General features: G+C 37.1%; 1 protein-coding gene across 6 annotated transcripts; it reads right to left on the bottom strand.

The window, feature by feature from the left end:
- Window positions 1-42,204: 42,204 nt before the first annotated feature.
- Window positions 42,205-138,448, bottom strand: GABRG2 (gamma-aminobutyric acid type A receptor subunit gamma2; the record flags this gene model as incomplete). 6 transcript variants are annotated; one of them, XM_084241936.1, is made up of 10 exons in its annotated part: window positions 42,205-42,480; window positions 43,782-43,805; window positions 45,974-46,179; window positions 51,182-51,376; window positions 99,920-100,057; window positions 102,287-102,369; window positions 105,272-105,492; window positions 107,626-107,693; window positions 109,245-109,396; window positions 138,342-138,448. In XM_084241936.1, the coding sequence occupies 10 exons, from the start codon at window positions 138,446-138,448 to the stop codon at window positions 42,205-42,207; spliced, it is 1,470 nt and encodes a 489-aa protein (XP_084098062.1). The 6 variants fall into 6 exon arrangements, with proteins under 6 accessions (XP_084098062.1, XP_084098063.1, XP_084098064.1 ...); XM_084241937.1 differs by having other exon boundaries at window positions 51,182-51,334; XM_084241938.1 differs by having other exon boundaries at window positions 51,182-51,331.
- Window positions 138,449-144,179: the final 5,731 nt, after the last annotated feature.

Below are 144,179 nucleotides of genomic sequence, written 5' to 3'. Positions count from 1 at the left end.
CTGAGAATACTAGACAGGCCCTCATACAACCCGAGAAGTCCTAGTACCTACCTAAGTGATAAAAACCAAAGGATAGCTTTCCTGCTACCTAACAGGTTGGTAGCATAAAAATAAGAAGTTTTTAAAACTCAGAGTTTCAAAAACAAGTCTAATGATGAGAAACAGTGATGACATTGATTAATGCTCTACCCCTACTCATCCAGCTAATTATAGCTTAAGAGATAGAGGTTCAAAGGAAGAAAGTGGACTATGGTGAGGTCTATGGGTGGTTGCTGGTGGGCCTGCTGTGGTAGATCCTATAGATGGGAGACTGTATTTCTGAATCTTAGACAGTGTAGTATCTCCTGATAGGCTGACACATTGTTCAGCTTGAGTAGATACTGACAATGCTTGTTTGTTTATTTTTTAAAAGATGGAGTCTATGAATAAAATACCATAGAATGGGCTAAGTTTGATAATTCTTTTCTGGACTTTTAGGGAACTTGATGGTTAATGTCGTTAAAGATCCATCCATTAGCAATGTCAAGCCATGTAGGAATGGAACATATTTCCACTCTCCTCCCTCCTTATTAATGGCTTACAAGGCATTTTTGTGATTTCTGGTTCTATTCTCAGCTGGATGTAACAGTTTCTTCTTCTCTCCCTTCTCCTTTTCTACATTTACTGAGTCCTGTCGTCACCGTGCTGCATATTAATCTCTTCATTTGCATGACTTCCTTTACTTTCAAAAAACCATGTTGTCTATTGCATCTAAATATGTTATAGGACAATTTATGTTTCGAAAAATAAAGTATTTGTTCATAGTAAACCATGTCCACCAAGATTCCACATCATGCTTTCACACTAGGCTGCCTGTTATCTCCACACAGAGACAGATTTGGCTTCCTTTTCTGTAAATCCCTTTGTTTGAACCCAACCTTCATAATTTTCTGTATCACCAATACTGCAACCAGTCAATACCCACACTTTTGCAGTGCCTTTATATTCCAGTCAGTGTTCTGGGCATTTATTTTTCTTTAACAACTTCAGTCTTCCAGTAATCCTATAGGTAAATCACATCCCTACTTTATATAATAGCAAACTGAGGCCCAAAGTAGTTAACTTCTTTAAGTAGCAAAACCAGAATTTACAATGGCGTCTTACCCCAGAGTTTAAGTTCTTAAATATTACACAATATTATTTCTTTACATGATCAGATTACCACTTTGGTTAAATAGATTCACTGTGCATACATTAATTTTTTTCAAAAAGCTTTATGCACTATCATTAAAATACTAATCATACATTTTCCTAATACTTCTTAAAGCAAAACACTTAACACAATTTTATTTTAATCACACTATTTAAAAATTGGCTCACATTGAACAAATAGAAAAAAATCATACACCTTATTTTGGTGGCACTTGCTTAGAAGAAAATGCTGGCTTCTGAATCACAAAGCCTTTTTTTATTCCAGACCAGGCACCATGAACACATGGGTATGTTATGTCATTCCCTAAAATATCTTTGTAGGTGCCAACTAATCATTCTCAATTCTCATTCCCATGGAACCCAGGGGTGGCAGCATAATTTTTCTTAAATCAAAGCTCTGGGAATTTATTACACATAACTAAGATTGGTATGAAAGAGGAAATATAATGCTATCCACATTTTAGACTCATCTCTGCCACAATTTTACTTAAGGCTAATGTTGATTTAGGTAATGTTAATTTACAATACTGTATATGGTTTAGGGGTACAGGTTCACACCTCTTCAGAAAGATGTAAGCACAGGGCACCTACACTGGAGCACCATAGTCCTCCACCATAATCCGTTGGGTGTCCTCATTTTGCTCTACCCTCCTGTTCTGGTAGAGTCAGTCCTGTAGTCATATATCAAAAATTTGTTATCTGTTCCTTTGGCTTGATTCTCTATAGTCCATGTGATTGAAATGATTTTATATTTGTTTTTTTTTCCTCCTGACTTACTTCACTTAGCATAAACCCCTCCAGTCCCATGTCATTGCAAGTGGCAAAATTTTATCTTTTTTATAGCTGAGTAAGTGTTCCATTGTGTAGTATCACATCTTAATCTATTGTGCACTTAAGTTTCAGACCTTGGCTATTGTAAATAGAGCTGCAGTGAACATAGGAGTGCCCATATACCTTCAAATTGATTGTTTATTTTTATCCCTCCTTCAGTTCAATAGGAATCTGTTGAGACCTTTTCTCCCTATATTTTCAGAAACAATTTCTGTAGATGTGAAACAATTGAATTATACAATATTACAAGGTGACAATCACCATTGACAATTTACATACATACCAAATACTACTGTTAACATTTTGTACATACCAAAGTTTTACCATTTTCCCAAGTGACAATGCTTTCCTTTCAGTTTTACTTTATTAGGTAAAAGCCAAATAGAACAAATTTATGTAATGCCTTCCCAGGAGGAAAAGGAGAAACTTTGTGGAGTGTCTCAGGAGCTCTACTGAGGTTCCACAAAATTTCCTTGCATCAGTCAAATGACAGGCTACCAAATTTGTACTTGAATTTAGATTTCTGGGAAGTTTTGCCATAAATATTAGAAAATTAACAGAAACAACAATATTCAATTTCTATGAAGGCACCGGCTTAGTTCAGTAGCACAATGTTGACAATCAAACCATAACTTTTTGTTTTTTTCATAACTGGAGACTTTTTTTTTTTTCCAACATCTATGGGCACCATGTATACCAATTTGTCGATCACTGGAGGTCAAGACGGTTAGACACAAGGACATACAGACAGACAACATATAGACACAAAGAGCTCTTTAGTTACCATTCATCACACGTGGGATATCCCATACAACTGCAGTTTGTCTGATAGGCCAAAGTAACAATAAAAAAAAACAAGCAGAAAAAAAAAACTTCAAAGTAAAAAAAAAAAACAAAGGTTGATAGGAAATAACAAAATCAAGATTAAAAACCTTTCTATGTAAAAAAAAAATACTGTCAGCATATGCATGATCCTAGATGTTATTTTACATTTCTTAAACTTTGAAAGGAAGAGATTGGTTAGAGCATGTTAGTTTTTTTTTTTCCTCAGGGTTTCTTCAGAAAAAAAAAAAAAAGAGTTTTTGGGTATTCTGCAACAATAACTGGAAAAGAAGTTAGTAACATTTAAGTTTCTTTTTGTTTCTTAAATAAATATCTCAAGTCTTCAATGGGTTCACAAGACCAATGGGACCTTGTCTCTGGGTCAGTTCCTTCTGGCGCTTTCTTAACTCTGGAATGATGTACCCAGGGTTTTATACCTGCAAGTTTTAGAGAAGTATGTGTGCTTAGCAAAACGTCTTATGGACCAGTCCATTTTTCTGACAGCTGGTTTTGGGCATCCCCACTCTGCCAGGTCTTCAGTAAGACCTGATCTCCAGGTTTGAAGGGATGCAATGGTTGATCAGGAGGCATAGAGATTCTCGAGGTTGCAAAGTTATGAATTACTGCCAGAACCTCCTGGATGTGTTTCACATATTGTGTGATCTGGCAATTTTGAGCTATTTCCGGACTGGCTTTCTGAACTGAGGCCTGGAAGGGTCTTCCGAACACAATTTCAAAGGGGCTTAATTGTAGCCCACTTCTAGGTGCCACTCTTATGCGGAGGAAGGCAAGGGATAGTCCCAACGAAGCTGTGTTTCTTGGCACAGTTTTGCCAAGGTTTTTTTTAAGGTGTGGTTCATTTTCTCCGTTTGTCCAGAAGACTGCGGTCTCCATGCAGCATGCAATTTCCAGTTGATTTGTAACGCACTGCTTACTGCATGAGTAACATCAGAGACAAATGCTGGCCCATTATCACTCTGGATAGAATCCGGCAACCCAAAGCGAGGAATTATCTCCTTTAGCAGCTGTTTTGCAACCTCGGAAGCTTTTTCCGTCTTTGTGGGAAATGCTTCCACCCATTCTGAGAACGTATCCACAAAAACCAACAGGTATTTGAAGTTGCCTGTTGTTCTAGGCATTTGTGTAAAGTCCACCTGCCAGTCCTCAAAAGGGCACTTGCCTCGATATTGAACCCCAATGGCTTTAGGGTGGGAGTCAGTCTTGGGGTTATTCCTGGCACATAGTTGACAACCTCGGGTGATCCGTTGTGCTATTCTATGCAAATATGGTCCCTTCAAATATGGGCGCACAGTTTCTAATAAGGCATCTTTCCCATAGTGGGATCCTTCGTGAAGATGTTTTAGCACCGGATAAACCAGGGCCTCCGGGAGGAGTATCATCCCATGGGAATTTACTCTCCAAGGAGAGCTGGGGTCAAACTCAGTAAATCCCCATGCTCTCTCCTCATCCCGCTCGGTGTATTCAGGAGCATACTGAGTCAGGTCCACAAGAGGGATGAGTGAGCCCTGGAGGGCAGAACGGGCAGCGGCCTTAGCCACCGATCAGCTGCCCTGTTGCCCTTTGCCAAGTCAGACCCACCCTTTTGGTGGCCAGGACAGTGCATCACAGCGACAGCTGATGGTAAAGCTACTGCCTTTAACAAGGCCAGGATTTCTAATGGGTGTTTGACATTTTTGTTGCTAGCCATAAGAAGTCCCAGCCAAATTCCCTTTGGTGGTGATGGGATTTGGAGTTCCCAGTGTCTTTGGCTTTGACCTGGGGTGGGGGTGGAGTCCACAAAGCCTATATGGAATTTGCTTTGGGACATCCTTTTCCCTCTAACATAAGGAGAAGTAACTCAGTAATCAAAACCTCCCAAGAAGAGACCAGGACTACATGCCTTCACAAGTGAATTCTATAAAACTTTTAGAGTTAATAATATCATAGCTAGCTTCATATTTAATGGTGATAGCTTTTTCTCTTAGATCAAGAAAAAGACAGGGATATCCACTTTTGCTGCTTCTACTCAACATAAACCTGAAAGTCATAACCAGAGAAATTAACAATTACAAAAAAACAGTAAAATACATTCATATTGGAAAGGAATAAAATACCTATTTGCAGATGATATCACTTATGTTGAAAACCCTAAAGATTTCCATAAAAAAACCCTAGAACAATTAAATGAATTTATCAAATTCAACCCACAAAAATTAGTTGTGCTTCTATATAGTAAGAATGAACAATCTGAAAGAATTCAAAAAACAATTCCATTTATAATAGTATCAAAAATTATAAAATGTGTAGTAGTAAACTTAACTGAAAAAGTAAAAAACATATACTGAAATCTCAAGGTTCCTGAGAGAAATTAGATACTAATAAATGGAAACATATCCTAATTTCATGGATTGGAAGATGCCAGTGCTACTCAAAGTGATATTTATATAATCCCTATCCAAATCCCAATAATGACTGTTGGGCCTCCCTGGTGGCCTAGGGGTTAAGTCTTAGCACTATCACCACTAATGAATTATGTAGTGAGAGAAAAATCTATCCTAAAATCACAGATTGAGTGACATATCTCTCTATATAGTTGTCACTAGGAGCACACGCGCGCGCACGTACACACACACACACACTACTATATATAAAATACTATATATAGTACATATATCAGTCATATATACACACCAAGTTTATGTATATCATGCATACCAAATAAGTATGTGTGTGTATATATATAATGTGAATTCTCCATTTATAAGATTTTTGCAGTGAATAATTTTTATCACAGGCACTCTTTCTAAAACACATACATAATGCCAAATTTAAATTTAAATCGATCATTTTAAATTGAAATTCCATGTTAAACATTCATGGATACTCAAATCTATAACTCTTTCTCCTACCCCTATGTTAATGTTAGTCAAAACTACAATCATCAGTGCTCCCTCTGCCGGAGGTTCACAACGCATTCTCAATAATAGCTTACATTTTCTCTCTATTATAAATTAACTATGATAGAAATTAGAAGCTAGAATTTAATTCTGAGCCATACCATGTGAGATCAGTCTTGCAGAAAATTTTGTGCTACTGATCTGAAATACAAATATAATAAATATTGACCCATATAATCCTAATAATGACCCTTTAAATGACTATTTACTCAGGATTTTTTTTCCTTAATCTTATTTATAAGGACAGTAAATGGTTTTCAGTTTATTTCAGTGCTTTTAATTTGTAGGCTTCTAAGCTCATTTCTTGTGCACTTGTGTTTATTATTGTACACCATATGTGGTAGTTGTCACATGTTGTTGAATGAATACATGAATGGATGGATAGTGCTTGAAAGAGAATTATCTTAAGATTTTTTTTTTTTGGCCATACTCTAACCTTAGTGTAAAAGAGTAATATTAGCCTGTTACAAAGACTGAAATGGTGACATATTCACCACATGCATTTGTCAGGCTTGTAGAGCACTGCTTCGCCAACACACATGTGTAAGCAGATCACTTGGGGTTCCTATTAAAATGTAGATTCTTGGGCCTCCCTGGTGGCACAGGGGGTTGGGACACAGCCTGTGAAGCTGCCTGCAGCCACTGCAGCATGAGTTCGATCCCCAGCAAGGAGCTACCCGCATGGTGCAGCAGACCTCTCCTGACTCACCCGCTGCTCCCCTCAGCAGTGTATTTCAGTCAATCTACCTGTTCTGTTCCCTACTCTGTCTCTGATGAATCCTCTCACCCCCCACACCTCTGGCCTGTACTCCAGTTCCTGTATACATACATAAATCAATCTTTTAAAAAAATAAATAAAATGTAGATTCTCCATCTGTAGAACTGGGGTTGTGCTCACTTCTTTTGGTCCAACAAGTTTCATGGGATTCTCACATTGCTATTGTTAGGCAGCACATGAAGTGAGACTGAACAAGGTTCCTTTTTAAAACCCGTATTGTCCCAGAGCCAAAGTCTCTGACTCAGTAAATCAGCAGAGGCTGGTAATTTGCATTTCTAAGAGGTTTCCAGCTGATGCTAATGCTGAAGCTACTGCCACCCCTTCTCCACCACACATTGAGAACCACTGGTTCCAGGTATAGGAGGAAAAAATGAACACATCCTCCTCTCCCTCCTGTGATGATACACGACCACTTTGAAGGTTCATTGTCTCCTTTGATGGAAATGGAGCACTTCCGATTACTGGTGCTTCCTTTCTCAGCCTCCCAGAAAGAGTCCTAGACTGCCATCCATTTAGAAGATTTCTAAGGAAGCAATATTCTTTCCAATATAGCTACTTTTATCTTGAGGGATGAAGTGAGGAATTAATTTCCTTCTGCCTCACATATTTATATACTATGGAAATTCTCTAGGATTTTAGACTGAACCATCTGTCCCTCTAAAGAGAAAAACAGTCTGATACCTAGACATGTATGTCAGCTCATGACACTTTCCCCTTGCTTTAAATTAAACAAGCAAAACAACAAAGTCAGGAGAAGGATTGTATCTGGCATTTATCCATAATGAGTTATCTACAGCTGAGTTGATGAGGTATTGACTAACCTTTTAGAAAGTTTCATTTATCACTCGCCTGTGAACTGTGAAATCGTTTTCAAAATTTGGGGAATCTGGCTCTGTGGTTTGTTATTTATCACCATGTTATTGGAAAAAAGGAAACTACGCTGTGCCTTTGAGTCCCTAGAAAACCTGTTAAAGAGAAAAGAAGAATCTGATCATTTCTGGAAATGTAATTTGCATAGGCCAAGGAGAAAAATGCAAGTTCAAAACCTAGGAAGCAAAAGTTAAATAATTCATCATTTAACACTTTCATGACTACATTTTGTTTCCATTAATTTTTTTAAAGATTTATTTATTTATTAATATAAGAACTGGGATACAGGCCAGATTTGAGGCAGCAGAGAGGGGAACAGAACAGGCAGACTGATAAAATACACTGCTGAAGGGAGCAGCGGGCGTGACAGGAGAGGTCTGTTGCGCCATATGGGACCCTTGCCGACCAGGATAGAACTGGCGCTGCAGAGGCTGTGGACAGCTTCACAGCGCTGCACTCAACTGCCTGCACCACCAGGGGAGGCCCTGTTTCCATTAAATTTTGAATATTTCTGTATTAAAATGTATCCTTCACCAGTGGTATATCTGTAGACCTAGAGGGGAAATCCTGTAGCTCGTGGAATCTGAAGTCCCAAAGTTAAAAATAAGCCATTGATTAGAATTACTGCTTTGATGACTGAAAATAATTATAATTTCCTAGGTTTTTAATCCATGAATACTTGTTGATGAAACAGTCTATAATAGATTGCATAGAGTTTTCTATACTTATTGCTTGCCTTGGTTTATATTGCTCAGACCAGTACCAGAAAAAGAGCATTTACCAAGCTCCTTTTAGGATTTAGTTTTCTTTTCTAATGCAAAATAACAATTTATTTTAAAACACATCACTCCCATTCATTGATCAGTTATGCTGGATCATACCTTCTGGGTTTCTTTCAGAGTAAGGATGTAGATTCAGGTAGTATTACCAAATGCCAGTTTCAGTTTACTTTAGCCAATAAAAAAAAAACACAGTTTGAAAAGAAGAAAAGTAGTTTAATTTGTCTGCAAATTGAGGAGGGCAGCAGACTCTGGTCTGCAAGACCACTGTCCTTCTGTTTGGCAGAGGGTGGGGATATTTATCCAGAGTTACAAGGGAGTACAAGGCCACAAGGTGTGGGCAGGGATCAGCATGTCTATCTTTGCAACCAGTTGACACCAGATTGCTTTCCCCTTCACCTAGTGGGTAACAGTTCAGAATGTTAGCTTCCTACTGATGCTCTTTTCCCTTGGAATGGAAAAAAAGAAACAAGGTTGTTAAACTTAGAGGGTAAGTAAAGGAGATAGGGATGCTTATCTGGTAGGGATGAAAGAGACTCTCATCACTATACCTGTAGTCTTTCTGATATTGATGTCTTCAGTACAGTGTAGAGTTTTACATATATTAACTGTTAGTACAGAGACAGTAATCAGTAGTGCTAGATTTTATTTAATTTTAATTCAGGTAATATTTGGACACCCCCGGAAGGTATTACAACCATAGTGGATCCACCACCAAATCACCCACTGTCCACTACCATAGTCCTTTGCACTCCCTTCCCTCTTTGTTCTTATCCTGAGCTCCCCTGCCCCACACTCCCTCTGCCCCCGGTGCTTCAATTCTGTATTCCCCATCAAGGGTTAGTTTTTAAACTTGTCTTCCTCTGACTCTTAGTTTAGTTATTTTATATTCCACATATTAGTGACACTATCTGGTGTTTATCTTTCTCCTAACTTATTTCACCTAGCATTATCCCTTCTAGCTCTATCCATGTTGCTGCATGAGTTTATCTTTTTTGATCACTGAGTAATATTCCATTATGTAACTGGCTCTGGCAATTAGTAACTGTATAAGCTTGGGCTAGTCACTTGAATTTTCTTTTTCCATAAAATGGGAACAATAAAAGTTATTTTAAAGTTTAGTTATAAAGATTAAATGTGGTTGTTTTTTAATGCCTATGGTGTGGTGCCTGGCATATTATAAACCCTCAATTATATACAAATTGTAACTGCTGTGATCACTGTTATACTATTTTTCTCCATGGAGACATAAGCAACTCCAGCAGATTAATTCTATAAAGAAAGACACTGTAAAGGAAACATAATAGAATTTAAACCATAGCTTCTACAGCCTACAGCTCTGATTTGAAGAGTAGTAGGGCCTTTCCCTCCCACATGTCACAGTGTAGTGTTATGTGCTCATGCATAAAACTGCATTTCTAAATCCACTTTGAAGTATAAAAAAATAAAAGGAATAAGGTGATTCCTGGCTCTTTCTACAATTTTACTGTGTCACCAGGTGGGAAGTACCAAGGGACATTTAAAATACAGAGTTCAATGTAGAACTTATCTCCATGTATTAATTTTTAATTCCTTTTGAAATGACTGCCTTTTATTTCAACTTTCAGGTCTTACACCATCTTTTATGGAGTTGCAACATCTTTTATGTTGGATCATATTGTATCTCTCTTTTTGGTTGACATAATTAATGGAACATCCTGTCATAATAAAGCATAAAGAAAAATGACATTACGGTGGGTGTTTCAGAAATAAATCATAATGACAGAAGTGAACAACTTGATAGAGTGTTATATCAGTGATGAAGATATTTAAAACTGCCCTAAAAAGATTCTAATGTAAACAGATTCCTCAAGAAATATGTACGCCTGTGGTAATAGATATCTGAAGAAGTGTGAACCTGTACTCCTAAACCATATAGTTTTGTAAACTAACATAAGATCAGTAAAATTGGCACAATTTTAAAAATTAAAATGGAGATGAGCACAAGGATGATGTTTCAAATGGTAAAAAGAACTCAGGTGTACATACTGACAAATACTAAGCTCTCTTTTTTCTAATGAACTTGATTCACCTTAAGATTTTATAAATTCCTTGAGATTATTTTGACTGGAAAATGAAACTTTGAGAAAGATAAAATTAAGGGTTTTGAAAAGAGTTTTCTTATTTTTTTCTCTTTGCTTAGGAAAAAAATATGAGAGTGTTCTATAATTAGTACTATGGGCTATCAAAAACTGCCTGGTAATATAGTAGCTTGGAAATCATGAGAAAATCTATGGGATATGGGCCCCCTGCTAATGTAATTTTGTAATATAATTACTGAGTAAATAAAAACTGTCTTCCCCCAGTGCAAACACAGTTTTATCTACTTAGAATTTACATGAATTACCTGTAGAAATTTTATAAAATTTAAAAAAAGGCTGAAGAAAATATGGGTAGCTGAGAATTGTATGAAAGAGTTTATAATAAACATTTTTAAAATGTGAGTTTATCTTAAGAAATATCATGACCTCCTTTAGAATCAAGTGGCCTTAAGCCTGTGATGTACAAAAGTAGTAATTAAAATATAATCCTAATGGTAAATATTTGCTTTCCATTAGGCTGCAGAAACTTATAATAACGACTATTCTCATGATTAGAAAAAGAAAACTGAAGAAGCTCTAAAACCATCATTTTTATGGCCCCTCAAATAACCAACTTGTACAACAATTAACACTTTGGTAAACCCAATTTCAGAAAAGGATGGATTCTTCTAAAGAGAGATCCACAGAGCTGCACTGGTTTCTGGTAGAGAAGAAAACTTCCAGAGAGAGGGATGAGGAGAAATCAGCTGCACATTCAGGAAACATTGGCTATCTGTGGGCTGTTTTTTTTTTTTAAGATATATTTATGCATACAAGAACTGGGGTGTAGACCAGAGGTACAGGGGATGAGAGGACTCACCAGAGACAGAATGGGGAGCAGAACAGGTGGATCTACTGAAATACATTGCTGAGGGGAGCAGCCGGTGAGACAGAAGAGCTCTGCTGTGTCAGGGATTGAACTCATGCCACAGTGGCTGGCAATCGCTAGATAGTGCTGAGACTTTAACCCCCGCAACACCAGGGAGACCCTCTTATGGGCTATTTTGATAGAGTAGAATTCCAAGGAGCCCCAGCTATAGAGCTACTGTCCCCTTCTACTAACTTTTCCCATAAAAGCCATAGAGGTGTCATCTTGGGTGAAAGGGAGTGCTTTACTGAAGCTCAACAGAGCTGGAGAGCAATTCTCTGAGCTACAGTGGACTATCATGACATTTTAGTAACAGCAACCCAAGTTCAGCGGGAGGGTAGGAAAGCTGTAAATCCATCTGTGTCGCTCCAAATCTTCTCTAAGCTTACTAGTGAAACCCTGAAAAGAAGGAGTAAGTCACAAAAGCTGAGAAAGAAAACTCCTTTTTAAGCAATCCTGATGTTTACCAAGAACACTGCAGTGACACTTTCAGGGACTCATTGTAGAGCAACTGAGGGAGATTGATTCTCAAGTGCAGAGTAATTCCACAGTATTAGCCTAGATGTCAAAGAGAAGCTCTCCAGTGACCTCAGCCAAAGAGCTGGCAGCCATTAGAAACTGGAAAGCCATTTCCCCTGATTTGCTAATTTGTTAGTGCTCTGTCCCAAATTTGGGTGAGGAAAACCTCGTTCCTTCCTCCAATGGATGATGCCAGCACTGAAGCACATAAATACAGCCAAGACCCATATGAAATAAATTTCAACTCAGCTCTGATACTAGAGATTCTACAGAAACAAAGCTGTGCCCTTTTCTAGCTTAAATAATACATTCTTGATATGCTAGGTGTTTTCATGTCTGATGTGCAATAAAAATTAGCAGACATGAAGAAGCAGGAAAACATGAACCATGGCCAACAGAGGAAATAATAAATTCAAGCAGATGCAAAAGGGGCCTTGATTTTAAAATCTTTAGAGAGGGAGTTTTTTTAATTAGGATAAATAGATTTATAGATTTAATGGAAATGATAGGCAATATTTGTTTAAAAATGGCATAGCTCATCAGAGAGATGTAAACTATATAAATGAACCAAATGAAGAGATTAGAAATCAATTAAATTGAACACACTAGACACAATAGATAAATGATCAGTGAATTAGGGGACAGTTTTATAGAAATTATCCAGTTGAAATACAATTAGAAGATCAACAAATGTTTTGTAATGAAATTTCTAGAAAAAAATGACTATTTGAATTTAAAAAATGATTCTCAACCCCTTTTCTCTCTGTGCACAAAATTAATATACATTAGATGATAGACATAAAAATGAAACCAAAAATAAAATCTTTGTATGAAAATCCAAGAGATGATCTTTACAGTGTTGGAGTTAAATATATTTCTTCCATAGGACAAAAAGTGAGAAAATGAGTATGTAAGTCGCATATGAGGAGAAAAATTGAAATAAATGTTTATGGCAAATGATTAATTCATAATATACTAAAAGCTTCCTACAACTAATAAAAAGCCAGTTAAAAATATGCATGAGTCTTGAAGCTCTTAAGAAAAAGATAAATATATGGACACTAAACTTGAGAGAGATGCTGAAAAGCATTATTCATTAAGGGAATAAAATTAAAACTACCAAAAGATAGCATATCACAAGCCTGGAATGGCTAATAAAAATACCGAAATACCAAATTTTGGCAAGAATATAGAACAACTGTTATCCTTGTTCTTACTCAGGGATCAAGTACAAATGGGTTGATGTGTACAGTAAGCAACCAGGACACATTTCTGCTAGTGGTCTAAGATTTGTTTACTAAAATTCATGGCTTCCAGAGCCTCTGAGTTTTTATTTATTTATTTTTAAAGATGTATTTTATTTATGTGTACAAGAACTGGGGTGCAGGCCAGAGGTGCAGGGGGTGAGAGGATTTACCAGCAACAGAGTGGGAAACAGAACAGGCAGATTGACTGAAGTACACTGCTGAGGGGAGCAGCGGGTGAGACAGGAGAGGTCTCCTGTACCATGTGGTTAGCTCCCTGGCTGGGGATTGAACTCATGCTGCAGTGGCTGTCAATTGCTTCATAGTGCTGAGACTTAACCTCTTGTGCCACCAGGGAGGCCCCCCTCTAAATTTTTAATTTAGAGATGGTGGTTTATACTGTTTGTTGTCTTTTACTGTAAGCCCACATTATTTCATGTCCTTGGTCTTCCAGGGTCCAATCTGAAACCCTCTGGAAAGAGAATCTGCTGTGTTCTGCTACATTATGGCCACAGGGTTGGGATTATCTGATATAAACATAATCCCAGGGCCCCTCTCTACATGAGGTAGAAGGCAATTTCAAATGAGTTAGACTAGAAAACCTAAATGTATCTATTGACAAATTTTGTGGCCTCAATAAGTAAATGTCCATAAGATGCAAGCAAAATATCTATCTAACATGTAAGAACAAAGTAGGCTTATTGCTGCTATAGTAATTATTAAAGGTGTAAAAGAACATATAGCTGGGTGCAAACATTTTAGTGAATTCTCACTACTTTTTTTTTTCATTCATCAGACTAGAAGTATAACCAAAGAATATAAAGAAAATGAACCTTGGTTTTCAATTTTGCAGTGTCTTTACATCAACGTGGTCTCTAATTTTATAACACCATGTAAAGCATGGAATATTTCAAAGTAGAATCTAATCATTTATTCTAAATATGCCTTAGTCTTGTCAAATATGTTGTTGTTTAATAGAACAAATAAAGTATAGTATAAAAAGAAAGTGCTTGACTCTCTAGAAGTGTAGTTCTGGTCTGTGTTCTCACTATCAAAAGATAAACTGAGGCACATTAAAAAAATAAGAGCTCATTTGCACATAAATTACTTCAAATGGGACAGTACCTCACTAAATGGCCAGGAGTGCTCTACTCACCTGACAGGAGAGGTTTTAGACAGAAGATCATAGGCAAGGCAAGGACATTACTCCAGAGGGTTACAGCTTAAGCAGTTGCCTGATTAGTGAGTCAAGTTGGCTGTTGATCCCTGAATGGTCTTTGGTTTCATTTTCTTGGATTTGAGAGCATTGACTCTGGCTTAGATTTAGGTTGGCTTGCCTAGGGTGCCAAGACAATAGACTGAACCCAGAATAGTGACTTCCTTATTTAAATACTTTAACACCAGCATGATTTTGACTTCTGTGAAATCATCTCATGATTTACAGCATAGCTTCAAACAGCCTTGTCAGTGCAGTCATGACTATGGAGAAGGTGACATACCCTTCCCTGCATAAAAGGTTTTGACTATCATCAATTTCCTGAGGACTGGGCTTATTCTTGATCCTAACTTTAGCTTATCATTTAGTAAGCGGTCATTAACTATTTGTTGTTCTATAAACTTCAGAACGGGGCCTCCCCGGTGGCGCAGCGGTTGAGCGCTGGGTTGCGAAGCTGCCCGCAGCCTCTGTGGCGCCAGTTCAATCCCCGGCTGCTCCTCGGCCACCGGAGGAGGGTCCCACATGGCGCGCAGACCCCTCCTGCCGCCCTCTGCTCCCCTCAGCAGTGTACTTCGGTCCTTCTGCCTGCTCTGCTCCCAGCTCTGGCTCTGGTGAATTCTCTCACCCTCCCGTGCTTCTGACTGTACCCAGTGCTTGTATAAATAAATAAATAAATCTTTAAAAAAATAAAATAAAATAAAATAAACTTCAGAACATATGTGTTCCTTTGGTACATTTCACCATTTGAGAGATACTTCATAATATAGAAAAATAATTCTGAGAAACTTATAAACTATTTTGTAATTTCTCCATTAGATTGTAGGCATAAATTTATTGAACATTATTTTATTCAATGCATATGGATTAGCAAGTTTGGAAAACAGATTTGAAAATAAATCATCTGACTATATACTGAATTTTCTTTCCTGGTATATATATAAAAGGACATAACATTTGATACAAATAGTTCAGATTTTTCCCCAAGAAGAAAGTCTTCATTGAAATTTATACTAACTTCTTAAGATATCCCATAAAGTTACACTAATTCTAAGGAAACATATGGAAATGAGAATCCTTCATTTGAATACTACGTTATTGATCTCAAGTAGCTTCACCAAAGGACGTAGGCACAGCTTTTAGCAATTTAGAAAAGCCAAATTAAACATTACTGAACTGTAAATTTATTGCTGTGATAAGTATATATTTACTATTTCTGTTATAGATGTTCTGCAATTAGTACAACTGTTACATTAGTCTACAGAGAGCAGGCGAATGTTCTTAGAAAACAGTTTTCACTAAATCAGTCCTCTTTTCAGAAGCATCCACTGACAGATTAATTCTAATAATCTGGTCACAACATATGAAATCATCCTGTGCCTTAAGATCCTTCTTCAGCTACCCTCATTTCTCAACCAATTTGTACCTTTTAATGTTAGTTTTTATTTCCACAATGCCTGTCTACTCCTAACTAATTATCCTGTTACATTGAGATAAATGATCAGATGCACTTATGTAATGAATTTTTGTTATTCTATGGCTTAGAATTATTTCCCCTTCTTGGAAAATCCATGTTTTGATTGCCAGTATAGTGTGGACACTTTCCTATTCTTTATCCACATATTTCTAGTGTATCTGGTAACACTGAATGTGGTGACTGGGGTAAAGAACCTGACAGAAAAAAATACATGGTCTAATACCTGAACGGTAAGAACAGTCAGTTCTGTAAAGATCTGAGGGGGTATTCTATGCAGACAAAAGGCAAGGGCAAAAGCTTTGAGGCAAGAATCAACTTTTCATCTTTGAGCAACTGAAATAAGATGTTGAGTATGAAATATAGTGAATAATAGAGCAGTGGTGGAAGGTGCCATTGAAGAAGCTTGCAGTGTGAGATCCTAATAGATTTTCAGTGTATGGTAAATCTTTGTATGTTATGATATGGATACTGAAAACTACTAGATTTTAACTGAAAACACCTGTGTCATCAGATCTATTTTAAAAAATTATTTTTGTGATTGAAAAGAGATTTTGCTAAGGGATATCACAGCATAAGCCTTGAGTGAACCCCTTCTCAGCATCTTCAGGTGTTAAATGGAGACAACAGATCACAGGGGAGAATAATTATGGGTTTTTGTGTTCAAGCAAGCTTGTGATTAAAAAAATAGATATTAGAAAAGATCTTGGAGTTATGGGAAAAGAATCTACAATGAGGACAGGAATATAGTCTACTCAACAGGAATAAGTTACCCAGAATAGCAGAAGCAAATGGAAAAATATTTTCCACTGTGTCTCCTTGCTGACTCATTGGTTTCTGTCCTTGTGTTTCCATTCTCTGACTTTAAGAGTTGACTTTGGCCATTTTCTGCTGTCATTGTCACCTTTATTATTTATGAAATTATTCATTAAATATGTTGGGAGAGAAGTATACTGAAAATGGGGAGTTGAACATGAAAAAGTGGGCTAAAAATGGAAGTGCAGAGATACTGCTTGAGATAGTCATCTAGCAATTTTGTTAAATCTCCCTACTTCTCCCTTTGTGACTATCATCCATGAACCATCAACAAGTCTAGTATAACAAGGACCAGAATGATACCGCTGAATTGACCCATCTATCCAGCCTGTGTTTGTGAATTGAAAGTGAGATCTTCATGTATACTTTAACATTTTACACAAGAGAGTTATAAAGAATCATTAGGGTATTATTTTTTTTAATTTCATATTAACTTTTTCTAGTGTTGAAGCCATAGTGTAAGAGAATTAAAACATTCCGAGCAGAAAGAAGACACTTTTAATCTCTGTGTCAAAGGATGTGTTTGTCCAAATAATGGCAAATTCTTGACTCTTAATGACCATTAGTACAGTAAATTTCAAATTTTCTGTACCCTCTTTTGTCAAGTACTTTTCAGTCTGCCTACATACATTGAATCTGCATTGTTGCCTAAGCTAGTTGCATCCAAATGTAAAGTCACTCCTTTGACTTCAGAGAATTCAACATTCCTGCAGATAACTTTTAATATTATGTTAATAATTTATTGCACAAATAATAGATAGATTCTCCTTATAAAATTTTAATTTGTTTCTAAAGCTCCAGTCCTTTTCTCTCATTATCTGCAATATTAGATGCCTCTCTTTTCATCCTGAGGTAACTACTTGTCATTCAGTTTGTGAAAATCTTCTAGCATATTTAATTTATATTTACACTCATGCATTATATTCATTTATACAAATAAATTGGTCTAGATATATTTTTCATATGCATTTTGTCAATCCACACATATTATCCTCCAAATTTTAAAAAGTAAAGGCAGTATCTTAAAAATAATTTCATGTTCATTTAGATTTCTTTTTTAGTTGTAGCATAGCATGTTATTACATGGAGTTTTGTTTTTTTTTTAAGTGGGGAAAATCTAAATGTTTATAAGTAGGGGATGGAATAAATATCTTTAGTTTCAGACCAAGTCTGATTCATCCCTCTAAATGGGATTTCTGGAATGTGATTTGTCAAGGAAGAATTATCAGGTTTTATGATTTACTTCCTAGTGAAGATGAATTGAAATCATAGATTGAAATAATTTGAAAAATTATTATGTGTTATACCAAAATGGCTAGTACAAACACAGGTTTGCTTCTTATCCCTTATCAAGTAATTTGTTAGGCTATTGTTGCATTATAAACCAATTCCAAACTCAGTGACATGAACTATATGTATGTTTCTCAAGCATCTGCCTCTTGTCTCAGGTTAGGCAACTCTAGACTGAGCTCAACTGGGGTGACTCTTTTCTATGTGTCTCTCATTGCCCTTGGACTGTGCTGATGGCAGATGTGCAAATAAGTGAGTGCAAGCATGCAGAGTCTCTTAAGTCTCATGTTCAATACATGGATATACTGTCACTTCTGTCTCTTTCTATTGGATAAAAATATCCCACGACAAAAGTGACATTAAGAGTCAGAAATGCGCATCACACCTTGAATGGGTAGAATGCAAAGTGACATACCAGTGTGTGAATACAGGGAGCTTTGCCAGAAGTGCAATTTACTGGATCAGATTGGATTTTCTCTCTTAGTATCTCTGAACTCCAGTCATACCTGAATACCCTGATGGATTTTTTTCATACTTGTGTAGGTTGCTGTATTATACCTAGCATTTTAATGTGTATAAAGAATATTTATATCAACACAGGAAGGTGACCACAAAACAGATGTATATTTACAAAGATTTAAAATGTTATTCATATATATCTGCTGCCATTTTATATAGTAGTTGTGGTATGCTCTGCTTTGAGAAATCCTTAACTACTAGGAAATTTTTTTAAAAGTTGATAATTATAATGTAAGTGCTCTTTTTGTTCCATTTCACCATAACTAATTCTTGGCTATGATTCAGCACCTTCTTGTATTACAGCTTAGAAAATCTTGAAGAAATACTTAATATAGTCATTATACTGTGAGACATGAGCTTTCTCAAAGGCTAAATTACCATTAGTCCATTGTTGAATTCTTTGAGGACACCAGATCTTCTCCTCAAATAAATCTCATTTCTGGAGGGAAAAATCATTCCTCAGCAGTTTCTCAGTGAAAATACAGAGAAAATAAAGCACATGATGATGATTTGGTTCACAATTTACCTCCATGAGTGGCAGTAAGATAGAGAACTTGTTCTAGGTGGCATAATGGTTAGAGTCCCCTTCTCACAACACATTTAATTAAAGATTCCAATTTACCCTTGTGTGAGAGATGAAGCTAGTAGCCTCTTCTTGGATTACTGCCAGGGACAACTTCCCCACTTAGGCCTCTGTATGACCTTCTCCCCCACAGCTATACAGAGCTCAGGAGAGTGGGGTCGAAGGAAGGTACAGGTCTCCCCTGCTACCTGACAGTAGAGCATTCCTCTGAAAACTTTCCTAAGCCAAAATGGCATACAGTGAGGATGCAGTGGCCATTCATTCATATGAAATCATTTATGAGTATCCCCAAACCCCAAAAATAACTTACCAAACCATACCTAAAACTAAAATCACCACTAACATGGAGTAAAAGCAGGATAAATACCTGAGTGATGCTGTTATAGAGCAACCCCGATATTAAACGGGTTCCTGGTTGTGGGTCCTCACCCGCGCACTTTAAAGGGACTTATGAATACTCTACTACAGACACACACAAAAAGGTTAATGAAAAGTTTATTTACAAGAGGAAAGGAAATAAGGAAAATGTACAACTCAGGGAGAAAATAGGGAAATAAAGTCTTTAATGTGTCCTACCCGATCCGACGACCTGGAAACCCAAAGTCACTCTCAGAACTGGCCGGAGGCTGCGAGCTGGCGGGGAGCCAAAATGGGGTCCCCCAAAGCCCACATGTCTGCCTTTTATATCCACCTGGCTGCTTAACCCCATCCTCAGGTCCCAGCCACCTTCCCTTTGGTGGTGATGGGATTTGGAGTTCCCAGTGTCTTTGGCTTTGACCTGGGGTGGGGGGTGGAGTCCACAAAGCCTATATGGAATTTGCTTTGGGACATCCTTTTCCCCCTAACAATATAAATAGTTCCCAGGAAGGAGCAGGGTGGAGCACTCTCACTCCTCAGGGTGCAGCTGCCTCTGAAACAGCTGCTGCAAAACCAGTGCTGAATGTTAGCTACGTTTTTTGCCTTGTGTCCTAAAAGTGAGATCCTCTTTGAATTTCTTTTGGTTAGCATAAAAAGGTTCTAAGCTAGGTCCTTCACTCAAAATAGTGAAGTGGAGTAATACTTTCAAAATGCGGGGGCATACCAGTATGTGCTTAACCAGTGACTGAGTCTGTCTGTATGTGAATTTTTTTCAACTGTAATAGATCCTCAAGGATTTATAACAGTACGGCACATTATACATAACTTTTCTTAATGAAAATAGTATGTATTTTTTTAAAGATGTATTTATGTATACAACAACTGGGGTACAGTCAGAGACGCAAGAGGGTGAGATAATTCACCAGAGACAGAGCGGGGAGCAGAACAGGCAGACAGACCAAAGATACTGCTGAGGGGAGCAGTGGGCAAGGCAGGAGAGGTCTGCCGCACCATGTGGGTTTCTCCCTGGCCGGCCGAAATTGAACCCACACTGCAGAGACTGTGGACAGCTTTACAGAGCAGCGTGCCACCTGCTGAGCCACCGGGTGGCCCGAAAATAGTATGTATTTTTAATACAAGGCCTCTGAGCAAGTAGAAACAGAAAAATCTGAAATGATGGTGGGCATGAAGTATCTTTGTCACCCTCTCTGCATAAATTGAAGTGGTCATTTAATAAGAACTGAACAGAACTCCTACTTCTTTGAAATATCCACTAGTGTTCTGCTCTTTGGTTTTTTTTTTGTTTTTTTTTTTTAAGATTCATTTATTTATTCATACAAGAGCTGGGGCACAGGCCAGAGATGCAGGGGGTGAGAGGTTCCACCAGAGACAGAGTGGGGAACAGATCAGGCAGATTGACTGAAATACACTGCTGAGGGGAGCAGCAGGCAAGACAGGAGAGGTCTGCTGCACCATGTTGGTATCTCCCTGGCTGGCCGGGGATCAAACTCGAGCTGCAGAGGCTTTGGATTGCCTCATAGTGCAGTGCTTAACCCCTTGCACCACCAGGGAGGCCCATGTGTTCTGCTCTTTGGCTTGTTCCCTTGACCTATTGTATAAGGAATAGTTCCTTGAGAGAACAAGAAACTTGTGAAGTTTTGAAAAATACCCATGGTTTTTACATGGGAAAACGACTTTTAAGAGAATATGGTTAACAATCACCTAGCAAATTCTAAGTTGTGTAAGTATCTGTTCATTCATTTTGTTCGGCACATGCTTTGGGAAGCTCCCATCTTCCTAAGTTTTATTTTGAAGAAGCCGCTGGTCATCCTCCTGCTTGTAAGGCGAATGTTCCCTTCAGTCAACAGCAGGGTGTGGTATCATTATTCTGTTCACATCTCCCTGCAGAGGGGAGCCGCTGAGAAAATCAAAAACATGAGACTTCTTAACCTTGAAGATATTTGACAATTAAAACTTATTTTATCCTTTATTTGAATAAGGGCCAAGTCACAAAGGCCAGAATTTAGCATCCAGTGTGTTTTCTGAATACAGTGTGGCTAGGGGAGACTTGACCAGAGGGAGACTTTTGTACATATATTTTCATTATTCTGAGAATTTTTCCTCCCTTAATGTCTCTCCTCTTCTCTACGCTTGCTTACTGAGGAATTTTGAGAGGTGTCCTTCTTGGCCCCATCTGTCCTGGTGGCTGGAGCCCATCCTGGACATCCTGCCATCTTTCTTCTGTCTTATTATCCCAGGGTCCTATCTTTGCTGTCTAGAATATTTAGGTAATGAATGGCAGTTTTCACAGTAATAGAGTTACAGTCGAATGTGTTACCCTGTCTGTTAACTTTGTGCCTCTTTAAGGTCTAAAATAATTACCAATGTGGTCAATTTTAGTCCTAGTTACAAATTACTGGAGGAAATGTTTCTCCCATCCATATGGATGGCATGGTCCTCTACCCTGTTTCTGTATCTATGCTAGTGATAGAGTAGGAAAGTCCAGAAGCTTTACAGAGAAAACTTTCAGTTTTATTGAGGGGAAAACTCAGAGAATCTGGTTTTCAAAGATAGAGCCAATATTATTGCTTTGACTTTATTTTAGAAAAACTATTGTTGTGTAGTCAATTACATGAAAAGAAAGCATGGCATTTTAATGACTCTGAAGTAGTCATCTTAGGGCGTAATATGCATTTTAAAAAATGAGAAAGTCCTGAGCAGCCTGGGTGACTGAGCAGGATTGGAGATGTCCAGTCCTTACACAGTCAGGGTCAATTTGTGTGAGGAGGGAGCCCTGGGCTTACCCACTTCTAAGTCTTCTCGCCCATCCTCCCGAGCACAAACCACTCAGAGGAAGGACTGAAGGCGGGATTAGAATGACTGTGGAAAGAACATTTAAAGCATACCCTTAGACATATTCAAAGGAGAGAGTAGAGAAAAATCTCTGCCTAATTCTTAGCAGGTCTTCAGATACTGCCTTCTAGGGAATTGCTTCTGTGACTACAATTCTACGTTCCCATCTAAACCCTCTCATGCCAGCCTGCATTTTCCTTCATAAAGTTCCCATAACTTGTAGCTATCTATCAATTTGCCTCAATGCACAAGTCTGCCCATCTTGCCCCAATAGACTGTATGCTCCCTAAAAGTGGGAACTGTGTTTTGAAAACTAGATTGGTGCTGGGAAATATTATGTATTGAACATTGATTCAATACATTGGTTCAATAGTTGTTAATGTTAAAAAGGGGCTGAATCACCTTATTTCTGGCCCCAGACCCCTGCTCAGAAAACAGAGATTATTTGGATTATTAGTGGTCCCCTGGCATCCTTGGAATGTGCATTTGCCTCTTAACCACCTAAATCAGGGGATCCCAATTTGGAGCCATGTTCCCCTCCTCCCCAAAGAACATTTAGTGATACCTGGAGGAGGTCTGGGCTGACACAACTCAGGGTGCACAGCTCAGTAGGTGACATTATCTTAAGTGTATGTGCACACTTGCACACAGTGAAAGTACATGGATGTCCAAAATGCAGAATGTATGAAATAATGGTATTTACTCTAAGAGTTGCAGTAAGGGTTATGCAATTATAAGTTAGAGGACTGCATTTGTCTTCCCACCACAGCTGTCCAGGGGTTGAAATGATATGGACACAGCCTCCTAATGAGGGCAGGCTTTAATTATACTTCATGATGAATCATTTATCACTATTTACCAAGTCTAAAGTTAGCATGTAAACTCTAGGCAGACAGTTGTTATATACACACTATACACATGCATATCTATGACAATGTAAGGGTGTCAGTGGCATTGCAACTAACTAGAAAAAAATAATAGTTGTGAGTGATGTCATAGATTAGTTATGGTAGTAGTAATACTAACAGCAGTAATAATAGTAATCATAGCAGTAGCAGTAATAGTAATAGTAGTAGTAGTAGTAGCAGCAGCAGCAGGAGCAGCATAAGTAATAGTAGCTGTAATAGCAGAAGCAGCAGTAATAGTCATAGTGATGCCACTAGTACTAATAGCAGCAGCAACAGCCACTGTAGCAATGGTAAATGTTACTCATAGTCACTGAATTCTTACCACAGTTTGGGTACCAGGGAGCAGCTCTGAGATGGAGATTAGTTTATCAGACCTCAGTGGACATCAGTGCTATGCAAGGGAAGAGGGCATTTTGGGGAGAGAGGAGTTGAGATATGGTACATACTCAGCATGTGCCTCAGCCAACCCCAGAAGGCCTCTCAGAACTGGAATGGCACATCAGGGACCCCTGAGTTAGGAGAAGGAATTGAGTCTGTGTATCCCATGTCAAAGGCTTGACCTAGACTGAAGCAGTCAGCTTCCACAGAGGCAACCTCCTAAAAGGCCTGAAAGCCCTGTCCAGAGTTTCTTCTTGAAGATGCTCCTCAGAGAATTCATCGCAGTGTACCAGGACGTAACACCCTGTGTGCATTTTCTTGTTAAAATTTTCTGAGGAAAGGCCTCCCTGGTGGCCGCAGTGGGTTGAGCGCTGTGCTGTGAAGCTGTCCGCAGCCTCTGCAGTGAAGGTTCGATTCCCGGCCGGCCAGGGAGAAACCCACATGCATGGCAGACCTCTCCTGCCTCGCCTGCTGCTCCCCTAAGCAGTGTCTTTGGTCTGTCTGCCTGTTCTGCTCCCCGCTTTGTCTCTGGTGAATTTTCTCACCCTCCCAAGCCTCTGACTGTACCCCAGTTCTTATATAAATAAATCTTCAAAATTTTTTTTTTCAGGATACCAAGAGGTTGTTATTACCCCAACTTTACAAATTCCTGAATTCATTAGGACCTAGAGAGGTAGCATCATATATCCAGGAAAAATATAACATGCTCAGTTTTTACATATAAATATATGTTCAATATAAATTTATAAGTTCATTTTAATATATATTCAATGTATATATGTGTGCATATGTTTTCCTTTACTCACATAACCCCAGTGTAGTTGTTGCTTATGCCCCCTTCACTCTCAAAAGTGTCTATTTAGGAAATAAAATAAACGTCCCCCTTGGTAGGGGCAGTGCACAGATACTGGGTAGCAAGGGCCAGTAGGGGCCAAGTTCAGGGGAGAACTCAGCTCAAGGAGCATAGATACAAAAAGAACAGATCAGAGCTTCTCAGTGTCACATCCCTAGATCAGCATCATGAGCATGGCCTGGAAACAATGTCTTAGAAATGCAAATTACTGGGCTGCACCCAACCCAGTCCCCCACCCCCACGCTACTGAATAGGTTAATAGGCAGCCTGGTGTCAGGCCCTTTTCTCCCCTGCTGTGTTTTCAGGAATCTTTTAGGTTATCCTAATGCTGTTCAGACTTTGAGAACCACTGGGGTAAATTTATTGACTGATAGGCACAGTCATTTAGAACTGATACAGTTTTGATTTGCAATGCCTTGGGCTATGCAATGGTTTGGGACCCACTTCCAGTGAATAAAGGAGAAATTTGAGGAAGAAAAACTGGTTTTCAGGCTTAGAGTTTTCCACAGTGCTATGACTCATCAAGTCTAAAACTTCAGTTTCTTCTTGTTTCAAACAGGAGCTTTGTACTCAACTTTGAGAGTCAGCTGTGGGACCTCCGAGGCCCTCACTTGGAGGTGAGCTCCATCAGGCACCTGCTGTGGGATGACAATTGCTTTAAATCTCAACAGCCCATATTCATATTCTCTCCCTCTTCCTCCCCCTCTATCTCTCTTATTAACCCTATTCTAAAATATCCTTAAGGGGGCAATTCTATCACTATGAGCACAAACCAAACATCTGCATATCCCCATATATATGCAGTGCGGAGATTAATATTTCCTGTACCTCTCCCACAGGTTTTTCATGAAAATGAAATAAAATTGCATATGCAAAGTTATTTTTAAGTGGTAAAGTGCTCTTGGAAGCATAAGATGAAAATAGAACTAATGTATTTCTTAGCTAGAATATTTTTTAGAAAGAAAAACATTTTTTAGAAAGCATTTTTGCCTGATCCATCTATGTATGTTTTTTTAAAGAAGGCTTATTAAAATAATTCTCTGTTATGGATGCTTTCATATATATTATACAGTGAGAGAGAGGAAGAGAGACTAACAGAATAACATAATGCATGAAAAGGGACATTTTTTCTTGTTGAATAATTCTAGTTTCTCCTTTGGCCATAAAAGTGGGTTCTGGAGATGTAATATATATTTAACCTGCAAAGATGTCTCTGGTTTCTGTTTCTTTCTGGGCACAACATTGGTGTCTTCTGGGATATTCAGAAAACACTAGTTGGGAAAGGCGAGGAACAGCAACAAATAAAGGACACTAAAGCAATCTCATCATATTTTTGGATTGCATGAGTGTTAGTGAAATCATGCAAGAAAATGAAAACAGATTTCTGTGGACTCTTAAATTCATCCCAGTCCTGCCTGGATTGCTAAAGGTGCACTTAGCCTTGGGCTTGGAGACACATACTTCAGCAACATGAACTGAGTCAGAATACGATTGACCCTGGGCTGTGTAAGGAAGGATTAAAGGGCAGTTCATTACTGCCAGGGTCAAAGCTGTGACCCTGAGTGCCCATCTTCTCAGAACTGGGCCCATAGGTGGTGATTTTAAAAAATATGTCAGCTAATTCTTTGATACTCCTTCCTTTATTTGGTACTTAGTGTTTTGCTTCTAACAAATAGTGGGACCTCCCTGGTGGCACAAGGGGTTAAGCACCACACTATGAAGCAATAGCACCCTCTGCAGCATGAGTTCTATCCCCGGTCAGCCAGGGAGAAACCCACATGGCGCAGCAGACCTCTCCTGACTTGTCCGCTGTTTCCCTCAGCAATGTACTTTGGTCAGTCTGCCTGTTCTGTTCCCCACTCTGTCTCTGGTGAATACTCTCACCCCTTGCACTTTTGGCCTGTACCCCAGCTCTTGTATGCATCAATAAATAAATCTAAAACAAACAAACAAATAGACTATAGTGGAATGCATGGTGTTTTTTTTTTTAAGATTTACTTATTTATGCATACAATAACTTGGGTACAGGGCAGAGGTGCAGGGGTGCAGGGGGTTAGAGGATTCACCAGAGACAGAGTGGGGAACAGAACAGACTGACTGAAATACACTGCTGAGGGGAGCAGCGGGTGGATAGGAGATGTCTGCTGCGCCATGTGGGTCAGTTCCCTGGCTGGGATCGAACTCATGCTGCAGTGTCTGAGGATAGCTTCATAGTGCTGAGACAACCCCTTGTGCCACCAGGAAGGCCCAGCATGCATGGTGTTTGAGTCTGAGATAAGTCGTCAAAGCATGGGGACTTCTGCCCTCTCTCTCCATCATTTTGCAGGAGCACACTGCTGCATGCTGTAAACAGCCCTGTAGCAGGGCCCACGTGACAGGCAGCCAGTGAGAAAATGAGACCTACCAACAGCCATTTGAGCAATGAAATGTTAAACATTTACTGCTGCAAGCTACTAAGATTAGGGGAAATTTGTTACACAGCAATAGAGAGATAATGTATTTTGCAGCAACTCAGTTAAGTGTCTAAGTCTTTTCCTTTTGATTGATCCCCAGATGATTGGGAAGATACTCCATGAAGGTAATAGAAATCTCACTTTCCAACTCAAGAACTTTTTTGATAAAATATTTTTACTGAAAGATTTGAATCTTCAAAACTGGCTCTTTATTAGCTGAGATGTTTTAAGATTTTATGCTGTAGAGCACTTTTCCTTTCATAGCAAAATTGAGAGAAAAGGATAGAGGTTTTCTAGATGTCCCGGGCCCCACATATGTGCAGCCCCCTAACTATCAGCACCCCTCACCAGAGTGGTAAATATTTGCTTCAATGGATGATCCTGCTTTGACACGTTATTAATGCAGACAAAGTCCATAGTTCACATAGGGTTTGCTTGGTCTTGTACGTTCTATGAGTGTATACAAATGTGTAATGACATGACTCCCACATCATCGTATCATAGTGAATAGTTATACTACCCTAGAAGTCCTTGGTTCTCCCCCTATTCATCCATCTCCCAACTGCCCCCCACAAACCCTTGTAACTATTGATCTTTTTACTGTTTTCCTAAGTTTTGCCTTTTCCAGGATGTCCTATAGTCAACATCATTCGGTATGTAGCCTTTTCAGATTGGCTTATTTCAGCGAGTACTATAATAAGCCTTTAAGTTTCCTCCATGTGTTTTCATGGCTTCATCATTTGGTTGTAGTGCTGACTGGTAATTCCATTATTAGCACGCACCACCGTTTACTTATCCACCCACTGAAGAATACCTTGGTTGCTTCCAAGTTATGACAATTGCAAATAAAAGCTGCTGTAAACATCCATGTGCCGTTTTTTTTTATGTGGGTGTTTGCTTTCAATTCCTTTGGGTAAATTTCACCAGCATGATTACAACATCACATGACAAGAATGCGTTTAATTTTGTAAGAAACCAACACAGTGTCTTTCAAAGTGGTTATACTGTGTTGAATTCCCACTAGGCATGAATAAGGGTTCCTGTTGCTCCAACATCTTTGCCAGACTTCAGTTGCCCTTTGAGCCTGGCTATGCCATGTAATTTTGAAAACTGCAGTGCTTTTTTTACCCATAGCTGACCATGACTAGCTCTAGTCAGATGCAAAACAAAAGGAGAAAGACCCTTGGAATCAACAAAATATGTGCTTCTGGAAAAGTGTGCTGCTTTTTGTTTCCAAAGTGTTATCTGCAGATAGTACAAAGCAGAGAAACTTGAATTTCCTGTTTTCTTAACCACAAAAAAAAAAAAAAAAAAAAGCTGTTTCACAATCTTCTCCACTTTGTTTGTTCAGTCATTCATCCACACCAGGGGAAATGCTGTCAGAACTTTTTGCTTTATTTAAGCAAGGCCCTGACACTGGCAGCTTTATTCTAATCATGATCACATTTGATTCGACAGTTTCAGGATAGCTTGTGTGTCCATTGTACATACTCAGTTAGATAATAATTTATCACCAAACATTTCTCCTTTGGCAACTCTGATAGATTCTCACCTTCTTTTAGCCCAATTTCTGGGGAGCAAAAAATCTATATTAAAAAATCACAGTTCTCTGGCTTGCTGTGGATAGTGTAAGAGAACATTATGGGAACAAAAACAATTTGTTTGTTAGGAGGGTGGCAGCCAATGAAAGTAGAATAAAATGATGTAACAGGCATGGAAAATTTAATCCTAAAATTTTTTTGTTTTCTCTTTGAATCCTGCTCTCCCAAAGGAATAGATTATATTCATCTAGTCAGTTTTGTTGAAGTTTAAAAACACTTTAAAATGCAATTTTAAATGTAATATCAATTATGATATATAAACTGAATTTTCTTACCACATCTAGCATACTAATCGCAGGACTAATTATAAGTGCAGAGGACAGCACTGAATAATGTGCTTAATTTTTGGTGCATGAAAAAATTATGATAGTAACAGAATTTCTCACATCTTGGGCATATATTATGGCTCAAGCATTAAGCATTCTATATGCTTTGTATACATTATTTCATACAGCCCTTACACCCACCGTGTGAAGTATATTATCTCTATTTGTGGTAGATAATGAGTCTCAGAGCAGTTACTTATTTCATTTATGGTCATTGCAAAGAAAACATTTCAAGGAGATGATCATCTGTGAATTTCCTATGGAGACCATTAGGTATTGTTGTAACTGTTTTTGGAGGTGTGGGGGCGTGGGTATATAATGGCCCAAGGAATGATCAAGGGAAATGATACAAAAGGACTTTAATCGGTGGCCTTTCACAAAGGCTCAATCTGTTGAAATTTTTCCATAGAGCAGGAGAGAAACAATGGTGGTTTCCTGGCTGTGGTTAACATCCACTCTGTACAGGAGTTGTAAACAAGAGTCCTCTGGTAAAAATGTCCCTGGAATCTCATGTTCTCCAACATCTATGTGGATCAGATATCCCAACAAAATAACTTGAATCCTTTGAACATAATCACCTTTGAACTGAAGTCACGGCAGTAATCTGGACCTTGTTAAAATCTTGCTATAATCTATCTAAACCTATCTAATCCTTCATGTCTATCCCTATTTTTCCTTCTCTAACCTGTTCTTTAGTGCCAACTAGGTCATAGAATCCCAGTGCTTCTTTACTAATTGAATCTAGTTCTAGTTCATAAGAATTACTTAGGAATTTGTTGAAGACATAATCTTCAATATTCAAAAATTCTGATCCCGTGGCCTCTCTGGTGGCTAAGGGGTTAAGACACAGCACTATGAAGCTATCCACGGCCACTGCAGCACGAGTTTGATCCCTGGCCAGGAAGGTGATCCATACAGTGCAGCAGACCTCTCCTGACTCGCCCGCTGCTCCCCTCAGCAGTGTATTTTTGTCAATCCGCCTGTTCTGCTCCCCACTCTGGTGAATCCTCTTACCCCCCCACACACACCTCTGGCCTGTACCCCAGTTCTTGTATGCATAAATACATTAATCTTAAAAAAAATTCTGATCCTATAGATATGGATTGGAGCCTGGGAATCTGCATAATTAATACTCTGTGATTTTTCTCTATAACCATCAGTTTACTACCTTCACTCACCTTCCTAGACTTTACCATCCATGTTATATCTCCTGACAAACCACTTACACATCTTATCACACCTGTACCAAAGTTTTGCTCCTTTAGTCATGTGATTAAAGTTGTATTTCCTTCACCTGTGCCCAGGGCCCTCTTGTATTCAGACTTCTTAAGAGTCTTGATCATTAGCAATACCATTTATTTTCTTTATCTTCACTCTTTTCTGTGATACTCCCCAAGAGTATTTAAAGCGATGAATTTTGCGTCCATCTTAGAAAGATAAAAATTTCCCATCTCCTCTTTAGATCCCCTTGAGCTATTTTCTTATCTCTCTCTGCTTCACAACTGTCTTAAAGGAATTGTCTACAATTGCTGTCTCCATTTTTTCAGCTCCCATTTGTGCTTCAGACAACTAGAGTCTGACTTCTGCCACCTCCACTCAGCTGAAATTGTAGATAAAATCACCATTGACTTCTTTGCTGTTAAATTCAGTACAAACTTCTCAATCCTAGTTTTAGTTACCTTGTGTAGAATTTGTCCTGTTGATCTCTCCTTATGTTGCTCTCTGATTTAGAGAGTGGTCACACCTTCTGCTATGTCATCCTGGGCCTCGTTACTAGAATTTTCTTTTGTTTTCTTTCCAGATACATCCTCTTTCCTTTTTCATTCTAAACACTTCCCCTCAATAATCCTATCCATTCTGTCATCTTTAGGTATGGTCCTGATGTCTTAATAATCTATGTTATATTTCTCATCTCTCTCTCTCTTTTTGGCTCCAATCTAAAGTATCCAAGTATTTACTCATATCAACCTGGTTGGTAACTCTGCTATAAAATATAAGGATCATAATAATTGAGATATAACTGTGGATTGGGCTCTCTGCTAAACCCACTTCATGTCTTATCTCACTTTACGAAGTGGGTTCACTTCATTTGTTGTCTTCATTTAAGATGAGTAAACTGAGAGATATTTAATAAATTAGTCAACTCACACACTAGAATCCAGATGTATTAATTCCAATCCCTCTCTGTTTACCTTTTCTTAATATTGATTCTAATGATAAATATACAAAGATTTTTCCACAAAAGCTTGAATCCAAGATTTCCAACCTGAAATCTTCCATTTAATTTACTATTGTAATGATTTTCCAATTCTCCATCAGTTTACACAGGTGAGAACCTGAAAGTTTTGTCTAAGAGAGAAAATTTAAGAAATCACAATGTTTAGACTTCTGTTTCCTTAACAACTTAGAAATATAGCCCTTTTTACCTATAACCAGTATTCAGAAACCCTCGACACTCACCTGAATCAATGCAGCAGTTTCTTTATCTGCTTCAGGTCATGGCCCCTCCAATCTATTTTTCTTGGTCTGAGTGATATTCTGAAGTCAAATCATGTCATTTCCTGTCTTACTTAGAACTTGTCAATGTCATTTCACTGCCCTCAGGATAAAGTCCAAACTCCTTACCAGGGCATACAAGGTCATTCATGACCTAGCATCTTCTTGAGTCTATGTTTTCCTCTATCCCAAATGCTCACTTCATTCTATTTTCAACCATTGGACACTATTTGTAGATTCTTGAGCAGGTTGTACTTAGTTTTAATTCCCAAGTTTTTTTTCTCCTGCCTAAAATATTTTATACTCCTTTCTCAATTCTGTGGATTAGCTGTACCTCATCCTTCACCATTCAACTTAGATGGCACTTGTTACTGTAAGCCGTTGCCCTCCCACCAAGGCACCCCATGTGCTTCCAGAGCACTCTGACATTTCCCTCATCATAGAGTTTATCACACTGCACTGCTGTTACCATTTTCTTGCTGACTCGGTTACTACATCATATGTCCCTTCAAGGGCAGGAATCATGACCTTACTGTGGTTGTTTTGTTTTTTTTGTTTGTTTGTTTGTTTTGTTTTTTTTTCCATAGAAGAAGACCCTGAGGGGAGGAGTCAAGTACAAAAAATTTGGAAATGATCTCAGGGCACCTTTGAGGAAGTGTAAGGAAGTGAGGAGGCAGGGGAGGGAAAGTAGGCAGTGAAGCAGTCAAGAGCATTACCACTCCAGGTAACTGGAGCGTCATATGCTGAGGTACTGTGGCAGCCTGTGTGAAATCTGCGTCTCAGCGTTAACTCACATGAGGAGTCAGAATATTCACACATAACCTCTGTGGTTCGCAAGGTTATAGTTTTTTCACTGGGTGACACATTAGTCCCAGGCAAATTAGAGTAGTTACTAATAGTCCTATCAGTTATCAGCTAAAGGAAGCTAAGAGGAGGTAGGTGACTGGAGAAGAGAGTGTTATTCCCATGATACTTTTAACCTCCTGTGTAGACAGTAAAATTAACTCCAGTGATCCAAAAGTCCCAGGCAGAGAAATGTACATGCTGGTGTCTGTCAAAGTCTGATTAGTGTGCATTGGATATAGGTCTCTGCAATTTTTGCTATAGTGTTGGGCTAACTTTAATGCCTCGCAGTATTGGGTACACACTAGGTATTCAGAAATACTTAATACTAAATACTTTTTTAAAGGGAGAAGTAAATTTCTGTGACTTGTTTATTCTATCCTTAGCATATGGCATCATTTCTAGCCCTAAATGAAAGCTTGACAAATGTTTAGAATGAACAAATAATTGAATCAAGCAATCACTGAATGAAGTAGAAATTCTTCATGGTCCTAGAAAGCTGTGAAATTCTATAATATATAGAAAAAACTCAATATGAACTTTCTACAATGTCCTCTTCAAATATGTCCCTTTATTATTTCTGTGTGGGTGCTGTGGAGAGCAAAACACACTATTTAATCATCCTTAACCATCCACCTCAGGGAGGAGGAATGTGACAATGTTCTTTCATCAGCTCACAGCAGTGTGGCTGTGACTAATTGGAGGAGGCTACCATGACCCAGATTTGGGATCCTGTCTCTTCAGAAACATCAAAAAACCATGCTGTGGGTTGGTGAAATGCAGATGACTATGACCACCTGAGCTCCACTAGGGATGGGGATGGAAAGAGAATTCCACCCTCCACAGCTGCTACTTTGGTGCTTCCCTTGAGCACTTTCTGTGTTTTTCAAGAAGAAAAGGAACTGAAGGTGGAGGTGTGAGTGTGGGAGCGTTGAGTCTTCAAATAACTTCCTGAAATGCCACTGAAACAGGAAGGGAGTCCAGCAAAAGACAAAGGGAATGTACCGAAACATCAAGAAAAGGAAATTTATTCTACTTCTGGATTTTGGAACATTTGACATTTAAAATAATTTTGAGGAAGGGGTGAATGGTAAATGTAGCACTGTTGCCTACTTCCTCTAAGAAAACTTTTTTTCTTACATTGACCACTTCACTTACAATGTATTTAAAAACTAGATTTTTATCCTAGCAATTTTCTGAGTTTAATAGCATGGCCCTTTCATGGTTGTGGAATTAATTCATGTGTACAATTTAGGATTTTAGAAAATGGGATCTTTGAAAGAAGCAATAGTTATCTCCAGTACTCCCAGCAGCATGAATATTATTAGTATTTTTCCTTTTATCTGTCTGCCTACCTGTGTACTTGCTATCTATCACCATATTCTTCCTTCCTTCCTCCACCCCACCCCCCTTCTTTAGAGCTATCTAATCTATCTACCAAATATAAAAATTTTCTTTGTGATTTTCTGACCTAAATTATATGAGGTGGCATATCAAACTTTACTTTGGGGGGGACCAGGATTGGAATACCAGAGAAGTTTGAGGTCATGGTTTGCTTTACACGTGAGTCATTTTTTGGAGCTCATAATCTAATGGAGGCCAGAACCCTGGGTGATTCCAACTGGACAACTCTTTTTGGAACCTGTTTTTCAAAGGGGCTGAGATGTAGCACAGCAGGCTGCTCATATCAGTCTGGACAGATCCACAGGGACTGCAACTTGTGAGTAGAGAAAACTCATTTCAGGTCAAACGTCATAAAGACAATCAATTTTATGCACTTGGAAAATATTTACAGCAGCCATCAGGGTAAATAGCATTAAGGATTTGCTCATTAGGTTAGGGTCATGGTTCTCTTAAACTAAGAAAAGAAGGGCAGCATATGGGTATGGATATACACATAGGTATATTTTCTATAATGTTTGGGTCATTTTGTAACTATATCTTGCAGAACACTTTCCAACTACTAAAATAATATTTTAATTTTTTCTACTTTCAACTGTATAGTTAAACTTTGTGAACAATTTAAGAAATGCATTTTGTACAGTAAAGTAATATAAAACTAAAAATTAACATAACCATGACTCTGCTCATACTCGAGAAACTTTACCCATGCTTTTCTTTCTTTTCCAGTGCTTGGCATATGGTAAGTGCTCAACACCCTTGTTAAATTAAATCATATCTCATTATCTCAGAAAGGTATTGAGTATATTTGAACAAAGAAAAGAATGCAAAAAGGGTAAAAGGGGAGACACAAATCAGTAGAGTCTTGAAAGAGGAGAGAAGGTATAATCAAGTATCAAGTAGAATTGCTCTGTTCAACAGGGTTCACATCTGGGCCTGAAAAGAACTTAATTCCTCCTAGGACTTTCCAGGGGGCAAGTAAGCTCTTCAGTGAGGAGATCACAGTCTGTGGGCCTGGGCTCAGAGTGTCTTCTGTGCTAGTCTGGTCTCCAAATGGTTCAACTGTAGTAACTTTAGGTGAAATTGTGCCAATTAAGTTTTAATTGTCCCTATAGTCTTTATCTTTATTGATATAGGACTGTGGCTTTGCTGTTTTTGACCTTGAACCCAGCATAAAATTGTACCCTTGGGTTTCCACTGACTCAGAAATCCTGTCTCTTTTTATACCCACTAATAACATATGAGACATATGGGTCCAGAAGACGCACTCTGTTAGAGCAGCTCAAGGCTACTTTGGCCTGCAAATCGCTGATTGACTGGGCACCCTGGTTATGGGGCTCAGCAGAGGGCCATGGCTATTAACCCACATTAACCCACAGAAAGTAGCTTACTGAAGGCATGTGCTTGACTGTTATGAGGCCAACTGGAAAGTTGTTTGTGTTGAGGAGCATGCACAGTTTAAAATAGATAGGTCTCTCGTATTCCAATGTGATTCCTTTGAAAGTGTATATTAATAGAATGGGAATCCAAATGAAAAAAAAATTAAAAATCCACCTTTATCATCAGAGAGTTATGATGAGTAAGGTGCACATAATTATTTCATGTACTTCCTGTGCTAATTGATGGAGAAAGTTGCTGGATAATTTCCTTCCATTTGTGTTGATCCAATTCTCCACCCTTCTTCACCATACAGTATGTCCAGAGGAGCCTCTGACCACTCTGTGTGGATTTCCTTGATCTCTTACTGTTTTGGCCAGTGGGATAATTAGGTTGGGGCAACAGAATTCTAGGTACTTATCCCCACCCTTCCTGTCTGCCTGGACACTGTTTGGCAGTTTCTGGACGTATATCTGAACCCACAATTCCTTTTGAGGGGTCTTCTGTAGAATTTTCTGGATTCCATTTATGCTCCTTCCTCTTGTACTTTCAGCACTAATGAAATGGAGCAAACTTGGGGACAGTAGATGACCTTGTTGGTGGGTCCTCGCCTGTGCATTTAAGAATGTGAGCCACAAAAGCAGACACACAGGAACAAATAGTAACAGAATTTTTACATAGTGAGTGAGAAATGATGGAGGAGGAGGAGAAGGAAGGAGAGGAAGAGGATATGGAAATGAATTTAAGGCTAGCATGTGGCAGATGCTATCTGTCCTACCCTAAATAGCATCTGCTGAGCAGACACTGAGATCTAAACCAAAGTTGCATGTGGTAAGCTGGTAGCATTTCCAAGGACACCCTCCTTGCCAGCAATCTAACTTCAGAAGCCCCAGCCCTACCTCTATTCCCATCAGACTCCACTCAGGATGTTAGGGGCTGAAGTTCAGAAAAAATCCACCTTCTACCATCAAGTTAGCTATGAGAGCCACCCATTGGCTCAGAGGTTGCTCTTCCTTGTTCCTCTTTTTTTTTTTTTTTTAAGATTTATTTATTTAATACATACAAGAACTTGGATACAGGCCAGAGGTGTGGGGGGTGAGAGGATTCACCAGAGACAGAGTGGGGAACAGAACAGTCAGACTGACTGAAATACACTGCTGAGGGGAGAAAGTGGGCAAGACAGGAGAGGTCTTCTGCGCCATGTGGGTTGCTCACTGGCCTTGTGCTGCAGAGACTGCGAACAGCTTCATAGGTTGCGTCTTAACCCCTTGCACCACCGGGAAGTCCTCTTCCTTGTTCCTCTTATGCTAGCATCCATGTTCTAATGGCTGGAACCTGTGAATTGGATATCTTACATGGTAAAGTAACTTTGCAGCTGTGATAATGTTAAGGAGTTGGAGACGAGCAGATGATTTTGGATTACTTGGGTCCTTATAACTGGGAGGCAGGAAGTGAGAACCAGAGACAATGACTTGATAAAGGAAACAGGTTGGATTGTGGCTGCTGGCTTTAAAAATAGAAGAGGGCCAACAGTCAGGGAATGCAGGAAGCTTCTCAGACCTAGAGAAAGTGCACAAATACTTCCATAGAGCCTCCAGAAGGAACTTAGGGACTTTTACTTTAGGTAGTAATTTTTCCATCTTGCTATTATGATCTGTCACTGTTTGTGTTAGTTTGCTACACTGGCCACAGGAAACTATTGATAATTCAGATGATCATGACTTTACTCTTGTTATTCCCATGGTAATACACATTCTTTTTATTGTTGGACCTTAACCTTACTTACATCTTTGTAAATAACACCTTCATTATTTTTTCTTCATTTATCCCTTTGAGTGTATTATCTGTTTGTTTTGCCAGGACTGGAATTTCTTAAATGCTATTATCTTTTTATTTAGCAAAGTCAATTTTAGGGATTTATTCTAGTAAATAGTGGGAGATACTTGTAAAGCCTTATATATATAGATATATAGATATAGATGTTAACTGTATTATCTATAACAACAAATAGTGCACAATTTCAGAATAGGGACTTACTAAAGAAATTACAGTGAGAGCTGTATGATAGAATAGAATGCCAGAAAATGTCAGTGTCACACATGCACTGGCATAGCTACATGAAAATATGAGACTACAAAGCATCTCTGCATCTGTAAGCACAACTGTAGCTACCAACTTATCTAAATATCCATTGAGTCTATCATCCATCAGCTTATAGAGAGGAAAAAAGGAGAAAAAATTATGCATTTAGTGGTTAACTCTTGCAAGTGGATGAGGGATAATATATATTCTTTGTGCTTTTTCTTAGTTTTCAAATTTTCTACAGGGTTTTTGTTAGTTGTCAGAAAGAACATTTTACAGCAGTAATGGGACCTCCTCACATATGGTAGACAGCTTGTATTACAGAGAAAAATCTTTTCTGTTTTCACCCACAGTTGGAATCATGATTTCATCGACCTAAGGCTAGTTTTATGAAACTCCATTATAGAAATTTGTATTATTATCTGACTCTGCTATCATATTAAGGGCACTTTGGAGCAGAGAAAGCCCTCAAATTGATTTCTTGTTCTCACACTGCACTATATGTAGCTTGCAATATATATTTACTATAGGCTTTATGTGGAATTAAATTTTTAGATGCTGAATCAAAACATCTATGATGAAGGTCTTATTCTAGACTCACAGAAAACACAAGTAATAGAAAAAACTAGAAAGACAGGCAGAGAAAGTAAGTTAAATGTCTTTCTCAGGGAGATAGACAGTAAATAAACAACCTTATTTAGGATGCAAATGGATAGTGAATTACTTATATCATATTTTTTCATGGAATTGTTCATTTAAAATTTGTTTACTAAGAGGATTGGATGAAATTAAGTACTTAGCTGAGGTAATATTAGAATTAAGCTGCTCAAAATTCAGGTCAAGTACTGGAAGAATAGCATATTGCACTTTAGTCAAACTGGAAAGAGATCATGAAGTAGGTAGAATCTTTAATTAGCAAAATGTTGAACAGAGCAAGAACTCTGGGACTCTGGTATTCCTTTAAAGAATCTCAAAGAGGAAATAGGACAAATGCATCAGAAGAGTTGGGTGGAGATACAGCATACTTAGCAGAGCCTGAACATTAAATGGCTATCAGTGTTGACCATGACAGACAGCAGAGAAGCCATAGAGCTAAGGTATGTCCGAGCAAATGGGCCACATGCCCTCATTGCATAGGAGACGTAGAATCTCAGCAAGATAGTAAGATTCCTTAGGTGTGGCTTAAAGTCTCTATCCCGACCCCAGGATTTTGTTTTTTTTTTTCTATTGTAATGGAATGAATTCTCAGACATGGTAACTATTCTTAAGCAGGCTAGGTCATGAGATTTGTAAGCCATCTCTTTCTGACCCTGAATATCTGAGCTGAGGAAAATTGCTACCATCCAACGGTATTAACTCATTCCTTGTAACAGCTGAGTTACAAACCATTGTTATCCTCATTTTTCAGATGAGGAAACTAAAGCGGAGGAGTTGGATCATAGGTCTTGACATGGCCAGGAATTAAACCTTGGTAATCTGCAGCAGAACCCATGTTTTTTTCATTTTGTTATACAAACTATAATTAGGGAAAACTCTTTTTGATTATCCCAAGAATGTCAAAAAAATTTAAAGTTTAAAAGAAAAAAATAGACTTGGCTATTGGTCTATCATTTCTAACCTCAGAATGAGTGATGATAGCACACTCCCACTACTTTCCTGACATGGTAGAGATACTGAGGCAAGAGGCTAGGGAACTTTTGGATTCTCAGATGCCCTAATCCCTAAAGGACAAAGGTCAATTTTGGGTCTGGGATTTTCTTTAAATTATTGGAGTTCCCTTTATTTCAAACAGAATTCTGAAAGCAGTGGGTTGTAACATTGAGTACTGATTGGTCATCTTATTTAAAAGAGAATGCTAATGAAGGAAAAATCCAACTTATCTCTGTTGCTAGGTATGCTAAAATTTCTCTCATTGGAATTAAAGGAATGGGAGCAAGGTCAAGATCAAAGAAAGAAGGCAGTCTCAAGTTTGGCCGAGCCTAATGCATTAACAGAAAGATATAGTATTCCAGAATTTCACTTTCAGATCCTGAAACTATGAGCCATAGCAGGAAAAGTAACGCTTCGATGGCTATCCCAAAGTTTGCCATTAACTGGCTATGTGACCTTTGGCAGTTGAACACTTGTTAAAAAATAGAGCTGAGTGATTGGTTTAGGTCACTCTCCCTTTCTCCTACACATTTGACAAAAATTAATAGTGACAAAGCATAGAGATAGCAATTTTTGACATGATCCCCAAAGACTGCATCATTTGGTTAATTTAATTTGACCTTCGTCACAGACAAAATTCATTGCTACTACTCAGAATAATATCGAGATTTTTAGAGATGGAGCCCATGCAATGAATACGCTCTCGACTAAAGGGCATTGAGTTAGACAGCAGACAAGACCAAAGTGAAACTATTTTTTTAACATGTCTGGAAGGTGAGAAATAGCTGTTTAAATTGGATGCATGAAGCCATGAGGGGCCCCGAGAATGACAGGGACAGGAAGGTTAGGGCAGCTGTTTGTGAAGGATTATGCTCCCTAATTCTTTTGAGAATTTCAAGGGACTTCAAGAACATATAACACAGTGCCTGGGGCATGACTCCTGTGTTTTTAAGTGTTGGGGGAACAAAGTAAGGTCCTTGGGCCTCAAAAATAACTAATGTGTGATTTTTTTTTCCCCCCAACAGACTATTTTCAACCTACAAAGGAGTTTGCAGGGCAGATACTCTGAAACAGAGAACATGATGCAGAGTCACATTAAGGTCTGTATGACTCCTGCTTGATTATTTTAGAGCTGATTACATGGGGGGAGGACGCAGAGCAGAGCACTGTAGGCCTTGGAGGAGACAGAAGTACCTTTGACTCTCTGTGGAAGATTCCGGCATGAGGCGGCATTATTGTGCCTAATTTATAGCTGATAAAATGGAGGCTTACCAAGGCCGAGTTGAGAATTGTCAAAAACAGGTAAAATGGGATGCCAATTATGTCTGACACCAGGGTCCATATGGTTAACCACACCACACCTTTTTGAGGCACAGAAGGCTTAAGCTTTACTTACTTTGTGACATTTCTGCCTTCTGTCTCCACACCACACCCCAAATGTATCTCTTAACTCTTTTGAACAGAGGAGTATCACCACATCAGTCCTGTCACAGACTCACAAATAAAGCTGACAAAAAGGAAGGTTATATTAAGGCATGAGTCAGGAAAGAGGGGTCACGATCATTAAAACAAACAAGTTCAACCAGACAGCTGACATGCCACCATGGATTAGAATGCAGCATTTTTATTGTAAAAGTCCACGTGTTAGGCAGTTCCCTTTGTGAAAAGGTTTCAAACACACAAACAGGGAGCAGCTGATAATTAAGAATCAGATTATATATAATATATATATATATATTCATTTGCCAATACTATGCACACATTGGAAAGCTAGCTTTTTGGGGTGTCCCCATTAAGGATTACATTTCAAGTTGACAATAGTAACATGTTTCTTACCAGTGAAAATTTGCCATCAACTCTCCCAAAGAGTCAACATTTATTATATTAACATTTCAAAACAAGAAAATAATTCTATTTACATGTGTTTGAGGTTATATACTAGAGCACTGATATATTAAAGGTTTGTAAAATTGGCAGCTAAATGTGTTTTCAAGATTTACCCAGATGACTTGATGATGACTTTACATGTTTTTCTATAAACAAAGCGATTCTCTCTTCTTTACTACTTTTTTTTTTTTTCAGGTTATCTATAAAGTTACACGAACTATGACTGAATTCTAACTGGAGCAATGATTGCCATACAGAAGTATAGACAAGTGATGATATTTCAGAAAAATAAGGATTCAGGATGAGTACATGAAGATGGAGCTCAACTCATCATATTTGAAGTCTGGGATGACCACTTTATGTGATTACAGTAAAGGTGAACGAGGCCACAGTCATAGGCTCAACTTCCTTGTAAGTCATTGATTTTTTTCCTTCGGTGCATTTTTTCCCCCACAGAACATAGAATACTACATTTTGAATGCCAGTCAGGTATGAATCCTACTTTAAGTCTGTCATATGTCCTCAATCAGAATCGTGTATGGTTCAGGGCTCACTCAGTCCCAAACCTGGAAAAATAATGCACAAACTCTGTGCCTTGGCAGACCATTTCTGTATACAAATGTAGGACATGACTATTGTTTTAAAAGGAGGAGAGACTATGGCTCAGACAAGTTTTTGATAATGAACATAAATATCCAAAGTTCTTTGGATCCTTTTTTTTTTTCCTGCAAGATCAAATATTACTTAACAATGCTTATGGGAAAAGATGACTGACTGGTTTCAGACCAGTGCAGAAACAGTCATCAGAAAAATATGAAGCCATTTTACTTCAAACCCTATTTATTGAGCACCAGCTATGTGCTAGGCACTATCTAAGGTGCTGAGGACCCATCGAGGAAAAAACAATTGCTCTGCCCACAAGGCACTCACAAGCACTAAAAGCAGATCTTGTGATGGAGAGAAAGTTCTGTTATGCTCTATCCTAAAAGGAAGAAAAAACAGCAGCAAGCACATATAGTAACTTTATATTCAATGAAACTGGGCATATTTAGAGGTGGCAAATGTCAATTATTCAGTCTATAGTGTTTGAATATGTCATACAAAGGAAAAATGCTGTTTTAATCATCATGCATGAGGAAGAAAATAGAGGAACTTCCTCTCTCCAGTTCCAAACCCAGATCCTTATAATCGCAGTCATGATTCTTTTGTAGTCCAAAGACACAGAATAACAGACAATACTTTATGATGTTAATGCCAATCCATTTATTTTGGCTCTAAGGAGATGCATGCATTAAACTTGAAGCATTCTACGTTACGGAATATTTACATCATTGTACATGTGGTGTGGAGGAAATTTTCTTGGGTTATATATAGGTGTAGTCAATTTCTAGACTAGCCTCTTATAGTGAAAGTGAGCTGTGATTTTTCTCAAATGAGGGAGATAGCCTATTGGGAGCAAAGTTACCACAATCTGACTCCAAATGAACATAAGATATAGTTTCATATCTTTTGCATCTAATTGTATTTTGAATTGAGTAAGGACGCCACCACTATAAACAGTCGTGGCTGTTTTCAGCTACAGCAATTGAGATAATATCTTGTTTAGTTTCAATGTTCTTGCTCTAATTTAGCTTCACCTTGCAGGTTTGAAACACAGCAAACATTACAGTTCAAATTATACTTCCCACCGGAGAGTCGGGCACAAACAGTAAGACATTATTACATTTTACCATGTTAGAACATAGAAACAGATTCTGATCATTAGAAACTACAAAGAGGATGAATTCAGTGGACTTAGAAAGGACATCACTCTCTATAAGATTTAGCGAATAAGACCCCCATATATTGATGAAACCCATACCTTTTCACAGGTAAAGGTAGGAAACCCAGTAAACCAGATTGAACAAGCAGAAGGCAGTGGGGAAGAAGATCCGTGCATATGAGTCCATTTTGGCAATGCGGATATGTATCCTCCCATGTCTCCAGGCTCCTGTTCTGCAATCTTCAAAACAGCAGAAGAAACTGGCACAGTCCTTGCCGTCAAGACACTCGTACCCGTATTCTTCATCTCGCTCTTGAAGGTGTGTGGCATTGTTCATTTGAATGGTGGCTGATCTTGGGCGGATATCAATGGTTGGGGCCTGAGACACAGGTAAGGAAGGAGAGACCCCAGTTAGTCACACATGATCAGCCCTAAACTGTTTCTCCACAATGTCTCCAATGTGAATGATGACTCTGAAAATGGTACTCAGGAAGTTGCTATGACATCATGATCTACAATGGTAAAATTGAACTTAGAAGGATAGCATTTGCAGTGTTCAAATTTTGAGCTTAAGCAGTGCAGCTGAAAATAATACCATCAAGCTAATAGCTATAGCAAGAAGATTGAACACCAAAAGAACTCAAAGTTTAAAGATTTAAATCAAACAGCTACATGGAATATTATTCTAGTAAATATTAGATGTGAAGTTGGTTACATGAAGGCATTTAATGGTGCTGCATGTGAGTGGAACAGAACTGAAAATGGATTAATTTCAAAATCAAAATTTGTGTCATGCTTACCTATAGGCAAATACCCATTACACTGAGCAAAGGTATTAAATGCTAGTAATAGAAAATGTTAAAATAACATAAAAATATAGAAGTTTTCTGAGTTTATACCGCAGTGGCATAACTTGTTTTAAAGGAATGTAGTTCTTCATCTAACATTCATTATCTGGTAGTTTCAGAATGTGAGCAATGTTGTAGTTACCTATATGTGAGTGGAAATGCAAAGAAGGATGGCATTACCTGTCCACCTCTTCTTAACTCTTGAGATGAAATGCTAATTAACTGAAGGCTAATCTCATTTGCACCAATTATTTAATTTTAATTTGAATATACTAATATTAAGATAATGTAACTACAAATCCTAGTGTATGTGAATCAGGATTTAGGAACAGAAATTTCATTTCAGTGTTGCATGCTGGAGTGAAATGGCCCTGGATTAGCCTGGAAGGAACTGACAGAGGTCTGACTAATGGAAAGTATTAAATTTATTTTTCAAAAAATAACCATGGTTTGAATTAACATTTACAGAGTTAAGTTTTAGCTTTAAAATGGAATATATGGCAAATAGGTGCTGCCACTGAAAATGGATATTGTTTTCATCTAAGAAAAGGGTAAGTTTGACTTCTAATGCAGAAAAAAGGTTGTGTTAGCTACTGACAATTCATGGAGCATATAGCTTTTTAACTTCATGTAAGGTCAAAACTTGTGTAAGTTAGTGTATGTTTTTTGAATCAACTCTAGAAATCTATAGAACTTTCTCCATCTTAAATGTGTTATCTAGTAGAATGCTTAATGTCTGTTCATAAAAAAAAAATAATAAAATACCATGTAAGCGTTAATAGTTAATTTTAGCAATTGCATGCAGTGAATTTCCATTCCAAAAACATTATACCTTGAAGGAAAACATCCGAAGAAGCTTTGGGTTTGTAGACAGAAAAGAGAATCGCATTTTTTTTAATCAAAAGAAGGGGAAAAAAGAAAGGAAAAAAAAAGAGACAAAATAAGATAAATTAAAAATACATTTTGAAAAATAGTAAGTGAAATGAACTGAAATTATAAACACAGAAGGAAAATTCTTGTAATAAAGTATATGCCTGAAGTTGAAAAATGGAATTCGGTGATTGCAAGTAAAATCCTCAATAAATTAATCCGCATTTATCTAATGGCCACAACCAATGCTGCTCAGTTGTGAAGAAGCCTCCCGTGCCTAGTTTCCTGTCTAGAAATGCTGTTTTTATTTTCTAATTACCAAGGAAACCTTAATAGGTGAGTCTTGACATGAGCAACCAAAGGGCATATTAAATGAGAAAATGACATTTCAAGTTCCAGCCTTCTGTCTTGGGTGCTAGCTGAGTTCTCATAAATCACCTAATTGGCTTAGAGGGGGAAATAAATGCCATTCTCAGGTAACTTCTTTTCTTCAGTTTCTTTAACCCCTGTCCCTCTGCCTTTTCCTACCATCTTCATGACCCAGGCTCAAAAAACCTAATACTTCAGTTTCTAGAACAGAATCCACTCTGCAATGACACAACTGTTAGGGCGGAAAGGCTTCTGTCAAAGGACTCTTAACACCTGTCTGAAAGCCAGTCCTCACATCCCTGTTACTGCCAGCAGGTCATAACATTAGTGTCAATAGAGCCATCTTTTGGGGGGAGAAAATGAAATGGAAAGTAAAAGAAGGGGAGAAAACAGCAAGACAACAGGGAAAATAAAACAAGGATAGAGACAAGGGAAAGGCAGACAAGCCAGGGAAGAAAAGGTCTGCATGAAGCCAGTGAATATTTGGGACAGGAAAGAGAAACACTCTTATATTAACCATCACAAATAATGATGTTTTTTTTCCCTTAGGGGAAATCGTGAACAGTAGTGGGCAATCCCCCACTACCACAAATTATGCAGTCAAGTTTCCTATATGCGGGGAAATTTTGTAGAGGTGAGCCCCACCCTGGTCAGTAGATGTTCTTTTTTACCTATTATAAAGTCCTGCATTCAAACACATGCCACTTGTAGCATTTCCCCTGAGTTCCTGGTGATATATCAGGATATAATCTAGAAGGAGCTAGATTCCCTCATTATAACTCAACACCCCAACCCCCACCCTGAAGTCCACAGGTCAGGTAGCTAGCCACTCTTCTGACTCTCATGGCCCTTAGAGCAGAAGACCAGGAAAATGGTATAAATTCAGCAGGGTGCGGTAAACTCCATTGTCACAGTCATGGAAAGGAATGGATTTAACTTTCATAATGCTTCCTGTGATCTGGACACTGTGTTTAAGCTGGTTAAATGAGCAGCTACATGTTCTCAACATCCATAATTTAAAAATATATATATATTTTTAGAGATTTACATTTGTGCCTCTTCATCTCTAAAGTTTGGTGGCAGGGTAGAGTCCTCCTACCTGATTCCAAATCACTGAAGCAATGCAGGCTGGTAACTGTATAAATCATTATCAGCCATCACCATCAAGTATTAAAGCCAAAGGTGCTTTGTAATACAGTTTACCTCCATTAACATACTAATTTCTCATACCAGTCCCTTAAAATATGTAATACTTATTTTATATGTGAAAAAATGAAGACAAAAGAAGGCTAATTAACTTGGCCAAACAATAGATGAGCCATTTCAGGTATATTTTGAGTATAAAACCAATAAAAGTCCTCTGCTCACAACGCAGCTATGAAGTTAACTATGAAGTTAACTATAAAAGTGTGGTGAACCTCATGGCATCCCAGAGAAAAGCCTTGGATGAAAAGTTTAATTTGAAACACACTACCTAATTTAAAGATATTAAAGGGGGCAGAAATATGAGCAGTGATGGAACCTAAAATAATAGCACCTAGAATGAATGCATTTCTAAGCCATGGTTACCCTCCCCATAAAATGGAGAGCAAGAATCTGATCAGGTCTCTCCCAAGTACCTAGCAAACACAATGAATCTATCAGGGCCTGGTCAAACTCACAAATTCTGCTGTCATCTTGGAGCCCAAAGTATTTAGCTGCAGAGAGGCTACGCAGGACCAAACAAACAAAACCAGGTGGCCTTTCTGCAACATTTCAAAACTCCCAACAAGAAATGATACATACAGGGTTTTTCTTCTTTTTGTCTTTGTCCTTGCTGGGTTTCCGGTTGCTGACAAAGTAATGCAGGGTGCCATACTCCACCAGAGCAGAGAAGACAAAGATGAAGCAAACCGATACAAAGAGATCCATCGCTGTGACATAGGACACCTTGGGGAGCGACTTCCGGGCGATGGTGCTAAGGGTGGTCATTGTCAGCACGGTGGTGATACCTGGGGAGAGGCAATATACAACAGGCCATGTGACTACATCACTGGGAGGTAACTGAATAACTACCTAAACTAGACTTGCCTTTGTGACTTTTGATAAGCAACCTTAGTACCAAGAGGGGAGGCGAAAGATGAGTCCACAAACATTCCCTCCTACCATGCATCTGCTATAGTGACAAGCCTGGGAGACATGTTGAGAAATAGACTGGACAGAGGCCCTGCCCTTATGAACCTCTGATGATACAGAATACTATGACTCAAGGATATAGAGATATGTGTAATTACAAGTCATGGTGAGAAAGAAATTAGTGCAGTGGAATGTTGAGGAAAGACCTCTTTGAGGAGATGTTTAAGTGTTTAAAATTAAAGGAAAGCAAATTTTTTTTTTCACTATTTGCAGATTAAGTAAATTAAGGGAGGGTTTTGAGCAAGGCAAGCCTGGTCTGTTTTTGAACTTTTCAAATGCCTGAAATCTGGGGAGGGGAGGGTTATGATGGATACAATAGAAGTAAATCTTGCAAAGAAGGAAAAAGCTTTTTTTTTTTTTTTTTTCCTTTTTCAGTGTGCACAGAGAAGCCATTGAGAGGCACAAGAAGAGGCAAGAGAGGCATGTGTGAGTGACAAGTTTGATCAATGAATTCTTTAAAAGCTATTATAGGGTGGAAATAAGTATCTCAAAAGTAATATCGTTACTAATATTTATTGAGAACTGCCATGGGAAGCACCCTGTAGGCGCTTCATGTGCATTCTCTATGAATTTTTATAGCAGTTGTTTCATTTTGGTTTCATACTTGAGGAAAAGAACTGGTTCTATGTCCAGCCATGAGTAAGAGCAGAATCTTACTCATGAGCAGTCATACCACCCCCCGCTTCTCTGGCCTGTACCCCAGTTCTTGTATAAATAAATCTTTTTTTTTTAAAAAAAGATTTATTTATTTATGCATACAAGAGCTGGGTATAGACCAGATGCATGGGAGGGTGAACGGATTCACCAGAGACAGAGCGGGCAGCAGAACAGGCAGATTGACGAAACACACTGCTGAGGGGAGCAGCGGGCGAGACAGGAGAGGTCTGCCGCGCCATGTGGGACCCTCGCTGGCGGGCCGGAATCAAACCAGCGCTGCAGAGGCAGCGCTGCAGATAGCTTCACAGCGCTGTGCTCAACCACCTGCGCCACCAAGGGAGGCCCAAATAAATCTATAAAAAAATAAATAAAATCTGTATTTTTTCTAACCAAGGAAACAGGGATCCAGTACTTGAATAGCTTCTAGCTCCAGCTCTGAGAAGCACCTTAGCAGTCTAGGTCTCAGTCTCCCCCCTCTGCTGGACTAGCTCTTTGAAGGCCTACACATTTCTTACTCTTTGATTCTAATTTCCTATCATGACTGGAAGCAACTGTCCACATTCCACTATTGTTACTGATGATGGACTAGACTCCCTTACACTCTGTGACAGTGTAGGGCATATATCCCAATGGCCATTGTAACCGCACAGCTTAGTGTAGAGCTGTGACTTAGTAATAAAATTTGTTGAAAGATTAAGTGAAACAATTCATTGATGAATAGTATGAATGTAAATATATATCTAACATATATAAAGGTCAAAGAAATTCAACCTACATTTGAAAACAGGCACCCATATTGAGAAGCTAATTCCATATAGCAGAAGCTAATATTTATGGAGTTCTTTCTTTGGCCAGGTTCTGTGCTGAATATATATATTCACTTCATAATGAGTTAAGCACTTTTTTTTTTTGCAGGTGAAAAACTGAACACAGAGGAATAAGAAATGTACCCAAGCTACAAGCCTAGGAAGTCTGACTTCAAAAGCTATGTGTGCTCTGAACCATGTTGTTGTTTCCTCTCCAAAAGAGGTGTATAATATGGGTTATTGAGGGGTACACCCTATTGTCATGGTAGAATGTTCTAGAAATGATCAAGTTTCTCATTAATAAATGGGGGAGGTTTACAGCTGAGAACCCCATAGGTTTTTCACTAAGGTTAAATAATACTCATATAGTGTCCATTTCTAGTAGTCTCACTGATAATAGAGAAGATAGATCTGGTTCTCAAACTTATAAAGCTTCATATAGGTTGTCTACATACTAATTAATGTATGTAATTCTTGATTGTCCTTAATTATAGCCCATACTTTTGTGTAGGAATTTAAAATCCAAGTTGGTATCTTGGGCTTTACTGAACATTCAGGCCTCAAGCCACACTTAACCTATGAAAAGTGAAAATGTCAATATTTATATAGTAGATGCCATAAGTTCACTTATGAACATCTGGCATGTCTGACATGTAAGATAAACACTACACCTAGTGAATTAGAAAGTTATTTTTTTTAGGCTACCTGGTAGTTCCCAGTCATGTACAAACAGAATCTAAGAATTGTTTCAGTAATAGCTTCATGTTTCTTACTGGAGCCACAGGTAAGAACAATGCAGACTGGACTAGTAGTTTTAACTGATCTACCAACCAACAAGATAGATTGATGTGATTTTTAAGTCCAGTTTTTAGTAAGCAAAGAAAAGTCTGTTACCTGGGATAGATGAAAAATACCCAATCCATTTATGCATTCCTGTAGTAAGCTCCGCGGGCACGTTACCACGCCTCACAGTGCTTGGATGAAAAATGCCAATTGGCATTTTCATTGTTTTACCCACTGTCATTATATTATGATTAACCAATATCACCTGATAATAGAGAAAATAGATCTGTATGCAAGTAGCATGAGTTTCTAGGTGACTGTTCCCCATGATCTTGGGCATCTGAGCTCGGGAAACAGTCTCTGAGTTGTGTGGGTCTGTGTGTCTCACTCATCAAAGCACTTGGCTGTAACTGTTCTGTGGCAATGAACTTAAAAGTCCACAGGTATTTAAGGTCATCTGGTTTAACTTATGCTTTCATCACTGGAAAAGGTCACAGGACTCAAGGCAGTTTAGAGAAACTGGCTCAGCTCATTTCCCTACATTTGCCACAACTGGCCTTCCACAAGGTCTCATTGCCAGCAAATCTAGGTGTTATGAGCTTAGCTGCAGCTGCACTACCAACTGGCTGTGTGACCTTGTGTAGGTCATTTAACCTTGCAGGTCCTCTGCTTTGTGGCTCTAAATAATATGATGAAAATGTGTATTAGCATCACAACTTTTACATGCATTTGTTGTGAAGGGGAGAAGACTTGGGGACTGTATTGAACATGCCTCACATAAACAGTCAACAAATAAAAGCCCCTACCTGCTCTTTGCTCAGGCACTTCCTCCGTTCTCACCCATCACTCACTTCCCTCGACCCCTGCTCCCACACCTGTCTCCTGCCAGTGGATACTCATTTACTGAGTGGTTGAAATGAGCTACCGATAGCCAGAGGAGGGGATCTGGCCAGCAGGAGTCTAGACTTCAGAAAGGAGAGGTGGATTTGAAACCTTTTCCTTAAAGTATTTCTGGGATGGGTAGTTTAAAATGCATCCAAGCGTTTGTTCCATCCATTGTAAGGACACACATCAACTGGATGATCACTGAGGTAGCAGCCCTGTGGCAGGAAGGGTGCTGGCAATGAGAGAGACATTTTCATCCCAATGTGAGGCAGGGATATGGTGCAGTCTGCTCCCAGTGCTGAGGAAGAGTCCTCAAGTAATATGCTCAATGCTCAACATATTTTGGGTTTGTTTCAGCATGTGGTGACAGCATAGTGTAAACAGGACTTGTAACATGAAGTACTGCATGTAACAGGAAAAAAAAAAACTTTGAAACAGATGGGAGACTGAAATAGGTTTAGAAGAGGACAAATATGCAAATGATGCTTTTTCATCCAATAATTGCTTTAACCCTCAGTTTTCATGGCCTCATATAGATCATTTTCACAGAAAACGACAGTAGTTGCTAACATTTCTGAGGTCTTATGGGGTTCTGTATTGTTTAAAATGCCTTATTTGATCTAATAAAACCCCGTAAGTTGGGCAAAGAAAATGACATTTTTTTTACATGTAAGGGAACTGATTTTTAGAGCTAAAGGGCATTTCCAAAGTATTCTATACATGTGGGTGATGTCCAGATTGGCTGGACTTCAGAATCTTAAAATTCTTAACTACTACTGCATGACACTTCTTCACTAGTTGAAGAGTGAGCACAAGATGTGGTTCAAGTTCTTATAATATGGTTTTATATTCCCCTTTTCAATAGCTTTTTTCTTAGATTCTTAGAAAAATTTTTCAGGGACCTGGGCTGCCATGTCCATATGAGTCTGTGGCTTTGTTACAATGTATGTGAGCCTTCTTCATGTGAGGAAAAAATTATAAAAATCAAAATTATGTATTACCATCTATAACAGATTATGCAAACTGGAAATAATCCTAAAACTAGGGAGAGGGGCTTCCAATATTTCATAGGTAATTGTGTTTTTCCAAGGAGATTGCTTACAGAGGCTCTTCCATGGCCCTTAGCGTGTGTGTATGTCTCCAGATGTCACCATGATAACTATGCCTGCTGGAATTAAACAGCAGCAAGTGCTGAGCTGGGAAATGTGTGACAGTTGACTCTAAGAGGCAACCTGATTTTTAGGTTGGCCATATCTGTGGGCTTAATACTTTCACCTCTCTGAGTTCAAGCTACCAATGTCAGATTACTGAACATAAGCTTGGCAAAGGATAAAGAGTCAGCTCTCGTAAGTGGGTGGGAGTGGTTCCAGCATCTTCTGCCCAGGGATCAAAACAAAAATCTGTTGAAATTAGAAATTGGTTTCCCCCCCTAATTAATGTAACTATATTAAGAAAAGTTACTAAAGAAAGTTGAGTGAAGTAACTAAACAGAACTAGAAAACTTCAAACTATTTTTACTTTTGAGTAAAAAGTACCAACCTAATTTACTTTTGATTTTCTTTAAAATGAAACCAGTGGCATTTCTATGTAATTGCTGACTGGACTTAAAAGCAAATCAATTTAGAAAAGGAATGCAGATTACTTGTATTGGGTACTTGGGTAATTCAGTAAAAGGAATATGTCTTACCTAAAGAAGTTCTGGCTGGAACAGCATCCTTATTGATCCAGAAAGACACCCAGGATAGGACAACAATGAGCGTACAGGGGATGTAGGTCTGGATGGTAAAGTATCCCATTCTTCTGCTCAGGTCAAAGTAGACAGACATAACCACATAATCTCCTGGAAGAGAACAGATGACAGCAGGGCTCCCCTTATCAAAAACTGCAACGCTTTTGAAAGTAAGCATATATTCAAGTCAGGTTCACACATTAAAACAGAGTTCTAAACCACCCCACACCTGTGAGAATGACCTATATCAGTAAGACCAGAAAAAGCAAATGTTGGTGAGGGACTGGAGAAAAAGAAACACTTGTGCACTGTTGCTGAGTGTGTAGACTAGTCTAGCCTCTTTAAAAAAGAGTATGCAGATAAAAATATTGAAAGTAGATCTACTATATGATCCAGTAATTTCACGCTTTGGTATGTATCCAAAGAATGAAAAAACTCTAAAGGGACAAAAGTTCTCTATGTTAATTGCAATACTATTTAAAATCCCAAGTTATGGGAACAACCTAAGTGTCTGAAAACAAATGAATGGAGATATAATAGATATGTACAATGGAGTATTATGCTGCTGTAAAAAATGATAAACCATTGGCATTGTAACAAAGGAATAAACAAAAGCAAAGTAAAACAAACCTTTGTAATCTGACAGCAGAAGTGAGGCTTCCAGAGAGGGCAGGTGAATAGGGGGTGGGATGGCAGCAAAGCGATAAGGACTATAGTAGACTACAGCGGAAGATAATTGGTGCTTTGGTGGTGGGTGTGGAGTGATAACATCCATTTTTAGGGGTAAACCTACACCCTTAAAACATAGAATTTTGTACTCAATGTTACCTCATAAATAATATAAAAATAATAAGTAAAATTCCATGTCCTTCATTATATATGATTTCAACTGAACTTTAGCACCTTTTAATAACTGAAATTAGAAAATATACTTTGGAGACATATGCTAGTTATTATATATGTTATCTTTATACTCTTAGAGAACATCACTTTCAAAGATTGTGTCTGCTCTCACAATGTTAGTTGAACACGAGACCACTTTTCAAATGTTGCTGCTTTTTTTTCTTTACTAAATTATAATTTGTTCTAAAAGGCATGGATAATGAAATCCAAATCATGTGTTTTAATTTAATCATTTAGCTTCCTGCCTGTTTCACTATTTACTTGGCTGATTTAGATCTGATTTGAAAATAATGTACTTTAGAAGCTGCATGCAGAGAAGAATGACTGAACCGGGTGAATTGTATATTACTGCTCAGTCCAGTTCCTTTCTGCCTCAGGCTTCCCTCCGTATCCTCTCAAGCTGCTGAGACAGAAAATCCTTCGTGGTCTACTCCTGGAGGGATTAATGATGCCCCCGTAGCCCTGTAGTATTTCCTAACTGGGGTTATGAATACCTACTAGCACTGTCTTTTAGTTGCTTTGTCTAAGTCAAGACTGGGTAAGGCAGTGACTGTGACCCACACACTAAATGGGGAATTAGGCTTCCATGGCAATATATGCTCCTGCCCTGAGATCAATAAGTAGCAATTATGGAGCAATTATCCCTGAAAACTTAAAGTAGGAATTTCTTAATGATAAGAACTAGATTTTGGCTAGCTGCCTAAGATTATGCTCATTCTGGACATAAGCTATTTAAAATCACAGCATTTCATAAATTAGTTTGGTCTTTGCTTGTTATGATTTAGATGTAATAGATACAGGCTATAAAGAATAAAGGCATTTAATTTGCAATGATCTCTTTTAATTTCTATATTTTCCTTTCTTGTTTCTTTGATCAGAATGCCAGAGGCAAATGAAAGTTTTCTGCATATTTTAAATGAAACTTTAGATTTATTTAAAATATTTTAATTTGTAGGCAATTTTACTAAAGCTCTTAACTCCTTATGATGTAAGTGAATGAGAAGCTATGCTTTGGATTAATGATCTGACTCTTGTAAAGGTGAACTTTAACTTTGCCTCAAGTAACAAGGTAATTATCTCAACTCAATTTTCCACTTCCCTTTAGGTCAGAATCTAAACTTGCACAGCCTATTTATCTATCAATTTCTATTTTAAGGTAATAGCTTCTGAGCATCTTTCATCTTTGCCAGCAAATCCAAAGCTTTTCTTCCACTAGATTATAATTCAAACCTTGGAAAGGGTCATTTAAAAGCAAAGCTGCTTCATAGTGACAGCCTGATGCCTGTCTTATCTCTAAAGCCACATCACTGTTTGTATTTTTTAAAAACTCCTGGGCCGAGGAGCCTATAAAATCAAAACCCCTTAAAGTGCCGCGTCAGTGGTTCCTCGTGCCCAAAGGGTTTAAATGCCAACCACATCAAAGATGTTTTCCAGCCACTTCATATCTATTCTGTTGATTTATCCTAACATATGATTTTTAAAGTCATAGTATCGTATAAATTAGGTTGGTCCTTGTTTTTGTCCTCATTTAGGATACTTTATATACAAGCTAAAATTGAAGTAAAATAAGTGATTTGAATAATACCCATTAATGTCGATATATTTCTTGTGAATTTATGTCACATTTTAGGCAGAGCCACAAATGTGAATGGATAGTGAAGTCCAATTTTTTTTTTTTTTTAGCTTGTGGTGTTAACCTTGTTAAAGCTTTAAAACTGAGACTCTTTTAGGGTATTCACACTCTTATTTCAAACATGGAACATGGAAACTCAAAAACTTAGGGAAGACTGCCTTCCCTTCTGCTAAATAGCTAAAATAAAAATATTTTCTGGTTACCAGTCACAAGGGCCTATTATGTACAGATACTAGACTGAATAGTTTGTATATATTTTTAAACCTCCTAGACACTCTGTCGGGATGGTGAGTAAACAGGCTTTTCTTTATTCCTCTTCTGATTCTTACTCCAGTGAAATATAGTTGAATGGAGCAGACATTTTTCTAACAGGTTAACTCTGAAGGCATAATTTGTGTTAATACTCTTTACATTCCTTCCTCTAGACTCTTTTTCATATTTAATCACTATTGTGCAGAAAGCACTGTATTAAAGTGGAAATTAAGAACTATGGAATCTCACATAAATTAAAGGGATTGAACGAGAACAATTTTTTTTCTCTGGCTACAACTCACAGAAAGAGGTGCTGGGACATTGCATTAGCTCTCTCTTCATAATGCCTCATTAAACACTTGAAATGAGGCATGATTTTCTGAGGGGGATTTTGACCACAGGCAGGCAAGCTATTTGTTGGTTGCAGTTTAATTTGGGGAAATTGTTTTCTGAAATTAGATCTGTTCCTCACTAACATGCCAAATAAATTTAAGATGGACTGAAAATCCAAATTAAAGCATGAGTATAAATATTACACAAGGAGAAAATAGAGGAGAATGTAATCTTGGAAAGGAAGTATCAAGTAAAACTTAGAACTTTCATATTATAAAGAATGCTTCAGATGATTTTTAAAGGCAAGCTATCACACTTGAGTAAGATTTCCAAAATAAGAACTCAAAGGCTGAAAAAGGAAATCTGAATTTTTAACTAGGCTACACAATCTGAGCAAATCATGGACACTAAATATCTGAAAAGATTCTCAAGTTTAGTGGTGATCAGTGAAATACAAAGGAAAGTCATAGTATTTTATATTTATCCTAAAAGATTAGGGGGAAAATAAACTGATAGATGGTTTCCAGAACTAACAAGACATGACAAAGAGCAGCGCTGCACTCCCCTGGAGGCAATATAAACTGATGTCAACTTTTCAGAAGGTAATATGCAAGTACATGAAACGCATACTGTACTCTCTGGTTTCTAGGATTAATACGAGTTTTAAACATTGCTTTTCAATTGGCACCAAGTTTTTCTGAGGTTTGCTGTGTGCACAAAAGAATGAGGACACTACCCAGACCATGGGTAGAGACCAGTCCCTAAGTTTAGGAGTCCAGAGCATGGTGAAGGAGAAAAGATGCTTAAATATAATCAGTCACTAACTGCTCTGAGTTCCATCCCCAGCCTTTCTGGACCCATCACTGCCCAATATTCTCAGTGGTGCTTTTAAGGAGTGGCTCTCCTTAGCCATGATGGATTTACTCCAGCACCTAGGCCCTTCGAGGTCAGGAAAGGGAAAACACACACCTACTCTGCAGAACTGAGACAGAAGGGTCCTGGGGTAAGGACAGGATAGGTCTCAACACATTTTTGCTATTACCACGGGTTGGTATACAAAAGATTAAAAACTTGTTGACTCTTGGATTTGCTGTAGAAACTTGCTTTCATAAATGTTCTTGACTTTTTTTTTTTTTTTTTGCGATTTTTGAGCAATCCACAACTTACCAAGTTGGCCGCTATGTGAAAAGGGAGTTATAGACCCAGAAGAGAGTGACAGACTTTGAGACCAGACTGGTTCACACTGGAGCTGCAAGCACAGACCTTGAGACCAGACTGGTTCACAATGGAGCTGCAAGCACAGGGCCCCCATGAGACGCTCACCTTGGACATGGCCACGAGCCCCGCATGACCCCCGCGCTGCAGCTCATCAGTGCTCACAACTAGCAACAACTGGACGTTAGCCAAGTCCACTCCTTGTTTTCTCAGCCAATAAAGTTTAATTCCCTTTTTCTCAAACTCCAGTCCTAAAATCACATCTATCCCCAGCCCCCAAGCTTCCCAAGAGTCTCTCTCTCATGTCCTGAGAGATCTCTAGAGTTCTCTTTCCTTTCTATTTTGCTAATCAATAAATACAGATGCATGCCTGCCTGCCTCTCCACTGTCTGTGCAGACCTCTTTTCAATCTTGACCAGAGTCTCAAGAGCAGGACCCCTAGGTTTATCCCTCCAACACCCAGTAGGTGGAGCAGTGAACAACAGCTGGTTCACCCCATTTATGTGCCTGTGTAGTTAGGGGTGGGATTGGGACTGGACCCTCTCCCTTGTTCAGTGACAGTTGTGCCATCAAGAAGTCAGACTAGGAGAGACCTGTAAACAGTATCAAAACTCAGTAGCATTAGAGCTCTGGGAAACATTGGCCTGCGGATTTATTTTCCACACCTGATTAGATGATGTTTCTGGCAAGCATATTTCTAAAAGTTCTCATCTAATGATACCAGTCTTCACAATCCTTAAAGAGATCCATGCTCCTTCAAAGTAAGTGCAAACTCCTTAGCACCTGCCCCCACCCGCACCCTTCCCACCCCCCCCACACACACACACACACACTCCATTTGGTGACCAGACCTTTGCTAATGCTGTGGTCATAAGTCAAAGTTAAAATTGAATGAAAAATTTAAATCCCTTTACTCAGTGGGTCAAGCCACATTTTAAGTGCTCAAGAGCTATATGTAGCTGGTGGTCACTGTTAAGGTAGAGATTATAGAGAAGTCACTTCCTCAGGGAAAGCTTAATCCAACAATGTTGGATTAAATGCTTTCTACTCATGCCTTTCCCTTCCATTGTTTCAGTATAGGAGCCATACTGCTTCAAATGGATTCTTGTCCATTTACCCTGACCCATCCTCACCAGTCCAGCCACATCTTGCACCATTTTATGATCTCAATTCTACATCCACCCAGCCTGATTTGCTTTCTGCACTCCCAAGGGGTTCTGCTCATTCTTTTGTCCCCATTTGCCATATGTTGTCCCAACTTCTGGCCTATTCTCTGCTTTTCTCACACACACACATCACACTTCCAATCCCTTCCAGAATCACCTGCTGATACCAGAACACATTAAAATTCTTCAGTTTGTCATGTAAGACTTCTCTGTCCTCACCTTAAATAGAACTCCTCCACATTCCAACTACGGTTCTTGCAGTCCCTGAGATGCCTCCTGCTACCCACTTGCCTTTGGATTTTCCCCACGCTGATTCCTTTGGCTCAAAGCCTAATGTCCCCATCGTCAGAGAAGCTCTTATTAGATCAAATGTCTTTATGGTAGCATATGGCTACCACTATAGATCTCTCCACAGTGGAAAGGATATGATGGATGTGGATATTGGATTACATTTTCCACTATATATAATTAGCACATGAGTTCAATGAGATAGCTATACCTATTTTACTCATTTTATACTCGGCATATACTATAGTGCTTGGCTATCAGAATTCCACAATTATTTGTTAAATGGATAAATGCTGTAGCTGATAAAGCCATGAAGAAAATCCCAGGTGAACCATACACTCACAGCATTAAGAACAGAGAGCAGAGATCAAGATGGGCTTTTAAAATAGTAAATTTTACTTTAGAAATTATTGCTTCTGGGAATATTTTTGCTGGGTACCTAGCTGAACTTAACCCCCTGAGATGTGGATATAAGGTCACAGTAAACTATTAGAAATCTGAACTGCTTGCCAAAAAGAAAAAAAAAAAATGTGAGGGGTGAATATGGGGAAATATAGAATACTGGGGAGAGGGGGGTGGGATGGTATATTTGACCACTGGATTAGAATCCCCTGTTCACCTTAAACAGGAACTGATTATGATAACTGAAAATAACAACAAAAGTTCTAATTACAAAGTGATGTTAAAATGACATTACCAACCACCGAGTTTTTTTTTTTTTTTTTTTTAAGATTTATTTATTTTATACAAGAACTGAGGTACAGGCCAGAGTCATGGGATGGTGAAAGGATTCACCAGAGACAGAGCAGGGAGTAGAACAGGTAAACAGACGGAAAACAATGCTGAGGGAAGCAGTGGGCGAGACAGGAGAGGTCTGCTGCGCCATGTGGGTATCTCCCTGGCTGGCTGGGAATTGAACCCACGCTGATGAGTCTGCGGACAGCATCACAGCGCTGCACTCAAACTGCTGAGCCACCAGGGAGGCCCCAACCACCGAGTTTTAAAAATAATTAAAAAAAGAGGGCCTCCCCTGGTGGCATAGGCAGTTGAGTGCAGCACTTTGAAGCTGTCTGCAGCCTCTGCAGTGCTGGTTCAATCCCAGCCAGCCGGCGAGGGTCCCACATGGCACGGCAGACTTCTCTTGTCACAGCTGCTGCTCCCCTCAGCAATGTATTTCATCAGTCTGCCTGTTCTGTTTGTTCTGTTCCCTGCTCTGTCTCTGGTGAATCCTCTCATCCTCCTGTGAATCTGGCCTATACCCCATTTCTTGTATAAATAATTTTTTTTAAATAAATTTTATTTTTACATTCCCCATACAATTGCAACCCCCTTATTTTGACCCCAATCACTCCCCTCCCAGCACCCCGCCCCCCATAGAGTGTCTCTGGTTCATATTTTTTTGTTGATTTTGATTTTCACTTTCTTATAGTTATTCATTTTCCTGGTCCCTTATTTAAGTTTTCTAGATTCCTGCTATAAGTGAGACCATCCGGTATTTTTTTTTTTTTTCTTTCTGGCTTATTTTGCTGAGCACGATCCCTTCCAGCGCCATCCATGTTGCTGCAAATTGCAAGTGTTTATCTTTTTTGAATGCTGAGTAATATTCCATGATGCATATGTACCACATCTTCTTGATCCAGTCATCTATTTTTGGGCATTTGGGTTGTTTCCAAAGCTTAGCTATTGTAAACAGTGCTGCTATAAACATAGGGGTGCAGGTGCTCTTTGGAATTGATGTTTCTGTGTCCTTTGGGTAAATACCTAGGAGTGGAATTGCTGGATCATATGGAAGCTCTATGTTTAGTAGGTCCAGAAATCTCCACACAGCTCTCCATAGTGGTTGGACCAGTTTGCACTCCCACCAACAGTGCAGGAGAGTTCCTTTTTCTCCACATCCTCACCAACATTTGTTGTTGCTAGTTTTTTTAATATGTGCCATTCTCACTTGGGAATAAATCTAACAAAAGAGGTAAAGGAGCAATACAAAGAAAACTATAAAACACTGTTAAAAGAAATAGAAGAAGACACAAAGAAATGGAAAGACATCCCCTGCTCATGGATTGGAAGAATAAACATTATTAAAATGGCCGTCCTACCAAAAGCAATATACAGATTCAATGCTATTCCAATCAAAATTTCAATGTCATTCTTCAAAGAAATAGAACAATTATTGGTGAAATTCATATGGAATCACCAAAAACCCCGAACAGCCAAAGCTCTCCTGAAAAAAAAAAAGAAGGGAATGGAGGCATCACACTCCCAGACTTCAAACTATACTACAAAGCCATAATCATCAAAACTGCATGGTATTGGAACAAAACAGACACACAGACCAATGGAATCGAATAGAAAATCAGAAATAAACCCACATATTTATGGTCAACTAACCTTTGACAAAGGAGCAAAGAATATGCATTGTATAAATAAATCTTAAAAAGAAAAAGGAAAAAAAAGAAAGAAAAGAAAAGGAGGAAGGACAATCAGCTCCATCAGAGTTATCACATTATGCTTATTAAAAAATCGATTAGTGATTTGAGCCTCTTGGCCAGATCCAATTAGTGAGAGAAGAGAACAAAGGGGCTTGGCCACTAAACAGAACTCACTGTCTTCCAAGTTAACTCTCATAGGTGTGTTTTTCATTTCAAAAACTCACCACTTCTATTTCATCTGTTGTTTGTTTATGCTCATAGGTTGAAGGTGAAAGAACAAAGAAGTGGGTGGGGAAAATAAAATGCAATGTGTAATTTGTCCTTTCATTTTTTTTCCAGGTCAAAGCTAGCTTTTAAAGATGCCCTCTAATTTCTCCACTGAGAAGAAAGCACAGAATTGTGGAGAGGGGCTGCTGCAAGTTACGGATACAATTCCCTAGGCGCAGAACTTGAAGTCAGATTTCTTTTAAGGGTGACTTGTTGAGGGTTAGTTGTCAGGAAAGCAGGGGTGTGGGGTGGAAATACTAACCATGGGTTTGTGCAAGGAGAGGCTCCAGGAGGTCCAGGAATAAACTACAACCCCATCGGTGCCACCATGAAGCAAGAGCAGCAGACTTGGGCACTCTGCATGCTGAAAGGGGGATGGTCTTGATTTCCCAGCTGCAAGGCTCTGTTTTGGTCAAAGGCTGTTCTCCAAAGAAGGAAGTAGTGGTGGGCTGTTAACACCTGGCAAGGGGAGTCATTGCCCCAGCTCAGAGAAGGTGATGGGAAGGTGAGTCATGGACAAATGAATAATGTCCATTACGAGGACTTCAATGTCAGACTGGCTCGGTTCAACAATCCTGGCACTGCCTCTAACTGGTTATGTGATTTGGAGCAAGTTTCTTCACACTGGCTCTCAACTTCCTAGTCTGTAAAGTTGGAATAAAAACAGAACTCACCTCATTGGGTTATTGTGAAGCTAAAGAGAATTGTGCTTGGTATAACCCCTGGCACAATGTTAAAAGTCCATGAATGTCTGTTATCATTACAGAGGAGCCTAGTCTATGTCATGTATTTAACACTATTCCAGCGCAGGTAAGCACAGAGGAGACATTACTAAGTGTTCAAAAGAGAACTAAATAAAGTGAAGAAAGATCTTAAAATTTATCCATATCAACCAGTTCTGTTCTCAAAAGCAAGCAATTGAGACCCATGGAAGAAGCTGGGTATTTTATCCTGGGACACAGAGTGACCTAGTTACACAGCTAAGACTCTTGCCTCCCAAACCAGTACTCTCTCTGTAGCAAACAGACTATTTACTTTGAGCCAGTAGTTAGGACCACGGGGTTAAAGTAAAAAAAAAAAAAAAAAAACCACAAAGTGTAATAATTAATGAATGCATTTAGTATAGAAAACTGGTTGGGACAACTGGGAGCTCCAAACACAAAGCGAACAATTCCTTTCATTTGCTCTTGAACCTTATATGGTAGATGGATTATCTTTGGAGACTCATTTGTCTAGAATTGCTGCCTGTCTGACTCTACAACCATACTAGAATTTTCCTCTTGGAGATGGCCTTAGATGAAAGGGCACTCAATATTCTCAAAACCTTCAGAAATTAGTGGTTTTCTCCAGGTTTACATAGTGAACCCAGGTATTTGCTAATATCCCAGTTCTCTGTGCTCCTTTACTAGAAAATTATTTTTATTAGTTTAATAGCTTCTCTTCTTCACCTAAAAATGCTACCACAGATTCTTAGCCGAAAGAAGTCTTTCTTAATTATTCTGCGCCCGTCATCAAATTCCAACAATGAAGCAAATAAGTTTACCTTGGGATTTACAGAAATAAAGCAGCTCTGATCCAGAAATCAAAAGCTGGAGATAGAAAGGAATGAACTTGCCATTTTGATCCATCTAAAGGGAATGCAATTTCCCAACATAATTAAATCTAACTCCTACAAACATCTGACTAGACACTAACACATGTTTTACATAAGTGCAGAATGGTTTATGGAAGCAGGGAATGTAGAGAATCAGTCCCAGGATTCAACTATCAGTGATGACATTAACAAGGTGCAGAGACTTGGACAAGTTGCTAGAATTCTCCCTGCAAAATAGGGATAATTATACTTACTGCTAAGGCTGTTGTGAAAATCACATTTGCTGATGATAGGAGAAGTATCTTGTGGTCTTTTAGACACAATGTATAGGTGAGCTGGTACTTGCAGCTTCCTAAGGACACTTGTTTCATGAAATAGTTTCTATAACATTGGTTGGTGAGCTTACTGAATGAACTTTTCCCTTAACTTCTGTTAAAATGCTACCTGTAACCTTGAGGAATAATAAGGCATCCACTCTTGTTCTTGTTTCTATGAACAGTAACATGATTAACACCGTTATTTTAAAATAGCTCACAGATTTGTGTCACTAAAATTATATGTTATCTACTAACATGGACTCTAAAGTGCAGGCTCATTATATGTCAGCATGGTTTGACACAGGTGACAGAAGTAAATGTCAGAAGAGAGATGCTTTTGAAGAGCACATATGATGGTATAGCTGTGTCTGTTCCTGTCAAGTTCGATAAGGAAGCAAGTCTGACTTAATAGAGGTATCAGTGGAAACTGTGAGAAAGACAGTTGTCATTTGCCTCCTGTCAACCATAGGCAAGTCCTGGCTGAGGAAGAACTTCATGCTCCTTGTAATTAGAGGCTGGAACTGATGTGTCACAGTTGTAATTTCAGGGCCACAGAAAATGGGTCAATATGTTAGACACTGCCATTCTGGCCTACACATGATGAGGCTGCACATACAAAGGAGAAGAGCAGAGATCTTATTTGTGACCTGCAGAAAGAAGAAAGATTTCCTAATAGAAAAAGGCTCGAGGCACAAGTCTGCATTTGCAGGTCTGTTCAGCAAGGGCAACCACCTCTCCCTCTTCCCTCATTTTTTCCCCAACCTATTAAATTTCCACCCTTTCAGAAGTACTGGGGAGAAAAGTTTCTGCTCTAACCTCACTTTATTTGTTCAACCTGATTGGTGAATTTGGGACATTTGTTTCCTTACTGGATGGGCCTAATCATTTATTGCATCTGTTCTTCATTTGATAAATTCTCCTGAGTCAAGACATTCACTAATTTTTTGGAGATTAACCTAGAGTTACATCACATCTCCCAAGTTTTCAAGCAGCTATTCTAAGCCTCTATGATGGTCTTAAACACTCACCTCTCCTTTGAATTGCTTAAAATCAAAGCTTAGATTTTGATGAGGAATGGTAAGAATCCCAACTGTGACTACAAACTTATATTCCAGACCAGTGCCACCAGCAACAGACATGACATTTGAACTCTCACTTTGGAATTTATGAATGTAGCTCACAAACAGTTCCAAAATCAGGAGAGACATGAGGCAAACTCAGGCAATAAGGGAAATGTTAATAACGATCAGACCTCAAAACCAGAAACCTCTCCTAGAGAAATTGGCATGTTAGTAGAAATACATTAGTGTCCTGTTGTTTTCACTCTTTTGATGGGCCTGGCATGACATTGCATTGGAAGCCAGGCCTGATTAATCTCACGCGGGCACTGACATTTTCTTAAAGAAAGGACTCCACAGAGTTTGAGAAACCCAATGTTATCAGAATACCAAGCATTCTTAAAATGGTCTTGAAAGCACCTCAAAAAATGACACTCAAGTTCATGCAGCTGCAGCAATGCTGCAAAAGGTCAAATCACAAAATGTTCCCCACATGTCAAATCACCCCTGGGAATACATTGCAAAATTAGAGGTTTACAGACTTCACCTCACTTGCTGTTTGCTCTATGCCCAAGTACTCAATTTTAAAATGTTTTATGTTGAGCCCTCTCTCCTATAACCCCAAAACTCTCACCCAGGAAGGTTTGCATTTTGTGATATGCAAAGTTTTTAAAGCTGTCTATTGATAATCATTTATTAAAAAAAATGAGCTACAAAAAATTCTCTACATTATAACAGAAACAATATAGCATTAGTTCTTCAAAGCTCAGCTTCTCTAAATAGGGAAATTTTATGCTTTGATGGGAAAAGCACTGGACTATGGGTCAGCAGACCTGGGTCTAATCCATATGACCTTGGATGAACCCCTTCTCCTTTCTGGTTCTCTTTTTGTCTCCTTTGTAAAACATGCTAATTTAATAAAATACTGGATCTTGTGGAAACCCTATGTAAAATGTTAAATATTATTTTAACATTAAGAATTATCAGCGATCCTCTTTAAATCTGTATATTTGAAGCATAGGTCCAAAGTTCACTAATGGGAGTTCTAAAGTTTACAAATATAAAGACATGAGGCATTTGGAAAATACTGAAAACAGGTTATGTCTTAGTTTGACATTCATTCATTGTATAGCCATGAACAGGTTACTTAACCTCTTTGGTCTCCATTTCCCCACATGGAGAAGTGGAAATAATCTTCATCCCTACCTCACAGAGTTGTGATGAGGGCTAAGTGAAATGATTCTCCCATAGAGTGTTTAGAACACAGACTCAGGCATACCAAGTGCTAAATAAATGTTCCTGAATGTCATTACCATCTTGCACCTTTCCTAGTATTTTCACATAACTCAGAGCTTCTTATGGCCTTGAGAATCTAACTATATATCAGAGCTGTTCACTTTGATTTGCATTTACATTATATATCAAGTTTCTCCACCCATCAGGAAGTCAGAAGCTCTGTCCCATTCTTTCTTCCTCTGATTTTAAACCTCAAGATTCTAGTGCATGGATGCTGCTTCTCTTATATTGTAATGGCCACTGGGGGTCAAAGACAAGAGAGCAGAACCATCCATCCTCTCCTTGACTTGTCAAGACTGTTAGAAACATGAGGACTTTAGAAGGTCACTATACAGGCAGGACACAAGACACCTCCCAACTAGAGGGCAGCTGGCCTTGGGATGTGTGTGCACCCTTTGCAGACCCAGTAGTCACTGCAGTGTTGGAAAGATAACATCTGTCCTGCCTCAACTCTATTGCTAGGCACAGATACCTTCTTTCATCCATCCCAAAATCCTTGATGTGACTTAATTGTGTAATAAAGGGAAATAAAATGAAGTGTTAGGACAGAAATGTAACCCATATATGCTTTCAGATTATATTTGGGCTTCAGTACTTAAGTAATCTTTAATTTTAATGTATATGTCAAAGAATAGATTCTAGCATCCATTGTTGGCCACACTGGGGAAGGGGAAAGTGTTTCTTTCATGTTATAAAGGACAATCTAGATCAGGGGGTTGAGACCCAGCATTCTCTGTACATAGGGAAGATGAGAACTGTATTTTTGAGCAAAATGGGTTTCTGAGCACAACTGTGCTGGGCAAAGAGTCATGTGAACCAAGGTATGTTGGCATCTGCCTCATCTAGGGCTTTGGCTATTGCAGGATTGCTATAGGAGATTATCAAAGGCCCACCAACTCCTCTTATTTTTTTTTTTAATTGGCACTTGCTTTATTTTCACAGATGGTGTTCTGTGTCTAATCAGCATCAAGAACAATGGTGCAAAGTTCTGTTCAACAAAACAGAAGCTGTCACTGGCCTGACTACATAGGGACTTTTCAGGGCTTTCTCTGCTGAATTAAAATTTTGATTTCATCCTGCAGTGTCAGAGCTGAAGGGGAATTTAGAAATCTAGCTGTTTTCTTCATTTTACAAATGACTAAATGGAGCTTGGAGGACGGGCTTGCCCAAGGTCATTGCTCACAGCACAAACCTTCCCTGGAAGCCAGTTATCTCAGTTATCTCAGTTTACCCCTGAGTGCTTTTTTATTTCCATTAATACCACCATTTAGATAACTAAAGTATGAGTTGTACATTTGAACTATGCTTTATGCATTAAATTTTAAACTAGATTTTCTCCCTTCTTTCACATATGTGAGTTCCTTTCTGTGACGTAACAACTACTTTTGTGATTCACCAAAAAAAAAAAAAAAAAGAAGAAGAAGAAATAGTAACAATCCTTAAGTTGAAGATGTCTGTCATAAGTCATTACTAATAGAAAAAATTCTGTAAATTCTAACATACCTCGAAGAGTTAGTTCAGTCTGATTTGTAGGCTTGGTTGTATGTGACCCCTTCTTTTTTCCTCTCTATTCCACAGATAAATGAATATTTCTTAATTCTATTTATTTTACATTTAAAAGGACATTATTTATTAGGAAAAGAAGGAAAAAGAGGGGCACCTGCATAGTCACAGTGGGTAGGAGAGCTGCCTAGTTCTCCATTTTAAAGAGCTCTGCTATTTGCTAACACACCACTATGTGTGCAGCATTGAGGCAAAAGCTTCTCTATCGATGATCAGGAGAGATTTCTCTAGGAGGATGTGATGTGGACATTAGCGAATGTGCATCCTACTTGGGAGCTGATAATGAACAAAGGAATATCACTTTCTTCCTTTCCATAGCCTGCCCTGCAGAGGGGGGAGAAATCTTACTCTTTCTTCTCAAGCAGCTTCTATAGGATGTGCACACTGTACAGTTTATTAGCAGTAACATACAGCATCTTCACTTTAACCAATTCCTCAATGACATATTGGATTTTGTAGCATGGCAGTAACAATGGGAAATGTTTGTGAAAACTATTTCGCTTGCCCTAGGGCATTACAGAATTGAAAAGAACTGTGTTAAGTTGCTTTAAGTTCAACATTAGTATCTTTAATCTTTTCAGCAGTGGGGAAGATACTCTTGGTGATGTTGTAAGACTTGTATTCTAAAGAAAGTGGACTCCTCTCTCATCTGCCATATGTATGTCAGGTTTTTTTTTTTTTAATATTTATTTATCACTGGGTATAGTCAGAAGCACGGGAGGGTGAGAGAATTCTCCAGAGCCAGAGCGGGGAACAGAACAGGCAGACTGACGAAATACACTGCTGAGCGGAGCAGCGGGCACGGCAGAAGAGGTCTGCCACACCTTGTGGGACCCTCACCAGTGGCTGGGGATCAAACCAGTGCTGCAGATGCTGTGGGCAGCTTCACAGCCCAGCGCTCAACCACTGAGCCACCAGGGGAGGCCCTGTATGTCAGTTTTTGTAGACTCTAATCTCAATTTCTAGTCTACCCCAATGTCAAATGCACCAACTTTACATGTAGCTCATCTTTCATAAAGAAAGATAAATCATAGGACATAAAAATTCCCATAAAATTCATTACTTTTCTTATAGTTTGGCCATTGTTATTAAGAAAAGACACTGATAGATAACACATGGACTATGAACAGACTTGTTTTGTCCCTGGTTCTAAAATCATTTGTTTAAATCACTGTCACTTTGGAGTAAGTCAATATAAATTAACAGGAAAAGAGAAAGTATGCAGTTTAGATTACTTAGAATTAGAAGGAATCTCAAGGATCAACTAATCCAGCTGTAATTAAAGCTCAGAAAGCTAAAAACATACACCCAGAGCGACACAATTGGAACAGCACCAGGATATGGAATTCCAGTGGTTTGATTCTTAATTTGAAGTTTTTTTTTTTTTTTTTCATAGCTACTTTCCTCTCAAACTACTGTGTAGATTTTTGGACCATAAAATGAAATAACTATAAATAGTTATTTATAGTTATATAAATATGCAATGTTAGATATCAACTTGCTCACTTCTTCCATCTTAGAAATGAGGAAATGGAGGCCCTAAGAGTGGTCCCTCAGTCCCCAACCTCCCTCCTAGAGGACAGGAAGCTATGGCTGCTCCTCTGCTGTCAGTTACTAGGTGTGGTGTGGCAGATGTGGTGGAGGGAGGAACAGGGACAGAGGATCTTGGCATTGGGTAAAATTGATTATGTGCCTGCTGACAGCTGAGCTTAGAGAACAGCATTTTGTAAGTACTGATGTTTCCTTTCTATAATATCTTGAGAAGGAAAGCCAGGGACATTTGTAGCATTGTATCTTGAAGAGCTGTGGCATGCTGTTATGTAATACAAACCTAGACAAGGGAAGGAATATGAGCAAATAGTTTCAGCACATGCAGTCAACTGCCCTCTCGGGAGAGACCAAACGGGTCTCTCTGTCTCTGAGAGTACTGCTGAACGGAGACTGAATGATCCACACAAGAATCTGAGCTGAAATCAATATACCTCCTCATAGTAGCTCAGCCGGTAAGAGAAACTCAGGAGTGCAAAGCAGAAGAGAACTTATTTGGGCAAGTCGCCCACATCTAATGCCCAGGAAAGGAAGAGCATTCAGGAAATTGGACAGCACTGACATGAAAACAGGCTTTTTGCCTTTTTCTGGCTAAACTCTGAAGATCTAAGCAAAAGCACATACCTGATATTCTATCTCATGGTTTCCATTTCTAATTCATTCCCTCTTGATATTAACTAACTCTTTTGACCAAAGGTCTCCTTTCTACCCTCTTCCTCACTGAATACCATGCCTCTGACAGACCATTGTATGCCTAAACAACACTCTGTACTCTTGACGTGGTTATGCCGTAGAAATGTACATCTGGGTCTGCACACTGATGCTAGTGTGCCCTGGCTGTAAAACAACAAGCCCAGTACTTGGACCCCTGGACTGTTTCTCCATATGGACACTCAGCTCTCTTATGTAACACCCTCTCCCTTCTGGCTGATCTGGTAGAAATAAGACATGACAAATTAGCTATCTAATGACTGTCCTTTCGAGAAGCATTGCATTTTATGGGAGAATAAATGCCCACACAATGCTTTAACTCAGTGGAGAGGATTTTTAATATTGGGGTTTCTGGTATTATGGAACACAGGAATCTAGAATCATATCCACAGTCACTTCAGCCTCACATACTGGTAATCCCTTAATGCCAGAACTCAATATTGCTCATAACTGGAGATGTCCCCTTCCAATGGATGGGGTACATGATAAATAAGGATATTCCCAATGCAATAATCTCATGAAAATCTTAGGTTTAGTGGTAAACCCTAAAGCAGAAAAGTATATAGGTGACTATTATATAGCCTACACTGGAACATACCAGATATAAACAGAATAATATTCATTGTTTTTCAAGCACAGTTTTAATTTTGGAGGAAAATCCATTTACCCCAAATATCTCAAGTGACTTCAAAAAGGCAATAGTGAATAGATGCTTTTTGTGCCCAAAGATGACATTGATATTCAAAACACATAGATTTTTCAGGGTGTGGAGATTTGATAACTTTGCTAAAAGCAATCCTTAACATGAATCAAGGAGCTGCAGACCATTCTGGTCACTTAAGCTCCATTTCTTATTTGTCTGTAAGATATTTTTCTTAAGAGTGACATTCTTGAGTCCTAATTATGGTAGCTTGGCAGAAGTAATAATGCCTAGAAATTACCTCTGGAATTAATTACTGGGTTTTAAATAGCACCTAATATTTACCGATCACCTGCTAAGAAGACCAGTGGAAGGAACTAAAGATACAAGGGTAAATAAGAAATTGCTAGCTTGCAAGGTGTCACTCAAGACTAATGAGAGACTTCAGAGAAATAGGTAACTCACAGGTGCTAGAAGCACCATGAAGGGGGAGAAAAAAGAAGAGAGTACAGTAGTCTGAGGTTGTTCATCTCAACTGAATAATGAACAAATAGGAGTTGTGAAGTGAAAGCAACAAGAAGAATATTCTATGCAAAGGGAACGGCGAGTGAAAATTCCTTGAAGCAAGTGGAAAAACCACAAACTATTCTTGTGGTCACAATGTATAGTGTTAGGAGTGGGTGAAGGAAAAGTTGGAAAACGCAAGCTTGGGGAAGAAAGCTCATGTGTGCCATGTGATAGGAACTGGAAATTAGGTCTGAGATCAACATGAAGTCTACCCTAGTCCTTCTACCAACAGCCTAAGGGGCTGAATAGAGAATCCTCCTGCTATGATAGCACCTACCTGTACCAAAGTTTTAACCTTATCAAAAGGGGTCAGGTGGAGTCTCCCACTTGGTATAATCCCATCTCCCCTATGCTAATCTAAGACAATAATTTCCTAGGCTCTGTCCGTCATCAGGGAATAACTTGTCTGGAGACTGAATCACACACTGGGAAGAACATCTGGTTCTCCAGAATGCCTTCTTCATACACCGGGGGTGAAAAATGGAGTCACAGAGGCCACACCCACACAGTTATCTTGACTCTGCTGCCCAATATAATAAACCCAAATCTTTTCCTTCTAACAACTTGAAGATTGCAACAACTAGCTTAATATCACACTCTCTGACATGAATCCTTTAACATTTTCAAAGATTACTTTATAATCTTCACAAAATTCTGTCCCGTAGGTTTGTTGCATTCCTCTCATCTGATAATACAATAAGGTGAACGGCAACACTATAACACTATTTCACTCATCTTCTTGTGTGACATATTCAACACTTTTTTCATTTACTATCACTTTTCCATCATCTCTATTTTATTAATCTCACTATGGTAACCATCATCTGTTATTTGCTTCTACATAAATTCTTAGGTACTCTTATCCAAAATCTTTTGACCTACCAGGAATAGACAATCCATCATTTCTATAACATGTGTCACATCTCCTTTAGTATCCCCTCCCCTTTCTTATTCCGTGTAGTCTTTGGATGATCATTACAACCAGTACTCGCAACTGTATTGTCATGTCTCATAATCATCTGAAAAAAATATCACCTTGGTTTAATTTAAATTTCCTTGGACTCCATGCCTCTTCCCTGAAATGAATTTCTTGCTGATCCTTAGATAATCCAGGTAGCTTCTTGCCAAAGTTAAGATGTTGTGGTAATTAACAGTATCTAGAAATCTGGGAATACTGACTCTCAAAAATAGCATACAGGAACCCAAACAAACCTTCCATGTCAGGCCGTAAAGTGTAGCTGCAACATATATTTGTACTGAGTCCTTTTCAGTACCCCGCCACCTGCAATCATGGTAGGGAATAGCTTAATTACTAGGACCCAGAAGCCCATTGATTATTTTAAACCTTCATAACAAAATTTAACATGAATCATAAAAGCAGACAGTAATGACAAAGAGAGAACCCAAGGAGACAAAGATGGCATTAAATGTCCAGATGGTTAAGAAGAAACTCTAGCACCAAATATATTGGACCCAAAGATTCAACTGGAAGCAAATAAATATATATTCTAAGAATGAAGGGGGGAAAATATAGGCAATAGATCCCTCATGTTTTTTCTCTACTAGAAAGTGAAAGCCTTTTCATCTCAGGATATAACACATTTATCCCAAGGTCTTATCTTTTCAGATTTAATTATCTGAAATACTGAGTAAGATGAGGCATAGCCAAACCTGAGCTGATAAAACTGGTCCTCTTTGCTGTTTTTCATATACATGTGTCCCTCCATTCCAAAAGGAACAGAAAACAGCATATTTTATTCATTTCAAGACTTTTCTTAGGTTTAACAAATGTCCTTTTTACATTATGTAGAAGATATCTAGAGCTCTTTTGCAGAGGAGTATTTCAGTTGTATTTAATTGCTACTGAGAATATTTAAGGGGATCTAGGAATGAACAACTGGATCTCTAGCATTGTGTGCAGCTAGAAAATGAAGGAAAATAGCCAACTTTGTTAATTTTTGGAAAAGGTTTTCAAGTTGAGCTATGGGAGAGGGATAGTGTTCTTCACTAAGTCCCCTTCCCTGTGAAGGAGAATGTTTAGAGCAGCGCTATTGATCTCTGCATCCTTCAGTCCATCCAGGGGAATCTGTGTTGCTTAGTGAGCTTTAAAACGAGAAACTGGATCTTCATTGCCCAATTCATTCCTGTTTCTCTTCTTTGTTGGGAGACAGTACCCTAAAAGGCACACCTGTTCTACTCAACTATTCCAGAAATGGGTAATCTTTATTCTCCTGAGTGGTTAATTCTAGCTCTGGGGTTTAGTATGATCTCATTCTTGCACAGGTGTGAGATTTTTCCATGTCTGCTTTGTCAGCAATGAAGAAGATGCTTTGACAACTTTCTACTTACTCATTTGTTTGATTTTATAATTGTTTTAGAACACAAGAGGCAAAAATGTGGTTTTGCTAACTAAACCCTGCAACCTTCAGTATCACAATCACTTGAGTAAGCTTTGTCCTTCCTACATCTAAGCCTTAATTATGCTACTATCCTTGCTTAAGGACTAACAATATAACTTCTAGAAAATAATATGGGAACACTTCTGCATGATATTGAGGTAGGCAGAGATTTCTTAAGGCACACAAAGCATTACTGATAAAATTAAAAACCTGTATTGCTTTAACATTAAGAATGTCTGTTCATTAAAGGGTATCTTTAAAAAATGAAATAGCAATTCCAAAGAATGGGAGAATGGAGCGTGGGAGGACAGATCTATCTGTATCTCCGTATGTATAGATAAATGTCATTTATCATGACATATCATATATGATAGAGATACATATATACAGATAGATCTCTACCTATATGTCTAGTTATCTAGTCAAAAAACTTCTATCCAGAATATGTAAAGAATTCCAACAAACCACTAAGATAAAAATGATGAACAAAGTCTTGAGTACACACTTCACAAGGAGAAATAAGCAAATGACAATAAGCATATGAAAAGATGCTTCAGTAGTCATCAGGGAAATGTAAATTAAAACTACCATGAGATTCTACCATTTGTGCATCAGAAGGGCTAAACATTAAAAGATGAATTTCGAAAGACATGGAAATCACAAGTGTAGGCCAGAAGGTAGGGTATCTATGGAAATTCACTCATGAATATATATATCCAAGAGAAATGCGTAAATGCACCAAAAGCAATGGGCCTGAATGCTTATAGCTACTTTATGGTAGTCTAAGACTAAAACAAACAAGATGTTCATCACTCACAGAATAAATGGAATGTATATTCATGAAATTTTGTATATTAATGAACTACTGCTGCTCACAACAGGGAAGAAGGTACCAAATTGAAGATATCAGATTGAAAAAGATGCATACTATACAATACCATTCATGTAAATTTCAAAAACTGATAGAAGTTAACCAGAAACATTTTAAAAACAGAATAATGAGGGAATAGAGGTAACTGATTATTAATTAAGAAGGTTTATTGGGCAGCTGTGGTGTTAATATTTTCTATTTTTTCTGGGAGGTGGCAACATGGGGGTGCTTTTGTTGTATGAAATTCATTAAACTGAAAACTTTTTTTTTGTACTTTTCTCAATGAATTCTACTCTTCAATAGCAATGTTAATTGTTTTTAGAAAGCAAAATTTTGCTGCAGCTAGAAAAGTCATATTTAATTTTTAACCCACAGATGTTTAGAAAGATCTATTGTTATTGAGTTTCTCTGCTTTGTGTTCCTAGGTCAAAACATGACATGTTGTCAACTGAGGTCATTTCCATTTCATGGAGTGTGATTGCCCCTATAATAAATGGTTAATATTCTTTTGCAGAATCATGGAGGGTGGGACGGGTTTGTATTGCCACTAATGGAAAAGAGGCTTAAAGTATACAATGATGAATTGTGGATGCAGAAGAATATACTCAAACTATTTAAAAAGCCTCTGCATTTATAAAACGTTTATCAAGAGATATGATTCTCAGTGACTAGAAAACAGGATACACCAGTAAAGGTATATTTTTAATCCTGTTCTGCCATCATTTATGCCAGTATTTGGAAGTCTGTCCAACCTCATTAGGACTTGACTTCCCTGTCTTCACTGAAATGGTTGGAGGTCAAATCTAAAATTTCAAAATATATATTGCACTATGTTTATGGAAGGATGTTAGGCCAAAGCCACAAATGAGCAAGTTTACAATTGGATTCTTTTTTTTTTTTTTTTGATAGTTCGTCCTTTTATTTATTTTTTTTTCTTTTTTTTTTAATAAATTTTATTGTTATATTCCCCATACAATTGCAGCCCCCCCATTCTGACCCCAATCCCTCCCCTCCAGCCCCCGCCCCTAAAAGTGTCTCTGGTTCATAGTTTTTTGTTGATTTTGATTTTCACTTTCTTATATTCATTTTCCTGGTCCCTTATTTAAGTTTTCTAGATTCCTGCTATGAGTGAGACCATCCGGTATTTTTCTTTTTCTTTTTGGCTTATTTCACTGAGCATGATCCCTTCCAGTGCCATCCATGTTGCTGCAAATTGCATGTGTTTATCTTTTTTGAATGCTGAGTAATATTCCATGGTATATATGTACCACATCTTCTTGATCCAGTCATCTATTTTTGGGCATTTGGGTTGTTTCCAAAGCTTAGCTATTGTAAACAGTGCTGCTATAAACATAGGGGTGCAGGTGTTCTTTGGAATTGATGTTTCTGTGTCCTTTGGGTAAATACCTAGGAGTGGAATTGCTGGATCATATGGAAGCTCTATGTTTAGTAGGTCCAGAAATCTCCACACAGCTTTCCACAGTGGTTGGACCAGTTTGCACTCCCACCAACAGTGCAGAAGAGTTCCTTTTTCTCCACACCCTCGCCAACATTTGTTGTTGCTAGTTTTTTTAATATGTGCCATTCTCACTGGTGTAAGATGGTATCTCATGGTAGTTTTGATTTGCATTTCCCTGATGACAAGTGATGTTGAACATTTTTTCATATGCCTGTTGGCCATTTGCATTTCCTCTTCAGAGAAGTTTCTTTTTAGCTCTTCTGCCCATTTTTTGACTGGATTATTTTCTTTGTTGTTGTTGAGTCTCATCAGCTCTTTGCAGATTTTTGTGATCAGTCCTTTATCATTAGTGTTGGGTGCAAAAATGTTCTCCCAGTCGGTGGGGTTTCTCTTTGTTTTTGTTATTGTCTCTTTTGCTGTGCAAAAGCTCTTTAATTTGATGTAGTCCCAGCTGTTTATCTTTGCCTTCACTATCACTGCTTTGGGTGATGTGTCTGTAAAGATGTCTTTGATGTGCAAATCACGTAGTGTTTTGCCTTTATTTCCTTCTATATATTTTATGGTTTCAGGTCTTATGTCTAGTTCTTTAATCCATTTTGAGTTGATTTTTGTGTATGGTGTGAGGTAGTGGTCAAGCTTCATTCTTTTGCATGTAGCGACCCAGTTTTCCCAGCACCATTTATTGAACAAACTTTCTTTGCTCCAATGCATATTCTTTGCTCCATTGTCAAAGATTAGTTGACCATAAATCTGTGGGTTTATTTCTGGATTTTCTATTCGATTCCATTGGTCTGTATGTCTGTTCTTGTTCCAATACCATGCAGTTTTGATGATTATGGCTTTGTAGTATAGTTTGAAGTCTGGGAGTGTGATGCCTCCATTCCCTTCTTTTTTTTTTCATACAATTGGATTCTTATTGCACTCCTGTTTGACACTTCTTACTTTATGCTTATATTTTGCCATTTGTTTCTGATCCCAAGAGCGTATATAACTAGCCAGCTGGAGAAGTAGTTTTATACCTTAATCCACAGTCATCCATCCTTCCCCGCTCCCACTGTCACTGACACCCACAGAGGTTATCATCAGTTGTTAACAAACACTTCCATTTCCATGGGCCTAATGACATCCACTTTTGCCATGTATGATGTTCATGTGTGTCTTGATTTTCCTATCTGCAGATATTTTCCTAAGAACATGGCCTGAAGATAGACTTTTGTTACCTAAAATATAAGATGCTACGCACTTATTTCCCCTGTATTCATTTAATTCAAAAACCTTTGAGGTACACATTGTTTTCTCCATTTTATAGATTACTGATGTTGGTTTGAAACAAACAGCAAGAGTGACTCACTAAACTGGTTGATGGCAGGTTTGGGTTGACACCCCCAACTGAGCCTATATTTCACCTGTGCTTGTTGGAAGTTAATGATTTCAAGATAACAAATTTATCGTCTACTTAGATGCTTCCCTTTCAAATGTTTGAAGCTCTTGAAAATGGTCTGAACATAGATTTAGGTGGTTTGAACCTCCTAAATCACAACTCACCTCTAATAACTTTGTAGGAAGAAAGAAACCACATCTTTTGTTACATTCCTACCACTTCTGAAAAGAGAACAAGTAGTTTCCTTAGTATTCCTTGCTCTTGCTGCATTAATTTTCTGAAGCACTGTGAAGCAGTCCCATTTTCTAGGAGCTGATCCAAGACTATACCACAGAAGGCCCAGGTGGCAACCAATGGCAATAAGAAAGGTACCACTGAGTATGCCAGGAGGCCAGAAAGCATATCAAATACAATAGAAGAGACTTTAAATGATACCCTTGGAAGTAGGAATAGAGAATGCATTACACAACGTAATATGGGAAAAAATGTGCTGCGATGAGACTGAATTGCTTATGCAAGAAGAAATAAAGAGGCCAGCTTATCCTTGGCATCTGAGGCAGCACTTCTCAATCCTGATTATGCTTAAGAATCCCCTTGGGATCCTGTTTAAAATGCTGATTCTGAGGCCTCACCTCTGGAGAGTCTGCAGAAAGGGGTGGGTCTAGAAATGTTCATTTTGAATAAGTAGCAGGAGCGATGAGGAGTATTCATTTGCAGTGTGAGAAATCATACTCTGAGGAGAAGCAAAGGGGAAGGAAACAATTACCAAATATTTGGAATGAAGCAACAGCTGAGGGGTTCCAACTGTACCTCTCTATCTAAAGCCTTTCACACTCTTAAAGGGAACAGGAGTCAGTGGTCTCTGTAAGTCATTTTAATGACTGACATCAGTGAACAGCAAAATCATTTGGATCAATTCCAGCGATTTAAAGACACAAAATACTTTATCACACACCTCTGTTGGAGAGATGTGTTTCTGAAGCCATGAAAAAATATTCTACAAAAGTAACTCTATGCATAAGAAATGAATTATGGAATGATTCACAGGGCCTGGGGAAGTGGCAGTAATCAAATGTGTTTATATTTCTGCAGGAAAATGTATGCATATTCTTACTAAATGAGATAAAGTCTGTAGCAAGCGTTGTGTCATTTCGGGTAAGCTCTTTCTGCCAAATGAGTTGAAATCAAGTCATGTTATTCTTATGACAATGAAATAAAAACTTCAGTTTTCAAATTGATATTATGATTTGAGATTTAATATTTGGATTAAGACAAGATGGTCCTGTAATAGCTATAATTTATTAAATACTTAATATTTGTCTGACATTGTATTCAATGTTTGACATGTGATTTTTTTGTTGTTGCTGTTTTCACAGAATTCCTATGGAAAATGTGTTACTATTCTCATTTCAAAGGTAAGGAAACTTGAAGTGATTTTCTTGAAGACAGGCTAGTGAGAGTCAGGATGAGACCATGGTTGGTCTGACACAAAGGGTTGGTCTTTACCCTGTGCTACATCGCCGAGCACAAAAGCCTCTCGTTCACAACCAAAGAAAAATGTGCATCAGTGGCAAAATACAAATATAAATCTCTTTTCATTAAAGTGTAAAATAGTTTCCTAATTGTCTGTTATGTACTCATATAGTTTGTAGCACAGTTCACAGTTACTCAATTCTTCTTTCCATAATGGTAAAGAGCCACTCATTCATCCACTTTCAAGTCAGTCATCAGACTTTAACCTATTCTGATGGATAAATTTCTCATAATAAAGATGTTTCCTAGCTTTTTTTTTGTTAATTATACTTGTCAGCCATTTACATGTCTGTATTACTTCAGGATTATGTTTTTATTCCTCCACATCTGCTCATGCATCACTTACTCTAACTCCTCATTCCTTCCTCACTCCCCATATTTCTTCTGGTAACCAGTAAATTTTTCACTAAGTCTAAAATTTGTTTGCTGTATTTTTCCAGTATATGTTTCACTGTCATTCACATTCCCCAGGTAAGTGATATAATCCGATATCTGTCCTTCATTTTCTGACAAATTTCATAAGTGCTTACAGGGTTAACGTTATAATAGAACCTTATGCTTACTAGGATAAAAGACCTGCATTCAAATATTTAACTTCCTGAAAAAAGTAATTATAATAAAGTAAAAATAAAAATCAATAGGCAACTATAAACCAGAGATATTCTGCTGTGGGGGAGGAGGGAGTTGAATCAAAACAGCAGTGGGAAGAGCACAAGGGACTATGGTGATGGTACATGGGTGAATTGGTGGTGGGAATTCCATGGAGACTATACCCGAGATGATAAAGCATGAGTTGTATAAAATTGTATAAAAATGAAGAATGATGTAAAAAATATAAAATAATTAAAACCTAAAAAAAATTTAACTTCCTCAATTTTGACACAACTTTCTTTTAACTCTAAATAGCTCAGAATTACTTCAAAGTGCATAAATATATATTTAGTCAGATTTAAAAATAAGCATATAGATATATAGATATATATCAGTGTCTCTGTGTGTATGTGTGTGTTCTGTGTGTACCTTATAAAGTCAGCAATATATTTCAAATTCAAGGCTACTGAAATAAGAGGAGAAATATGGTAAACTCATCACATTTAATTTAACAGATTCTATTAAGCTTCTTTATATAATTTAAAGATAAGAACATTTTTAAACCTGACTTTTGCCTTCTGTAATGCTAAGACATTGCAGTTAGTGAGAGCATTCATTTATCCATGCATGCATGCATAATTTCTGTAAAGACCCTTTGACTTCTAGCTTTTCCACATTTAACTGACATAGAAATTAAAATGCCAAACTAAGATCTTTCAACAGAAATAGGAATGAATTTCCTTGATGTCATACACTCAATTTCTGTTGAAGGTCAACAACTGTGGAAAGTACAAGCCCAGAATTTTGAATTATTTTCTGATATATGCCTACAAATCTTAAATTGCATTAAGACATAATCCTTTGATCTCAAGAGGACACATTAATGTTCATTCTGCTTTGTCCACATCTCCATCAAACCTAATTACTCCCTATTTTAAAGATTCTATTCAAATATTTCTATCTCCATGATTCTTCCCCCTATCATCTTTCAATCCTACAAAAAATAACTATACAGCATCTACTATGCAGTAGGTCCTGTTATAGCTGTTTCCAAGATAACAATAAAGTTGGGCTATTGTGGCATTTTATCTCTTTTTAGTCTTCTAAAGGAGAAACCCTCTCAAATACAAATAGCTTGTATAGGTAATTAATATGAAGTGATCTTTAATCAGATGTCAATAAATATGAAGAACATCGTGTTTTAAAATGGGTTTTAAACTGACATTTTTTTTAAAAAAAAATGTACACTTATCCACCACTTAAAAGATAGACTCAAGTCTCTTTCTTTGAACAGGAATTTGCAAATTGGTTATCAAAATGTTACCTTCCATAGATGAGACATAACTAAGTTCATTCATTTTTAAAAATATGAAGTATAAAATTCATTTTAATATTCATTTTTATTCATTTATTTTATTTTAATATTCACAATTAGCTTATCCCGAAATATATGACCTCATATAATATCTATATATGACATTAAAGTAGTAGTTTATTTATAAACAGCTCTGGGCAGAAATACAACTGACTCTAGGTAAAGACTAAATCAACAGAATTATGTGGACATGTAATAGAGTAACACATAAATCTCAACTATTCAAATTGTCATAGACATCGGTTAATGTTTGCAACATAGGTAATGGGAAGGGTAGCTATATAGACTTAGTAGTTTAAACATGTAGTTTGAAGTGAATTAAATATGGGGAGTAAAGAGTGTGTCTACGTTTGATAAATGGTTGAATAAAATAAGTAGGCTTTAAGCTTCTTGAAAGCGAGATCTATGCCTTATATAACTTGAAGCCTAATATTTCTTGGTACAGTGTTCTATTTATAATATGTGCTTAGCAAATATGAAATGAATAATGATGAAAATAACCTGCTGAAGATTATCTTGGTTAATGAAATAAATATTGGATTTCACTATCATGTTTTAAAGGAAATTTTTAATCCAGATTGGCTAGTGCTATATAAATGAGTTACAAAGTACTTTGCTTCATAAAGCCATTTTCATACCCTTTAATCTAATTTAATCATTATAAAGATCCCATGTGGTTGATTACACAGAATATTACAATCCCTATGTAAAGGCATGGGAACAATGGCTTAGACAGGCTAGAAATTTGCTCAAGATCTTACGGCTTGCTCAAGTTGTCTGACTCCTCATTCTAAATTCTCCCAAGTTCTACCTCTTAAATTAGAAAGATGCGTTATTCAGGTCAAACAATGCTGGTGTGCTGAAGGCAACTTCCTAATTTTTTCAGTGTACAGAGAACCCCAGCAAGTGTAATTTCATGATTGTAATTCCAGTCACGAAATTGCAACACTAGTGCAAAGGATCTCAAAGAGTGTTTGATATTCATCTAGACTATAATCTTTTATTTTTTCCTGTGCCAAAGAAACACGCCCTGAGAGGGTAGACTGAAAAGTTGGAAACAACATCAAATGAATATCATATCCATAGATATAAACAGATCAGATTTGCTTGCAAAATTCATGCCTGGTACTTCCATGGCCCGAAAGACACAAGAGAAGGCAAGAAAAACCATTCAGCATATACTCAGCATTCGGCTATTCCAACTATGGAAATACCACATTGGCTCATGTTTTAGCAAAGGTTCTCCAAGCAAATTCCAGTTACCAGAGTGTGGGACAGGCAGTTGGTCTCTGCAGACAGCCCTGCCCACCATCCTCTGTAAAGGAGGCACCACAGGCATGGGGGCAAGCATCCCACACCAGAGAGAAGTGGGTGGAGGTAGGCAACATGCTAAAATAAGCAGTCACAATTATGAACTATAATAGTTCTTAAACTGATAATGACTCTACTGACATTCAAATTTTATTCCAAATATACACTAAGGTATGTTAAGTATTTGAGATATTTTTAGGATAATGGTTTCTTCATTCAGACACAAAAGTAAGGATGGCAAGTTATTGAAGCACATGTGCATTCAGGTACTCTGGTATAGTAAAAGGTAGAAAACTGTGTATGTGATGCTTTTTAGGTGCATCACACTGAGACTGGTGGGAATATGGTGGAAAACATAGTTAGCTCCAGCTCATTATCATTCCACGCGCGGGAATATTCAAGGGTGAGAACCAGATCTACTTTATCATCTTGTACCCTACTAGAGATGCCTGCAATGTAGGAGGTGCTGAACAAATACTAGAACTGAGCTGAACTGATCCTAAAGAGATGAGCTAAGCAGAACATTTGACTTCTTGGTAGGACTTATCAGTGTTGTTGCACAGATGTATTCATAAAGGCTTTGTAGTCTGACCTGATTCTGAGTCCCAGATCTTTTACCCACAAGCCATGTGGCCTTGGCAAGTTACTTAGCCTTGGTAAGTCTCCAATTTTTCTTTTTTTTTCATTTGCAAAATGGCTTTGGTAATACCCAGTGCATATTTTTTTTTAAGTTATTTAAAAAACTTTTCTCAAAAAGGTACATTTTTTTTATAAAGTACTGAAAAGTCCTGAATCAGTTCAAAGAAAACAGTGAAAAATTTTACTTTTCAGCCCACATGTTTTGACTTGATTTACCCACTATTTGCATATTTCCTAAAACATGTTCAACTTTTTAGTATTCCTGGAGTTGGTGATATTCAACAGTAAATAAGTATTTAAGAAATAAGGATGCTGGGCCTCCCCTGGTGGCGCAGCGGTTGAGCGCTGGCTTGCAAAGCTGCCTGTAGCCTCTGCAGCGCCAGTTCAATCCCCGGCCGCCGGCGAGGGTCCCATATGGCACGCAGACCTCTTCTGCCATGCCTGCTGCTTCCCTCAACAGTGTATTTCGTTAGTCTGCCTGTTCTGCTCCCCACTCTGGCTCTGGTGAATTCTCTCACCCTCCCGCACTTCTGACTGTACCCAGTGCTTGCAGTCACACTATTAAAAAAAAAAAAGAAATAAGGAAGTTGATGAATCAAGTGCTGGTCAGGTGACTTTTAAAATTTTTCTTTCCATCTTTACACATAGTTAAGGGACACTATGAAGAAAACCCAGAAGTACTGAACCTGCTTTTAGCAAAATTGAGTAACATGTTGACAAGTGTCTCCCAGCCCTGCTGTTCTCAATTTGCAGTGGTTGGAAAGTAAACTTTATGACTGTAGATATATTTTTCCCCTCCTCTTCATTCCTCATCCCTCTGTCTACTATCTCACCACAGGCAACCTGAGAAGAACGTCTACAGAGGAGGATGTTTCCCAACCTGTGTGATAATACAAGTATCAACAAATCCATGAAGACTGAAATCATACAAAGTATCTTCTTTGACTATAAAGGTATCCAACTAGATACAGCTACAAAAAGAAAGTATGGGAATCTTCTAATACATGGAGACTGAACACATTGAAAGACCACTGGATTAATGAAAAAATAAAGAAAAAAAATCTCAAGATAAAAGATAATGACACAACCTTCCAGTATGTATGGATCACAGCAAAACAATACTAAGAGGGAAGTATATAGCAGCACAGGCCCACATCAAAAAAAAAGAAAGAAAGAAAAAAGAAAAAGAAAGAGCCCAAAGAAATAACCTAATCTTTCATCTTGAGGAACTAAAGAACAAAAAACCCCAAAAGTCAGTAGAGGGAAGGAGGAATAAAAATTGAAGCAGAAATAAATGAAATACAAATAAAAAAAAACACAGTGAAACCAAAAGCTGATCCTTTGAAAAAATAAAATAGACAAACCTTTAGCTAGGCTCACAAAGAAAAAGAGGGAGAAAAATCTAAAGATAATAAAAAATAAGATAAATTACAACCAATACTACAGAAATGCAAAGGATAATAAGGGATTACTATGAACATTTATATGCAAACAAGTTCAACAACCTAGATGAGATCCACAGATTCTTATACAATTATCCAGCAGAATAGGGAAGAAGCAGAAAACCTAAACAAACATCGCAAGAAGGAAATTCAAACAATCATCAAAACTTCTCCGAAAAACAAAAGCTCAGAAACAAATGGTTTCATAAGCAAGTTCTACCAAACTTTCAGAGATGAACTAATATGTATCCTGCTCAGACTCTTTCAAAAAACTGAAAAGGAATACTTCCAAACAGATTTTATAAGATCAATATCACTCTTAACACAAAAACCAAAGACAGTACACAAGAAAGAAAACTACAGACAAAACTTCCTAATGAACACACATGCTAAAATCCTCAAAATCTTAGCAAACTGAATCCAACAATGCATTAAAAGGATTACACATCATGATCAAGTGGGATTTATACGTGGGACACAAGGATAGTTCAACATCCAAAAAATACTCAACATAATTCGCCACATCAACAAAAGAAAAAAAAAAGACATAAGATTATATTAATAGATACCAATAAAACCTTTATAAAATTCAACATTCATTTGCGATGAAAATCCCCAAAAATCTGGGGATAAATGGAATAATATTAACATAATGACAGCCACATATGACAAACCTATAGCTAACAACATTCTCAATGGTCAAAAACTGAAAACCCTTTCACTAAAATCCGGGACATGTAACGACATCCACTCTCGCCAATACTGTTCAAGATAATATTAGAATATACTAAGTGAAATAAGCCAGAAGGAGAAAGATAAATATTGGATGGTATCACTTACATGTGGAATACAGAAAATTCAAACAAAGTCAGACAAAAACAAACATGAAAACCCACCATAGATCTTTGGCTTTCAGAGAGGTAGTGTGAAAACAGGAGTGGGGGTTGGGAACAGGGGAGGGGGTATAGGGGGTGGGGGGTGGAGAAGACAACAGACTATGGGGGAGGACTAAGGAACCTTTGGTGGTGGGAGTGCTCTGGTGACTACACCTGAGGGGGTAAATCCTATACTGTGAAAACAGCAGCAAGGATAGAAAATAATGGTACTTCAACAACAATATATTTTTTTTAATGTATCTACTTTAACATTTATTATGGGGATTGAAAATAAGGTTTATAAACATAGCCAGTCTGTTGCACATAATATGTTTCTAATAAAACAAACATGCTATCTGTTACTTATTTCAACACTGGGAAACTCTCAGTTATGGAAAGAAACAGCAGTTATCTTGAGAGAAATGTTCAATGAGGTTCTCCATTTTGAAGAAGAAATATTTGCTTCTCTCAGATCCAGACAACAGAGACTGAAACACAGAGTTCTGTCATTTTCCCTGCATCCCCACTTAGGGAAAGAGACTGTGTTGAATGTTTTGAGATAAAAGGGTAATTCTTTTAAAATCGGTTTCTAAATCCCCATGTGAATTCTAATTTCAAAATATTTTCCATTCTGCATTCTTCATCTCAATGTTTAACTTTCATGTACCAAAAATGTTAAAGGCTGCTTAGTTTTTTGACAAATCTCCAAGTACTTCTAAATGTCAAATGCTAATGTCCCTTATTAGCTTTAGGTGAAAAAAATATATCAGTCCTAAGATCATCAAATTCCAGTGTCTCCCCATAACTCCTCCCTCCTGAATCACAAAATGTCAGAATTTTGCCTTGTGTATTGTATTAATAATACCCTTGATTGTTATTAGCAGGTCACCATACTTAAGTTCTGATGAAAAAATCTGATCACAGGAACCCAACAGTGTGATGCAGGAACCTGAGTCACTCTCACAGCCCTGTTCCTTCTAGAGCCAGGATAAATGACCTATCTTTCTCATGCCTCAGTTTCCTTGCTAGCCCAAAGATACATATATATTTCTAAGAACACTTCATAGAGGAAAGGGTTAAAATTACATGCAAGAAAGCATTTAGGCTTTATTTGAGACTACTGTTTGACCAACTCCTTTCTTGCACAGGAATAAGGGAGACACCCAGAACTTCTTTCCATGCAAAAAATTAAAGCAATCAAGACAAACTTATCTTTTCATTATTTTGTGGACATTATTAAATCATGTTCAATTATGTCCTCCTATGGACAAGAGGATGATTTTAGTTTATGATTTCTTAGAAGCTACAACCATCTAATATCTGTAAAATTGAGGTTAGCATGGGACCAGTATTTATGAACTTGATTTTTAATTAATAAACCTGTCCCAGCAGGGCAACATAGGTAATCTTGCCCATGTTTATGAAACATGACAGTTCCCATCACCTTACAATAATTTTCATTTCAATAGCATATCTCTTCATGTTCCCACTGAAGCCAATTTTACACAAAAAAGGAAATCTTGGCTATGGGTCATGTGAAATAGACAGGATCCAAAATGGTTTTCAATAGGTTAATTCTCAGAGTGAGACTTTCGTTATGGCTGAGGTCTCTTTTCTTTGAGAGTAACTCATTCCTTTTGCTTGTTGGAGTAGGGGTGGAGTGGAAGACGTTCTCTAGCTCTGAACTTTAGTAGAACTAAAACATACATCATCAGCACAGAACATCATTCTTTCCCTAGGAATTTTTGACTCTATATGAATATGGGACCTTTGTCAACATCATTCTGTTGGATTCCACAGAACTGTCAATGTGCTTCTAGAATGACTTCAGGAGGAATCATGACTGGATCAATTGACCTGCATTTATGTGGCTAGAGAGGTGAATAGTATACGGGATTACAACACTGACAGTTCGAGGTTAGGATTGTACAATTCCTTTCATGGTAGTCCTTTGTAGGAGAGAATCATGCACCCCACCCTTGGACAGCAGGTAAACAGAATATGAGCCAAATGACTTGTGCCTTTCAAAACTGATAGTTTAAGATTCATTTTTTTCCCTATCATTTTCTTCTCTGGCCACCACAGTGCCTTGCCACAGAAGGGGAACATATCACAGGAGGAACAGCAATACACACAACATGGTTTTCTTTTTAAAATTTTAAACCACCAAGGCTTGAGGGCTATTTGCTACTCTACACAGTCTAGCATAAACTCACCAAGATAATCTAATTCTGCCTTGGTCGTATGCTACCAGTTTTAAATAAACAGAAAATATAGTGATGCCACATTGAATTAAAAAAAAAATTCAACTACATGACAGAAAAAGAAATAAGGCCAAGGGAAGTCTTTTTACATACACAAATTTGGAAACAGCCCTGGTGTCTCAGTCATGATGACTGAAAAATCAGCCTGTTGGGAGATATCAGTGTCTGTTTAGTAAATTGTCCATGACCTTGAATATGGCCCTTACTCTGTCGATTCTTTCCCATATAAATAATGGGATATTCTCATGTGGAAAGGGAGTTCTCTGAATTATACAGATTTTGTGAAAAGTGAATAAGATGATGCCCATAAAGGGCTTACCAACATGAGCTCATCTTGCTGCCGTTATTACTGTAGCGGTAGTAGTCTCAGCACCATTTCAATAGACTGCTGTTCCCCAGCACACTAAACTTTCAGCCTAATTTATATAATTATTGATTAAATTAAAAGTAAAATAAGTCTTACTAGGCATACCTGATTATGAGCATTCTTTCTGCTTGAGGACAAATGTCTGTTGTTTCTCCTCTCTAAAAGCTTTGTCTCAGCCATTGTCCTAGCTTCATCCTCTTCAAATTTCTCATTCACAGAAGATTCAAATAACACCTACCCTCACTCCTCACACCCACAGTGGACCATGCCAAAACCATGTTTTCAGACCTTAACTAACATGTCAACCATTTCCCTGGAACTCTTGTCCCTATATTTGCCACCAAATTTCTCTATACATGACAGATAAAATAGATGTGTCAATATCTGAAATGTAGAGAATAATAAAACATGAGGAAACTGATGTTAGGAGCTCATGGAGACATAAACACCCACCAAAAACTTGCATTATAACAGAGCTGCTAAATAGCAGATATATAGTATGGGATTTTAGGGGTGGAAAGATTTTCAAATTTAATCTAGCCTAATTTTATATTTGGAGGTAAATAAATTGAAAGCCAAAAGATAATTGACTTGCTCACGGTCATTGAATTACATGGAAGCACACTCACAGCTCTGAAAAGGACCAGTATTTTGGTCTCTCTCTGGCTGTCTCATTTCATCATAGAAAATCAACAACAGGATTTTACTGCAGAACAAAAAGTTTAGATCTTCCAAACAGACAAAGTGTTAATTGGTTATGCAAGACTGTTAATTAGTAATGTGCAAGAAAGCTTTAGAAGCTTAGATGTGGGGTGAGAAGAAAGAAAAATATAGTGAAGGCTAGAGGCACAGATGTTGATATATAGAACTTTCTGTTTATTTAAAATTCATGGAAGCGGATAGTAGAGATAAGCTGAATGAAATTAAAATTGCATAGGCTAGATATTTATGATAAACCCAGTTGTAGAATGTGAAAAGCAAGTGAGAACTAGGTTGGTTCAGTTCTGGCACTTCTCTGTAACTCAATATGTATTCTCAGGCAAACCTTGTTTTAATAATTTTCATTTCTTAGAGTGTTGTTTTGTGACAGAAATTTTCTTTGCCTAAGAAAAGTCAAAGAATGTTCCTCATTTCCACAGATATATATGTATTCTCACCTGGAGATTACCTTTCATGTTCCCCAATTTTTGATATAAATATAGATGCACATAGTATTTCAAAATAAGGAAAGAGCAATTCAAGAAGAAAGATGTGCAACCTGAAAATACAACTAAGAGTGGTAGGGATGTTGGTAAACTAGGTCTCACTTACTGGGATGAGCAATAATTCAGTTCATTCAAATGCTAACAGATATTTAGGATGTACTTAAGATTTTAAATGAAATTCCTCAATTGTTCAATGTTGACTAAGACAAATAAAGTTGAATTTTTTTCCCCTGCAATGACCCATGCTCCAGGCTAGAGTAAGACAATTGGTTAACAACTTATAACAACCGACTTTACCTCTTCAGATTAATTTCCATGTAAGTGAAATTACGATTGGGCTTCATTTCCAAGATTTAGCCCCACAACTTTATTTTTCTCTTAATCAAATTTCATTTCCAGTCAGTGATACTGGTAACAAGAGACTATTACCTAAGGACATGTAATCATTATGCAGTTCTAGTTCAGTCTATGATTGACTGAACTCTTTAACAAGGAGCTATTTCATAGCCCATGAACTACTCATCCTATGTATTGCATGGCTCTTCACCATTCAGCAGTGAATAATAGAAGTCATGATAGAAAACAAGGTGCATGTTGCTGAAAGTCAGATGAGATTAAGTAGGTCAGAAAATGTGTTTGGAAACTATTCCTATAAACTCAGTGATCTAAATGGAAACTTCCATCCTTAAAGTGTCTGGGCAATATCACTAACTTATTGTACTCCAGCATTCATAAATAAAGGTAGCACCATACAGAACTGTTAAAGAAGCACTTATAGGAAAAACAATTAGGTTTGTGGTAGAAGAAGGAGAAGAACTATATTTAAGTAAAGCCTTTTTTTTAGTATCTCTTGTCATTTTTCTGAGAGATGATGTACAAAAAAAGATAGGTAATTTGGGGGTGTGTAAATTGAAGACCAATGTGAAACACGAGACATGGATGATGCAGAATATAGGTTAACTGTAAAGCACTGCCAGTTTCTTCAATATCAGTAACACCCACATGTAAAAGTAAATTCTCTCTCTCTGTGTATACACATATGTGTATATATTGAACAAACACATTATTTTTGTTATATTTGTCAATTCTCTTTTCTGGATGATTTTCTGATTTATCTCTGTCATTCTAGATGAAAATAATTAAACTGTTCTTGATTTTCTAAATGAGATAGATTAGAGAAGTGGCAGGTGAGAAATGCAAACAATGGCTGGTCAGTCCCATTTTACATAATGCAACACATTCTTTCTGACCTATTATGCACTACAACATAACCCTCGTAACAACTTATTTTTACAGAAAAGAAAATTAAGAAAAAAACCAATTTTTTCCTTATAGTGATTTGCTGACATATTCAACATGCATATGTGCAAGAGAATAACATTGTTTTCTAAAAAACATGAAAAAAGGTGAAGAAATTACATCAGAGGGAAAAGAACCTCCAGTATCTTTGTACAGGCTGATCAGTCTCCATTATTCACTTCCATCTTTATACTCTGTAAAAATTATCGAATGTTTCACATTTTGTGGCTTAGCAGCTGGATAGGAGAGCTCTATTAGCTATATCAGTCACAGTGATGAAAGCATCCTCTGAATGTATCAAAACAGGATTAGAGAAATTGTTACGGAGCAGCCCCAATATAAAACGGGTTGCCTGGCTGTGGGTCCTCACCCGTGCACTTAAAAGGGGCTTATTAATACTCCACTACAGGCACACACAAAAGGTTAATAAAAGGTTTATTTACAAGGGAAAGGGAATTGAGGAAATGTACAACTCAGGGAGAAAATAGGGAAATAAAGTTTTCAATGCGTCCTACCTGATCTGCCGACCTGGAAACCCAAAACGCACTCTCAGAGCTGGCCGAGCTGTGAGCTGGCGGGGAGCCAAAAAGGGAATTCCCCAAAGCCCAAGTATCTGGTTTTATACCAAACCTGGCTGCTTAACCCCACCCTCAGGTCCCAGCAACCCTCCCTTTGGTGGTGATGGGATTTGTAGTTCCCAGTGTCTTTTGTCTTTGGTCTGGAGTGGGGGTGGAGTCCACAAAGCCTGTATGGAATTAGCTTTAGGACATCCTTTTCCCCCTAACAAAATGACAAAAACTTGAGGAAAAGTTAATGTCTTGACTGGGTTGTTTTTGACAGACTATCAAAATAATACATGAATCCTCAAAATTACTGTAAATAGTAGTCATCAAAACCTTCTATTATAATTTCTTTCCAATGAGATTGTTCTACAAGGAACAAATTTATACAAATACAATGAATACAAAAGATTCTTAGTTAAGGCCAGATCTGGATGTCAACCCTACATAGACTTAGCCAGTGAATAATATCTCAAAAGCATTAAATATGTTTCTAAGAGATGAAAACATTAGCATTACTAAGTTAAATTTCTCCCTTGATATTACTACTATATGTAAATATAATTGCTATTTACAGTTAACATGTTTTGATACATGTATGTAGTTATCAAATTAAGTGCTATTACCTCATCCTATCTCTCCAATAGGTAAATAGCAGAGCAACCTTGGAATTTAAAATTCCAGTGTGGTTTTCTTAAATGTAACACATGAATATTCTAATATTGCAACTGAAAAATTTTGGTTCAAATCATGTTATTTGAAATTATTCTTTCCAGATGCAGTGCTATAAAATGCTCATATATGTGATGTTAGCCAAAAATTTCATTTATTAAAATATATACTATCATAATGTATAGTATAGCATGTATACTATATGTACTTTTTAAATAACATGCCACTAAAGAACAAAACACATGGAGTAGGAGTGTAGTTTTCCAAATGAAAACTAAAGTGTCAATGTGTTTGTGTTTTCATTTAACTTGTTTTGAAAACTTGATCAGCTAGAAACATTCTAGAAAAAGATTAATTTATAAAGAAAGTCATTCCTACATTAAGGCATCCACAGGGTAACCTTGATTACACAAATTTCTAATGATAAGGATTTCATATTAAAAAATCTAGTCAAATTTAATCCATAGATAAGGAACTTTCCTCCCAATGAGGGCAAGTGATTCCACATGGCCATTAAAACCACTTCAATAAGAAAATTGCCATTAACTTGTCTCTTTCTTTTTTTCCCTTTCTTTTGTACCCTTTCTTTTGTCCCAAATAGTTATCTCACTGATAAGCCAAGTTTTGCATATCTTGCTGTCTGCCAAAGACATGTAAATATGCAAATTAAGACACATCCTGGAGGCATGAGATATATTTTTCCTCTTTGAGAATTATTTAACAGTACATATATACTGGTATATACAGAGAATGCTGGACCTGAGCTTGGTGTATCAAATTACAAAAAACGGCACAAACCTGAAGTAGGTACAACTTATCCAGAAGATATCAGAGAAAATAACAGAAAAAATGGTGGCCTAGGTTTGAAGATATGGGTATATTCCACATACTTTATAAATCTAGTCATAAATACAGACTTCATGATAAATAGTGGCATACAGATTTATTAATTTAAATGTTAATCCATTGTTGTGATAGAAATCAGTAAAATATAATCAGCACATGAGTCTTTAATGGGGATTAAAGACAAAAAAGGATGTAAATAATAGTTAATATATGCGGGCATACCAAAAAGTTTTGAAGCTGTTCCATGAAATACTGATGTTTGTATTGCTACAGATAATACAGAAACTAGTGGCATTCTAATATAGCAAGAATATGTTATATCTAAGAATCATAATAATGGCATCTGGATCCCCAAATTGAAGGTTTCCCTATAAAATTCATTTTCCCACATTTCAGGATAAGAACCCGGAGGAATAAAGTTCCGCTAGATACCAAAAATCATGGAGAGGTTTAGTGAACTGGCAATGACAACATGACCAGAAAGGACAATATCTTCTTATTAGAGTAAGCATTGAGTAATGGAAAAATGTATAACAGATTTCTGCATTGCTTACTAAGTTGAGGAAACATGTACAAATCTGTTAACATAATTGTCACAAGCAATTTGTTTTACAATTACCTACTAATCAACAACTCTTAAGCAAACCACTGTGCTTTCAATCATCAAAGATAATTAAAAGAGGTTTCATTTTGAAGTGTGTGATTTATTGGAGTGATGGGGAAGGATAAGGGGAATAAAGTAAGTGTCCACGCAATATAAGGCAGAAATTACATTTTCATAAGGTGAATGAAAATGCTCTGATGGGAATTAAGGGAATATTATGGGTGATGAAAAGATGGGTGATGATGATGATGCTTTCCTGAGTCCTGGATCTATTTTGCCAGGCAAATGTTTAAGTATTCTAATGGACTATCTTTACATAATCATCAGGGCAACCCTGTAATATTGGTGACACTGAATTTAGATTTATTAAATAATTTATACAAGCCAGTAATCAAACCTAAGCTGCCTGACTCCAAGAGTGTGCACTCTTAAAAATTACTCCAAGTTGCTTTGTGTTAAGGTTAAGAAACACCTTACTGAGGAGTAGGGATGAACTGAGAAGTCATTCAAGTGAAAAAGGAGCCTGAGGTTCAACTCCTGTTAACACTGGTTAGTAGTAAACAGGAAAAGGTTAACAGATTAGTTCTGTCACAATCTGGGAAAATTTAGAAAACAAAGCTGGAAAGTTCCTGAGAAGGGGCGGGAGGCTCATGTATTAAGAACAAAAGCTTGTGTTTAATTGTGCATACTGAATCCTTGAGACACCACGAAAGCTGTGCTTAAGGAAGACTCCTTGGGTCACAGTGATATTAAAAACTGTAGTGATTAAGAGCTTGAGTCTGAGAGTAAATTACTTGAATTTATGTCCCAGCTCCTGTAACCGATTGCTACAAGTAGAATCTCCTCGGTTTCCTCATCTGTAGTGACATCCACATCTGTAGTAATACTCTCAGTGCTGATGACAGTAAATGTGGCCATGGTTAAATGAGAATGAAAGTATGTTGCTTATATAAAAGGTTTGCTCTGGTGCAAGCAGTTAAAGCTCGGTAAATGCTAGCTTTTATGGCTAATGTGGGAAAGATAGATTGTGGACGGGAGATGGACAGCAGGAATGTAACTTAATGGGCCTTCAACACCGTCCAGATGAGAACAGACAAAATCGTGAACTAGGACAGTGGTAATGACAGCTGAAAAGAGGACAGTTACACAAGATATTTCAGAGGCGTAAGTGCCTTGGTGATTCATAGATGTGGGAGGCAGAAACATGGCTGAGTGTTCGCGCCTGGCTCTCTGGGACATTGAGGGTGCTATTACCGAGCAATCAGAAAGAGATGATGGTTGGAGGGGAAATCATGGATCCAGATTTGTTTTGATGTACTATGAACTAAAGGTGTTCTTCAAGTCTTATGATTCTACCAACAAAGAATTATCTTTTCCAAGAATGATACAGATAGAACTGGTGGTGAAGGAGATAGCCAGCTGTTGGATGCAAGGGTTAACAAAGACTATTAGATTACATCAGGAGAAAAATACTTTCTGAGAAATGCTCCTTCTATCCTTCTGTTTATCTCAAGAAAATATTTTACTTTGGTGCTAGTTGTGCTTCTCTCCATTACAATATACTCAGTCTGGGGAACACAAATATATGCACTGAATTCAAGAACCTGTTTGTTTTTCGTATTTTTATATTACCTTCTATTTATGGCAAATGCTCCTGGTATTTGAATTATGCTCATAAAATGAACATGCCTTTAAAAAGCATTTTAGGAAAAACAGTGAATCAATGAAGAAAAAAATGTTAACGAACCAGTCACACATTCGCCACTTAACAGTCATAATAGGTGGGTTTGAATGATTAAAGGATAGAGGGTTCTGCACTAAGCTAGGTCAAATTCAAGGCATGATTCTCACTGAGTTTTGACAGAAGCTTCTTAAACAAAGATACATTTTTTTTTTTAAGTTTAGGGAAAACCCACATTGTAATAATGTCTAAGATTCAAAAGGACTATAAAATTCATCTTGTGATAATTTTCCAACAAACATTAATAAAACTGCCTTGTTAGAATATATATTAACTACTTAGGGAGGTAAGAATGGAATCAGAAATCAAACAAAAGATCAAGCAGAAACTTCCAATTATTACAAAATTTAATGTCACAGAATCTGGCTGCCCTGAGCATTGTGTTTGTTTCAATTCTGCCCTTTCTCCGTATAGAGACCACTGGAAAGGTACTGCACACAAAATATAAACCAGCAAGATCAGGAAGGAGAAAAGAAGACCCATGTGGGTGCAAAAGACCAATTAAAATTTACAAAAGAGTTGATGAAATCAATTAAATGATGCTATTCAATTTATCAATGCCATTTTTTAAAAAAGATTTATTTATTTATGCATACAAGAGCTGGGGTAAAGGCCAGAGGTGTGGCGGGGGTGAGAGGATTCACCAGAGACAGAGTAGGGAAGAGAACAGGCAAATTGACTGAAATACACTGCTGAGGGGAGCATCGGATGAGTCAGGAGAGGTCTGCTGTACCATGTGGGTAGCTCCCTGTTGCTCTGCAGTGGCTGCGGGCAGCCTCATAGGCTGCGTCTTAATCCCTTGTACCACCAGGGAGGCCCTCAGTGCATTTTACTGTGATTTGCACAGGAAGACTAATAGGCTGGTGGGACCTTGGAAGTTTTCCTTATAAGCTTTAAGTAAGCAAATCATTTCCTTCTAGAAATATCTCCTAATAGACAGTAAATGCTCTTGCTTACTCTCAATAGGAGGCAAATGAAAGGTGATGGTATTAATACCTATGATATAAAACCAGTCCACCCCTCACAAACATTTCAATGCCACTCTGGGCTCAAAATGACTAAACAAAAGATGTGCTAGTCATGAATTTGTGGGTTCTGTTTTAAGGTGCTGGATAATTATAGAAATATGATTATACAACAGAACTTAATGCCCATTTTTTTCTCTAAAAACATACAGGATTGGAAGTTATTTTTACACATGTTCTTCCTTCCACAGATGGAAGACTTCAATTTTGAGATATTTCTTAGCCCCTTTTTGAGTCCATATGAAGACTTTTCTAGTACTTGATAGTCAGGATTTCCAATGAATAAGGGAACAGAAGGCCTCCTCTCAAAAATATACTCCATCATTTTCTTTGATATTCCTTCAGATTTTTTTTTCTGTAAAGTAAGAGTCTATAGGAGAATGCTGTGAACACTTATGACAATATTAGGGCCAGATAACTTGGAATTTAGAGGATGGTGTTTATTAATGAGAATCTTAAATTTCCATATTTGTTTATGTCTTTAATTTTTCTCTTTACACAATAAACAAAGGTCTTATTTCAAATTAATCAACACAAAATTATGTCCTATGAATGGGGCAAAAACAAAACAATAAAAACATGTATGTGTGAGTAAATCAAAACAAAGCAGTTCAATTTACACAAAGATATATCAAAAGACATGTTGTAGTAGATGGCAAGCTGGGAATACAATATTTATTGCTGAAATTGTGATGTTATTTAAATTCAGATAAAAAGGAGTATCTGGGAAAACAGACATGATGACATCAGAAGAAGTTGCCAGCTTCACTCCCAAGAGGATAATCTGAAAATTCTCCAGAAGATATCTAAAACCAAGGAGCAGTATGACTTGGGGGTAAAACTGGAACATCTTCTGGACATCAGAAACCAGCACAAATTATACCAGAAAGGACACTAAAGATATTCTACTTCCTTTAACAAAAGAAGGGTGGAGAGAGATGCCTGGATCTGCCATGCAAATCTCTTGAAGATTTGCTCCCCTTTGACATGGGGACAAGATTTCTGAGTAGTGTGAGGACACCCTTAACTAAGGAGAGATACAAAGACCTGGGATATGCTCAGGAGGCTGGGAACCCAGTGAAAACAACAGGGCCAGTGTGCTAGATTGCTTCTCTACCTCCAACCCTTGGGACTGATTTGATTTGTGAAGCAGGCTGACAGCATGCAGACAATAGAAACTAGGGTCAGGAACCCCATTGAGGAGATTGCTGTTGCCACAAACAATAGCCAGCCCACACCCCCACTATCTCTCACCAGTGTTTGGATCCCCAGGCCTCTCCCCATCCTGACTCAGCAGCTGTTGATTAGACCTCCCCAAAATACAATGCACAGAAGCCAGGAAAGGCCAAATATATAAATTCATATAAAGCTGGTAAAAGCTAAAACAAAAACCAAAAAAAAAAAAAAAATCGACTCTGAAAGAAAAGTAGTTCTACAAACCTTTTACTAAGGACAATTTTTTAAAAATATCAAACTCTAAGAAGCAAAGTGGACAGATGAAAATACAAGACATATAACCCTTTAATCCCCACAGTAATATGTCAATACAAGGAGAGAACAACTTTCCAAAATCCAACCACAAAGGAATGGAAGATCTTTTCCTTCTATCAAATACAGAGTTCAAATTTGCCATGATAAAGAAATTCAAAGAAATGAAAGAAAACACAGAAAGGCTGATTAAAGATAGACAAGAAAACACAATCAAAGGAATGCTACAAGAAATAAAATCAGTGAACAGAAGATAAATAATCAGGATGTAAATAGATCAATAGAGGAGATATAAAGTTCTGGAGAAGGTTATGAGAGAACAGACCAAATGGAAGACTGAACCATTGTCCTCAAAGATGGTGTTGCACAAAAATCCAGATGGAAGAAAAAAGTATAAAAAAAAAAAAAAGATGAAGAGCTACTTCGAGAATTAGCTGACTCTATAAGGAAAGATAAGAATAATGGTTATTTCAGAAGTGGAAGAGGGGAGAAGATAATAGAGAATTTATTTAAAGAAATAATAGAGGAAAACTTCCCCAACCTGGAGGAGGAAGGAGATATACAAGTCCATGAAGATAAAAAAAATACCTGTTTATCTAAATATAATGAGAGTTACACCAAGATGCAGTCATAAAACTTCCAATCATACAAACAAAGATAGAAATATTGAAATTGACTTGGGGGTGGTGTTAGAAAACATGAAAAGGTACCCTATCAGACATATCCAACTTCTCTGAGGAAGCTGGGCAAGTAAGGAAAAAATGGAATGACATATATTCAAAATACTTACAGATAAAAACTACCAGTCAAAATAGTATATCCTGCATGACTTTTCTTCAGATATAAGATAGAAATAAAGACATTCTCAAACAGAAGCTGAGTTTCTAAATACTAGAGTGACCAGTGACCATAAGAATTGTTAAAAGGGACAGTCTTACCTAAATCAAAGAGATTCTAAAAAAGAAACCCCAAAACTGAACAAGTTAGTAGGTAAAACCAAAAAATAAAAAGACAAAATGGAGGTAGCAGACCCTTATATATTAGTTATCACACTAAACATAAATGAACGGAACTTACCAATCAAAAGGCACAGAGTGGCTGGTTGGATCAGAAAACACAAAACAGCTTCTGCTGACTCCAGAAAATGCAACTGAACTCATAAGAAAATAGAGACTCAAAGTAAAGGCATGGAAAACAATCCTACAAGCAAATGGGACTCAATGAATGGTAGGGACACCCATACTTTTATCAGATAAAATCATAAAACACACAGGGAAAAAACAGATAAAAACTTTGCAACATTGCTTTCACTGGTATCTTTGTGGATTCATCTTGAACAGCAAGAGAAACAAGAGATTTAAATAATTGGAAGTACATTAAGCTTACAAGTTCCGCAAAGAAAAAAAGAAATGATCACTAAAACAAAAAGATATCCTGCTGAATGACAGAACATATTTGCACTCCACATACCTCACAAGGGCCTAATAAAGAACTCAGATCAACAAAAAGAAAATAACCCAACCAAAAAAGTGCACAAAAGTGTTAAATAGACACATCTCCAAAGAAAATAAACAAATGACCAATAAGCACATTAAAAAATGCTCATCATCCCATCAGGGAAATGCAAATCAAATTACAATGAGATACCACCTCACACTTGAGTGAATGACTCATATCAAAAAGAGTAGAAGCAACAAGTACTGGCAGAGGTGTGAAGAAAAAGGAACCACAGTAGATTGTATGTCGAGTCTCTATGGAAAACAGTATGGAGGTTTCTCAAAATATTACAAACAAATCAACTATATGATTCAGCAATTCCACTTTAGTTATGCACCCAAAGAATGCAAAACCATTCATTTGAATGGGTAAATGCACTTGTATGTTTACTGTAGCACTATTTACAATAGCCAGTCATAGAAACTACCTATTCTAACAGGACAGAATATATACACAATGGACTACTACTCAGCTATAAAAAGGTAAAATCTTGGCATTTGTGACAGTATGGATGAAACTGGAAAAGAAAATGGTAAGCACTATATATGTGGGAAGGAGAAATACAAATACCGATTTTTTCAGATATATGTGGATTATAGAGAAAACAATTATAGGGCAAAAACCAAACCAACAACAACTCCTAGAAATCTGACAGTAGAACTGAGGCCTGTAGGAGATGAGGGGGCAGGTGGAGATCAAAGTGTGGGGGCAATCCCATGGACTACAGTAGTGCACTATGGGTGTCTTGGTGTCAGGTATAGTATGGTAACATACTTTGAAGGCATATGATCCAATACTTCTGACTCATATAATGTTATAAACTAAAGTGACAGCAATATAAAATAATAGCAAATAAAAAATATGTTAATTAGCAGACTAAAAAAAGGTACAAATCTTATATAATTCAACTTGGATTGAGTTTATTTCAATGAGAAAATGAAAAACTCCTGTCAGGAGTCCCGTATTCAAAGGGATGGCTTTCCAAATACCACACCTAGCAAGTGAGATTCTTGGCAAGTCAGAAACCACAGATATGGCTACACGAGTGTGTACTGGCTGAAGTGGAATTGCATCCTAAAAAATCTTTTGTTTCTACATCTAAAGATATGTGAAAAAATGAACATTCACCAAGGATATACAGATGGTTGGCAGGCACATGAAAAGATGGGCATCATCCCTTGTTACTAAGGAAACACATGTTAAGACAATGAGTTATCACCTCATACCTGTGAGAATAACCAGATAAGAAACAACCTGTATTGGAAAGGATGTGCAGAAAGGGAACCCTTGTACATTGCTGATGGGAATGGAAATTGTTGCTATCTTTATGGAAAGCAGTTTGGAGACTCCTCAAAAAATTTAAAAAATTAAAAATAAAATTCCATACAATCCACTTATCTCTTCTGGATATTTAAAGACTATGAAAACACCACCATGTTCATAAAGTATTATTCACAACAGCTTGGAAACAATGTAAATGCCCATTGACAGATGACTAGATGCAGGTGCGGCATATGTACACAGTGGACTATTATTCAACTACAAAAAAAGATGAAATTCTGCCCTTTGCAACATCAATGGACCCAGAGTGGTTTATGCTATGGGAAATAAGTCAGGTGGGAAAAGACAAACTCCATATAATTTCACTTGTATGTAGAAGATAAAGAAAAAACAAATACAAAGCTTAGTCTATAAAAACAAAACAGTGATTGTCAGGAGGAAAGCAGAAAGCAGGTGGGTGGACTGGGTACAAGGGGTCAAAGGATGGAAACTAGACTTGCATGGTGAACAGCATCATGTAGTATATACAGACATTAACTTATGAAGCTGAACACCTAAAATGTGTATAATTAAATGGCCTATATAAATATATGATTATATCCCAATGTTATATCAATAAAATGTTTTTTAAAAGAATGAAAATAAAACAAAAAGAAGTTGCTGGAGTAATGCGCATAGAGAACATACTCAACATTACAAAGGACTTATAAGCTATACCTGAGACAGATCTAGTATGAAAATATTTGACTCGGTCCATATAGGATTTTGAAGCCATTTTATTAACACCATTAAAAATAAGATTTTAGAGCCTCCCCGGTGGTGCAGCGGTTGAGCACTGGGTTGTGGAGCTGCCCGCAGCATCTGCAGTGCCAATTTGATCCCTGGCCACGGGGTGAGGGTCCCAAATGGCATACAGACCTCTCCAGCAGCCCGCTGCGCCCCTCAGCAGTGTACTTCATCAGTCTACCTGCTCTGCTCTCTCCTCTAACTCTGGTGAATCTCTCACCCTCCCTCCCGTGCTTCTGACTGTACCCAGTGCTTGTATAAATTAATAAATAAATCTGAAAAAAAAAGTCTTAAAAAAAATAAAAATAAGATTTTATATAAAAATATAGATTTTTAGTTTCTACTGACAAATCTAAGGTTCTGACCACATTCTGCCCTATGCACACTCGAAAATTATAAATATTAATAGGAGTTGCCATTTATTAGTATTTACTAAATGTTGGGTATCATTCTATGCATTTTATTTTATATAAAGATTATGACTAGGATGCAAATCTTTTTATTCATAATATTGGGTATCTGGGGGAACCAATTCAAGAGAAATTCAGTAATTTATTCAGTATCTTGAACTTGTAACTGAGAGTTAGGATTTAGTTTTTTGTTTTTTTTATGATTGTTATTTATTTATGCATACAGGAATTGGGGTGTAAGCCAGAGGTTCACAGAGTGAGAGGATTCACCAGAGACAGAGTGGGAAGTAGAACAGATGTATCTACTAAAATACACTGTTGAGGGGAGCAGCGGGAGAGACAGGAGAGTTCTGCCTCACCATGTGGGTTAGCTCCCTGGCCAGGGATTGAACTCATGCCACAGTGGCTGGCGACCGATTGATAGCACTGAGACTTTAACCCCTATGACACCAGCAAGACCATAGAGTTAGGATTTGAACTTGTCTGGTAATAATGGTAAGTCCCTTATCCATTGATGTTGCCAGTTCAAAATATTACTGAAGAGAGAATTTACCCATATCCACTATGGTCACTTTTCTGTACTTATAGGAAGTTCATTCTCTATGATTGCTTTAAATGTTGCTATTTCAACATAATGTGAAACAGATTTCTAAAAAAAATCAATGTACCTGCACCTAATAAATATCTTCTTTCTAAATAATTGCTACTCATTTGTGCTCACAGTATTTAAATAATTTACCAATCCAATTTGAGTCCAATTTATTTCAAAGTGATAGTATCCATTTAAATGTATCTCATACCAATTACAATTTTCTCTAGTAAATTAGAACATTTCCTTTAATATTCTGAATATCACTTGTAGACTTGTATTATGAAGCCAAGAAACCTCCTTTCTATCATTCATTATATATATGTATAAATACACACACGCAGACTAAAGATTTGCATTTTAACTCTGCAAATGTTACTCAGAAAATTTTTCAAGCGTGTCTTACCTGAAGTTGTCTTCACTACTTCAGTGGTATTTCTCAGTCCAACAAATGAAAATTGATAAAGCCTCCAAGATCTTGTGTCTCCCACCTCAACAGAACTTCGCTTCCACTGATAGACAATTTCTTCACGTGGATAGCCATCTGCCATGATATAAGAAAGCTCTCATTTAAAATTTTATACATCAACATATGTAGCAACCACATTCCATGAACATGACACTGAGGAAAGCATAGAGAGTGAGAGAGTTATGACTTATTTAGATGAGGATCCTGGTCTAAAGATCACTACAGTAGGGGAAGTAAACAGAGTGACATCATACCCTAATGGGAAGTTAGATTTCAAAAATAATAGATCAAAACTACCCTTGAATCTCACTTAGATTGCAGTGAAGATATATATGTGTGTGTGTGTGTGTGTGTGTGTGTGTATACTATATGAATACTTTATATTGTTTAGGATAAGATATGAAAAGTGACTAGTATGTAACAAATAGAACAAACACAAGATATCCCTGCTTGGTGAAGGGAAGTCAACTGGGTAAGATTTTATGAGTCATGCAGAATTATAAGACAATGAGAGAAGAGTAGATTCCAATCCCTTTGTAGGGCATGCACTTGGAGTGGAAGATGATGGGATAAAACAACTGAAATGATTTATATTATTCTCTCTCAATATGTTAAGATTTCATTTCTAAGATACACAGAATTCTACAATTACCATAAGTAGAAATGCCAAGGGAAGATAACAATGAACATTTTATATGTTATAGGGGAGTCAGTTATGTTTAGTCAAGAGAATAAACAAAGTTTATGAGAGAGGTATTACTATATTTATAATGTGGTTATTGGTATGACTCCTAGCCACAATACCTTGTGCATATTTAGTTTTTTTCCTAATTTTTTCTCTAATGGGGATGCTAATAATACTTATTTCCTAGAATTGGTGGTCAATATATATTTGTTGAATGGATAAACATTATTATTAAATAAAGTGTACAATAAACACTTTCAAGTAATATAGATGGAGATAGATAAAAGAACTGAAAATCACCTCAAATGTGTGTCTACTAATCATTCTGTGTAAAGATAATTCTTAATTATGGAGGCTGAATGTCTTCTTGGAATAAAATTCCCTTCCTTTCCTTCTTAGCTTTCTTTTTGATGTAAATCTTTGCCTATTATGTGCTTATTAGTTAAGAATAAAGAATAAAGTCAGATCCTCAGATTGCTAAGGAGCAAGAGTGGGAGGGCAGGGCATGGTAAAAACAAAAGGAAATAATGACTATTAGGAAGCATTCTATGGAGAAAGACTGAATTCCTTGATAGCAAGAAAGAATGATAAACTGTGTTTGTGAACAGAAGGCAGTGGTCAATCAGCCACCCAATGCCACAGAAATCACTAGTTGTTGACTCTTAGCTGACTGGAGAGAAGTCCCAGGGTAAAATGGAAAGAAAAGAATATAAACTTCAAATTCATAATCAATCTGTCTTTGTGCCTATTGTGTACAGTTGGCAAACAAACTCTAAGCAGGTGGTGAGCAACCTAATAGAGAGGGTGAACAAAGAGTGAGATAAACATTTTGGTTCAGATAGGAAGTATCTGTGAAGGCTACTAAAGCTTAAGTTGTATTAGAATCAAGGATATTCTTGCTATGGTCTATTACCTGATATTAATAACGATATTAATAACTATGAATAAGAATAAAGTGTTTTATTGAATCTTTTTGTTTGTGAGATAGCATCTAGCATTTTACATATATTTTATCAACTAAACAATACTGCTGTGGACAAGTCATACAATCCCTTCTGGGCACCTGAGAATGGGGATTCATTGAGATCTAGTAATTCGCGCAAGTCTATTGTGATGAAGATGGGATTTCAACTGGCCCCCCAGACACAAAAAATCAGTCTTTTACTTATTGGCAGTAAACGTGTTCTGAATATTACTAGATTCCAGGTGGAAAAGATCATTTTCAATTTTGCTATCTTTAAAGGGTATGCCAAAATAGGAATAGGCAAGTGAAACTGTTGGATCTCTGTGCATCCTGACATGTTAAAAGAGAATACAATTGGCAAATATGCTCAGATGCTGGGCCTCTGGTAGGCAATGGGGAACTCTAATCTGCCCCTGTTTCATCTTTCAGTTTAATCCAGGTATGGCTCTATAGTGCTTCTCTACAAAAGGCTCCAGGCAAGCACTGCAGGTTTATTAGAAGCTTATCCCATAAATAAGCCTATAGCTGGGGTTAGGGTGAAAAAACTGTCAAAATCTTTACTCAACAATATTGCTTAAAGCAAGTTTGCTTTCTCTGTGAGTTTCACAATTAATTTGCATCAGAAAGACCACTGGTGAGGAGTATTACTACTTACAACTGGAGAACTCCAAGGGGCAGGAGTGTTCATCCATTGGGAAATTGTGCAACTGTAACTGGCACTCGGCATCAATTGTCAACCTGAATAGAAACATATTTTAGATGTAGGTTCAAAAACTGTATATTAGCACAATGTCTAGTGACCCTAGATTTTTACCCCTAGAGAGTTTTGCTTTTGTTCTTATTGATTACACAGCATGATCATCAATGAAGAAATTAATCATATCAAGAAGAAAATTATTTAAGGAGATGCTATCCATTCATTTTCAGACCAAACAGTAGCATCTCATTGACCTCAACTGCATTTGTTCAAGATCTGTGATCACATCATTTAATTCTTTTTTGGCAAATCATTTATACACATGAGGTTGCTTGATGAATCTATTTAACTTGTTTCACAGAACAAACTGTTTTAAGAACGTAAGTTCACTTACCATTTGCATATAAATGAGAGCTGATAATTCTATCTTATCTGCTAATTAAAGCAGAGGCTTCTGTTTTTAAGTACTTGTTAGCTGTTAGCTTTAAATTATTATATGTGAGTTTAAAAATACCTATACTTCCCAATTGGGAACACCATGCATTCTTAAAGTGGAACACTATGAAGCTATTAAATAGTATATTACAGGGGAGGAGAATAATAGCAAACAACAAATGTTAACTACACATACAGAGACATACTGGGAACATGTTTACCAATGAGTGTTAATTACTTTGTATCTGGGGTGCAGATTAAACACAGAAATTTTCTAGGTCTCAGTATGCATAGGGACTCTAGGAGGGAGAAAGTTTAAGGGAGTTCCAGATATTTTGACCACCTTTGGAGAAGTATGATTATATTCTAAAATTGTAATGTTGATGGGTTGATTTTTTAAATTTTGTATTTGTTAGCTATAGTTCTCACAACATAAAGATAGCATTCTTGAAGTAATAAAACTGTTGTTTTATGGGCCTTTATTTATTAAAACCAATTTTATAGTTTAGCATAATTTTTCACTAGGGAGTTTTTATTTTTCTATGGTAGAACAGAGCAATCACTAATTTAAAAATATAACTCACAATAACTGAGCCCTTATCTATGAAGCACTAAGTGATTTTTTTTCCTCTAATTTAGTAAGGGTTACTATGGTTTTAGTGTACTGGTGCTTGTCCAAAGTCACAAAGTTTTGGCAAAGTGAGATTTGAGATTTGGCAAAGTGAGATTTGACAAGTTCATATGTCTCCAAAGCTGTGATTTTTATTATTGCCATAAAAATTGTATATGCTTCCAAATAAATGACTAGTCTTATAAGTGAAATTATGTTACATTTGATATTTTACTAGTATTATTTCTCAAAATTAAACTGGAATTAACAGAATTGGAAGATTATAAATATGTATCAGCACTCACATTCATAACACTACACAAAGAATAACATCTTTCTCTGTACACATTGGCAACTCTTTCTGACCTTGATTGAATTTCACTGAGTGACATTTTTGAGGTAATTTACATGATTAAATATTTTAGAGATATCGCATATTAATATTAGTCCCAAAGTGAATGTAATGTTATCACAAAGACAAAGGGAGGGACTTGAAGTAGTGAAATAGTCAGTAATACTACTTTAAATGTCAGACAGAGTTCTGATTTATGAGACAAACTTTGGTTTCTAATAGATTCTAATTCCAGTAATTATCTTACCTCTACCCTAATGAAACCCATGATCACAGCAAAATCCATGCAATAAACTTCTTTTGTAATTATGTCCATTTTCTCTAGTAACTAATAATAACTGATGAAGATTTTTGCTGTCATTATTAAAATTACATTGTGTATGTTTTAAATGATGTAATTTATGTAACTATGTTTATTTTGTAATTATATTTTTTGCAATTCTTACCTATTATGTTTATTATGCAAGGCATAAAGTGTATGCCACAAAAGCATTTAATATAAATCATTTTGAAGCTAGAAGTTCCAGGATACTAAGAATTATTATTCTTATCTTTTACTGAAAATATATAAAAATAATTTTAACATCTCCTCTTTTACTATACAGCAGACTCTGTGTAAAGAGATTTATATATTACCCCACATGCTACTTATGAAAACTCTGTATGATAGGAATTATTATCTCTCAGAGAAATTAAAAAAATGTAAGGTAAGAGTTGCTGGGTCTTAACACTGGAAGGTGTTTGAGAGGGGACATTTGTGGGAGTCTTGATGCCTACTTTCTTACTTCCCATCAATTGCTGCTTAATTAATTATAGTCAAAATGAAACCCAATAAAAACATGACACTCACTATACAATGAAGTTTTGTTATAAATCTTGCAGCACCAATACTTCTGCTACCAAAAACCTGCTTGTAAATCCTGTCCTTAGGAATTCTGGGAAGTTTCCCTTCTCTGTAGAGATAGTAAGATAAAGAGTTAAGAATCAAAGCAGATTTGTCTGATTCTTAAGTCTATGTGCTAACCAGCGAGAAACTTCAGTTTAGTGGAGAGCGATGGGCTGTGGGAGTTGAAATTCATTCTAGTTACTTGTCATTGTGCAGCTATAGAGAAAGTATGTCCACAGACTTCACCATCAAAAACTCTCCTGTAACAATGGTTTCCTCGGAAATAGAGATATTTCCAAGCATACCAGCTGGTGGTCCTAAGGCTAGGGGACTGTGTGTTTTAATTTCCATATTTTAAAGTAGTAAGACACAGACGCAAAAGCCAAGATGCAAAGGTCAGATGACCTTACCCAAGAAGGGAACTTTCATGTTCTTGTGAAAAACAAGTTCTCATATCAGTTATAGAAAACCAGTTCATTATGAGTAAACCTCTGAAAAGCTCACTGATAACAGAAAAGAAAATTCATTTCAGAGTCACACTATTTTGATCCAACATGCTGACGCTGGTATTGGCTGGAGATTTTTTGCTTTCAATTTCATGAAAGTGTGTCTGACTTTATTTCCAGCAATCATGCTTTCCTTTTCCAAAATAATGAATACCTTAAGGTGTACAGCACACGACCATCATTCCAGATTCGCAGCATCCTATTGGGGGTGGTTATCCAGTGGGCATCAGCCTTCTTGGAATTCCTGAAGAAAGTGTCTGGAATCCAGATTTTCCCCACCATGTTGCTGTTCAATCTGAGGACTTTAATGGTGCTATTAAATTTCAGACGTCTGTCATACCATGTTTGGGCAAAAAAAATATCAATCGTATATTCCTGTTGTGAAGTAAAAATGAAATTGAGTATTTTTAATACAGTGGGACTAGGATGCAGAGCACTTGGTTATATATACTGTTTTTGTTCTCATTGTCAATACAAAACCAAGTAACTTTGACTCTGAAATCCACAAATGAAAAAGCTCTAAGAGTCTTTAAACCAGCATTTAAAGACTGGGGCAGTCTGAAGACTAGTACTACTAAAATTGAAAGTTATTTGTTGACATAAGCTACATAACATCCATAGTTATTTATAATTTACATCAGAATACATTAAAGATTCTGAAAACTTTGGTTGTAAACAAGAAACATGTTAGAATTATTTCCTGGTCGAACAGACAAACTTATTTTCATTGAGAGCATGCAGGCAAGGGTATGCTTTTTTAATCATCCTAATTGAGGACAAAGTTTCTCATCTCTGACTCAACAGAAAGTTTATTGCTAGCTTGGTAAAGAATGATTTAAAGTTCTAGTATTTCCACATTATGGCATGGTATAGTATGATATGGTATGGCATAATGCAGTGTATTCTGTACTGGACACCAATGGAATTTTTTGTTTGAGATTTTAATAGAAAATATTATACAAGAACAAAATTATGTTTATTATTCCACTTAATGCATTATTTTATCTAGAAAACTTCTGTTTTGAGGTAAACTATACCCTCCCTAAACTACTAATATTCTAAAAAAATGTAAAAATAGTGCAGCATTATATTTTATTTTGTAGCAATCAATGCTTTCCAAGTAATGATCATTGGATTTTAAAAGTACAACTGCTTTTTTACATATTACACAGTTATACATTACACACACACACTAATTTGAAAGTACTTTGTTTATTGCAGCACTATTTGCAATAACCAAACTATGGAAACAACCTAAATGTCCACAAACCAATGAGTAGATCAAGAAGATGTGGTGTAGAGATATATATGTCTCTATATATGGTTATATATAGTTATATGTCTATATGCATGTTATATATATATAGTTATATATAGTTATATGTCTATATACAGTTATAATTATATATATATGTATATATATAGAGAGAGACATATATAGATATACATATATCAATGGAATACTGCTGGGCAATCAACAGAAATAAACCCTTACCATTTGTGGGAGCTGGTAGGAATTATGCTAAGTAAAATAAGCCAGAAGGCAATAAATACTAGATAGTGTCACCTATGTGAGGAATACAGAGAAACCAAACAAAGGTTCAGACAAACTTTAAAACCAACTCTTGAGGGCCTCCCTGGTGGCACAAGAGGTTAAGATGCAACCTATGAAGCTCTCTGCTAAGCAGCATGAGTTCGATCCCTGGCAGCCTGGGAGCTACCCACATGGCACAGCAGACCTCTCCTGACTCACCCGCTGCTCCCCTCAGCAGTGTACTTCATTTGGTAAATCTGTCTGTTCTGTTCCCCACTCTGTCTCTGGTGAATCCTCTCATCCTCTGCACCTCTGGCCTGTATGCATAAATGCTATTGACATCCCAGCTCTTGTATGCATAAATAAATCAATCTTAAAAAAAAAAAAAAACACTTTTGAAAGCTGACCATAGAACTGAGGGATCCAGAGGTTAAATGGAAAGGGAAGAGGAAAGGTGAGTACCTTTCCTCAAGACTGAGCTTTCAGTCTTGGGATGGGGAAGGGAGCACAAGAAAGGTGATGGGGAAGGGAGCACAATGGACTATGGTGGAGGACTATGGGGCTTTGTTGGTGGGTGCACTATAGTTACTATATCTGAGGGAAGAAACCCTCTACTTCCGAAACACTAACAAGAATATAAGCCAATGGTATGGTCTCACTCATAGCAGGAATCTAGAAAACTTAAATAAGGGACCAGGAAAATGAATAACTATAAGAAAGTGAAAATCAAAGTCAACAAAAAACTATGAACCAGAGACAATTTTTGGGGGGTGGAGGGTGGGAGGGGAGGGATTGGGGTCAAAATGGGGGGGTTGCAATTGTATGGCGAATATAAAAATAAAATCTATTATTTAAAAAAAATAAACCAATGGTACATGAAAAAAAATTCTTAATCCCTTATAATTTTTTTTTGCTATGACACCACATTTCTCCTCTAATATGTTAATAAAACAGAAAAACTATCAGAAACTTACCATATTGATAGCGTTCACTGGACCAATGCTATTGACATACATATCTGTGTGAATTAAGGTCGGTTTCACTGTAAAGAGAACCATAGAGTAATGTGCATATGGAAAAACAGACAATTTTAATGTTTTAGTCTTTTGTTATTCTAGAAATTATTTTGCTGCATTAGAAGTGATTTATGCACAACTAATTTGGTGCCAGTGACTAATTCCCCACATTTGAATTACATTTTCAAAGGAATATCTCCTTTAATATATAGAAATACAGTAACAAAGCACAGTTGATATTAAAAAGAGATTGCTGTCTTAAGACGATATAAAAATGGATGACTCAATATAAAAACATTGCTTAACTTTATATTTCTCATAGGTATCTTGAATTTTGCCATTTTCCTCCAAGCTCTGGAAACTATTGGGGCATTATAATCTGAATTGATTCATAAATAAAATAAACACTCACTGGTGATCCAGAAGTAAAAAAAATGCATTAGAAACATTAAGTATGCATAAAGGCCAGTGCACACTATGAAAAATTTCGGAAATATTGCTCTTTTGGTTCCTTTTATGACTACTTTATCCTTATGTACTCCTAGTGAACAAAAATCAATCTTACTTAATGACTTAATTGATTTCGTGTCTCATCACATAATATAAGGAAACCATATGGAAACTCAATATACACCTATTTATCAAAGAGGACTGATATTACAATCTGTAGTATTACATCTATGGCCAGATGCATGTGATTCATTTTCATCAAAAGTTTAATGAACAAGGATTCATTGCTTCTCATCCTTTTGGCTAAAATCAAGTGTAATGAGCAAGGATTCATATCATCATTCTGGGCTGCAATTCAACAAGACCATTTGTCTCATCTTTACCCATTTCACTTAAAAGTGCGGTATCCTACTTCTCTATGGTAGACTGACTTCTCTATTCCATGAATCTGCATCATTGCCTTGACCGCAATGAGGCAATTTCCCTGCCTTTGGATTTTGGACTTGACCATTTGACTTGCTTTGGTTAATAACATATGCTTTGGTTAATAACAAGTGAGTCCGTTAGTTCTAATCCCAGGCGTGATGCTTATGAAAATCTTTCTTTTCCTGCTTTTTGCTGTTATTGTGAGAAGGATCCTTCTAGTTCATATGATGGTCCCTTCTGTAGGATGAGAATCCAGCTTTCCAAAAGAAAGCAGCTTCAGGCTGGCTTATTTTAGATCACCCCAAGCAAAATGCTAATAAAAGTTTATTTTGTATCCCAACGAGATTTTGTAGTGGTTGTTATAGCAATAGGTACCAGTATTTATTCTCCTTGCCATTATTTGTTTGTTTTTGCTGTTACTTCATTAAGAAGTTGTCACTTTCCTTCTACAGTCTTGTCTGGCACATCTAGGAAAATACGCATTCCTAGCTCTCCCGTCTCATTTGAAAAATCATTTTTCTTCTTTTGCATTTATCAAATGCTAAGCCTCAATGCTACTTATACATTCTTCATCAATTTTTCCAAAATATAATAAAAGTAACATTTGAATCTTTCTATTTATTAAAGTGATATTTTCTTCTAATGTGGCAGTTATTCTATATGTTCCTATCTCTACCATACCACAAAAGGTTTTAACATACCTCCTATATCAGGTCGAAGTTTGTTGTCATATCCTTCTAGAAGGTTGTTTAAGATGACTGTGACATCACCCTCAGGAACTTTTGGAGTCAAGACCCATGTCTTGTTAGAAGCATAATCTTCATAGTCATCATCAGATTTTTGGCTAGTGAGGCTAGGAAATTTTTTAAAAATGGTTAAGAAACATCTAAACTACTACATCCCAGTTGATTTTTACCCATAGATGCAAAAGGGTTTGCAAAAGAGTTTGACTGTAGCAATGGGTTACAGTAAAAGTTACCCTTCGAGGTTAGGTTAGCTCATAAATACACACACACACACACACACCAAATATATGTATGTGTGTGTGTGTGTGTGTGTGTGTGTGTATATATATATATATAAATAAAACTACACAGATGCAAATTAAAACTTATTAAAGTATACGCTCCAATTTTCCATAACGGTCTACTCTTCCATCTATAAATACATTATTTTTTACCACTTATTTATGTTTTTCCCATAGCTGATGTTCTTCCTACCCACTTGCCTGACCTTATGAAGAACTTAATTAAAAAAACCTATGTTTGTAAAAGTAAAGCTTCAATGATCATAACATAGTCTAAGCATTCAGGCATAATGTCTTCTTCCTTTGAGAAGTTAACTTGTTCCAACCTATTAATGAAAGTAAGAGACTGATAATTAGATTCACTCCCACAAACCACCAGACAAGCCTCTCCCCTCTCAATTGAACTACTAAGGAAAGCTCAGTCTTGCTGCCTTTTCTTCCCCCAGGGTGTGTGTATGTGTATTTTTTCCTCTCACTTGCACTAAGGCAAGGGCGGTTCATTTATCTTTGATTGTTAAGAACCTGGTACTATGCAGAAAAATGTAGTTGCAGACTTTAAACTACTCTATTACAGCAACAATTCCTAAGCTAGAAACTCATACGGATGGTTATGTGCTACAGTCATAAAAATTAAATTACCTATTTTGAGTGATCAAAAGGTCACATATTATCTTGTTATTCAGTTTTCTATGCCCCAACCTGCCAAAAGACCTCCACAATTTGGTGAGAAACTAAGGCTGACTTTGGAAGGATAATAGAATTCCTATAGTTTTCCTCTCTCTGTATTAATTACCAATCCCCTTCCCATCACGTTTGAAGTGGTTATATTTTCCAGATCTAGGGGCAATTAAAAATCTTGCAAAAGTTGCAATTTTCATTTTTATTAGCACTAGGTGAATAATGGCTACTTCTGTGGTTAATGGTTAAACAAAAAAATACAAAGTTAAAATAAACAAAGTTAAAATAAGAAGTTTCCCATCCCTTGCCTACTTTCAGTTTATTTTCATAAATATGTGGAATAGACTGGATATTATCAGACATCAAATCAATGCCACATTACTCTGAGTATATGTTCTAAGAATGCATCACCTTTCTTCAATCATACTTAGTCATCAAGATACACACACGTACACATACACCCACACACATTCATAAATGTATGTGTGTGTTTTATAGTTCACTTGGATATTAATTATTTATGGTAGAATAAAGCTGATTAAATGATTAATCTCATTTAAGAATCAGGATGGGAAATAAGTTTTAGAAAGTAATCACCGGGCCTCCCCAGTGGTGCAGCTGTTGAGTGCTGGGTTGTGAAGCTGCAGGCAGCCTCTGCAGCATCGGTTCGATCTCTGGCCACTGGGTGAGGGCACCCACATGGTGCGCAGACCTCTCCTGCTGGCTGCTGCTCCCCTCAGCAGAGTACTTCGTCAGTCTGCCTGCTCTGCTCTGCTCCCCGCTCTGGTGAATTCTCTCACCCTCCCACGCTTCTGACTGTACCCAGTGCTTGTATAAATAAAAAAACAAACAAAAAAAAAAACAAAAAAAAAGTAATCACCACCAGCGTGATCAACTTAGTATGCAAGTAATCTCTTTTGCAAGCTTTAGAAATAGGAAACATTAAATCTGAGCCATATATCTGCATAAAAGCTAACCTAGCTATATATTGCATCTTGCAGCTACCATGGGAATAAAAAAAATAATAATCTAAATTTTCACAGGGGCTCCACTGAGGGTATGATGGACTGGAGAAAACTATAACCAGCAATCAAAAAGAAGGGCCTTGTAAGCAGAGGCCAAGTCTCTGCTAGGAAAATCCCTCTTGGGCCTCTATTCACCATTTCTACTGAGTATTGTACACTCCACCTAATACATCTCTAACTTATGACCCAAGTCTTCCTAGTTTAAGAAGAAAAAAAAAAAAGCTGATAGATTTTCAACTCTCTCCAATAGTTTGTGGAGAAAATAGAGTGGTTGGCCCACTGAATGCCATCATAATAGAATTTTTCATAATGAAATTTTACTATTTAATGTATTCATGCAAAAGTACCTTTTCAAAAAAATCACTTCCTCTTTAGATAAATTCATCTTACTACACTTTCTTCAAAGGAAGGGAGATAATGTGGTCAATCATTTGATTTATGACACCTCATCCTAACTAGCACAAGATCCAAGCACAATGCTGCTGTATTACTGCATTATTGTTATTTCACAGAATAGGAAGATATAGTGAAAATATAAGGGATTCTTGTTTAGAAGGAACACAACTTTCAAGAATTCCACAAATTATTCCTTTAGCGTAATCACTTATTGGATGTCGAGACAATAATCAAATAGATTGTTTCACATTAAAGTGCCAGTGACAGATTTTTTTTTTTCTTACTTCAGGGTATCTAGTTAGCCACAGAAAGGTAAAATAGAGCATAGAAATTAAGAGCATATCCTTGGGAGTTAGAAAGAACCAAGTCTCCTTTACTCCTTTATGGATTTATGCCTTGCCTCTGTCACTATTTTATGACCTTGAGCAAATTATTTAATCTTACTCAGTTTCAAAGTGTGCATTTTTAAAATGGAGTTAACGCTAGTATTCATATCACATCTTTATATAAGGTTAAGAGGATGGCTTATTAAGCACTTAGCACATACCTGACACATGACTGAGAATAGTACCATTGTAATCATTGTTGCAAAGTGACCACTGCTGCATATATAAGAACAGCTCCAACCATGTAACTCAAATCCAGGTCTACAAATGCTGTTTCCATGCTTTTCTCTAATATGAGCTGAGAAGTACTAAAAACAGATGTTTTCCAGGAAGAAAAATAATGAGCCCCTACATTATAAATAAATGAAGTTTTTATTTGTTAGAGCTTTCCCAGCTGAGGTCTAAATTAATGGGGCTGATGCAGAATCTGGGATTGTTTCCAGATATGTCTTTAAAAGAGAAAAAAAAGAAATTCTCTCATTCAACACCGGCTGTTTGTTTAGAATTGTTTGGGGCTAAGTACGTCATCATTTCTAGATGAGCTATCTAGGATCTTGAAAATTGACCATTACTTAAGGCATTGCATGAAATTGTGCACACACGAATGCCTGGGCAGAAATTGATATGGATTCAAGGAAATTGACCCTACAGTTGAGTGAGCTGAGAGCTAACTTGAACTTCTAGTTTAATGCATCTATGTGAGTGTAACAGTCTTCTGAAGTGATCACTCCTTCTTAGACCCTCAGTCATACTGGTAAAACCACTGGTGCTTACTCTTAGGCATGTCTGTGCTTGTTCACACACATGGTGGGGTGAACTTATAAAAAAAATATTCCTGAAGTCCTGCCTTAGCTCTTCTAAATCCAAATATCCATGCTGTAAATTAGATCATTGATTTATATTTCCATCTTTATAGTTTATCTGCATGATTTGCATTTTTGCATGATTGTAAACATGTAACAAGTTTATGTTTTTATGCAGAAACAAAAATCAACTATCATGGGAAAAAACAAAATAAATAATGAATAGATGAGAGTGCCTTCAATTACATATAAGAGTCTACTTATTTAAATTTTGGTACATATTCTAGATGTTTGTCACTGAAAACTACTCATGTAGTTTATGAAATTTTAATTTTTAAAACAAGTATTTCATATTCCCATACATTCAATAAAACTCTAAATTTGTGTGTGTGTGTGTGTGTGTGTGTGTGTGTGTGTGTGTGATATTGTCATTGTTCTCTCCCATGGTTGTATAAGAGCAAGCATTTGGAGAATTGTTTTCATTCAGGTATCTTTAAATTCATTGTTGTTTGTCACCACAGACAGTCTATATGTATACACACACATGTATGTTTATATACATTTATATACACATACACACATTTATATGTATTTATACATATATATTTATATACATGCATATATACAGTTTTTCTCTCAAAGGGAAGTACTTGAATTAAAAATAAACAAAATCTCATTTATTTTTATGCATAGAATGTTTTAAAATGATTTTTGTTTTGCTCTTTTGTTTCATTTTATTTTATTTATAGTATTTTAAGGATTTGTTTTTGAGTTTTTCAATCTTTTTATCTTAATGTTTTATTTTAGCTCATTTTCTTTTTTTTTTAAGATTTATTTAATTAATTTATTTATACAAAGCACTGGGTACATTCAGAAGCGCAGGAGGGTGAAAGAATTCACCAGAGCCGGGAGAAGAGCAGGCAGAGTGACAGAAGTACAGTGCTGAGGGTAGCAGCGGGCAGCAAGAGAGGTCTGCGCGCCATGTGGGACCCTCACCAGTGGCAGGGGATTGAACCGGCACTGCAGAAGCTGTGGGCAGCTTCGCAGCCCAGCGCTCAAAAGGTGAGCCACCCGGGGAGGCCCTGTTTCACTCTTTTGTAACATTAGTTTCATTAATATTTTCTTGATAGAAAGTTTGGTTTATGTTAACTTTATAGGTATAATAAGATAAATGCAGATTACTTTACTTGCTAAAATAAATCTCTCAAAAAAACATGCCAGCAAAACTGAAACTTGAACCTTTTTTATTAAAAACTCCCATGCACTGATTTTTTTTACTCTGTTGATATTATTTCTAATGTGAACTTCTACTGGTTATATTTCATAAATCTCTATTCCTTCTTTTTATTACACTCACAGGGACACACTACTATTCCAAATTCTCATAATGCTGTTGAATCCAGGAGGAATTCCATACTCCCAAATGAACAGTAACAGAATAATTTGTTTTCCTTCCATTATCATGTTATCTGAGAATTTGCTGAGTTCTAAAAATCTGGCCATACTCCAGTACATTTGCATGGATTCTTCTCTCTGCTTAAAATTTCAACTTCCCTCCACTTCCCAAATAGTTGGCATGTCTTATTTCTTCTTCCCTTTCAGTTTCAACACAAACATCACTTTCTCATAAAACATCTGACTGTTTTATCATCTTTGTCACTTTATCCATGCTTCACATGTTCTAGTCAGCCCCTGGATTACTTTCATATTGTATTTTTCACTTTGATTATCTGTCTCTATACTCTATAAATTCCACCAATGCATTAAGATGTATTTAAAATTTGTAAAAGTATCAGGTTTTTTCACTAACAAATTTTCCTAAAAATACAATTGCTATGGTCAGCATTATAGTATGACTTTAAGAACTTCATGCATGACTTTAAGAACTTCATACATCCGCTTTTAAAACCCTTAAGACATTGATATCCCAATAATTATCCCCAGTTTACAGATAAATAAAAACCACAATATTTACCAACAATCAATTCAGTTTGCTGAGGTCAAAATGTTTAACCAGTATGTTTTGCAAGACTTTGAGAAAAGAATTAGGGCCAAAGAATCTGCTATTGTACATTTGCCCCATGACAAGATCGTCTAAAATAAATGGCTGCTCAAACTCATTTTCCCTTAGGACAATAAATTAGTTTAAGCCTAAGTCCAATAAAAATATGGCACCTTCAGCACAAAGTTAATAACATTCAGATTTCATAAGCTTGCCATTGCAGATACTGATGATTTGATCTTTCCACACCAAGGAAGAAAAGCAGAGCTTGCAATTTAACTTAATGGATATGATAAGCTGCCCCACTTAAACTCTTTTTTGGCTTTGAAAGCAAAGCATGCTGCAGGGCAAGGCAGATATATGCTAGTTAATTTCAAAGGATGTCCTCCAGCCAGTGCAGAAGGTGGACAATGGTGCTATGATAGAAGGTGCTAAACGCTATGATAGAAGAGATGTCCTGGGGGCACAGGGAACTCAGAAGTGATCATGGAAGTAGAGGACACCTCTCCACACTGTCTGCACAGACTGGGAGCTCTTGAGTGACATAGTATTATTTAGTAAACTGGAGCTTTGGGGTGCCAGTTGCTCTTTCCTATATGGTACTTAGTGATCTGTGGGATTTTACACTTCTCAGGGAAGACATGTAAAAGACCTGTGCAAAAGTTGCTGGAAAAATGTCTATACTTGAGCGCATCTGTGAGAATTGGGGCATGGAATTAAATCTCTATGTATTATCACCTCTTCAGCTTGATTTGGTTCAAGTTTTTGCTATTAAACCAACAGCTATCTGTAAGTATGTTTATTTGAATCAATTATCAGATATTATATATATATATATATATTCCAATGTGTGAAATACAAACTGTTTATTAGCAGTCACTAATAACCCATATCAAATAAATATTTGTGGGCTTTCATTAGCTAAAATGAATTTTATTGCAAGTATCAGGACATTAAATTGGGAGGCAATGGCACAAATAATTATAAAGCCTAATGTAGGATGAGTTTCATGGTTATCTTGATTCAGCTTCTCAACTTTGTATTTAAAAACTTAGATCCTTTCTATTGCTTCTGTCCTTCAGTCATCCATGCTGGGAGCTTCAACCCAAAGTCAACTATGTGGTCATCACATACTGGCAACAACTCCTCACCTCTATCCTTCCTTCCTTACATCCAAAAAACAAACAAACTTTAAAAAAAAAAATCTCCCCTGATATATAGTCAGAGGCAGCTGTGTGAAAGGTGAGAGAGGTTGGGCACATGAAAGAGCTTGTGCAAAGGCTCTCTGGTTAGAAGAACCTAACTATTCAAGGAACTTTAGTGAGTGAAAGGCTATGACCCATGAGGTGACTGGGAAGCAGGGACCAGCTTATTTAAGGCCTTGTAGGTTTCATGTTTTATCCTAAATGCAGTGGGGAATCCATTGAAGGGCTTTAAGCATGATCATAGTCAGTGATGACAACAAACTTTCTGTGATTAAGCCCAGGCAAGAGATGATGGGGTGTATGATAGCCAAGGAGATGGACAGAAGTGGAATTTGAAATAAACTTTGGAGACAGAATAGACAGTATTTGGCAATAAGGAAATGAAGGTGAAGATAGGACTTTCATGTGCCTGTCTTAAAAATTTGGAGAGGCAAGTAAAAGTTACCAAAATAGAGAACACAGATAAGGAAGAAAGATCAAAGTTTCCACTTTTGCTATGCTGGATTTATGGTGCTTGTGAAACACCCACAACTCAATAAATATTTAAAGTACCAAAGCAAACAAACAAACAAAACAGAGACAAGCTTTTCTAGTTCTCCCCCAAATAGGGAAATACCTACACTGTTCTGAAAGTCCCCAGAAAGTTTCATTCTGTACATCACTAACACATATGACTTCATACATCTGAAACTCATACAGTAGACCCCCAGGTTTGATACTAATCCATTCTACAGAAACAATCCCACAGTGAAAATACTGCAATGTGTACAAAATAATAAATTGATATTGTGTAATTTGTTCTAAGACAGCATAATTTGAGATTTTGGCAAATAAAAATTTATATAGAAATCTTATTTTATACAATAAAACAAAATTAATGAATTCTGTTTTCATTGACATTAAAAAGCTGGACTTAAGTAACCTATACTGGAAAAAGGTTATTTCGAAATTTCTTGGAGCTTGATAATGGAGTAGATGGTAAAAAACAAATCCTTGTGACAATTCACTAACTTAAGAGCATCATTGTATTTCTTTATAATTTCTTGTTTCAATTTAATTGAAATTCTTTTTAATGTTTCTTATGATCCACTGTTCCAGTTTAGCGCAATATTTTTTTACACAATGCAAAAATCTTTTATAAAAGGATAAAGGACTCAAAAACATTTCTATATTATAAAAACAAAAACACAAACACTGTGTACCCATTTGACAAAAGATTTTCAAACCAATACGCTACGATTCCTTTGTATGCTAACAGTTATTCAAATGCACCAGCCATAATTGCTCCACCCACCTGGTCTAGTTGGCTGCAATTGCAATGTGTATATTAAATCATAAAATTTTTATTTTCATAGGAAGGACTCATTGTACAGAGAATTATCCTACAGAGGAATGATCATAAAGTACGAGTCTGTGGTATCCGTGGCATGAAAATAGGACTGAACTGATAATCTTAGGCTAATTATATATCATATAACTAAAATCAAAGCTAGAATCAGCTTCCCAAAAAGCATATGGGCTTCACTGATACCAAATGAAAATTGGACTATTTAAAGGTGAGGAGGGAAAAGATGCAGAAGCAACTATGGCCCTCATTGGGTCGTTGAGGCTCAAACAGGAAAAGCCATCAATGTCAGATTACATAATAGAATCATTAACGATGCCCATATTTTCAGAATGATCCCCCTTGTTTTATCCCTTTTACAAAAAAAGTGGGAGAATGTAGAGAAGCCAGAAAGCCTACACAGCTGGAGGGAAAACAGTTCAGCTCTATTTGCTAACATGTGTACCTATGTTCCTATAATCCACAAAGTTCATCGCTAGATTTGGTCCACAAGGAAATTACATGTACATGTCTACTCATAGACAAGTACCAGAATGGCCATGGCTGCATTGCTAGTAATGAAATGAACATAACTCTAATCAACAACAGGATAAATACAATATGATATACTCACATAATGAGTTAGCCACGTTCTCCAGTTTGCGAATCTACTCTCTAAGGAGAGTAATGCAAACTTGGCACTTAGGGCAGACAACAATATGTAATTACAGTTTGATAATATTGGGTTGGTTTTCTTGTATTTATTTTACAGTTGTTTTCTTTTATGAAAAGTGAAACTGATTTTTCAGTTTATTACTTTATATTTAATAAAAGTAACTCTAATAGAAAGATACTGTCCTGATGAAAAATTTTAAGTGAAAACAAGATCAGGTGTCCCTGACATGTGGCAAAACAATGCCTTACAGAATTTTATTTCTCATTATTTCAGTTAATCAGCATATAACTGAGATTCCTTTGTGCAAGGCATACTCAAAGATGGAAAGAAGTGAAAAGTACAATGCTGCTATCAAAACACGTTTAGTCTACATGAGGAGACAAATACCTGAACTAGCAAAATGCAACACTGAAATGACAATGCAACACAACAATAAAAACATTGCCACATGGCAGAACATGATTAATCTCTGTCTACTAGCACTTCTAACTTGATATTTTCTGACAATGTATAACAGTATTCACTTCCTGGTCTCAGTTTTTGTGATAAGGAGGATGTTTTTAAAGCATGGGACGTTTGGGGGAACTGATAAAACTCTTGATCCTTCTTCTAGAAAAATAGAAGATTAAACATTTAAACATGTAAAACAGTTCACCCATTCATAAGGAGGCCTTTCTTAGGTGGACAGGAGAAACTGTGTACTTTTTCATGGTCTATGACTGAAGGATTAACCTGTCCTGGATTAGGATACTTAAAGGTCATGGTTTTTGAAAATGTAGACTGACTGCAAAGCATGTAATATCTACATATATTTGGATGCACATTCACGTATATCAAATTCAAATACATTCAAAATGTATTGAAAATTCATCTCTCTCTAGTCTGTTCTAGTCTGTGATAGCAGGAAATAAAACACTCCACTTGTGTCTTAAGCATCTGTTTGGAAATATGGAACTAATTTTTTCAGGTGGCTGAATTTTCATTTTCACGTAGGAATTTTATGACCTTGTACATACATCTAAGTGACCAAGGCTCTGGGGATTTTTTTTTTCTTTTCTTTTTTCTTTTCTTTTTTGGTTTCTACGCTTGTGCTGTAGCCTTTAAGTTAAAGTTACACAAATTCCTTATCTGTCCTTGTGGTTATGGCCACTTCTAGAAGTCTTTAGTTTTCATTACTTGGCTTTTCTTGGATAAAACATTTTCTCAGTGCTAAGGAAGGTTTTATTGATCATTTTAAAAATTAAGTCATCCTCCAGTTTTGCAATAGTATTTTTCTTTCTCCTCATTTCCCCCACTATATAATTAGTCATTTTTTCCTAAATAATGTAAATTTTGAAGGTGCTCAGACAACCCCAAGATTCTTTTTTTTTATTATTATTTTTTTTAATAGAGGCATGTTTTATTTATTTATTTGTTTTATTTATACATGCACTGGGTACAGTCAGAAGCGCGGGAGGGTGAGAGAATTCACCAGAGCCAGAGCAGGGAGCAGAGCAGGCAGAAGGACCGAAGTACACTGCTGAGGGGAGCAGCGGGCGGCAGGAGAGGTCTGCGAGCCATGTGGGACCCTCCTCCGGTGGCCGGGGAGCAGCCAGGGATTGAACCGGTGCCGCAGAGGCCGCAGGCAGCTTCGCAACCCAGCGCTCAACCGCTGCGCCACCGGGGAGGCCCCCAAGATTCTTAAAACTGGTCTCAAGACACCTCACTCTGAGGTAAGCCTGAGCTAAGACAAATGAAATCCCTTGAGGGTGAGAAGAAGATTCTGTCCTTGCCTGAGTCCTTAGCCTTTCCCTAACAGAGGAAGAATTCTTCACACTCCTAAGCTTCTTCCATTTCCCTAATTGGAGAAGCAATCACTGCTTCCCCTTCTCCACCTAGAAGAATGTAGTTGGGTGGGAAGAGTTGGTAATCAAGTTATAGGTTTATCAATGAACATGTGCTTGCTAAGAACACCCCCTTTTCTCTCAGCTAGGATGAAGTCACCAGTTATTGTTCATCACGTTAAGTCTCTTCCTCTGTCTCCTTGATACCCAAGACCCCTAAAGGCAGGCTAAATTATCCCTGGTTTCTTCCATTAATCTTTAGAATTTACAATCACATAAGTGTTCCATATGTTTGTTGTTAAATCATTAGAGTTATTAAATTTGTTTTGACAACTCATCTAGTCCTAGAACCACCAAGAGCCTTATGTGATGGTTTTCTCTGTGCCCTGACAATTTACGTAAGTAGGAATTATGAATACTCTGGATCACAGAAATTGTGTACCTACTCATCTATGTTTACTCACAGGCATCTCCTATAAGCTAAACACTTATCCCCAGCACTTGGAATTATTAAATTTTTTGCCTATGAAAATATGATAGATGTTATTATATGAAAAGTTTTATGCTAAGAATGAGCATAAGTGCTCTCTGGATATAATGCAGAAAGTCCAAAATTACTTTTGTTCTCAGAATTCTGGAATGATGTAAACTATTTCTCAAGGCATTTGAAATCATACTAGCTTCAACCCAAGTTAAAATGTGTTTTAAATTTCATAGGCAAATTAAAAATATAATAGAAAAAGATCAGTTAGTATCATTTACATATTCACAAGTTTAGATCCTCATTATACAAAAAGGTTTAAATGACAATTAACTCATTATAAAAAGAGAACCTTAAGGGAATAAGTTAACTTTCTGGCATTTCTTTGTTAGAGTAATTTTCAAAAGAATGCAACCTAATGTCATTTGCAATATGAGGCTCTCACAGAATCCATGCCTTTCCCTGCATCTTCTGTATCACTATCCTTTCCAGTATTTCTAATATCCTCAGGCATATTATCATCAGTGCTATCATTAACTATTGGAAAAATCCTGATTAATTCAATCAAGAATATACTTTCAAGTCAAAATCTCCATTTTGTCTAGAAAGCCTAATGTGATCATATTCAGGTAAGCACTCCCGAAAAAAAATTTACACAATAACCACTTTTAAAAATGATTGTTCCAGAACAAGAACTTCAGTTCTTCCACGCAAACACTAGTGGGATCACGGTGTAATATGTTAGGTGGATGTTTAATCTTATACAAATTGCCAGCTCCATCTTTTACTCCCACTAGTAATCAGTAAGAGTTCCAGGTGCTCCATCTTCTTCCCAACACTTGGTCTCACTAGAAGTGTTTTTATTTTACTCATTCTAGTAGGTGTACAGTGGTACCATATTGTGATTTAAATTTGCATGACCTGGCTAAAGATGCTGAGTTAGATAACAACATTTAATCTCCTTACATGTGCTTGTTTGAGAGCTCAATAATGCAGATGAATCTCTAAGACACTATGCCAAGTGAACCATATGATTCTGCTTATATGACATTTTTTAAAAGGAAAAAAAAAAACTACAGTGTTGAATAACAGTAGTTATAAATGGAACTTGAGGGGGGGGCAGTGTGACTACAAAGGGGGAGCAGAAGGGAGCTTTTGGGGGAGAGAGAAAACTATTCTGTATCCTGAATACTAGGATAATGGATTATAAGAACTTTCATGTGTGTTAAAATTCATTCAACTGTATACCAATACAGGTTAATTTTCCTCTACTTTAATTAAATAATGAACTATTATTTAAAATTACTGATTTTTTTAAATACTGACATGAGATCTTTGTAATATTTCCTAAGTGTGAAAAAATTAATTGTAAAAATTTAAATATCTCCTGGGCAGAAAAAAATAATTTATATAGATATTTGTTCTATTTCTTTCAGGCTTTATATGGTATATTACCTTCCAAGGTTTTTCTGCACACAGAATAATTTTAACAGGCTGTTTTGTGGATAAGAAATGGGTGAACTTTTGTTAAAACCAGTTAAAAAAAGTCTTATGAGAATCTCTTTCATTTTAAAACCAGTCAATCCAGTTAATTGTTCCCAAAACATATAATTTGGAATGTAAAAGCTGTATGTGCCACTTCTTAGATGCAATGTATTTATCTTTGTAAAAATATGTTTAAACATAGTAGTGGAACAATGTGCAATAATTTCATAACAATGCCGTAAAATAATCACTAGGCTTCAAATAATTGACATAACATCAGAATCAATAATAGTTTATAATGCTGCTAACATTTCAGAGGAAGATTTACAGCAACATTATAGTAACTCTAAGGATGTCAAGAATCTATATAATTGCCAAGAAATTAAAAATAAGTAAATTGCAACCCTCATCATTCTCCAAATCATAGAAGCACATTTACTCCTTAAGAAAAAAGAAAAAAAAAACTGATGGTGCTATTATTTCTCTGATCCAAACCCCTCACAATTCAAATTGTTTACTATGGCTTCAAGGACATGCAATAGTGAGCAGATTTCTGCCTCTCTAATCAGATATCCTTGACTTTTTTTCATCTTTGATCTCAGTCCTCCAACATGAGACTAATTTCTCAGTCTTTCCAGGTTCTTATCCTCCAAGGCCCTTCTACCTAGGTAAGAAAGATTTTACCTTTGATTTTTCATGGCTCAATTTTTTTTATATCCCCTTAGAATCTCAACTTCTTATCCATTACTCATCGTGACCTTTCCTGACCGTATTTCATCTATATATAGAAGGTAGAAAGTAAATATTGTCTTGACTTTCTTCATCACACCACACTTTTTAGTTATTTCTTTAACATTTACCACAATTTGAAGTTTGTTTCCTCTCAGCCTGTTCCCAAACTGCAACATCTAAGAGGTTTTAAAAGATGTCTATTTTCTGTTTTATCCCCAATCTGTAATAAAATGCCCAACAAGAATTAACAACGTAATAAATATATATTAATGGCAGGAAGGCACAGAACAAAAGGGAAGAAACCTGTTCAGTTTGCATTGATTTTCACTCCTCATTTAACATAGTACTGTAGAGTTCAGTAAAAGTCAAATGATACTCCAAGTTAAACTATTTCAATGGGAAAACGGAGAGAACTGTGTTGGATCTGTGGGATTTAAAACTGGCCGAGTGTTAAATGTTTCATTAAATGAGAGGCAATGAATGAAAAATCAATATAAAGCAAATAAGCAAACTTAGGAAAGTTTTTATTATAAAATGTTTTGCTAAATTATATCTAATATAGTGCTGTTTTTGTAAAGCCATGCCTTTGTTCTATAACATAAATCCCACAAGGCAAAGAATGCAAGTGCCTTGTTCAAAACAGTATCCCCCACATCCAGCACAGTGCCAGGAACATAATGGGTAAGAATTAAAATGGGTAGGAATTCAGATGGGCACTATTCAGGTCACTTAGATCTGAATGTTGAACCATATCACCAATCTTCTGTTTGGTATGCATTGCATTTTCTGATACATTTCACTGAGACTTAAAACATCTATTAATCATTTGCTTGGAAGATAACTTAAGAGTCTGAAGTAAAGGAGAATAAACATTAAAATGGAAATCTCTTCCTCCCTGTGTGATTTTCTGCAGTTTATTTTGATGCTCATTCTTCAGAAAAATTAATTGCAAACATAAGTGGCTACATATCTACAAAAAGGAACTCTCATCATGGACCTAGGAAATTCTAAAGGGTACCTTGAAAATCTTAATCTACTGGGATGCATGCTTCAAGGAGTATTTGAGTGCCTGCATAGTCTCTATTTTATGGCACGGTGATTTTATTTGCTTTGTATTTTATTATATAAAAGATTCTGGGTGGTATGACATGTGGTGTGACTAGAAAGGTTTTATCCTGTTTTTTTTTTTCATGCCTTGAAAAATAATTATCTCCAATAAATATCATTCACTATGACCTCACCTTTTAAGCCATAAAATAGAACAGTTATAATAAAAAAAAAAAACTTTCAAATCCTGAAGTACCTCTCTAATGAAAATTCTGTATTAAAGATTAAAAGTTTCAAAAGCAAGTGAAAGGGGAAATAAGAAGCTCTGAAAATACTAAAGGTACAAGGGGAAGGAAAATGTCACTGGTGTTTGAAGGAATCTAATGAAACACACGATGACAGTCTGATTGTGTATGATGGAAGGACAGGAGTGGACATTAGAGATACTGGCAGGCCTGAACCAAGAGTACTGACATGACTCCTGCCTTAGCAGCCAATGTCCCATGTTCCTCAGAACCACGATGAGGGGCTGTCTAATGTTTAACACCATGTTCCTATCCCTTTTGAGGACACTGATAACATCAGTGCCTGATAAACACCCAAGCACCACTTTAATTATTAATACAGAAGAGAGCAAATACACCAGAATATCATCTATAATCTTGTGTTTGCCTACTCCCACACTGCCTGGCAACTCTTGGGCATGAGAATTTAAGAACTCTCCCCTCTCCTGCATATTACCACACTACTAGTTCCCATATAATCTTCCTTCACTCACCACTTAAGGAGGCAACCTTTTCTTGAATTCTCACCAGTGAGTCACTGAGCATGAGCATGAAGCTAAGCACTAATAAAATGTTTCCTCTGTGAAGACAATCTTGTGGTTCAGAGCTTGGCTTTCTGAGTGCAAGCACACACAATACCAGCTGTTGGATTGGCAACAGAGAGGCTGTGAGGAATCATATTATGAGGAACCATACTGAGTAATCATATAGCTATCTGGCCTGGAAATTTTCCAAATGACACCTGTGTCCCAACATAATTATTAATAATTATACCCTCTTCCACCATGAAAGTGTCCACACAAAAAAATATTAGCTACATGTCTGGTTATGACATTTGAATCTTATATGGGGGGGAGTTATTGCAAAGATTTGATATGACAATACAACATACAACATTGTGAAGTCCATCTGAATGAAACTGTATTTACAGATGAAAATATTGTATATAAAATCAAAAGTAATCCATAAAAACTACTAGAGTTAGAAAGTACTAGAACAAGCATTACAAGACATAAAATATACAAAATAAATTGCTTTTCTTTATAATAATGAAAACATTTGAAAAATAAAATATTAAATATATAAAATTAAAAGATTACATTTGGGAATAAACTTAAAGAAAATGTGCAAAATGCTACACTGAAATACACAGTAAGTTACTCTGTAGAACTAAAGGAAATCTAAAGAAATGTAGAGATAAGCCAAGTTCATGGAATGGAAGCCTCAATATTGTTGAAAAGTCAGTCTCTTCTAAACTGATCAATTTATTCAATACCATTTCAATATAGACACAGGACTTTTTTTTTTAAATGCATTGGCAAACTTTCTAAAATATATAAAGATATGAATGATTTAACATGGACAAATCAATCTTGCAAAATAACACATAAGAATATGTTTCATATTCATTACCTGGCTTCAAGATTTATAATGAGTCACTGTTAGTATGAACTTAATGTAGATATAAAGACACTGATTTATAACAATGCATTCCTGAAATGTATATAATACCATGCTACTTGAACACAAAATAAAAAAAAATGTAGTAAGGTTTGTTTAAAAAACAATTTACTATAAAGTTGCAATGATCATAGCCATATAGCATTAACATAAGAGACAAGTAGGCCAATGGAATGAAGTGCATATTTTAGAAATTGACCTACATCTCTATGTTAATAACATTTTGACCAAGTTGCCAAGGAACATAAATGGAAAAAGAGCAATCTTTTCAAAAAACTAGATCTGAAACAATTGTATAAATATATCAGGAAAATAAATGTCAACCTCTAACATATTAAATGAAAGTAATAATAAATTTAGATGTATGAGAGTCATATATAAAGTTGTAACTATGAAGCATCTGGGGAAAAGAAATCATCTTCTCAAACTTAGGGGAGGCAAAAATTTCTTAGCACAGAAAAAGCACTAACCATAATAGAAAAAAATGAAAAACTGAACTTTAAATTCATCTAAATAAATAACTCAAGGCAACTAGAAAAAAATGTTTACCATATATACTTGACAAAGTATTTTATATAAATTAGCAAAGTACTCCTACAAGTCAATGATAAAATACATCTTTGCCTCCAATATAATATAATGGCTAAAATATGTAGCATTCTAGTTGCCAGTCATCATTTTGAGTTTGAGAGTAGATACCCCAGCACAAGGAAATGACTGGGACCTGCTCAGTAACGTGATTGCAACCACATGAGAGATCTTGAATCAAAACTACTCAGTAAACCATTTCTGGATTCCTGATGCTCAGAAACTTTGTGAGACATGGTTCACCTTTCAAACTACTAAGTTTTGGATAACTGTGTATAAATAATTAACACAAAAGCAGACAATAGGTAAAACTGTAAGGATTTTGAGCAACCTGAACTGTCACACTGGAAAACTGTTTTGGTTATTTCTTACAATGTAAAAATACACCTTTTCTGTGTCCTAGCCATCCCACCAAGAGAAATGAAAATAGGTCCCTAGAAATATTTGTACAGGAAGAAAAGTTCATACCAGCTTTGTCCAGAGAATCTCAAACTAGGAGCACCAAGAGGAGAATGGATAAACATATTGTAATTTATACCATTGAATTTATAACAAAAAGGAATTAGTAACCTAGGCATTATTTTATATCAAGGATATTACGTTGGACATAAAAGGGACACACACACTGTTAATTTCATCAAGATGAAGTTCTAGAACAGGTAAAATAGAGCATGTTGAGAAAAAAAAAAAAAACAGGAAAGAGGAATCCAAGAGAAGGCAGCGAGGAAAGTGTAGAAGGGTGATTAATCAGAGGCACAAGAAAATTTGCAAGTGTGATGAAACTAATACGTACTAGAAACATTTCTATATGTATGTTTGCATGTGTGTTATGTGCTATGTAAATGGCGTTGGCTGTCACACTGTGAAAACCCTTTCCGATTTGCATACTTTCCCTAAATAGCTAACTTTCCTTTCCTTAAGGCTCCATCTTCAGGGTGGTGGGCTTGGGCTGTGGCACCCATTATTTTACTGGTACCTTTTCAATAATAAAATGTTTTCCCTGCCTTCCACACTCAATGTTTGGTGCTTCTGTACATCAAGCTCAAGAACCGTCTGGACAATTGGTAACAACAGTACAGACTGAATCTATTCTGCTCCATTTATTGTCCTCCTTCCCTCCCTTTTCCACCCCAATCATGAAAAACTCAGAAGCAGCATAATAAAAGGGAAGAAGCAGCCAACAAGGAAGCAAAAAAAAATAGTGCCAGCTTGCAGAGATCTTAGGTCAAGTCTTTGACCAGAGCATGAAATGAAAAAAAAAAAAAAATGAACAGAATGAGAGCATGAAAGATGGATCCGGATAAAATATTAACACGAGAAAATGAGACTCTACCATATATATAATATATAAAATAAATGGGAAAATGATGGGAATTTAGTATTGTCTAGGTGTGGGAAGACAGTCAACAGGTGAGTATTGAAGAGAAACATTTTCTAACCCATGCCCATCTAAATTCAGGACGTTCATTAAGTCAGTTACTGGGAAATTCAGACAAATTAAGTATCATGTGGGAAAATGTACAGTCTTTGAATAACAAATCTACACATGGTTGTATTTCCGTTATTAGTCATTCTCCACATGTTTAGGGGGTGGATATTTCATATTAGAAAATACCAGCGAGACAGTTCACAGAGAAGAAACTGTGAGCTGGTAGGAGGGGTGGCCGCAAGTCCTGTTTGAGCAGGTGGACTGAATCAAGGACTGGTGAGAGCTGTCCAAACAATTCAGCCACTGCACTGACCGTGAAGCACCACACTAGACAAAAGTGTTAGAGCTTGAGCCTCCCTGGTGGTTAAAGGGGTTAAGTCTCAGCACGATGAAGCTATGGCAGCACTGCCACACAAGTTCAATACCAGGCCAGGAAGCTCACCCACATGGCGCAGATCTCTCCTGTCTTACCCACAGCTCCCAGCTCCCCTCAGCAGTATATTTCAGTAGATCTGCTTCCCACTCTGTCTCTGGTGAATCATCTTGCCCCCTTCCTCCCCTGCACTGCCTCTTTGGCCTACATCATGCTCTTGTATGGATAAACAAAATAAATCTTTTTTAAAAAAGCATTAAATCTTGAATAATGATTATCTCACAGTTTCCTGGAGGGAGGAGACTGAGAGCCCACATGTGTACTTGGAAAGTAACACATTTGTGCATACCCAGGTGTAGCCAGCCCAGAAAAAAAATTCAGATGCAGCTCTCCTCCTCCTACCTCCTAATTTTATGAGGCAACACAGTAGTAATTTAAGTAATTTATTATGGAACCGACCAAAGAAAAATCAATTCCAAATTTATACTTTTTTAAAAAAAATTCAAGATTTTCAAGGAAAAATTTAAAATAAAGAGTGCAAATTTGTATTAACAAATGAAAGTTAAAAGATGATTTGTTTAAATGATTGTTTTCACCTGCAGTCATCAAGCTGTTCTGGATTTTAAAAATTATCACTTCAAATTTTTCCTACTAAGAAATACTAGAGAAAATTATTTTCCTATTAAGAAATAGGAAATATCTAAAAGTGGCCTCAAATTTAATGTGTTTTATTCTTTAAACTTCGGAATAATTTAAGAATAATTATTCACTTAAAAAACCTTTATTTAATGGAAAAGTATCCTTTTAAGAGATTAAAAAGGACATTACCCCAAAATTTTCAGATTGTGTGATTCTGCATGCACATAGAATGTCTTGCTTTTAAAATGATTACCTGTAAAGAACTAAATATTCACTTATTCTAATAGAATTAAGAAAAGGGGGCTCTGAAGAAAATAGATAAAGTAGATTTTAGAGGCAGTTAATTTACTAACATAGCACTAGCATGTACTTTTTTACCAAAGGCTTAAAATTTACCTCTACTGAAAAATCGCTGAGGCACTAAAACCTCCTTCTATTTTTATTGTCTATACACTTTGCCTTCATTTCCAAAAAAGTTCCAAAATATTCACTGTATTTCTTGATCCTATTGTATCTAAGCCTTCATGTCTTAGTATTTCCCACAAGTGGTCAAGTTTCCTTTTTGCCTTTGACTGTATCCAACTATTCATATTGGATTGACAAAGACTCAATGAAGATGCACTAGTTGGAGGTGATGGTCAGAAAAGTGAGTTATTTCAAAACCCATAAGTGATTAATAAATTTAGTCCATCTTAAAATAATATCCCTACAACTACAGTTTTAATTGTCCTTAATATGAACTTCTGTTCCACAGACGTCTCTATCTGGTATTTTTTATTGTATTTTATAAATTTTTACATCATTTTTCATTTTTGCACAATGTATGCATTTTCATTTTGGTTATAGTCCCCATACAATTCCCACCCACCCTGGTTTGGATCCTACTCCCTCCTTTCTCCCCACCCCCCCATAGTGTGTCTCTCGCTTATAGTTGCTTGTTGATTTTGATTTTTACTTCGTTATAATTAGTCTTTTCCTTGGTCCCTTATTTAGGTTTTCTAAATTCCTGCTATGAGTGAGACCATCTGGTATTTTTCTTTTTCTTTCTGGCTTATTTCGCTGAGCATGATCCCTTCCGGCTCCATCCATGTTGCTGCAAATTGCATGTGTTTATCTTTTTTGATTGCTGAACAATATTCCATTGTGTATATGGAATACATATACATCTTCTTGATACAGTTATACCTTTTTACACCAGTGAGAATGGCACATATTAAAAAAAATAGCAACAACAAATGTTGGCGAGGATGTGGAGAAAAAGGAACTCTCCTGTACTGCTGGTGGGAGTGCAAACTGGTCCATCCACTATGGAGAGCTGTGTGGAGATGCCTCAACCTACTAAAGATGAAGCTTCCATATGATCCAGCAATTCCACTCCTACGTATTTACCCAAAGGACACAGAAACATTAATTCAAAAGGGCACCCGCACCCCTACGTTTATAGCAGCACTATTTACAATAGCTAAGCTATGGAAACAACCCTAATGTCTATGTGGTAAATTTTTAAGCAATCCTAAAGAAAAATAGTAATTAAAAAAATTTTACAACCCTTTTCTTTATCAAAAGAGATACAATTCATTTTCAAGTGAAAAATCTCTTCAATTAATGGCAACATATCCAGCAATTATTTTCTTGTGACCAAGAAAAAAATTTTGGAATATGAAAAACAACCAATTGTGCAGTTATAGATGAGTTCAGCTGGTTTCTTTTTCTGTTTTATACATTCAGCATGCTAGATACTTACTACATTCTCTCTCCCTGCACCATGTGACTTCCTGTGTCGTGTTTACCTTACTTAAAATTTCATAAGTTTTTGGACGCCTCTCTGATCATGGCCTGTCACTCAACGACATTGCAAACCCCATGAGGGAAGATTTCAGGACTGCTGCTGCCTCATAATTATATATCCAGATCCCAGCACAGGCCTGGCAGAGCACTATTCCTTTAATGAATACACTAATAAGTTAATTCATTTCTACTTTTTATTTCTAGAATTATTTTCCATGATTATGTGTTTCAAATGTTTCAAAAGCAACTTATAAAACGGGACTGATATACTGCAAAAAGAACATAAAAGTCACTCAGTCATTTCTTCCTACCAAGATAATATTGACAAGTTATTTTCAGCTTATTTGGCTGTTTTATTTAAATATGCTTAAAGTATATAACTTTGTGTATATTTGTCTCAGGATGCAGACTCTGGTTCTACAACTAAAAGTGAGTTCATGACAGGATTTCAATTGCTGACAAAGGTTTTTTTTTGTGCTTAAAAATCATTCCTTATTTTCCCTGCCATTAAGCTATTGGATATTTATATAGTTTTCCTTATGAATGGGTGTAAAGTATAATATCAACACTACTTATTTAGCATGCATGTTACTTCATCTATCATCAGATGATGATTATCACAATGATACAGAACTATTACTATATTTTGCACTCATATCACAATACTTCTAGGGATAAATATGATTTGGAGTTAACTTTTATTTTTACCTAAGCCACTAAATATTTTTCCCCTAAGTCACTACTACAATTTAAAGGGAACTTTGAAATTTCCTTTAAAAGCTTATTTATTCTCTAGAATAAATAATGGAGGTATTAAAAGCAAATGACCCCCCTATCAGTAAAGCAAACAGGAAAGGCCTGTTACATTTCAAAACTATTCAAGTATTTTCCTACTTTTAGAAAGAAAAATGGTGACTATAGTTGCATACTAGTCACTAGGAATGTGACTAGGAGAGTCAATCCTGCTCTACAGGTAACATTTCAGGAGTCTTGGTTAAGTCCCTTAACCTCTGCTTATCTCATTTTTCACAGCTATCTTATATTCTCATCTAACTCAGGAGGCTCATAGAGAGAATAAACATGAGCTTGCAAACATTTTTGGAAAAAGTTAAAGTCCCAGTTTCCAGAAATTATAACATCTTATTCCTCTAAAAGTTAAAATTTAAGTTATTTGTTATTAAGTTATACATACACAAGTTAATCAAGTAGTAACTTGCACAATGAGGTGATTAAAAACGTCAAGCTTCTGCACAAAAAGAAACCACCTAAAACTAAAACAAATGATACCCAACATAATGGTAAAAATATTTGTGAATCATACATTTGACAAAGAACTGATATCAAAGATACACAAAGAACTCACAAAACACCACAAAAGCAAAACAAAAATCCCAGCCAATAAAATGGGCAGAAGGACAATTCTCCAAAGACATTCAGACAGCAAAAAGACACATGAAAAATGTTCACCATAATGCATTCCTGTTGAAATGCAAACCAATACCACAATGAGACACCATCTTACACCTTTAAGAACAGCCCATATCACAAAAGCCAGAAACAAGTGCCAGTGAGAATGCGAAGGGAACCCTCCTACACTGCTGCTGGGAATGCAAACTGGCCCAATCTTTGTTGAAAGCAGTATAGAGGTGTCTCAAAACTTTCAACATGGGACCTCCCCTGGTGGCACAGTGGTTGAGCACTGAGCTGCGAGGCTGCCCGCAGCTTCTGCAGCACCGGTTCATTGCCCAGCCGCCGGCAAGGGTCCCACCAAAAAAAAAAAAAAAAAAACAAACAAACAACAAACTTTAAACATGGATTTCCAGTCAACCCAGTAATTCCATTCCTAGCCATTTAACCAAAATTTCAAAAACACTAATTCTAAAGGAAACTTGCACTCCTATGTTTATTGCAGCACTATTTACTATAGTTAAATAACCGAAAAAAAACTAAGTGCCCACACACAGATGAATGGATCAAAAAGATGTGGTATAGATACACACTAGAATATTACTCAACCATCAAAAAAAGATAAATCATTTTCCAGTTCATAAGCATGATGAGTGGGTGTTCATGACATTATGTAAGATGTGCCTCCCTTAAACCACGCAATGACACAGCCACATTACCTTATGACGTAACAAAAATCTATAAAAAACTCATGCCATTTGTGGCAGTATGGATAGAGCTGGAAGAGGTTATGCTAAGTGAGTCAGAAGGAAAAGATAAATACTGGATGATGTCACCAATATGTGGAATAAGAAGTAATAAATTAAGAGTCACATAAAGACATGCTTAAACAGTAACTCTTGGCAGCTGATTACAGAAATGAAGAAGCAAAGTCGGGAGGGAGAAGAAAGGGGTAAGAACTAAGAGGGAAAGAAGCACAATGGACTATGGGTGAGTTGATGGTGGGTGCAGTAAAGTGCTACTACCTGATGAGGGAAGCCAGTTGTACAACTAAAATAAATATAAGTGGGCCTCTCTGGTGGTGCAAGGGGTTAAGATGCAACCTATGAAGAAGCTACCCACAGCCAGGGAGCAACCCACATGGCACAGCAGACCTCTCCTGACTTGCCCACTGCTGCCCTCAGCAGTGTATTTCAGTCAGTCTGCCTGTTCTGTTCCCCACTCTGTCTCTGGTGAATCCTCTCACCCTCCTGCGCCTCTGGCCTGTACCCCAGCTCTTGTATGCATAAATAAATAAATCTTTAAAAAATACATAATTTTAAAAAGAGACAAAACAAAAAAAGTCAACCTTAAATGTCATAAAATATTTATAAAGCTATAGATATCCTGATATTAAAGCAGGAATATATTCCTACTTTATTAGTAGAGTTCTCTCAAAATCATCTTCCATTTTTCTGAGTATTTTATAGGTCAGTCACTTGCACCACAATATTAAGCAAGTGAGCCTGTAAATTTGATCAATGGAGGGCAAGATCTCTTCTTAAAAGTGTAATGATTTGAAGCAGTTCTTTGGTAATGAGAAAATTACAAGTCAAAGTCCTTTAATTATACAGACACAGTCATTAAGAAAACATTTTCTAAGCATAATTTCGGTTCAGGAACTAAATAATGTCATTTAACATGTTCTCAAGTTCAAAAGACAACCAATAGTGAATTATTTCTAAGTATTTCTGTTTAAGGTTTTCAATCAAAATAAGCTTTAGAAAGCCATGATTGATGAAGCCTGAGCATCTAAAATAATGCTGTTATAAAGACTGAATATTTTAATTGTCTAATGTATCTGAAGATAGCATCAGATTATAGAAAGATTAATAGTGATAATATCATATATAATGTAGACTAGTTACTATATTATGAGAAAACAGTATTCTTTAAAAAATTACATTTAGTAAGTAATATTGGTTTACAGCATTGTATGTATTTTTTAGGGGTACTGGTTCACACATCTATAAATATAGTGATCCCACCACACCTATCACCGAAGTCACAGTAATCTACCATAGTCCATTGGAGAAAATACTATTGATACAGTGAAACTTGTGAAAAATTCAGAAGATAGTAATAGTTCTGAAATATAACCAGTTGTCATTAACAAGCATACATATATATGTACACATATATATGCAAACACATATTATACATGTAGGTATATATATACTTATTAATATACATCCATTTCTCTATTCACATATGTACTGATAACTACTTTGTTACTTCTGATTACACTGCCTTTAAGCTTTTAAATTTTTCCATAATCTCAGCTTCCTAATCTGTCAAATAGGATTGATGATAACTCCAGATTTCAGTAAAACTTAAGTACATATATTGGTTAAAACATGTATTTAATAGATACTATACACTTAAAATATTAAAATGCAGCCCCTAGGAATATTTATATGTAAAAATTTGGTTCAATTTACATATACATATATATATATATATTTACACATACACAGATGGGTATGGGGCTATGAAATTATTATGCTGTTATTATTTGGTTTCTGACATTGAAATTGTCACATAGCTCTCTCATAACTCAGTAGTGGAGGGATGATACCTCTTCCTAGTTACTTCAATAGGGTGTCATATCTGGAATGTCATCCCCTGAATCCTTAAGCACACAAATTGTGTTGACACCCACAGTGGTCAAACAATTTCTGAACTGTGCTAATTACCACTTTTAACCAATCTTCCATGATCAGTAAATTTAGCAGGGAACTGAAGTATGTCCTTCTAGTGAAGTCTATTTGTGCTTTGTGTGGAAGGCCTGTCTCAGAATGGCTGGGAGTAAAAGTAGTTATGTCCTATGTAACAACACTTAACACAAGATGTGCAACAAAGATAAAGTCTTTGAAATCAGTCTTTAACTGCAATTGAGCAGAAACTCTTGGCATGAAGCAAACTTGAAAATGTGTAGAACAGAGCCCTTGACAACTACATAGTCCATAATACAAGTATTTTTAGATTAACTGTTCTAAACTATATCTGAGTATCAGAGAGGTATTTATGCGACTATTTAAATTAAAAGCCAACTTTAAAATCCACATGTGTCTAGAGGGGGATAGGGTAGCTGGATTCTGGAATGTACTGAGTGATACATTTTTCATTTTTTCTTTCAGGTAGATGTTTGCCTCAGGGTAGACTATTTCAAATGCTCTGTCTATAACAATTAAATATGCTGAAAGCATGATATTTAAATCCACATATTTGGAAAGCTAGGAAAGAGCTAGTTTGTCTGTAGAGATTAATTCTGTAAACAGACAGGATCATAGTGAAGAATCACAGTACTTCCTCTGCTTGGATGGTCATAACCTGTTTAATATATAACAAAAAAAAAACTATGATGAGATTATTCATTGGATAAAAAACTTTAGCAATTCAAAAGAAAATTCATCTGAAGCATTTCCGTTTAGGCCACAGTTAAGAGCATAAAATACAAATCAATACTTAAAAATAAATTTTTTTAAAAGTCGGTGCAAACACTTCATAGGATTAAATTAGCAAAAATTCAATCAAATTCACCTCTGCTCAATCTATCCTTGAAAAATAATTATCGACCTAAGTGTATTATAAAATCTTGTTTTATTTTAATAGAAACAACTTTATTTCTAGTAGTTTCTCCTTACTCTAAATAATATCTGTTTTAATCCAATTTCTTTTATCTTCTAAGGGTATTTTTACTCTCAGATGGAATGCAGACACATTGAAAGAATATACAAAATTAGAAATTTTTTTAAAAACCTATACATAAGGATCTATGAATATGACATCTACATAGTTTGTGAATGTAAGTTCATGCACATTTATATGCGTATGCATATTTTATTCTCTTATCCAATGTTTTCTCTTACAAGAGATGGTTTTGAGATCCTTTAGAGGGACTATTTCTTATCTTTTATGTTTGTATAATCCATTCAGTACATACAAATACAAAATTCCATATGTGAAATTGACTCACTGTGTTCAGCTCAATAGTAAATCAACAAAAATCAAAGCACTTGCAAATATTTAAAAAAGCATATACCACTTTCTTCTGTGTAGACGGTCTAGGGTACTTGATGAACATAAATATTCCCAGCTCTACGTCAGATATAAGGATTCAGAATCATTCAGTGTATATATAGCTCATGAATCTTCATTTTCATTAACAAGTCCCCCAGGTGATTCTTATGACACTGTACACAGATATGTAACAATTTAGATAATATTGAGCTTGAGAAAGTATTTCCTACTTAAGTTAGCTATTAATTATTCATATTCTCATGTCAGTGTTTTGTAGTTCTCTTTGTTTTACTTTTGTGTAGCACAACTTAATATAGTCAATGTGAGGAGGGGTAAATATTTTGGGGGGGACAGGTAAAAGTCAATTGATTATTTTTTTTTCATTTTTCTGTCAACTTTCTAAGTGGTTCTGCCACAGAAAGACTATCATGTTCACTCTTCGGACCCCACACATTTCACAGATTAAAGCTTGTGTTTCTCCACTCCATTCAACCATTCAAATGACTTTTTATGGGATTCCAGTAAAGTGAAACTGTTCTCAATCTCTGCACCAAACTGCAATGACTCCAATTTTCTGTCATCACTGAGAAATGTGAATCTCCACCCCCACTGGAGTTTCACAACAAATAACTTCAATTACTTACAGCTAGTTAAAAAGCTGTACTACACTAAGAAGTGAAAATTAAAATTTATTGCTCAGTTTTACTTTTTAGATGATAATGAAAAAGGTGTGGCTATTGCAACAATCAGTCTTACATGTGGTCCTATCATAAACAATAATAAAATTGCATGGTTTTGATTAAAATAAGACCGTAGGATAAAATACTAAGAATGTTCTTATATATTTAGTTCTAAAATTGTTTACTAAGATGTATTTCATGAGTTGAAAGACATACTTGGTATGTCTTATCCAGATTTTAATCCACAGGTTCCACTGATAGTAAAAATAGGAGAATGACATTTTCTACCTGAAATCCACTATTAATTCTCTAGTTTCTGAAAAAAAATTAAGCACTATACACATCAAACAAAAAGGTGTATGTGCAAGTTCTAATAGAATTTTTTTCCAGGAGTCTACTAAAATTTTATATAAATCATTTCCAATGAAAGGCCTTCTCCACTTATAAGAATGATAATTAATCATATACTCTTAATAAAAAAAATCATATTACATTAAAAAAAGAGATGAAGTCTATTTGAAGAATTAAGCAGACTGCCTCTACTTAGAAACTCCAAACAGATGCTTTCTTACTCCTTGTTTTGCCTAGATCTATTCTTTACCAGAAATCTGCATTGCCCATTACCTACCCTACAGAATGGAGGAACGAGAAGATAATTAGGTATTTTCAATAAAATAATAGCTTAACCTTCATTCCTTTCATATCTTGTTGTTACAACTACTACACAAGAGTGTCATCTCCCACAAAACTTAGAAAAATAGCTTGGTTTTTCTGTATTTCTGGTTTTTCTCTTCTTTTTCATGGAGAATTTGGTGTAATTTACAGAGCTTTATTTCAAAATGATAGCATAAAAGAGTGCAGGTAAGATACAGAGTAGACCTCTAATCTTCCTTTGGCCTGTCTGGAGATCTTGAGGGTGGGTTGGGGAGGCAGCAGGGCTGGTTAGATGGTAGATGAATGATGAACTGTATGGGAAGGATACTTTCCTAATATTCTCAGTGGGAGAAAGTTCAAGAAAATTTAGGTGCAAAGCACTTCAGAATACACGTCTGCCTCAGGGTTTGGGGTAAACCATTTCCTCCCTCCCCGTCTTTTCTGTTCAGTGCATCAAGGCTCTAAAACATTCGTGTATACTTCACAATTTTGGCATCACATCCACCTGCTTCAGATATTTTTTAACACTGCAGCAAGACCAACTCTTTCCTAGACATAAATTCCTTCATGCATTTGATCAACCACATTCTCCACCACACAGACCAGCTTCCATCTCATGGAGGGGGTAGGGATAATCAGAACATGATCCCTGGACTTCACGGATGCTCCTTGGCTCTCTCCGCCTTCTGCCTGCACTATTTGGATGTCATGTGCATATTCCATAGTGAAGTCCTGAGGTTAAACAAGCCTCCATCCCCTTGGCCTTAAGCAGGACTGCTGTCCCTGGTCCTGAACCATGTTTCCCATCAGAGAGTCAGCGGTCAGGTCCATGAGGCTGGATAGAAAATCAGGCTGACTGACCTTTAGGATTCCCAGGTGTAAGCAATGCTCTGGTGTACTAGAACCCCTCCCCCTCCTCCTCTCACGTATCACCTGAGTATGAGCCAAGACACCCCCACTCCATTTACTGCTTCCCCTCCAGACCCCCCCAACGAAAATGACTCCAACATGGCATCAAATGCCTGCGTGCCTCAGCACAGCCCACCTCGCTATCAGGTAGCAGTAATATAAAAATTCTACTCCAAACACAGTCTTTATGTTAGCCTTTCCATGCCTCAACAAATGAAAAAAGAATTCAAAGATTAATACACAAAAATCACCTTACTCTTTCCTCCCTCCCTTTTCTGTCCGATATATTCACATTCCCTAATATTACATATAAAACCCCAATTCCCAGAAGAGTGTTTTAAATCTGGGGGAGAGGGGTGTCTCAGTATTTCCATAAACCCACCCCTTCCCCCACCTCCCTGGAACAAAACGACGCCGAAAATGGCACATCTTACCCGGGGTAGAGCGCTAGCAGGAGCAAGATCCACACCGTCATTTTCTGTGAAAATACAGGAATCGAGTAGACTGAGCTTCCTGTGCTCCATCTATTTGGCGAACTCATCGCTTTTTTTTTTCCCTTCCTCCCTCTCCCGTCTTGCCTCTGGGTAGCCGAAAAATCCCTCCCCTTTGTATTATTATGCTTATGATCTGATGGTGCCTCCCCCACCTGCCTCTAGTAGGTCCCTCACGGAGATGTACTGCTACCAGTTTCGGGAATTAATATTTAGGGAGCAGAAATAAGATCAGCACAAACGCTCGCAGATACCATCAAAGCGCCAGCTCAGGGAGCGGCTTCCAAGTGGTGGTGGTGGTGGGGGGGGGTTAATATAATTGAGGTAGGGGGAGGGCACTGGGAGAAGCGCACATCCAGACAAATAAGGGAGAGAAAGGCGCGCACACACACACAAACTCATGTCTCTCGCTCTCAAGCAGACTCCCCTAGGATTATCGTTTTATAGGTGTGATTGCTTTTGTTTTTTATTTTTCTCTTAGAGGGGGCAGGGCTGTGTGTGTGTATTTAAAAGCAATAGAAAAATAACTAGCGTCTGTGCGTGATTAACTATCACGCAGATTAACTGTGAGGTCAAAGCAGCTGAGATGCGCGCTGCTGCAGCAGGAATTAACACATGCGTGGTGTCTTCCCAGCACGTTTTAACCCTTCACTGCACACAAGTATGCAAAAGACTGGCTTTGATGAGGAGTGAGAGGTGGCTTAGGAAGCCCTTAAACTATATCACCAATGACAGAAGGCTTGTCTTGTCAGATATGCCAAGAATTTTTTAAAATAGTGCAGTCTTAGAAATCGTGGTAACACTGGGGGGTGGGGGGTAGGGAGGAGTGGCTGTTTCTCTGTAAACCATCCTGCAGGAAAACAGATGTAGTGGATTTTCAGTTTGAATGAAGGGAGAAAACATTGACAAAATTATATTAAAAAAAATAATTTCTATGCTTCCCCAGAACTCACACGTCCCTTTTCTGCTCTCCATGCCCAGTGAAAATGTAAAAACAAACTACTTGAAGGCTGAAGCACAGAGATAGCTGCATGATTAAGTAATACAGATCACAAATAGGGGATGATTTTTGTAGGGAAGGTGAGCAAAGGAGGGTAAAGAGGATGTATTTGAATATTTATTCAAATACTTTGAATATAAAAGAATTCTAATGCTTATTGAATTTTTGTTATTGTTATTCTACTTGGTAACAATACTGAAAATTTCTGGGGAGAATGAGTGGTATCAGTGTGCCTCCTTCTTGCCCAGAATGTTACCATGGATACTGATACACAGGCGCTATCGCTCCATACCAACCTAGTTTTTCCACTACAGAGGGAACTCCACTTATCATGGGGAAGAAACTGGAGTAGGGTTTCAAGGTTCCTAAAGAATGAAGAGACTATAGCAAACTTGCTCATGAAGAGGAACAGATGAAGCGAATCAACAGGGAATCAATTGCAAAACCAGTTCTTTTTTTCTACAAAGTCTTCCATTTAGGGAACTAGAATAAAAAGCACAGGAGGCATAGGAATAAAACAGGAGATGAGTGACTACATACGTATCTACAATCCAAAAACATACCCATGGAAAGCAGAGAGTCACTTGTGGCTTCTGCTGATGACATAGGCTGAGGAGGTACATTCTGACAATGAAAAAAGGCTGACCAGTCACATCTGAAAACCTACCTCCCCATTAGAAATCAGCCTTTGTAGTTATTTTATAGCATTTGGAAAACACCAATTAAAACAACAATGTTCTCATGCAGCTGTTAGTGGGCTGCTTTCTATTGTGATTAAATTGCAGGCAAGCAAATGTAAAGTCCTTTCTTTGTAATTCTCTTGCTCCTCTACTTTGAAGCACTTTGGACCCTTTGTGTTTACAGTTTTTAAACAAAGTTTTAACAAAAGAGGCCTAGGTTGTCAGTGGCTTTATACTTGCTCTTAGGGAAGATATTTGATCATATTGTATTTTTGTAGGCCTACAATGACATACTCAAAGGCCTATAAACCCCAAGCAAGTGAGATAAACAAAAGGGCTGTTTTTTAATTAGGCAAGTGATGGAAAGTGGGCATATCTGCAGTGGAGCCTGCAATTGCTAGTGCCAGAGTTGCCAGAGAAAATGGAAATAAAATTATGTGAAATATCTTAAGCTTTAAAACACAAAGCAAAGAAACCAGACAAAAATGCCGGCCATTGAGTTGAAAATGTTGTTGGAAATTGTGAATTTTTTTCTTGATTGTGAGAATGAATGCTATCACCAAAGAGCAATTCAAATACTGATCAATATCCATATCATAATGATCCCTGCACCCTTTAATCAATTTCAGTAATGGAACACTTCCCAGTAGACTGAGAATCCATACAAGACACTTTGCTTTTTATAGTATCTGGGTACAATTTTAACTGTGCTATTTCTAGCTAGCAAGCTTCAGCATGTCTCTGTAGATCTCTCCTATCTGGCGGCTGTTCTCTGAAAAAAAATGTATTCTAATATATGTTCTAAGTATTTTAATATATGTTTTTGCAAATACAGTCACTGGTATTTACAGGAGAACTTATCTAGTGATTTCTTTTTAATCACCTTTTGGTTACATTAATGCCCATTTTAAAGATGGTAGATTTATAATATGTACTGAAGTGGAAAATACCCACCTGACCTGTTAATTATCTGATGTTGAGACAAAGACTCAATGTAGCCTAAAGGTCCCAGGGAGTAAACTGATAAATGTTCTCAAGGCCACATTCATGCACCCTAGATAACCACTTAGAAATCTGCTTCTGTACTCCCTTTTTGCTTCAAAGTGCAAATGTACCCCTGCTTAGGCAATAAGTACTCCATTACCTAATTGCTAGGGGCTCAGATTTTGGAGAAAGATCTCCTTCTCTGGGCCTGCTGGGCAAATAAAAATTTTCCCTTCTCTCTGAGTGCTGCCTGGTTCTCTAATGGAATTCTGCCATAATAGTACTATTCTAACACATTATGGCATATAAATAACCATTGATAAATATGCTTATACTTTAATTGTAAATACATGTATATATGCATAATTATTTACATTGAAAAGCAGTGAGGAGAAAACTACCTTCTGCATCCTCTCACAAGACAAGCCTTTGAAAAGGTACTAGAGAATTGTTTCACAGGTTAATTTTCTCTTACTAAAGTTTTATTTTTAATCTGACACTGTACTATTATCACTACTATTACTATTATTATTACTATATTAATAATATGCAGAATGAATTATGAGGTCAAAGATCAGACCGGTTTGGTTTTGATACCTGATACTGTGATTTATATTAAAAGTATATATATTTGGTCTCCATCCATGGTTTCGAGCACAGAACTAGCACAGAACTCCTAAAACTCTTGGGATTTCCCAAGTAATGAGAGCTAGAGAGATGTCTTTTGTTATATAAAAGGCAATTTTGGACCCCAACCCCCAGAGCCATATAGAGAGAACTTTTAGTTCCAAGACCAAGAGAATCTGTTTCCTGAGGTCAATGAGTTCATCAAGTTGGCTAATGAAGGCTCCATAAAAAGCCAAAGGGACTGGTTTAGGAGAGTCTCCAGGTGAGAGAACACCTGGAGATTAGGGGAGACTGATGTGCTTGAGCACTCCATGTTCTCCCCACACACACTGTCCTATGCAGCTCTACCATCTATTGTTTCTGACTTACACCCTTTTATAATGAGCCAGTGATCTAGAAGTAAGACATTTAAGTTCTGTGAGTGGCTCTAGCAAATTAATGGAATCCAGGGAAGAGTTCTTGGGAACATTTGATTCATAACCATTTTGTAGGAAGTACAGGTAAGTGATAACCTGGGGTTGTAACTGACCCCTGAAGGTCTGGGGATGGGTGCAGTCTTGTAGGCTGAGCCTTTTACCTGTGCAATCTGAAGCCATCTTGTAGTGCAACCATCCCATACCGGGTAGGTTTATCACCGGTTCAAGCAGACCTCTTGGTGTTTTCATGTTCGCCACTGTTCACCGCTGCACTCCCCCGCTTACTGCCGCACTCCCCCGCACTCCACGGCACTGCTCCGTACCCCACACAATGCAGCACTCCACCGCATTGCTCAGTACTCCACACCATGCCACGACGCTCCATACACACCATCCTCTGCCGCCCTGGCCTTACAGGCCCCGGCTCTTGGCCCAGGTGTATCCCATATACGCATGCCCACACTCTATTCCAGGTGTCCACCATCAGGCATGCATTTAGGACAGCAGGGATACATCATCAATCCTAATGAGGGAGGGCAGAAAAGCCTGAGACTTACTTACTCTACACATCTCCAGGTAGATAATGTCAGAATTAAGTTAAATTGTAGGATACCCATCTGGTGTCCAGACAATTGTTTGTTGTTAATGTGGGTAAGCAGCCCTCCATGTGTTTAAACTGGGTCCAGGAACCCAAGATCTCTTATCACTGAAGAAATTAAAATATAATACTTAGGTTCCAGTTCTGGTAATGAAGAATCAGGCTAACCATCCTGAAGATCACAATTACAATTAGTGGACAAAACACTAATCAACTATGTGACGTATTAGTGTTATAGGGCAGCCCCAATATAAAACGGGTTGCCTGACTGTGGATCCTCACCCATGCGCTTAAAGGGAACTTAAACTGCAGGCACACACAAAAGGTTAACAAAAGGTTTATTTAAAAAGGAAGGGGAAATGAGGAAATGAACAACTGTAGGGTAAGGTAAAAATGTCATCAGGCTTTTCTGCCAGGCTTTAATGCCCTCCTGCCATTAGGATTGATGACAGCTCCCTGCGGTGGTCCTGAATGCATTCCTGATGGCCCGCACCTGGAATAGGGTGTGGGCATGCTTAAGTGGATTCACCTGGGCTAAGACTGGGCTTATAAGGGTGGCATCACCGGACACCAGCAGAAGCATAAAGAATTAGGAGAGAGCAGAACCAAGAGAGAAGCAGAGAGAATGCGAGAGAATGCTGGAGAGCCCAGACAGAGTGAATACTTGCTGGGGGCTGGGAGGCCCAGCACCCTGCCTGCCCTGTACTTGGTAAATCCCAAGAGAAAAAAAGCCTGAAAAGCCAATGAGGGCTCCAGGACTCCTCCTTACCCTGCCTGCTCGGGTCATAGAGAACCTGCTCTGGGCCTGTCCTGCCCCTTACAACTCAGGGAGAAAAAGAGTGAGATAAATTCTTAAATGTGTCCTACCCGTTCTGCTGACCTGGAATCCCAAATGACCTGCAGAGACCAAGCCTGCCTGGTCAAGAGCACAAGCCAAGAGCGGGAGCCAAGAAAGAGATCCGACTCACATGGCTGGTTATAAACACAAGCCTGAGAAAATAGCTGCTTAACTTCCCCCTAACATTAGCATATAACTAAAAGGCAGAAAGTGGTAAAAATTTGACCACTGAGAGAAGAAACTGAAATTTTTTGAGAAAAAATATTACCTGGCTTTTTATCTAAGGACAGTAAAATAATGACCAATTTTCCCCCAATTGCCCAGAACCTTCCTAGTTTTAGCATGAAAAAGTCCTACATCCATGAATATCATCAGTCCCAGATGTGCTAGGTCAGAAACAGCAGGAAGCAGCAATCTTAGTGGGTTGAGATTTAAGAGTCTGGGGTGCCAGAGCAGCTTCAGTTGAGGGGAAGTCATAAAAGCAAAGTAACAAAAAAGAAGTCAGACTCCAAATCTGCATGCAAACTTCCCTTAAGTATTTGTGTTTTGGGCATTGTAGGGTCAGGACAGGCCCTAGCAGGTTTTCTAGGATCCAGCAGACGGGGGTAAAGGAGGAATCAGAGTCCTCAGTGGTTTTT

The sequence above is a fragment of the Talpa europaea genome (genome assembly GCF_964194135.1).
Source record: "Talpa europaea genome assembly, chromosome: 9".
Classification (NCBI taxonomy): domain Eukaryota; kingdom Metazoa; phylum Chordata; class Mammalia; order Eulipotyphla; family Talpidae; genus Talpa; species Talpa europaea.
Note: the sequence above shows the minus strand (reverse complement) of the source record. Positions and strands in the feature narration are given on the sequence as shown.